At 39.7% G+C, this 134,358-nt stretch overlaps 1 protein-coding gene across 1 annotated transcript; it reads left to right on the forward strand.

Annotated features, from left to right (window-relative positions):
* The first annotated feature begins 51,265 nt into the window (after positions 1-51,265).
* On the forward strand, positions 51,266-118,245 carry TGFBR2 (transforming growth factor beta receptor 2). The gene is made up of 10 exons (XM_075212380.1): positions 51,266-51,590; positions 93,264-93,435; positions 95,331-95,521; positions 99,309-99,371; positions 101,531-101,690; positions 102,606-102,796; positions 106,446-107,242; positions 109,357-109,498; positions 113,116-113,243; positions 115,726-118,245. The coding sequence occupies exons 1-10, from the start codon at positions 51,506-51,508 to the stop codon at positions 115,903-115,905; spliced, it is 2,109 nt and encodes a 702-aa protein (XP_075068481.1). The 5' UTR covers positions 51,266-51,505; the 3' UTR covers positions 115,906-118,245.
* Positions 118,246-134,358: the final 16,113 nt, after the last annotated feature.

Raw genomic sequence — 134,358 nt, forward strand, 5'->3', positions numbered from 1 at the left:
TGAAAATGTATTTGGCAACAGCAATCAGAGAAACCAGAATTGAAGGACAGAAAAGTTTCAGACATGGCTTTTTATCAATCCAATTTCTCAGCTTAATATAGTGCATCTATCCATGATAAGAAGCAATTTTGAACACAATTACAGGAGATGAGACATTGAAAACTGTCAACCCTTCACTTGTATTTCTGTATTGCTGCTAGCCAGAAATCAGAATCAATATATATTTAGAGCTGTAGCTTCAGTTACTCATATTGTTGTATGTTTTAGGCCAAACACAGATAAGTGCATTTTCTAATACGAATTGTGCATCATGCTCATTGCTCAAAGATCAAGTCATCTCCCTCTATACTCAATAAATCAGAGAAATTGGAAAACAAGCATTTTCACCATAGTAAATCCCATTTTGTAAATATGTTTCTCCACGAGAGCAAGCCAAGATATCCCATTCATTCCATTTAAATAAAAATCTATTTTAATTATGATTTCCTTTGTCATTGTAAAAGTACAGGATATAGCCTTGTTTTGCAGAGTTAAATATAGAAACATATAAACAGAGTTACAAATTTAGAACATATTAAACAATGTAACACCCAAGGTTTGCTGTTTTCTTCAGTTTCTTTGAATGTATAGAAACACTTTTAATTCCCCAGGACATCCGCTGTATGTATTTCTTAGAAATATAATATATCCTTGTTATTTTTCAATGTCTTTTTTTTATGATTAGATACACTGATTGCCCAGCATTGTGAAATTTTCTGGTGCCTTATAAATAAACAATGATTATGATAATGTTTATACTGCTTTATGCTTTAAGGATATTAGTACTCATCAAAGTTTTCCATGACCATACAAATGCTCAGGAATAAATCTTTAAATTATGGTTTGTTGATTCTTTTCTTCTTTACAAAGTTTTGGTAATAGATTAAGTAGGGGTGAAGTTCATTTAACAATTATTGATGTTTAGTATCTAAAATTATAAAAAGTTAAAAAGTGACGTACAGCAGAAAAGCAACTATAAGGCTCAGGGTCACAAATGTTTAATGGCCTGCACAGAAATTTATGCACTGCTGCCCTTAGGACAAATTAGACACAGATTGTTCTACTGGTTACAGCAACACTTGGATTTAAATATTTTGGTCTAGACCAGTGGCTGTCAAGCTGTAGGGAATGAGGCAGTGGGGATTACGCAGAGGGTTCAGTTCTGGATACTAAATAATTGACATTCAGACAGAGGCAACAGGAAGACTGCAGGAGAAAGCAGAGGTAGCAGTGGGGCAAGCATTGCCTGCATCATTTCTCCTGTGCTGGCAGTCAGGTAAGTGTGTCTATGTTTGTAGGAAAATGGGAGTGATGACATATATATTTACATATACAATTAACTAAAGTTATGTTAGTTTTATCAGTTAAATATACATTTGCTATCCCTATTTTTCTAGGTTTTTGTTGGACCCAACCAAAAATTTTAACTCAAACATGGGATCCAAAAGATTGAAAACCTCTGTCTTTGATATTCCACTCTCAGAACTGTTTTTATTACATGTGCCAAGTTTGTGTGTTTGAAACTTTGTTTTACATTGGGCAAAGTGGACCTAGGAAGGATGATGCATCCGATTCAAAATATGAAGCAAGACTAATCTCCAACAGCTTAGAGCTGGTTCAAAAAGTCTTATTGAAAATGGCTGTGCAGGAACATTTGCCCCTACAAATGGACCCTCTCCACCCCTTCATCTAGTTTTAATAACCTCTCCTTGCAAATTTAAATTCTCTTTTTGCCCTGCTTCACAAAAGTAATTACACCGATAAACGTAATCTGTATTCCAAACTGAAAGGAATGTCCATCCAACTCTTTCCATTGGCTAGTGCAAACACTGCCATCTTGATCCTGTGGGTTCCATCTTGCTGATTACTATGGTTTTGATGAAGCTGGCTTGAGAATCGTAGTCATAGTCCATGACTAGCTATCATTAGCCAGAGAGATTCCATCCACGCTACATTGCTACGTTAGAGGATCAAAAGCAATCTAAAAGCAGAAATACTCAGGTACTGGGAGGCAATTTACATGATTGGGGAATGGTAAAACAGACTTTAGCATTGTAATGATAGTATACTATCAGCACCTGGAACATTGTGTTTCAAAACACTGTTCATATAAAGTGCGCATGTAGTATGGACACTTGCCCTTCTCTATTCTGCAATTAAATCTGTTCAGAATTGATCTGTGATCTTAAGCTATGCTTCAGTGATTTGCCCATGTTCCTGAATAGTGTAACAATGAACTGCCTCTGCTAAAGTGGGTCAAATCCTGATTCTGCCCAGTTGGTGAAAAAAGAGGCTGTTTTTAAGAAGACTAAAAATCACCTTGTAGAAAAACACAAAAGGGTCTGCAGTCTACTACATCTGGTCTTTACTTGCTAAAATTGTAAAGATGCAGCTTCAGGAGTTAATAGTTAAGCTATGCAATTATGTACCCATTAAGACATTATTACAAGCCCGAGTGCTGCATCCAATTGGATAGCTAGCATTTATCTAATATTCAGATATTCAGCCCTCCCTTTTAATGTTTTAGCTATTAGGATGCTTTTCCTGTAGTTTGCAATATGTGGCTTCTTTGTGGTAAAGTTATAGTTAAGATATAGTCAAACTGGGCAAGACTCAAAATCATGACAAATATATCAAGGTCTCGGAGTATAGTAAGTATGCTAGGTGTAATAGCCCAATTGTTTAGCTCCCCTATGATGAGTGTGCTGTGTTTGCATAGTTATTGTTACAAGCATTTCATAAGTGTCAAAGGCTTTTATTGACAATTACATTAGGTTTATGCAAACAGTCAATATTTGCAGTGTTGACCCTTCTTTTTGAAGACCTCTGCAATTCACCCTGGAATGCTGTCAATCAACTTCTGGGCCACATACTGAATGATGGCCACCCACTCTTGCCTAATCAATGCTTGGAGTTTGTCAGAATTTGTGTTTTTTTGTTTGTCCACCCGCCTCTTGAGGATTGACCACACGTTCTCAATGAGATTAAGGTCTGGGGAGTTTCCTGGCCATGGACCCAAAATTTTGATGTTTTAATCCCCGAGCCACTTAGTTATCACTTTTGCCTTATGGCAAGGTGCTCCATTATGTTGGAAAATGCATTGTTCGTTCGGATGCACTCACACTTGCCTGCTGCCATTCCTGAGCAAGCGCTACACTGGTGGTGCCCCAATCCCGCAGCTGTATCAACTTTACGAGATGGTTCTGGTGCTTTCTGGACATTCTTGGTTGCCCTGAAGCCTTCTTCACAACAATTAAACCTCTCTCCTTGAAGTTCTTGATGATCCAATAAATAGTTGCTGTAGGTGCAATCTAACGAGCAGCAATATCCTTGCCTGTGAAGCCCTTTTTTTGCAAAGCAATGATGACTGTTTGTGTTTCCTTGTCGATGACCATGGTTAACAGAGGAAGAACGATGATTTCAAGCACTACTCTCCTTTTAAAGCTTCCAGTCTGTTATTTTAACTCATTCAGCATGACAGAGTGATCTCCAGCCTTGTCATCGTCAACACTCTCACCTGTGTTAACGAGAGAATCACTGACCTGATGTCAGCTGGTCCTTTTGCGGCAAGGCTGAAATGCAGTGGAAATGTTGTATTTGGGATAAAGTTCATTGTCATGGCAAAGAGGGACTTTGAAAATAATTACAATTCATCTGATCCCTCTTCATTACATTCTGGAGTATATGCAAATTGCCATCATAAAAACTGAAACAGCAGACTTTGTGAAAAATAATATTTGTGTCATTCTCAAAACTTGTGGCCATGACTGTACAAGATTGGATTCCAATCAGGAGTCATATGCAAATTCCTTATTTGAACTGCAATTTATACTAAATATGACTCTGATGTATTTTCTTTACCTCCATATGTTAGGTCATACCTGCCTTATCTTGCTTTACCTAAGCCCAAAATTAAGACAATTACTCTCTCATTAAACTTGGATTGGAACAACCAATTAAATATTATGCTACGTAGAGGTCATTTCTAAGTCAACTTCTCTTTATTTTATTTTAAGCATAGAAAATGTCACAGTGAAGATATAAGTTTTATGGATATTTAGGAAACATAGTTAGCTCCTCGTTTCTGAATTATGATAGCTACTATTACGAACAAATACAAAAATGTTTGCACTTTTCTTTTCTTTTTGCAATATTAAAACAGTTTGGGCCTTAATTAGAGTAGAACACAATTTTGCTTCTTCTTGCTTTCTGTCTTTAAACAATTCTAGATGAATCCAATGGTAAAAAAGGAAATACAAAATAACCTTAAAACCATGCAGGCATAGCTGCAAGTGAGTGGTGTTGTGAAGTGAATGAATGAGATGAGATCTGTAACTAACTCAGGCTATGAACTTTGGTGCTGGTTTCAACTTGGCAAAGGGGGTGGCATTTTTTGTAAAATATATTGATTCATTTTAGATTTTTTTTAATACTTGTAAGGACGCATATTGATAGTCATCCTCATTAGCACATATCTTTACACCACCAAACATAAAGGGTCACATCCAATTATGAATCAGGCCCATAGTTTTCATAGAAAAGTGGTGAACAATGGCTGTTATGCTGGGCACAGTTCCATATGGAGTGTATGCCAGACACAATATTGTACTGATGGGTATAGTACTATTGCATGACGCCCAACAATCCAGATATAAACGAGACAGTCTCAATAGGAGGGGCCTTTCAAGGACCAGGACTTTTGTCTCATTTTGATGACATTTTAAGGGGTGTGGCCCAGTAATGGATGCTCCATCAATGTTGCATGTATCAGTGCCAATTGGGTTCAGCATGAAGTTGTGTTTTTAGGGGATTTGAAGTGGTCTGAGGCTGGCTCAGCCTTTTGGAAGCACTAGGTATGTATAATGTGATGTGGCCATGCCCTGGTGTAGTGTGTTCACACCCCCTTCTCTCTGATCCACTGTTCCAATTAGAATCATCTAAAAGTTGTCAAGTATACTATTGGGAGCATAAACCTGCAATGCAGAGTTTAGACCTGTATATAGGGTGAACGGTGATATGTGGTAGACATTATCAAGGTAATCTGCCTATAGCTGTATTTGGTTGGCATAGCTCTGCCATTGATTTTCTTTACTATTTTGCAATACCACACTTGGTATTTACTTTTTTTATTTACTATGCACTGTACATTAAGTAAATCTTGTTTTCACTCTGCAGTGGAATTACCACTACTTCAGGGGGTGAAGTTACTATGTGGCCGGGAGTTAAGGTGAGACCTGTAGCCGTCACAATGCCTGCTACGATGGTAGTTCTGGCAGTGCCTGTACCCACTGTCATCTGAGAACAAGCACGGTGTAACCAAAACAGGGTTTGACTGCATGCGCAGGCCCTACGCACATGCTCAGAAGAGGACAACAGCCCCATACTACTGTTGGGCCAACCTCATATCGTGCTATGGGGCCTGGTGACATATTATTCCATTACTGTTTTTACCTTACTAACTATGGTAAGTATTTATTTTTTCACATTTCCTGGTGCGCTTTGTATAGCCTTTCTCAACATACCACAATTTAATTTTTTCCCAATTCTGTGCCACCCCATGTTGTCTTGCCCTCCATATGTAAGAAGTTGGTCAGAATTGTTTAAAGCAATTTAACAATATACATTTTTCCACCAAAGCATACTTCAATAGTTAAAAAAAACCATGTACAAGAAGCAGAAACTAACCAATGTATGACATTTGCATTAGACATTCAAAAATTCCAGGCTTAAACACAAAGAAATAGGAAGGAATCTTTTACACAATAGGCTTTCTTCTGACTTCCTTTGTAAGTTATCCTGTCAATTCTGGAAAGTTTGTGAGTTTTGGCATCCAATACTCAACTTAGAAAGATTGCTTTATGTTTAAAAACACCAGGGTGTATTTTTTTCCTAGCTTACAACTATAACCAGTCAATGACATCTAATGTACACCTTGAAACACAAAGTAATAACACATCTCTGAAGGTCTATACCACCTGGATTTACATTTGATTCATAGTGCATTTGTCTTTACAATGCACTTGATCCTAGTAGAATAAAGATATTTTCAGCTGGTACAAGCAGAGTTAGAAGATAAATGCAGAAATGAAGCTCCCCATTTTGCTATTTGCAGATGCAACTATTCCACTGGGTGCCTTGAGTTTCTTTATAGAATATTATCCCGTGCAAAATTGCATTTTGAAAAGTCATTTTTAACAAGTTCTTATAAAGAAATGCTAAAAATAACAAATGTAATAAGTTTACACTATTTATGACTTTCTAGGCAGATTTTTTTTTTTTTTATCTCTGAATGGGTTATCTGTGTTTTTACCTTAAGATATTGCCCCACTAGGATTGTGTGTGGGGGGGGGGTCAATTACCAAGGGCTTAAAGCAGAAGGGGGTGCAGGGAAACTAATATTTTACTTTCATTTGGTTACAGTTGATTGCTAAGGGGTGTCAGTTTTTCGTCTTATCCCCGTTAGCTAAACCTTCCAGTATTGGCTCTGCTAGAGGAAGAACTCTATAAACGTCAAAAGAACCCTGTTGGTAACAGCCCTGACCCTAATGATTGGTTGTCCAATGATACAGGCCATCCCACAGATAGATCCCTTTCTTTTTGGCACTTTGAAATCCCTGACTGTGGGCAGCTCCTTGCCATAGGGATTGCATACACTACATAAAGGGAAGGTAGGGATTCAGCACAATGCATGACATACCTACTCCTGCTTTTTCTCTTTACTATTGTTTAAATGCTAGTTGTCTGTCAATGAGAGAAGCTACATATCATCTGATCATTAAATCCCATACATTAGTAGTAATCACACAAGATTAATGTATGGCTTTTCTCCACAGATACGCAGGGCTCCATGTAGGGTTGGACGTAATTTACACATACAGGTAATAAAGGTACATGTACTATGGTACTCGGAATAGTACGTAAATTGTGTAAATTTCATGGGATTCGCTTAAAACATATCCTCTGTTACTATCGTTTGATGCACTTTAAGCTTATCAGTCACCATTGCCCTGTTAGGCCGATAGATAAATAAATATTTTTTAAAAAAAAAATCAAGGTGCCCCCTCCCCCCCCATAACTGCTTAGCCAGCACTAGTACTGCCAGCCTAGGCTAGCAATATCGCTGGGACAAAAAGTATGGGATCCTAATTTACTAGTATCAGCATTAGGCTTTGCCAACCAGATCTAGTGGCACTACAGTAGGAAAAGGCACAGTGTGCAGTCCCCCTGGCCTAATGCCAAACCAACCCTAAGCCGGTTAACATGGGGCTGGATTTCCTAGGGACATCAGGCCTGCAAAAAAATGTGCCCCCCCTCTCCCTAGGTATAAAAAGCCCCATGCTGAGAAGCACTAGGGCTCCTCCCACACCCCTGGTGCGGTAGGTGTGGAGTAATAGTTTAAAAGTAGATGGAATTTTTTTTTCGCCCATGGTTCACTACAGGTCCCAGCATGCCCAGGCTGCCATTAAGTGTTTGGTCATGCTGGCATTTGTAGTACTTCAAGTGCCAGCATGACCATGGCTGCCAGGTCATGCTGGCAATTGGGGAACAAGAAGTACATTCTTCATTCTTACTTTAGGTATAAACCTCATTGATGGGATTTACATGAAAGTGAAATTATTGCAGATAAATGTAAAAATTATATAAAGCATTCACGACTTGATTTATTGTAAACTCACACTAATGATTTTAGTACAAACAGCTGGAGGGGTGAAGATGCAATCAGCCAATCAGAAGTAGCTAGATAGTGCTGCTGATTGTTTTCATCATTATTGTATATCTTTGCTAGATTTCTCTAACATAGGCATAACTGTGTATGTATTCATGTTTACTTGTGTCACAATTAAATGAACACTCTCTTCCTGTACTTGGCCTATGACTGTTCCACCTCTTGTAAATCACAATAGACAGAATTCTACATACAGTCTTATGCGTGCGCATTTTTTGTTGTCCATGTGCAGTACAAAAATGTATATTTTGCAGAAAAGAAGATTTCTGCCTCTGTTTTTGGTAGACCAGGCATATGCGGTGGTCTTGTCAATACAGATGTGGAGGTCAGGCGCAGGCAGAAAATGGCATATTCACAGCCCACTGAAGATAATGATTCTGCATAATAAAATTATTTAATATACTCTGCTTAAGCACATCAAATGCCTAAATAAATAAACAATATAAATGAACTATAAAATTGTATAAATGTCATACACTATCAGCATTTCATTACTTTGAGTCACATGAAATAATAGCATTTCTGAACTTGTAAACACAAGAAATATATATATATATATATATATATATATATATATATATATATATATATATATTCATATATTCTTTTTAGTTTAAAGTTCCAGGGTACATGTACCACAATACACTTCAGTCATGCGCTACAAATCATAATACAATGTCAGAGCTTGTCCTTGAGAAACCATTCACTCATACATATGAGGTGCTCAAAGTTAATTTTAGTTACTGTATCTGTTTGCATTTCCCTATTCCCATTTTAACTTCTTAGTGTTACAGTGTGATAATTCATCATCCTGGAAAAATGTTCACATGAAAAGTAACTAACTCTCATGACTGCCTTTTTTCTTTTCTATTCAGGTATATGACCTTGCATCCAAAATTCTTTGGGACTTTAGACTTTCTGACAGGATTTGATAAAGGAGAAGTCAATTGTGGTAATTGCCTGAGGCCACATAATGCTTTATGTCCCAGGTAGTAATTAGCAACTTGTATCAATAAACCAAAAAATATGTATTTAAACTTAGTTCTCTGTGTTTTGCAATGTGTACCCAGCAACCTTATTAGCAAGAAGTGGCAGCATGACAAGGCTCTACTTTGTTGAATATAGTTTTGAGATAAAGTTTATTTAAGTCCTACAGTACGTTATTTCAAGGGTCTTAAATCTTAATGATCAGGGGGTAAATGTATTAATGTCCGGATTCTTCAACTCCGGCGTGTTCAGCGTCTTCGGTGATTAAATTTAAAGCGGCGCTGCCTTGTAAAGGTAAGTTTCCCTTTACAAGGCAGCGCCGCTTTAAAGTTAATCGCCGAAGACGCTGAACACTCCGGAGTTGAAGAATCCGGACATTAATACATTTACCCCCAGATGTACTTTACAGGCTGGTGATCCAACAATTTATTTCTTATATAAATAGGGATTTTTTTATGATTTTGACAGAGATAGTTTTAGTAGTGGAGAGAGATGGTTTGACTACAGGGGTTGATGGGAGGTACCCACATGTTTTTTAATTTCACATTATTTGGTTAAGCAACCCTCGATTTCTGGATATGGGGTTACTAAAATTAACTTTAAAAATATATCAGCTTTATCATTTCTATCCTGGAAACTCGTGTAGCAGTTATCCGGTTCTCCTCACAGTAACTGTAAATAGGTTACTGGCTCCTATTGGCTGGGCAAGATACAATGTTCTAACGCCAGCCAATGGCATATGGACAGATTTGTAATGCACTATTGATTTATTATGGGTTTTTTTCTCTCACAGACACCTTTATGGACCCAGTTTCTAAGTTGTAAGATAAAAGGTATGGACTAATATTCTACTTCCCTGTGGTCTTTGGAAACTCCTCATGGTAGGTGTCTGAAGATTTTTAATCTGTGTCAATTTATGTGGAGCGTCGTCAGATTTGAGACACCATTTTTTCCTTGTGGCAAAAGTAGGGTGGGGATCTGAAGCATACTGCTTGATCGTCACTGGAATCGCAAGCTTAAGTAGGTGGCAGTAAAAATAAAATAAATCTTAAGAGGGGATGGAAAATAATAAATTTTCTGTGAAAAGCTTATTTCAGGCTATGCAATGTGGGAGTCATAAATATTCAAACAAGTGATATGAAGTTATTTCTGATCTACTTCTGGGTCTAATGGAATGTCTTTTGACTGTTGAATCAGCAACCCAGGCCAGAAATAATGAAGAGGATGGATAAAAGAACATGAAACCATCAATCTCTTTGACTCATTGACTAGGATATCAAATTTGGGCTTTCCAAATTAGGACTATCTAACTTATTATAGTCATAATAAATTTAAACACATTTATGACAGGTATAATACTTGTGTAATATGCACTTGCAACTAGAACAATTATAGATAATTGTTTTCCAGATTCTTATTTATATTTGTGTTACATATATAAAGTAATATAATGTGAGCTTTGAATGCATTCCAGCAATGTTTGACGGGTATAGAGTTTGAACTGCTGCAAAGGAAGAATGTAAACAGCACATATGATCTTAAGAGAGGCTAACCATTGCCTAACACAGAAGTCCATGGAATTCTTTTTATCTAGTTTGAGTGATCTATTTTTCCCTTATTTGCAGATCAGTACAACTGTCTTGAATTGTATGTCTAAAACTATTGGACACTCATTTAGCTTTTTAGCAGAGTATTTTAGTCAGTTTTTAATTAATAATGTCTATTATAATATAATAATCTATTTCAAAGTATGGAAGATCATCATTTTAATGTTCGTGTAATAATAATAATAATAATAATAATAATAATAATAATAATAATATTATTTCTGTTCTTTTTCCCCCGTATGTTTTACACTAATATGATGTTTTGCCGTACTATGAAATAGACTGCACTATGTTTTTCTTTTCTTTTTTATTCTTTTATGATTTATACAGATTTAAGAATGAAGAATGATAGAGATTCCAAACTACATTAGACCTAAGTCTCAACTAACATCAAGTACTCAATAATAATATCTATATCATTTGGGTAATACATTAGCGTGGAATGTTTTTTCCAGGACAGTATTGTGTTCAGGGGCTAACAGAAGGTGCAGTAGTTGATTGGCCACAGGTTACTTCCCCTTCTATATACATTGGCTCTTGGTCCTTTTGTGTGGCGGACCCCTTGACCTGATTTGTGTGGACCCATCATTGTGAGTCCATAGAGGGCGCTGTTTCTCTGACGACAGATTAAGCACCTCTCATTCAGTAATTGATGATATGCTTGGTTTAGTAGATTCCAGGCCAGTGGGCCATGCACTCGTTTGGTTTAGTATTAGGGCTAGATTTACTAAACTGCGGGTTTGAAAAAGTGGAGGTGTTGCCTATAGCAACCAATCAGATTCTAGCTGTCATTTTGCAGGAGGTACTAAATAAATGAGAACTAGAATCTGATTGGTTGCTATGGGCAACATCTCCACTTTTTCAAACCCGCAGTTTAGTAAATATACCCCTTAGTCTGTTTAGCTGAACTCGCATTTTGCTTCATCTGCCACTCTTTCAATTATAATTTAAACTGTGACATTTTTCCCAAATTGCTGTGTGTTTATATCATTATTAGAAGTAATAAGTTTAATGTGTTTTAAGAGGATTATTGTGGAAAGAAGCATCAACATTATGCAGTTTGTCGACTTCCTTTGCACTTGGATGTTATATCACTTAAAACAGTAATAGCTAAAGGATCCTTCAATGTTCTGCACCACATTCTTCCTTATTTTTATATATACACTAAACTTGCTTTCATTTCCATTCTGTAATAGAAAGCCATCTGCGGAAATCAATCCACTTCAAGTTAAGGTTTAAACACATTCTTGTCAAAATTGGCTAAAGGGTGGCAGTCATCGGTCTCAAAATTAATCATTAAACATTTCAGTTTCACTTTAGCAATGGGAAAAATGCACCTTTAAGCAATTCTAGCAAATTGAACATTCTCACATTTTCTAGCAGAATATCATCAGATTTAGCAGCTGACAGAAAATAGTGTGTCAAATAGTATTCATCTATCCTACATGATAAAATATAGCAGTTTCTGCATATGAGGAAGAAAAGTAATCAATCAACACTGAAAACAGATGGCTCGTGAGTTTCTCACAGACATCCTTCTTTATAGCTTAGCACAATTCATAATATGACTACATATCAAAGATACCTAACTGGATAATATTAAAGGTAGTATTTGGTTTCTCATAAGGAATGCAAATAAATTATACTGCTGTCTGCTTTAGTGTTAACTGGTATCTTGAAAACATATGCGTGGCCAACGTTAGCATTAGTCATAGTAAGCCTGTGACTAGTGGTGGCAGAGGCTAAGTGGTAGCTCTGTCCTTGAGCATTGAGAGTGTGGTGCTCTTATCTGGTATCCTCTGTAGGACACTACCTCTTTCTTTTCTGGGGAGAGAGGGAGTTGCAAACACCGATGTAAAGAGATGTGAGATTCAACACATGAAACAATAATTGGACACTTAAGGCAGTGCCATTGATTGCAGGGTTACAGGAAAGTGGATAGGAGTAGGAAGGAGTAGGATGAGGTCCTATTTAACAATGTACTCTTAAATAATTATGATAATTGTACTACATCAACAACAAAACATATTTCCCTTATATTACTAATCCTAACTAATCATGCACACTATTATAAATACAATTAACAATAATTTAATTCATCCTATAGATTATGTATTTCCACCATTTTTATTATACCTTCATTACAGAATATTATTAATACTAATTGTAGTCCCAATCTGCTCATATTCTCTATTTGCAATTATGAATCTTAGATTTGTAATTGTAGGTTTGTTAATCACTAGTGGGTATATTCACTAAACTGCAGGTTTGAAAAAGTGGAGATGTTGCTATAGTAACCAATCACATTCTAGCTGTCATTTTGTAAAATGTACTAAATAAATGACAGCTAAAATCTGATATGTTGCTGTAGGCAACATCTCCTCTTTTTCAAACCCGCAGTTTAGTAAATAAACCCCTTAGTGTTCCAGTTTCTGGGCTGAATTAGAGTTTATGTAAACCACAGAGTTCATTGGTAGTGTTAGGTTCGGATAAAATTGATAGGTCTTGTTGTAAATGTAAGAGCAGTCTTATTCATTTGGCCAGGATTTACACACAGGATGGGAATGTTTCAATGTACTTCGGTTTACTTATTTTTTAGTGTAAGGTACCTATCTGTTTGAAAATTGTAGAATCTCTGGATGCTCCCTGGAATCCTGGCACTGTTATGATAAGTCTCTTCCTTCTAGGTGACTGCTACAGAAGTCTCCTTTCTTTGTCCCTGCTCTGCTGTAATCTACTCGCTATGCTAGAAAATTTTCTTGTATCTCCCTAATAATTTAAATTGCATCCCTATCTCCTGTGGTTTCTGCTTTTCTTGCATACTGCACTGGATCCCATCTACTTTTTACATCAGACATCCCTTAATGTTGCTGTCACTCTTCTCTATGTCTGTTGCCTTATCTTTACTTGTCTCACTTACCCTAATTATCACCATAGAACGGTAACCTCCCTCTATTGTAAGTTTTTCTGCTTTGTCTTTGCGTCATTTCTTAATCAGTTTATCTCCTACACACTCCAGTGCTCAAATTAGGGCGGTATACATCATTATGCCATACAGCTTTCTGCCACTAACGTAGGTGCCAGCTTTGTAGATGCTGGAGGATGCACAGGTCAGCACTTTTCGATTGACTCTATTTCTAATGCAAATCCCCATGCCTGGTACTCCTTTCTATTCACATTAAGAATTATATACCACAGTAGGCAGGCAGTTATTCTATTGAACATATAGAGCACACGTTTTATTTCCAGGTGCAGTATATGATGACATCAAAGATTCTGCTGTGAGAGGGGTGGAATTAAAATAAACAAAACAGCGTCCCTCTTCCACTGGTACCACTGAAAATGCTCTCTCATGCAAAGGGCAATGAGGCCTGGCACGTGTGAAATAAACTAAGAAAAACAGGTAGCCAGTTGGCATAGACAAGATAGCATGGAGGAGCAAAAAGCAGTAAGAGATACTTTGGGGATCACAAGAGATAAGAGGTTGGATAAAACAACACTGGGGACCAATGTAACAGGCAACAAGGAAGACATAAGAAAAACTAGGAGCACATTGGTCATGGAATAAATGTAAATTTAGTAGTTGGCAGAGGACTAGGGGAAAAATTGTGGAGACAAATGGACAGACAGGCAAGAGGGCTGGGGAGATGAGGACTCCTCATGTGATCGGAATCTAAACCACTACCAATGATATTAATACTAATCAGTACCAGCCTGATCCAGGGACTGAATTGCTCTAACACACATACTTGTACTTAGCTCCTTCCTTCATATGTTTTTACTATTCACAGTCTCTCATATAAACAGCAGTGCCAAAGTTATTTATATATTTAAAAGCTATTTCCACAGGTGGCAACACATATGTTAACTTTTTTGGCAAATGAAAATTAAATAATAATCAACTGATACAACTTTAACTTTGGTGTGGAAAAGTTCAATTAAGTGGCTGTGAAAGATTTACTTAAGTAATAAGATTTATTTAAGAGGTAGATGAATTGTGCCGGGTAATTGTACTATATTCTGCTCTTTGACACAACCAGCAAGCTCCAATTGTGTAAATCCAACCCTAGTTATATCTTACCTTGAGACAGAACAATATGAAAATCTATTGTACTAGTAAAATCATACCCATCTATTTTGGCACTGTATGCTGCAAAATTAATAATTGAATGTTTAAGCAAAACAGTTAAATTTTGAGTGTGGTGTTTCGTTTTTTCTTACCTTGGCGTTTTCTTTGAAGTCTTCAGGCTGTGTTGATGTTGTTTGTGCTAAGTTATTTCTTTTTTCATATTTGTCAATCTCAGTGTCTCTGTTTGGGAAGAGAAGGGGGAAGGGGTGAGGTAAAAGAGGGTTAAGCGGATAATTAAACAGTATACATTACTGGTGCTACTTTTTAGGTAGCTGATGTTTATAGTTCTTTCAAGATTTTTCCAGTTATAGCTCTTTTGCATTATATCCCTTTTGGTAGTTTATGCTCTTGGTGTTTATAGCCCTTGTATTTTGTAGTGATTATAGCTCTTGTGTAAGAGAACTTGTGTTTTAAATTTCTTGATTGCCCTGCTTGGTGGATTCTCAGGGGGAGAGTGTGTTCTCTATTGGTGGGTGAGTGGTGGTCAGCGGTGTTCTTAATTGTAGCTTCGCCCGAGCAATTTGAGCAATTTGAGAACTTTGTCATATACATACCACATACACCATAAGTAACCACATGAATGCCACTTACATACACCATCTCCACTTACCATACTTTACAGACATCTTCTCTCCATCCAAATATAACTGTGCATCAAGCTGGTAGCATGCCAGACAGACCCTGAACTACATACGCTTAAGAGTCAAAAGGGCTATTACACAAGAGCTATAATCACTTCAAAATACAAGGGCTATAAACACCAAGAGCATAAACTACCAGATCTATAATCGCTGCGGTATACTGCTATGCAACACAAGAGCAATACCAGAGCTATAATCACCGTAACCCCACAGCGGTCTAGCAATATACCAAAGGGCAAAGGGCTATAACGCAAAATAACTATAACGGGAAAAAGTGCAAAAGAACTATAAACATCAGCTACCTAAATAGTAGCACCAGTAAGGTATACTGCTTAATTATCCGCTTAACCCACAAGAGGCTCAAAACCCTCTTCCACCCCACCCCTTCACTCTTCTTTTTCCAAATAGAGACACCAAGATTGACAAACAAGAAAAAGAAAGAAAGAACTTAGCACAAACAACAACATGGCCTGAAGACTTCAAAGAAAACTACGAAGGAAAGAAAAAACAGAAATTTTAAAAATCCATATCTGCCACCAGTCATACACACACTTATGCCAACGGAAACACCACACCCAAAATGAGTACCTACAGACCCGGAACCACTGTGAACTACATCAGGTAACAAACAAACAAAACATCCAAACACACAAGTGCATATGTCCAGACCCAAGAATCCAAAACAGTTGATTGTGCCATTACAGTAAGAAATTATATATGTGCTGCACTGCACTTGGCAAAATGAATGACCTAAAGTAGGTGACTGCTATAGCATGCCACTGAAAGTTTACATTAGCATTCTATTAGAGGAAAATGTATATATACAGTATATCTGCTATGCATGGTAAAAAAAGAGAAACAGAGAAAATTTTATTTTTACTGCACATGATATGTAAAACAAAATACTATGTATTTCAGATGTATTATACTACTTGAATGACTCCATATAGCCTCACATACCCTTTCATAGCTAACATGCCAACACATGAAGTCTATATAATTTCATATAGCTGTATACAATACGACATAACCAGTACATATGGATATAGTATCACATGCAAATAATATGCCCTCATAACTCCATATTGTAAACGGAACCTCAAGACAGTTATAGGTTTGCAGAGCAATATGGTAGCTTTTGTGGAAAAGTAGAAATTTGCACTGGCAGATTGGAGGCATTGGACAAAGAGAGGTTTCTTGTTGCAAAGTATAGAGTAGGCACACCGCTTAGCACTGATTAGAATCAGTTTGAGTGCAAGACTATAAAAATGTGATATAGCAGTGGAGGGTGTGCAATGGGCTTACCTGGGTATATAGAGGGGGTTCCTCTCAGCTGTAAGGTAGACATTGCGATATGCTGGACTATGTTATTGATCCACAAATCTTTTTTTTATATTTCTTAGATATTTAAAGGATTAAGAGGATCTGGAAATTAAACATATTTATAGGCAGTTGTGGGATTCCTTAGTGCTTCTTAGCCACTATCTCTCACAAACCTGTTTCACAGGAGGTCTTTCTGGAGACTCCTGGAATGCAGATTTGCTGCTCCCAGTAGAAGGCCCCTGGCAGAGGTGACAGGAAAAAATACACTTTTCAAGACCAAGCAGCTTAATTAAGGAGAACGAATGTTGATGGACAATTCTGTGGTTAAAGTGTTGGGGCTAGATTTACTAAACGGCGGGTTTGAAAAAGTGGAGATGTTGCCTATGGCAACCAATCAGATTCTAGCTTTCATTTATTTAGTGCATTCTACAAAATGACAGCTAGAATCTGATTGGTTGCCATCGGCAACATCTCCACTTTTTCAAACCCGCCGTTTAGTAAATATACCCCTTAGAGAGAGTAGAATTGTGGGTTGTAGAAGTGGAGACTTTAGAATAATGGGCAATGTAAGTCATGCTTGTAGGAGTAGAATAATAGAAGAAAAGTTGACTAAAAATCAAGTCAATACAATAGTCAATTACTAAGCAATGCAGAAATGTTATCCAAACTTTGCTTCTTGAAGGATAGATTGAGAGTTCAGGGTATATAAGGGCTGCAATCAGTTGTAGCTTCTCAGCCCAAATTGCTGTTGTAGCAAAAATTCTGAGATGTGCTTGAAATTACGTGTTTCTCTTCAGCCCGATTGCTGTTGACAGTACCACCTACTACCTGTGTGTCATGGATACCTTAGAAAACAGTGCTGTCACATGCCGAGAACTGCCGGTATTGACTACTTACACTCAGAAGAATATCCTGAAAGCTACACCAGATGGAAAAACCGGATATCAGTAATTTTCAGTAATTTCAGTCAAGTGCCGTGCTCCATCTAGGTTCATATAAAGCACAATTTAGGCATAATGGTGATGATGCATAGTTGGCTGCCAAATGTTTGTAAATTATTAAGTTTGCAAAAATAGCATATATCCTATTTCTGTCCATATGCAGAGTCATATACATCCCCTTATCGGCAACATATGCACCTGGTTTAAACCAAGTTATCATCATCAGCATTTATTTGCACCTGTTCTCTAGCAGGTGCAAAAGATACACCTCTTAACAGGCATATATAGTCGTGTTTCTGCAGGCCTGCATGAGCTACATTTGCATGAACACGCCCTTATTGTATTCTGCCTGTGTTTGCATGCCCGCCGATCCGCCGTTCCAGTTGTTATAATTTACTTATCTCTGTTAGTGCCTTTTGACTACAAACAATCTTGGAACAAGGACTGTATACTCCTCTGATTAAAAACACCAATGGATAGATGGGTGGGACTGTGAAGCAGTGAGCACTCCTATAACCATCAATATATCATGATGTCATCGGGAAGGAAGAGGGGGTGTCTGGCCAAAGAGTTTGCCTAGTAATGACCTCTTCTGTATTTAACACTAACTGACCCTGCAATGGGTACTGGATCCGCACGATCACTCTATATTCAACAGCAATACTATTTCTATATGTATTGTTGCTAATATTCTCACTCTCTTGTAAGCTCTCTCTTAACGCATATATTTTCACACTCTCACACATGCTATCTCTCACATATACTCTTTTACACTCTCTCACATGCACGCTCTTTCTCTATCTCTCACAAACATACTATCATGCGCTCTCTCGCTCAGCACAGACATATAGACACATACACTATATGAACAAAAGTGTTCGGACGCATGACCATTACACCAACAGGGACTGTAATGACATTGTATTCAAATACATATACTTTATTATGGAGTTGGTCAACCTTTTGCAGAGATAACAGCTTCCACTTTTCTTGGAAGGCTTTCCACAAGATGTTGGAGTGTTTCTGTGGGAATTTGTGTCCATTCATTCTGTAGAGCATTTATGAGGTCAGGCACTGATGTTGGACGAGAAGGCCTGGTTCACAATCTCCATTTCTATTCATCCCAAAGGTGTTCGATGGGGTTGAGGTCAGGGCTTTGTGCGGGTCAGTCAAGTTCTTCATGCTGAACTCATCAAACCATGTCTTTGTAGTCCTTGCTTTGTGCACTGGGTCACAGTCATGTTAGAATAGAAAAGGGCCTTTCCTAAACTGTTGCCACAAAGTTGGAAGCATAGCATTGTCCAAAATGACTTGGTATGGTGAAGCATTTTTCCTAAAGGTTATTTATACAGGAAACACTAGATGGATATAACTGAATGATCAATGTTAGTGTTACAGCAACTAAAGTCCAAATGTCCCATTTTGCATCTTTCCACCTAATGTATGACGTTTTCCTGTGATTTAGCCAATCTCTTCATAAGAAATGAAATACTATCTACACAGCTGTTGAATGTAAATGCAAACATTAGGATTGTGCAATGTTCTAATGAGCTTCTGTGTGTTTCCTTCCTGGAATGAGTGTACAAGGGTTCAGCTGTGACATATTATCATATATCAAAATTCCCATCTGTTCTCATTCTTGGTTTTGCATCCTCTCCCTTTCATTATCCTCTGGAATGCTTGCTGCTTTGGGCGTATGTCATCAACGATGAAGAAACAAAACTTAATCTAAAGTATAGTTGGAAGAATTAATGCAGTACTTGGTTCACATATGTAATGTCAAATGACTGTAAATTAAATAAACTAACCAAACCTCAACAATTACATTTTCTTGGATCATATATACTTTACAGTGGACTCCATTTGTTGTAATACTTATGGGCACAATCACATTTACATTTTTATGCATTTTACTGAACTCACAAAAACCACATGCAAACATCATGCATAATAATGAACCTTGATTTGAACAATAACTAATCCACACACGCTATTTGGCATTATAGACTTTAGTGGCAATGAATCGCATGAAAATCAGACTGACAGCTAAAGACTTTGAGAGTCCTTGTACTAAGATGGGTTAACCCACTGCGAAGTAGCGTATCATGCATCACCCCCTGTCTGTGTTCTGCAAAATGGTTCAGTAAAATGCTGTTATGAACTGTGGCAGCTTTCTCTTGTTAGTCTAGCGGCTAGATGACTTTAGCCAATCAGATGGGCCTTTGATAAAGTCATTAGTTGCTTTGAGACTCCAACAAAGAAATATAATACAAATTGTACTGCTGGCTACAACAGGACTGCCATCAGCAACTGCTGGGCCCAGTATAAATGAAACAGGCACATGTCCCTCTCCTCCCCCCCCACCCGCGCTTCCAGTGGTGTCATGTGGAGCCATTGAGCAAGTATATTCTATGTTCCTCACTCTGTACTGAAATGTCCCAGGGAGGGGGCATTGTCATCATGTAGGGACACATCAAAGTGGGAAAAAAACAATATAGTTCCTTGACAAACATCATCTGGAAGGAAAATGTTTTCACCTATGTGAAGATAAATGGTTGGTGTGAAGATAACGGGTTTATATGGCCCAATGCTACCCACTTCACGCTGACTGGCCACTTACGGGTGCTTTACTATGCCAGGGAAGTCTACCCAGTATCTTCTAGGGTTCTCAGTCACTCAGGCAGTTAGAAAGTTAAGCAATACATTTATTGTAATAAAAACAATCACTTGATTATTATATACACACAATAAATAAATGCCAGGCAGGTTTACCACATTATCTGTCCCTTACCCCACTAGCTTGAGTTACAGTCACCTGGCTATCCGAACTTGATGACCCATGGATCTGTCGATATATTTCACTGGTAGAGTATGGCAACTCTAAAACCAGCCACCCTGCAGCTTCTAAACCCAGAATGGATATATCCTCCCCCCTGGAGTGGCTCCTTATATCTAGGGTCTAATTTCCACAGTGTTTTCCCCTCCCTGGGCAGACCCCTTGGTATATCCTTCTTAATCACTGGTGGGTGCTGTATCAGGGGGTTGAGGAGGAGTGGAGATGAGCTGTACTTCCATAGAAGGTCCCCTGCTGGGCTCTAAACAAAATGTCTGAACTAGTCATGTTGAGAACAATGGATACTAATTGACCTTCCCCCTCAACTGTATCCTGCAATCTGAGCCCTAAATATAACCCCCCCTGGCTTCACTTTAAGGACAATGAATAACAACCTCTCTGCCACATCATCAATATACAATACACAATATACATATTTACAATGAGCTACAATGTCCCCTTATCCACATGTAATTAGACACTGCAGTGGTATTCTGTTGAGCTGGGGAACAAAAGCAAGGCCTCTAAAAAGTACATGCTATAATCCACATTTGGTGAGAAACGAGGGACAGACTGGTTAGGGTGTTATCAAACTTGTTTTGTCACAGTTGGGTTCTGCTCTTTGTGCCTGGGGCTGGTTTTCACAGTCCCGAAAGTCTGTGAAGGGAGGGTAAGATTGGAGAGCATGAAGAAGAGTTAAGGTGGCAGGGAGGAGGTGAGCAAGATGAGGTAGAAACACAGCCGTTTGTTGGACCATTGAGGAAGATGAGAGACAGAGGACAACAAGGGAGAGGGGAGAACAAGAAACACATGAGAGAGGTTAGGAAACAACATTAGGATGGCTAAAGGATGACACTGTATGTGGACTATGTTGCCTTCTTCTAACTGTTATTGCAGCTATCACAACCTGGTGCTGGTTTGATATCTGGATCCTGGAATGTCAGGGCCTATTTGGAAAATATATCTGTACATGATTTGTGCAATAAGTGGGCACAGTACATAACACAGCCCTCGCAATGTCCACATCACTCATCCCAAAATGCCCCGACATGCCCCTCACTTGCTCAAAAATTACTCCACATGCCCATCAGACATCCCTACGTGCCCCTCAGACCTCCCCAGACCTTTCAGCCAATGTACTGTACATTAACCACTTGTCAGTTCCGGGGCCACCTCTTGGGCCATTTCCATGTTCTCTTCCACTTCCTCATGCTTCTCTTTCTTCATCTTGCTCAAGTTGGAGAGGTACGAGTCACCACACTGCAGACATGTTTTCCACACACACATTTAAAATGCAATTTACAGCACTAGCTACCTTAAATTAAAGGAAACTAAAACATTAAATTTATTGCATTTTTATTTAATATTATATAAATATTAATATTGATATATGACAGGTCACAGGAATGACTGCGCATATTACCTCAGAAATACAAAAAATACAGTCAAATACAATGCCATTTTATGTGCAATACTGTTTGTTTTATAAGTAATCAGCCCAATGATTTTCCAGAAGTCTTTGCCTCTTTCAATGCTAATTATATGATATTGAAGGTCATACAGTATAAGAACTTTGTAAAGGGTCTGTATAGTACTGCAGAGAAAAACTGTTCATAAACATAATTACTTCTAAAGAGAAAAGTACAGTTATGGACATTATACTCCTTATAACTCTTCAACCCCCCAGTCCACTCCAACCCAACACAATTTACTTGCCTTGTTGTTTCTATATCTCCATTCTTCCTCTTATGCTTTCTCCCTTCTCACAAGATGTGTTGGCTCCTAGCTACTTGTAAACTGATAGTGTGCTGCGCAATGATGAGGTCACAGCACGCTCCAAGGTTATCAGTGACTAGGAGCCACCACATCACTGGACGAACTTAATTTCAAGGAGGTGTGGGCAAGGAGGTCATTGCTGGCCCTCTAGTAATTTTGTGCCCCTTACTACCTTACCACATGTATCCCCCTGATGGCGACCATGGTCTACACCAGGGGTCCTCAAACTTTTTAAACAGGGGGCCAGTTCACTGTCCCTCAGACCGTTGGAGGGCCAGACTATAGTAAAAACAAAAACTATGAACAAATTCCTATGCACACTGCATATATCTTATTTTGAAGTGAAGAAACAAAACGGGAACAAACACAATATTTAAAATGAAGTAAAGTTAAATCAACAAATTTACCAGTATTTCAATGGGAACTATGGGCCTGCTTTTGGCTAATGAGATGGTCAATGTCTGGTTCCAATGTATGTGTGCCCAGGGTGTCTGTACCAGTGTATGTGTGCCTAGTGTGTGTACCAGTGTATCTGTGCCCAGTGTCAGCATGCAAAGTGTCCATACCTGTGTATCTGTGCCCAGTGTCAGTGTGCCAAGTGTCTGTACCTGTGCATGTGTGCCCAGTTTGTGTACCAGTGTAAGTGTGCCTAGTGTGTCTGTACAAGTGTATGCGTGCCTGGTGTGTGTACCAGTGTATGTGTGCCCAGTGTCAGCGTGCCAAGTGTCTGTACTTTTGTATGTGTGCCCAGTGTCATCGTGCCAAGTGTCTGTACCAGTGTATCTGTGCCCAGTGTCAGTGTGCCAAGTTTCTGTACCTGTGTATGTGTGCCCAGTGTGTGTACCAGTGTAAGTGTGCCCAGTGTGTCTGTACAAGTGTATGCGTGCCTATTGTGTCTGTACAAGTGTATGCGTGCCCAGGATGCCTGTCCCAGTGTATGTACCAGTATATGTGTACCAGTATATGTGTGCCCAGTGTAAGTGTGCCCAGTAATGTATATATCAGTGTATGTGTGTCCCTGTATTTCTTGAAAATTACTCACCTTAAGATTCCTACCTGTTGTACAGGACGGCAGGGCGCAGCCACAGGTCAGAAGAAGTGGGCCCCACCGCGGAGTTTGAACAGTAGTGGCCATCAGACATGAGGTAGAGGCTGTGCACTGTATCAATAGACTGCACAGTCCCCACTTTGAAAAGGAAGCAAGGAGAGACTAGGGTGCGCTGCACATTCATTCATTCATTACTTAGGCAGACTCCGCGCCCATCCTCCCGCGTAGTACACCCGCACCAAGCACTGACGTGCGCGGTGCGTGTACTTGGGGAAAAAAATGCCTGATACTGCCTCTTGGCGGCGCTGCAGGGTACCCCTCCCTCCCCCTTGCGCCGACTGCCAGCACACACGCCGAGTGTATTTGAAAAAAAAATCCGGCGCTGCTGACAGGTGAGATGATGCGGGCGGCGGGGGGCCCTTGGAGAGAGGGGGGCCGGGAGCACGTGCCCCCTGTGCCCCCCCTTAATCCGGCCATGCCGGCGGGCCATATAAATGTCCTCAGGGGGCCGCATGTGGCCCGCAGGCCGTAGTTTGAGGACCCCTGCTCTACACCATGGAAACTAGCTATGTCATTTTAAGTTGGAAAACATTATTTTGGGTTTGGGAGGTAAAATAATTTACATTGCACATACTAAACGTGCCTATTCTCCATCTGTCGCTTCCTTGGTGCACTGCATCTAGTTGCCTACTTATGGTATCATTCACAGGTGCCTCATTTGGGGCATACCGCCTATAGTAGTCCAAGTCTGACAAGCAGTCACTACCATATATAATTTCAGTTTATTTAGCGCATATAAGCATCCACACTGTGACTTTTGTTTTGCTTACCTTTGCTTTGTATTTGAACCTTGTCTGGACTCTGTTAACCTGTTGACCTACTTTTTCAGACTGTATAGTGTTGGTGCTGGTTTTGATCTTGGACTGCCTGAATTAAACCTGTGGCTATATGACTGTGGCAAACAAGTACCTGAGAGCCTGCTTGATCTTTGGGGGTGGTGTAAGTGAAAACCATGAAAGTGGGGCATCAACTGATCATGAACGGGTTCTTATGGATCAGACAAGACAGTATTAAGGCTAAATATTAAGAGGAAATATTTTGATGCAAATTTTTAATACATGAAAAGTGATAATGCAGCCTGGAACACAAACAGGAGGACAGTGCAACATTCTCAATATAACATGCAAAGACAAATGTACATTAGTACTACATATTGATGAGTTTTTAATGCCTAAATTTCTTTTACTTGCAAATTGTAAAAAACTAAACTTCGGACATGTGTACATGGCTCTTTTCATTTCCATCTCTCCTCCACTCTGGGTTTTCACAGAACACATATGTATTCTCCCATGTAGATTATTTCTCTCTATGCAGTAATATCATTATTCACATATTTTTCAATCAATTACATGGAAATGTCATGCACACATAATAAACTGGCCACCCAGTATTTGTTGGAAATTTACCAAAACATTTTTAATTAAAATAATAACAATAAAAAAAAATCACAGAATTTCAAACTGCAGCGGATTGTGTAGAATCTTTTTCGGCCAAGCCAAAGTCAGTAGTGGCCTGCAAGACTACACTCTACCTCAGCACAACAGATAGCTGAGTGAGATGCAGCCTAATAGCCTGACTGGCATATATTATAACTCAAACATGGTTTACATACCATGTTCTGACCCATAATCCTGCTTACTGCTAAATTAAACATTACCTCTACTGTTCATCTTCTTACTGGGTGCGTCGGTATCTACTGTTTAGTTCATTAAGAACAAGTAACCTTCTTGGACTCTCTCAGGGGTATTATCCCCAATGTAAAAGTTATGCCACCCCACAGGCTCATCACCTGTAATCCAGGGGTGAGTGAGGGCCCTTGGGAATGATTCACTACAGTGATCTGTCAAATTAATCTAAGATCCACTGAAGACAACATTATATATTTACTATACAGTATTATCTACCCTAATGCAATCCACCACTCCGACTACATACCCTTAGTTCTGGTGCCTGCAGGGAATGACTGAAGAAGCGGTAGACCACCTACTGCACTCATTACATGAAGAGTGCCTACCTAAATATCACTTTTCGAGTCTACAGATCCTCTAGAGATAATATTATGTGGCTGCAGCCTGTAGGCCTAATAATATGCTTTGCAGTTTCCCTTCAATAATATACTAGCTCCAGATATTAACATATTCTAACTTTTTGCAGTGATCTGACACACTGCGACCTTTTGTACACGCTGATTACGCGCTGCAACTTTGGAATATTAGAGTTTGGATATTCTGTTTATCAGCTGCTCCCTATATTAATTACGCAGTCACCTCAAAGGGAAAACCAGATTTCAAATTATATTAATTTATCAAATATCAATACGCCTGTTAATAATCTGGTGAGGTCATTTTGAATCTCTTGCATTTATGTTTGTTTGTTGCATATACATATGGTATCTGAGTGTTTATATGAAATATTACTTAATGTACATTGTATTTAATATTACATTGTATTTAATATTTCACTTATTCTGCTCAGCTATTAACCGTGACATCTATAAAATTACCCAGTGAACATACCCAGTGAAAATTTCAAATTTGACACTGGTCTCTGTAACACTAATTTATCTATAGGTGTTTGTAACATTTGTATTATTTCCTCTGATTACCTGAAATATACATTGCTGAATATAGGACATCTACTACATATCTATTTGAACATCTACCTCAAGTAATTTTGGTGGACCAATCTCTCTATTATTACAACTAATGATGCATACAGCTAATGCTAATTTATTTCTGTAAAACAATTTTGACTTTGTTGTACATAGAGCATGTAGATGTATGCTGTATGTGTTTGATGGAAGTGACATCACTGCCATCCACTTACCAACCAGGAAGTTCTGGCTGACAGGAGATACCTGGCAGCCATTTTCATTTCTCAGTATATACTACATACTAAAGACATGTTTTTACAACTCTCCAGCCTCTTCATCTGGATTTGAACGCAGACAGTTCTACATGATGTCAAAAGGTTGGCTGCAGTGGTACCAGGTCTCCGATGCATAGATCCACTTGTTTTTGACGACATCGCGGACGCATGGCTCAAATTCAAGAAGGAATGGTGTGTATATTGCTGTACTGGGCTCTCACACAAATCAAAAAAGGTACAGGCATACACCCTGCTCAATTTAGCTGGAGGATCCAGACACACTAATAAAAAAAATTTGATGAGATATGCTTACCAGTGAAAAAAATGTCATAATGGACAGACATGCATTTAACACTGTTGTGCAGAGCCCCTCTGAAAGCATCAAGTCATATGCTGCCAGATTGAAACTATTAGCAAAGAAATGTGAATGTGGTGACCTATCAAGTGAGCTTATCAGGGGCAGAATTGTGTGTTGGACTTATGATCATCATCATCATTTATTTATATAGCGCCAACATATTCCATAGCACTTTAAAATTGGGGACAAATACAGTAAGAAACAAACTGGGTAAAACAGACAAAGAGGTGAGAAGGGCCTGCTCGCAAGCTTACAATCTATGGGACAATGGGAGTTTGATACATGAGGTTAAGTCTACATTTTGCATTTCGGTCCAGCCAGACTGCAAAGGTAAAAGTGATTTGTAAGCTAAATGATCCCGTCAAACAACAATGTTGGTCAGGGGGTAGTTGTCTTGTGTGAAATTGTGTAACCATTTTCAGTTCTCACTATATACCACATAGTAAATAAATGTTTTCACAGCTCTCCAGCCTCTTCTTGATTTGAACTCAGTGAAGACAGTTCTACAGAACAAAAAAAAAATTGTTTAGGTGAGATTGGTGACTCAATTTCTAGCTGCTACACTTTCCAGATTATGAACAAATCTCTGGAAAAATCTCAAATAAAATGGATAAAAACAAAGCATTGCCAAACCACACTCATACAGAAACTTCATGCTCTCCTCTTAAATACCTGATGATTCACAATAACCTCCTTCATAGGAAAGTGCCATTTTGTTGTCAGTGGATGAAACCTCATTATCAAAAATGGGTGGTATCCAGTTATCCATGAACAATGTCATTTAGAATCCAATAAGAAACATACATGGATTAGAATTAAGGATCAGGGACAGTAAACACAATATATTAGGACTTAAAAATACCATTGAGCTACAAAACTGTGAGGACACCAGGGTTGGAACCATAGTTCTCTAGGTACCCAGCCCTCTAGGTTCACAGATCACACAGGTAAGGAGGAAAGAAAGAGATAATAATCTCTTTATTTATCAAATGTGTACACACAAAGTGAATGTAACAGTGCTCTACAAGCAGAAATGTATTCCCCCACCAAATATAACAAAGTGTCAGTAATTTCACCAGTATCAGCAAAAACCCCAACAAAGTCCTCAGCAGGTTACCTCAGAGCTCAGAGTCTCAACCATCAAACTCCCGGCAACAATGTCCCCAGCTGAACACTCAAGGTGGGCCAGGGGTCCAGGAGTTCCGATTCAGAGGGTGAATCTGTGTACTTGTTGACCCCAGCCGCTTGGCCAACTTTCCACCAGCTTGGTGGCACTCTGGGTATCAGTCTCCCAACGGATGTAGGTTCACCAATTTCCCAGAATCTACAAGTACCTCCTAATGAAGTGATGACAAATCAGTCCCAAAGATACAGCACCAAGTCTGACTGAGCAGGTTCATGGTTCAAACAAACTCCTCTGGCACTGAGTACAACTGCTCAACATCATTCCAAGTCCTTCTCCAAGGAAATCCTCCAGCAACAACCACAATGTCCCTCCAGGGTTCCTTTTTCATTGGTGGTGGCTGGACTCTGTGTGATAACAGGGATGGAGGTAGAATATGACCTCAGCAGTAGCCTACCTGCTGTTTCCCTGCCATCAAGTCTGGTTTTGGAGCATGCTAAGACAATGGTCAGTCAATAATCAAATTTCACCTCCTGATTTTAGATTTTAGAGTCCAGACCCTCCCATTCTTAAACGTTTCCACTACTTTGTGACTTGTCAGGGTCCCCAGCTGTTCCATACTCCCCGTGGGCAGCCTTCCCTTCCCTGTTTGGTCACAAAACAATGCTGGATCCAACCACCAGGTGGCATTTAATAAACTGGGTTGGCCAATGTAGCCCAATTGGCCCACTGACTGACAGACAGGGTTGGCCCGGTCTCGTCACAGAAACCATTCAAACTCTTATAGACAAACTGGATGACTTTGAGAACCACCATTGGTGGAACAATCTTAGATTCATTGGTATTCCTGAAAACATGAAATATTCTGTTTTAGCTGATTTTCTTAGTGTAGACATCATTCAAACGTTGCAAGTCCCAATGACATCTGCCACTGTACACATTGAACAAGGGTATGGGTTAGGTCCTGATAGAGATACCAAAAATGATAACCCCTCCCCCCTCCATATCCAGTAATCATGTCTGGATTACCAGGAGAAAGAGAACATTCTTGTTGGTTATTGCAAATCGAAGTCATTGTTAGTGAGCGACATCAAATATTTTTCAGGATTTCTCTACTACAGCAGCCCATAAAGAAAAGGATCTTCATCCCTTATGCTGTAAGTCCTATGGACAAAACATCAAACTCACACTTCTATGCACAGCAAATTTGTGAGTAATAATTGATGGCAAGCCAGTAATACACAAGCAGCCTGATTTCATTTTAAAATACCTCAATCAAAACATTATACACATGAGTCACCACAGCTGGTAAGCTTTCTCACCTATGATTCCAATGTATGTTTGTATTATTATTATCTATAGTTAAAGACTCTTGACATCACTGTGATAAATAAAGGATGGCAGAAATATCTCACTCACATCACATAATTAAGATGATCACAGCCAATCATTTGAGAGTTCTTTCCTGGAATGTAGAAGGTCTTAACACAACTTAACACAAAGAGATTTTGTGGTAACATATCTTAAAACATTTAACCCTGATATTATATTTATTCAGAGGTGTTAAAGACTAATACAGTAGAGCAATTTAAACTTGCTTGGGATAGACATAAGCAGACGCGGGCTGGGAGAGGCGTGGCCGGGGGGGCACACAGGCGGCCGCGTCTCATGAAAAGGGATGCGGCCGCGTCATTGATGACGCGGCCGCATCCCCTGTCATGTGATGCGGCCGCCTGTGCGCTGACGCGGCCACATCTGATGTCATCAGATGCGGCCGTGGGGGAAAGAATTGTATTTTGCAGCCGGGGCCTACCCCCCGGCCCTAATAGCGGCCTGACCGTGCGGCTCGGGGGGCCGATGCCCCCCTGCCCCCCGGGCCAGCCCGCCACTGGACATAAGGATATCCTTACAAGGAATAAAGGATCAACTAGGATTTGAGGTTACCATAGGTTAAAAAATGGCCAGACTAGATGGACCAAGCGATTCTTATCTGCTTTCAAATTCTACCTTTCTATGTTTCTATTCACATTAGCAAAATCTGTATCCAAGACTGCATTTTGGTCCCCTAAACTAAAAAGAGAAGATAAGCCATATTAATGAGCAAACATTTACAATATAGTGTCCCAAATTTTTTTTTTATTGAAAGCCTGGGAACGTGCAATCAAAAACCCAAAGTGCCCAAAAAAGGTGTAAAACCATAAAAAAGTGCACAAGGGGTACGGTACTGGCCCCTTCTTTAAAAAGAAAGGGCCCTGGTCCCCGACCCCCGGAACCAAAAAGGTCCCTTAGGGGGCAAGGGTCTTCAGACCCCCTTCGCTGCGAGGCTAGGGGGGTCCCTTTAGCCCCTGGGATCCACCGAAGCTTCACCCAGGGCTTAACAACTAGTCCACCCCCTAAGGGGAGGACCTACGTAGGTGTTCAGGGAGGCTGGAGCCTAAGGGCCACACAACCTCCCCTAGATCGTCTCGGGGACAGGAGCCCAAAAGGGCCTACCCGTACCCAATAAAATCCAGAAACGTGAACACAAAAGAAAAAGTGACAAACGTGAAGAAAAATAAATAGTGCCGAGTGGGTACGGCCCCAGCCAAATGGCTGGGCTTGGTATAAAAATTTTCTCGTCCAGCCATAAGGCCGGGGCAAAGAATAGAGCGGGTGCTTAAAAGAAAGTGGTCAAAAGTGCATGGGTGCCAATCTAATCACGTGTTTAAGGTGCTATGACCAGTGATTTATGGCACCCCCAGGGTCGCCACTCCCAGAGGCACATTTGTCCCAGGCTTTCAAAGCAACAATCCCAGCCCCTGGCCAGAGGACCAAGTGCAGCTCTGCCACAACTGCACTTGATCTTAGCCAAAAGGCCGAGAAGCGATATAGTGTCCCAAATACTATACTTGACCCTGAAATACAATATATCCTTCTACACATAGCAATCCAAGGTGGGAAATTTACTGTTCTAAACATATACACACCCTATTTGGTTAGGGAGATACTTTGGTTAGGGAGATATCCCAAATAATTATGCAGAATACCTGATCATTAATCAGGTTTATGCACCCAGCTTGGATAAATACAACCCTATTTACTATGGATAGCAAACCAACAAGGAGGTATCCACTTGCTTAAAACCCTTTACAATACTATTGCTCCTTTACTATTTTCCGTCTCAATAGTATTGAGATGGAAAAGCATAACCAAATAAAAGAGTATATGTTTCACACTAAAATCCATAACACTTTCACTAAAATATACTACCTTTAACTAGGGATGTGCATGGGCGACTTTTGAGGTCTCGTGTTTTGTGTTTTGAATCCGGATTTTCTCGATGTTTTGGGTTCGGATTTGTTTCGCAAAACACCTGCCGAAAGGTTTTGGTTCGGATTTAAGGTTTTGGATTCGGTTTTTTTTTGAAAAAAGCATAAAAAGTTAAAAAATCAATTTTTTGGGCTTATTTTCACTCCTACGCTATTATTGACCTCAATAACATTCAATAACAAGCATTTCCACTAATTTACCGTGTATTCTGAACACCTCACAATATAGTTCTTAGTCCAAAACGTTGCAATGAGCTATCTTTCTGGACTGCGTAGTGGAGTGGTCCCCACAATATAATAAGAAAACCATCAACTGGTCTTAATCGCACCAAAACATGTACCTGGACTGCGTAGAGGAGTGAGTCACCACGATATAAATAAAAAACCCTGAACTTGTATGATTCGCACCAATAATGTACCTGGACTGCGTAGAGGAGTGGGTCACCACAATATAAATCAAAAACCTTGAACTTGTATGATTCGCACTAATAATGTACCTGGACTGCGTAGAGGAGTGGGTCACCACAATATAAATCAAAAACCCTGAACTTGTATGATTCGCTCCAATAATGTACCTGGACTGCGTAGAGGAGTGGGTCACCACAATATAAATTAAAAACCCTGAACTTGTATGATTCGCACCAATAATGTACCTGGACTGCGTAGTGGGGTGGCCCCGGTACCCAATTTGATACCGGGGCCACAATACCTCCTCCAATTTCCAAGTGTAGTGTTTATAACATCTTAACACTACACTAATTCTAGCACGTCAAAACCTCTTGTTTTAAATAATGACAGGGCATTTAACTTTTGATTTAATTTATTGAATTTGTTGGCATTTTCTTTTACTTTTTGAACATGGCAAACGACTGTTGAATGGTCACATAATGCCAAAAAAAAAGTTGCAAGATGGAATTGTCCTTGGGCCCTCCCACCCACCCTTATGTTGTTGAAATAGGACATGCACACTTTAACAAACCAATCATTTCAGCGACAGGGCCTACCAAACAACTGTGGCTGAAATGATTGGTTTGTTTGGGCCCCCACACCAATAAAACAATTCATCTCTCCCTGTACAAACTAAACAGGCTCTACTGAGGAAAGATGTCGTCCTCATCCTCAACCTCTGATTCCTCTCCCCCTACAGTGTGTACTTCCTCCTCCTCACACATTATCAATTCGTCCCCGCTGGACTCCACAACCACAGTCCCTCTGTACTGTCTGGAGGGCAGTGCTGTACTTCATTGAGTAATTGATTATTCATTTTTATAAACATCATTTTTTCAACGTTGTGAGGAAGCAACCTCCTTCGCTGCTCACTGACCAGGTTCCCCGCTGCACTAAAAACTCTTTCCGAGTACACACTGGAGGGGGGACAACTCAGTTAAAAAATAAAGCCAGTTTGTACAGGGGCTTCCAAACTGCCTTTTGGAGTTCTAGCACGTCACTACCTCTAGTTAATTTAGATTGCAAGGCTTGTAAATATAAATACTTTGAAGATAAAAAAAAGCAGGCTGCACAGACTGTGGAGCTAGAAAGTGAAATGAAATGGACCACGTTACTTTGGTGGCTATCTATGCCCCCCCCCCCCCCGCCCTACACTTGTAGTTGAATATAAATAAAGCAGCCTGCATAGACTGTAGAACTAGAAATTCAAATATACAAAGAAATGGACAAAGGCAGTTTGGTATCTGTCTGCATCAGATCCCCTCTCCACTAGGAGTAAAACAGAAAACTTTTCAGCCGTTATATAATCTAGAATATAAATAGAAATTGAGAAAGGCAATTTGGTATCTGTCTGCATCATAATCATCAACATCCTCCTCAGTGCCAGCTACATCAATATCCTCCTCCCAGTGTACAACATTCACACCTTCATTAGCCAAATCTGTAACTGGACTGTGGGTGATCCTTCCAGCATATGCAGAGGGCGTGCTGCAAATGCTGGATGGAGTCACCTCTTCCCGTACAGTGATGGGAAGGTCAGGGTTCACAACCAACAACACCCTTTGACTCGCCTTGGGGATTTGTGATGTCATCTGTTTAGAAGGCAGAGTTCTTTGCTGTTTTGTTGTTGTTGCTGACAGCATAACTCTCTTAAATTTTTTGTAGGGGGGGGAGGAGGGCTTAGATCCTTGGGTGAAGCTGGACCACTAGTCATGAACACGGGCCAGGGCCTAAGCCGTTCCTTGCCACTACGTGTCGTAAATGGCATATTGCCAACTTTACGTTTCTCCTCAGATGATTTTAAGTTTCTCTTTTTGCTATTTTTGGAGAACTTGGGCTTTTTGGATTTTACATGCCCTGTACTAGGAGATTGGGCATCGGGCTTGCCAGACGACGTTGATGGCATTTCATCATCTATGTCATGACTAGTGGCAGCAGCTTCAGCATTAGGAGGAAGTGGGTCTTGATCTTTCCCTACTTTATCCTCCAAATTTTGGTTTTCCATTATATGTAGCACAAGAGAGCGTACCCCTAAGCCACACACACTCGGCAAAGCCTTTAAAAATTATATGCGGCACAGGAGAGTAGCACTGGACTTATACTGCTGAATCAGTGAACTTTGTAATAGCAGTACCACTGGACTTATACACTGCTGAATCAGTGAACTTTGTAATAGCAGTACCACTGGACTTATACACTGCTGAATCAGGGAACTGTGTAATAGCAGTACCACTGGACTTATACACTGCTGAATCAGTGAACTTTGTAATAGCCGTACCACTGAACTTATACACTGCTGAATCAGTGAACTTTGTAATAGCAGTACCACTGGACTTATACACTGCTGAATCAGGGAACTGTGTAATAGCAGTACCACTGGACTTATACACTGCTGAATCAGTGAACTTTGTAATAGCCGTACCACTGAACTTATACACTGCTGAATCAGTGAACTTTGTAATAGCAGTACCACTGGACTTTTAATGCTGAATGTGTGAACTTGGTAATATTGCAGTACCAATGGGCTTATATACTGCTGGATTGGCTTTGCAAATTTGGTTATAATTTTTTATTTTATTTTTTTTATTTTTTTTATAACTTTTTTTTTATTTTTTTAAAAACTTGGGAATAATGGGGAAATAACTATGCCCTTAGAAGCACAGAGCACAGGACACAGCACCACTGGACTGAACAGGACACAGCGCAGGACCCAGAAGCACTACTGAACTCAGCAGGACAGAGCACAGGACACAGCACCACTGGACTGATACTGCAGAATGTGTGAACTTTGTAATATTGCAGAACCACTGGACTTTTACTGCTGAATGTGTGAACTTGGTAATATTGCAGTACCAATGGGCTTATACTGCAGGATTGGTTGTGCAAATTTAGTTGTAATTAAAAAAAAATGTAATTAGTTTTTTGTATTTTTTTTAAATAACTTTTTTTTATTTTTTGAAACACTTTGGAATATTGGGGAAAAAACTATGCCCTTAGAAGCACAGAGCACAGGACACAGCACCACTGGACTGAACAGGACACAGCACAGGACCCAGCAGCACCACTGACCTCAGAAGGACAGAGCACAGGACACAGCACCACTGGACTGAGCACAGCACAGCACAGCACAGCACAGCACAGAACTTAACTGAACAGCACAGAATTTAACTGAACAGCACGAGATATAGCAGGACAGAGGACCACCTAACACACCCTCCCTCTACCCTGATCAATGCCCGAGTGAAGATGGCGGCGACTAGCGGGGAATTTATAGGATCCGAGTATCGCGAGATCCGACAACGGGAATATGAGTCAGAGCCTCAGTTTCAGATTTGAATTTGGCGCCAATACCCGGATCTGTCTCGGATCCGACTCGGATCGGCAACGTTCGGGTGGGCTCGGATTTCATAAATCCGAGTGCGCTCATCTCTACCTTTAACTGTACATCATCTCTTCTCATCTAATATTGTGATATCCTAATTGCCAAAAACATGTGGTCTAGCAGAAACTGCTTTTGTCTTTCCCTTCAATATATGAAGACTTCCAAATGTACTTCAAAATAGGGGAAGGATATATTGATGACAACATAGATTCAGGGCCGGATTAAAGGAATTGAGGGCCCTGGGCTAAAGGGGCCTCCATTCCCCCATGGGTCCCCCCTTTGAGCCAACCCCCCCCCCCCCCGTGATCTGCCCGCCACCCCCCCTGTGAGCCCCCCTGTGATCTGCCCGATGCCCCCCCCTCAAGCGCTTACCTTTTTCGCTTGGGACTGTAGTCCTTCCGCGGAGCGCTGTGTGCTCCTTACGGAGGAGATCTTGTGAGAATAAGACTCACGAGATCTCCTCAGTAGGGAGACAACCAGCGCCACGGAAGGACTACAGTGACAGTGGTCAGTGCTGCTTAGCACTGTCAAGGGCCCCCTGAATGCCCGAGGCCCCTGGGCTGTAGCCCAGTTAGACCTCGGGTTAATCCGGCCCTGCATAGATCAATAGATCACCTCCGTTGTTTTGAGAGGTGTCAAAAATTGTAATGCAATACCATATCACTGCATATTTATCCAAAAAATATAACTATAATGTGAAATGTCATACTTTAAACAAAAGGTTGAAATAATCCCACTGATGATGCTCTAGCAAATTACACAAAAAACCAACAGATTTTTGAGACTTTATTAAACAACAAAATTCAAAAACAAAAATTCTACAGATGGAGCAATAAAGCTGGGAAATACTGGCATCTTTAGCCAAACAATTGCTGTACCCCTCAATCGGAAGTCACCACTCAATGCCTACTATACAACCTGTACTTGACCAAACAAGAAAAATTAATGAGGAAGAGGTTAGAATGGCTTTTACTGCACTACACTGAAATAGATCTTGGGACCCCGATGGACTTGATCGTAATTATGAGAAAGTTTTGAAGGATGACCTGATACCTACTTTAACAAATCTCTTTCAAACAATCTATAAAAAATGTATATAATACCCCAGCCTCAATGAAGCCTTCACAATTTTTATCCCCAAACCAAACACAAACATAGAATAAGTATTTCTTATAGACCAGTCACACTGCTTAATCAGAACTTTAAATCATTAGCTAAAACAATGGCACCAGATTACAACATATGATGCCAAAAACTTTAAACACCTCTGCTCTTCAATTATTAAGTTTTACCTATAGACGACAGAAGCCCAGAAGCCAGTAGTCGGGCAGATTACCACATTATTGCGGGCGGTGAGATCTGCCCTAGGCGATCGTACCGTCCACATTCATTTAGCAATTAGTATTGGGTCCCCGACCTCAGTGCCGCCCTGGGTGCAAGCCCAAGGGGGCGCAGCCGCCCGATACCTGCCTCTGTGCCTACAATTCATTCAGGGCATCAAAAGCAGTGCAGTTACACCGAAAGCCGGAAGTTCGGCATTTGGAACGCATTTGCGTTCCAAATGCCGAGGTGACCTGGAAGAAAGTTGGTTTCATCCCCGCTGACGAGCGGGTCATATCCGGAGCCATGCGCTATCACGCTTACTACAGGAGCGTTTAGGAGATCCTCATAAGCAGGTCTGTGTTTTGAATTTTTCACGTGCTGTCTATTGTGATTCCCTCCGGAGGGTGAAGACAACATTGGGTAAGAAGCACGTTGTTTAGTTTGAACTAATTTAGTTTTAATTTCTGATCTATACTGGATTTGACCCAGAAGTGGTATAATTTGGAGTTACAGTCCTTTCAAACAAGACGTTTTTTGATTATATATTTTTATTTTTGCACTTTATTTTTTACTTTTTATTTATTTTTATTTCATTTTTCTACCTGTTTTTGATCTGTGACTACGAGTTTTCTATCCACTTGTATGAGGCTACAGCAATTATAACAATCCATCTGTTACCTCAGTACTGAAGGTTTGTCTGTATATCGGGTCCACTGGACCTAAATGCTGGCTGGTTATATGTTTTTTATACACTCTGTTTTTTATATATTCTATTTGTGTATAGATTCCTCCAATTGTACTGTTCGTAAATAAAACACTGTTCCTTTTGGATTGCCTATGTTTCCAATATTCTCCGTTGGTTCTTGACAGATTCTCCAGTTATATTGATATAAACACCAGTGATAGAGGTTTTTCGCAGTGCAACCTGTTTTGTTTGTTAGGATCTTTCCGAAGGACAGATCAATAACCTTTATAATCAAGTTAGCAATGGTCTGTGAGAGGCAGCTTGACCCTTCCTGTCTGCTGAAAGGATGACAAATTCTGTTTTTCTCCACTGTTCTGTAACATCCAGAGCCATAACTAGGCAGGTGCGGGCAGTGCTGTCACCCAGGGCGCAAGCCCAAGGGGGCGCAGTTGCCCGATATCTGCCTCTGTGCCCAGGCGGAGCACAGCTCTAATCACGGCAGCTTTCCCCACAAGCAACAATTCATTCCGGGCACCAGAAGCAGTGGAACGCATGTGTGTTCTGCGGTAAATGCATGGACTGGGGTAAATGCATGGTCCTCTAAGGAACCCACAGACCGCAAGTGCAAATACTAGTTAACCACTGTGTTTGACATGTGACGCCACTGGTATTTAACCCAGTGCCATGTATCTATATAGATATAAATATATATACATGCATTTGGCTTTTCATGCATTTGCAAATATGTGTAACAGAATTTTTTCAGTAAAGTGCCAACCACACCCCCACATTAGGTTGGCAACACCCACTCGGCAAATGTCACGCCCACTTAGATGGGGGGCGCCAATGCCCTGTTTCGCCCAGGGCACTAAAATGTCTTATTACGGCACTGGTTAGTGCTATACGGAAAGTTTAATTGCAACAATTCCTTTTACCCTCTAATTATTAGAGATGGGCGGGTCCGGTTCTCCGAGAACCGAACCCACCCGAACTTTGGGTATCCGAGTACCGAGCTGAGCAGCTCGGTACTCTCCCGCCCATTCCGAATCCAAATCGAGGCCGAACGTCATTGTGACGTCGTCGGATCTCGGGACTCGGTTCTCGCGATACTTCAACTTTATAAATACACGCCTCCACAGCAATCCATCGCCATTTGACAGAGGGAGAGAGCAGGGTGTAGTCATAGGCTAATTAGAGCAGGGACAGAGAATACCATATTGTTCTTGCAATTGCTCTAACCAAAATCGCTAGTGCAGAGAGGAGGATAGAGGTTTATTATTTTTTCTTCATATTTGGCACTCCCCAGCGCTTTTGGGGTGTCCCCCATAATTGTGCATTAATATTTCTGGCTGTCAAAAGTCATATCTGTCAGCAGTATCTACTAAATAATTTGTAGCACACCTCAGTGTTTTTGGGGTGTCCTCCCTAATTGTGCATTAATATTTCTGGCTGTCAAAAGTCATATCTGTCAGCAGTATCTACTCAATAATTTTTAGCACTCCTCAGTGTTTTTGGGGTGTCCTCCCTAATTGTGCATTAATATTTCTGGCTGTCAAAAGTCATATCTGTCAGCAGTATCTACTCAATAATTTTTAGCACTCCTCAGTGTTTTTGGGGTGTCCTCCCTAATTGTGCATTAATATTTCTGGCTGTCAAAAGTCATATCTGTCAGCAGTATCTACTCAATAATTTTTAGCACTCCTCAGTGTTTTTGGGGTGTCCTCCCTAATTGTGCATTAATATTTCTGGCTGTCAAAAGTCATATCTGTCAGCAGTATCTACTCAATAATTTTTAGCACTCCTCAGTGTTTTTGGGGTGTCCTCCCTAATTGTGCATTAATATTTCTGGCTGTCAAAAGTCATATCTGTCAGCAGTATCTACTCAATAATTTTTAGCACTCCTCAGTGTTTTTGGGGTGTCCTCCCTAATTGTGCATTAATATTTCTGGCTGTCAAAAGTCATATCTGTCAGCAGTATCTACTCAATAATTTTTAGCACTCCTCAGTGTTTTTGGGGTGTCCTCCCTAATTGTGCATTAATATTTCTGGCTGTCAAAAGTCATATCTGTCAGCAGTATCTACTCAATAATTTTTAGCACTCCTCAGTGTTTTTGGGGTGTCCTCCCTAATTGTGCATTAATATTTCTGGCTGTCAAAAGTCATATCTGTCAGCAGTATCTACTCAATAATTTTTAGCACTCCTCAGTGTTTTTGGGGTGTCCTCCCTAATTGTGCATTAATATTTCTGGCTGTCAAAAGTCATATCTGTCAGCAGTATCTACTCAATAATTTTTAGCACTCCTCAGTGTTTTTGGGGTGTCCTCCCTAATTGTGCATTAATATTTCTGGCTGTCAAAAGTCATATCTGTAAGCAGTATCTACTCAATAATTTTTAGCACTCCTCAGTGTTTTTGGGGTGTCCTCCCTAATTGTGCATTAATATTTCTGGCTGTCAAAAGTCATATCTGTCAGCAGTATCTACTCAATAATTTTTAGCACTCCTCAGTGTTTTTGGGGTGTCCTCCCTAATTGTGCATTAATATTTCTGGCTGTCAAAAGTCATATCTGTCAGCAGTATCTACTCAATAATTTTTAGCACTCCCCAGTGGTTTGCGCTCAGAATGGATTCAAAGCAGTCCACATATGATCTAAATGAGCAACCAGGTTCTGTCACCAGTCCTGATGTTAGTGTTCCCAGTACGTCATCTGGCCAAGGCGATGTCAAACAACAGAGTGTTTTCAAATTAGTGCAAAAAACAAAAACCAAAAAAAAATTTACTGTATTGAAGCGAAAAAGAAGTGTAACTGAGCAAAAGTTAAGTGACGATAAAAAAAAAATTGCAAGCATGCCATTCTACACACGCAGTGGCAAAGAGAGAATGAGGCCTTCACCTTTGGCTATTAGTGGCAGATCCCAAAAAGTTACCCAGGCTACAATTGGTGCACAACTACTGTTACGCGTCAAAGCTGAGCTGCAAGATACCAGTGAGGCATTACAGGAGAATATTTGCTCTGATTCACAAATGACAACAATCCCTGTGGAGAGTCCATCCAACAGTGGGATGTCTAATCGTGAGCATTCTGCTGATGTGTGCCTTAATAGCCCGAGTGTAGCCGGTGATACCCAAATTGAGGATGCCACTTTGGAATTAGAAGAGGATGAGGGGGAGATTTGTGTAGGCGACGAGGGCGCTAATGAGGATGTTGATGAGGATGAGGTTGTTTGTGTAAGTCCTGCACCAGTGGCAGCAGTTCTGGCACGTGACAAGAAAAAGGCCATTGTCATGCCTGGGCATAAAACAAAAAAATCCACTTCTTATGTGTGGAATTATTTCTACCCAAATCCAGACAACAATTGTATAGCCATTTGTAGTGTATGTGAAGCCACAGTCAGTCGAGGGAGGGACCTTAACCATCTTGGAACCTCGTCTATGTTACGCCATTTAACGAGAGTTCATGGCAAAGTGTTGGGAAAAGCTGAAAGTTCTTCCCAAAAGAATACAAGCACTCCCTCATCAGCTAAGACCCTCCGCTCACCGACATACCGACGGCTACAAAATACACCCACCACACCATCCTCATCAATATCCTCAGTAGCGCTCGGAGTTAGCCCGGCATCCCACTTAAGGCTGGATGACTCCGGCACTATTATTGATTCCTCTGAAGAAAGCGTTAGTCCTGCTGCTGCTGTTGCTGCTGCTGGGGGTGAATCGTCATCCCAGAGGCAGGTGAATAAAATGAGCAGTCCTACATTTCAGCAATTAACTGTGAAACAATCATTTGCGAGGGGAAGCAAATATGACAGCAGTCACCCAGTCGCCAAGCGAATCACAGACGCCATGGCTGCAATGTTAGTGTTAGATCTGCGTCCAATCTCCACAATAAACGCAGCTGGTTTTTCACAGTTAATTGAGGTTTTGTGTCCGCGTTACAGAATTCCATCGCGACACCATTTCTCCCGTAAAGCTATTCCACAACTATACCAAAAAGTGTGTAAAAATGTAGAGATTGCGCTGAAAAATGCCATTCTGCCCACTGTTCACTTAACCACAGATATGTGGACAAGTGGAAGTGGCCAAACCAAAGACTATATGACTGTGACAGCCCACTGGGTTGGTCATTCACCTTCACCAGCAGGAACAGCAGCAGCATGTACACCACTACGTAACATTTGTCACAGGCAGGCCACTCTTTGTATCACCGGCTTCACTAACAGGCATACGGCTGACAATTTGTTACGCAAACTGAGAGATGTGATTGATGCATGGCTTATACCACTCGGACTCTCCCCAGGGTATGTCATTTCAGATAACGCCAACAATATAGTGCGAGCATTACAGCTGGGTGATTTCCAACATATTCCCTGTTTTGCTCACACCATCAACTTGGTGGTGCAGAGCTTCCTACGAAATAACCGTGAGGTGCAGGAGATGCTTTCGGTGGCCCGTAAAATTTCAGGCCATTTCAGGCATTCAGCCACAGCATGTAGGAGATTACAGCAGCTCCAAGAGCAGTTTAACTTGCCCTGCCACCAACTTAAGCAAGAGGTGGTAACTCGGTGGAATTCCACCCTGTACATGCTTCAGAGGATGGAGGAACAGCGCAAAGCCATCCAAGCATATTGCACAAGTCATGACATTGGGAAAGGAGGGGGGATGTATTTCACTCTTGCACAGTGGGGAATCCTTTCAGTGCTGTGCAAGGTGCTGAAACCATTTGAAGTTGTGACATGTGAGGTCAGTGCAGACTCTGCTAGTTTGAGCCAAGTCATTCCTTTAATTAGACTATTGGAAAAGCAGCTTGAGAAAATGAAGGAGGAGCTGAAAGCAAGCAATTCAGCAAAGTATGTTGGCCTTGTCGATCAAGTACTTAATTCGCTTCACAATGATCCTCGAGTTATTAAGATCTTGAACTCGGATCAGTACGTTTTGGCCACTGTGCTTGATCCAAGGTTTAAAACCTACATTGAGTCTTTACTTGTAAATGAGCGAGATGTGAACTTTTGCAAGGAGCTATTGCTCAGCAAGTTGGCCGCTGAACTGGGCCTCGGCTTGACGACGTGTCCTCCTTCACTTTCTCAAGCTGTTGCTCGTAAAAAATTAAATTTCCAAAAAAGAAGCAGGGAAGACACAGGGGGCAGACGAGAACAATTTAACATCTGGGCTGGTTTGAAGGATTTTTCAAAAAAATGTGTCACTTTGCCCATAACTCCATCCAATATGAGTATAAACATGCAAAGGATGGTGGAGGATTACTTTCAAGAGGTAGTTGATATGGAAATGTCAGACAGTCCCTTTCCTTACTGGGAAGAAAAGCAGGCCATTTGGAAACCCATGTACAAACTTGCTTTGCAATACCTAAGCTGCCCACCCTCCAGTGTGTACTCTGAACGAGTGTTCAGCACAGCAGGGAACTTAGTCAGTGATCGCCGTAGAAGGTTACTTCCCAAAAATGTGGAGAAAATGATGTTTATAAAAATGAACTACATCTTCCACGAGGAAGGCCTTCACCATCCAAGACATCCAAGCACTGACTGTTCTCTAATGGCGGATTCAAGCGGCGATGAATTGATAGTCTGTGATGATGACGTACACACTGATGAGGGTGAGGATGAAGCTGAAGATGATGCCGATAACATCTTTTTAAAACTTTCTATGTAAGTGTAGGGTGCAATCTACCCCCAAAGAGGAAAGGGACTTGTGGCATTTCCATATCACATACCATCTTGAAAGGCTGCTGTTAGGGCAATTTATCCTTAAGGGTAGGGTGTCATAGACAGAGTGACCCTAAACTGGCTTTGTCCATTTTTCATAATATTGTACAGTCTATAATGGCTGAATTTTTTAGTATTTTATACAAGTGGAGGGGGGCCTAGAGAGACAGAAACCAAACTGGCTTTCTCCATGTCAATTAATATTGTACAGTCTATAATGGCTGAATTTTTTGGTATTTTATACAAGTGGAGGGGGGCCTAGAGAGACAGAGTGACCCCAAACTGTCTTTCTCCATGTCAATTAATATTGTACAGTCTATAATGGCTGAATTTTTTAGTATTTTATACAAGTGGAGGGGGGCCTAGAGAGACAGAAACCAAACTGGCTTTCTCCATGTCAATTAATATTGTACAGTCTATAATGGCTGAATTTTTTGGTATTTTATACAAGTGGAGGGGGGCCTAGAGAGACAGAGTGACCCCAAACTGTCTTTCTCCATGTCAATTAATATTGTACAGTCTATAATGGCTGAATTTTTTAGTATTTTATACAAGTGGAGGGGGGCCTAGAGAGACAGAAACCAAACTGGCTTTCTCCATGTCAATTAATATTGTACAGTCTATAATGGCTGAATTTTTTGCTATTTTATACAAGTGGAGGGGGGCCTTGAGAGACAGAAACCAAACTGGCTTTTTCCATTTCTTTACATATTTAACTATAAGTGTAGGGTGTAATATACATTCAAAGACGATGGCTGCATTGCCAATATGCATAGATGGAGAGGAAGACAATCTGTTTTGTGTGTAGAATAGGCCTACCAACGAAGAATTAAACTGTTTTTTTGGATGATTTATTACCTCAACAATTAGATTACTTGTCTCTAAAACAGTTGGAGCACTAAATTGGGTTAATTTAGGCCCAAAAACATGGATTTTCCCAAAAAATAGCAAAACAAAACCAAACAAAACCAAAACCAAAACCAAAACACGCAATGGCGGTTTTGCAAAACCAAAACCAAAACCAAAACACGACGGTAATCCAGATCCAAAACCGAATCCAAAACCAAAACACGGGGGTCAGTGACCATCTCTACTAATTATAGATAGTATACAGGCAACTATGAGACTAGACTACTTCTTGATGATCCACAAGTACAAATGTAAAATAACGATCCATTTGTTTTGTTAGTGATCTACAGAGACGATGCTGGAGATTATCCCCCATATACTTCGACCATGGGTTGCCTACAAACAATTTTCCGTCATTTTCAGGAAATTTGCACTATAACCAATATATCATTTGTACGTTTTATGTACATCATTTTATGTATTGATATAAACTTACCAAATTAAGTTGTACAATTTTGTATCCCACATCATGTACCTTCCTCTTTTTTCTCTCTGCATCATTTCTCCTTGCAATTTAAATTTAACAAAAACAATTTAAAAATATCATGCAATATCTTTTTTTTATAAACATTACTTATGTTTGCATGTACCCTTAGATACTGTTTGAATAATGCTGATTAGCTCAGCCCAGAATGTGCAATATCCTCATCACTGCCTTGAAATTGGAATAGCAATTCTTTGAGCTGTATAGTTGATAGCAGCTATAACAAACTAATGAATAACCACATTAAACATTTTATAGATATTTTATGAATTGAGTAATGCTCTCTCATTAACTTTGCAGTCCCTACCAATTCCTAAATGAATTGTAGCATAATATAAGACACAACTGACAACAAATTTGATTATCATATGTTCTGACTTATATTGTTTTATTATTTAAACAGCAATTGAAGCCTAGAGACATAACTAAATAATATAAAGCAGGCTTATTCTGAGAGCTTTTTATCATTTTATATAATGTGAATAGGAAAGTTAAGCTGTTTATGTGAAAAATCATTCCATTTAGCAATGTAGTAATATACACTTTCTATAACAATTCTTAGAACAATTTCTTCAGTTTTTTATGTAATGGTGCTTACCTGATTACTTCCACAGCATGGGATGATGGTGAAGCCTACATTGTTATCTTTAGCTACCTACACATGAGCAATGCTAAATGTTTGTCCTAGTTGCTGTCAACGCTTTGACTTGTATAGCAAGTCAAATTGCAATGACCTGGTCATTCAGCTATTTGGCCACATGACTGCATCATGTGGGGAAAAGTCATTTTGGTCTGCAGATCACTGCACACACATGCAGATTGTGACCATTGTGCAATCAGATTTTCCAACAAATCTAATCAAAATTCTATCAGACTTTGCTATATTTGGATTGGTTTACTTGGTCATTTTGGTCCAACACATAGAGCAAAAATTTCCAAATGGTCAAACCGGATGTTTCCCCTGTCCCATGCATGCATTACTACTAACTTCCAAATAGTCAGTATTTATAACTCTTAAATCCATGTTTCCTAATTATTTTATTTAAATGGAGAAGCTAATCAGTTTCTGTTTAAGTATAATAAATTACAATTCCATCCTCTAATGATTCCTGAACAGGCAGTTGGATAGCGAAAGAGTCCTCGTCTGGAAATGATCAAGCACATATGTAAATACAAGACACTGAAATCCTTTCTAAAATGTAGCTCTGCTTAAAGTGCAAGCCAAAAATATCAAGTCTATACAGCCAATATGTTTTCAGACTCAGGGGAAAAACATGGCATTGCCCAGCGAGGCCACTCCACCCTCCACCCTCCCAGGACCCCGCTCTGCTTTTTCTCTGGAGGGTATCCAAGCACTGCTAGCCCCTGTAGCGGCCATACCTCCTACAGTTTTGGTAGTTCTGCCACTGTCAGGAATCTTCCATTTTTTCTCTTATAACACACTGGCTCTGGAGCTAGTAATAGACTAGTAATAGATTATAAATTACATGAAAACATGAATTTACAAATACAGTGCGGAATGGAATTTTACTAATGAACTTTGAACTCTTTTAACTCTAATTGGTACTTCCCCACAACTACAAGCTGTTTCTTTATCAGTGGTAATGTTATGCCCTAACAGAGTGCTTGTCTTATGCAAATGCCTGACCTCTAATATTTTGAGACGTTATGGTATCTTGAAAAAGAGATGGGGTTTTCAGCCACAGTGATAACCTTCCCTATTAGGCCTGCCTCTATTTGAATATACGGTTGACTTTTGCAGAAATATACATGGTGAATTGGTGGTATTTTATGAAATCCTCAGAATGTCATGGATACATTTTCAAATAATCAGTTTGCAAGTGTCATATGTAAAAAATTGAACAACCTAAAAGAATGAAGGAAATTGTCTTCAAAAACCCCTCCTTGCCTGGACACCATATCCCATCTTGATTTCACCACTATCATACTGATTTCAATCAAACCAAATTAAATAATGTGCGTGCCAGTGTTGGACTGGCTCCACTGGCAGAGGACCCATCCCCTTCCCATGTCGCAAGGCTCCAGACTGTGAACTGATGATGCCCACCCACTGTGATTTCCATGACAGTGGGTGGGCGCCATGCTTGAAAGGTGCTCAGCGTACCAGCCTGTTCACCCATTAAAGGTTTGAAGCCTTCAGTTTGAAGGAGCTGTGAACCCTGCTGATGCATCGTGTAAACTTGCTTGGGGTGCCAGGATGTAGGATCTAGTGTAATATCCCCCCCCTTTGTTGTATCTTTCTGCTTTAGCTCCGGCTATGGCGTGGGTGTGGCATCTAAGACCAGAGAGCTGACCTAATACATGGGTGCCTAGCACATAATAACCAGTGGAGTGGAGAGAAAGTAGTAGTTTAAGTGCTCTGCAAAGTCTATAGAAATGTTGGGTCACATGTGGAGAACCGTTCAGAATCGAAGTAAAGTTTGATTGTGATATGTGACCCACAGAGACCAAAGTTTGTGGAAGGATGCGGAGGAACCACTCAGGATGCTGGTGATATGTTCCATCTTGTATGTGTGCCAGACCCAGCCGCAGACCATTTGAAGCATTGGTGGTGAGGGATTTTTCCAGGATAAGCAATTTGGCATGTCACCACGCTAATAATATGCCTGGACAACTTATGGGTATGAGTAGGGAGGTCTGGGATTGGTACTTGTAACAGTATGTGTTTGGGAACAGAGGGTATATCCACTGGTCTACCCAGATCTGCCTCCCACTGCATCTGGAAACGGTCCCTATATTCTGTTGCGAGAGGAAGCAGCGCTTTATAAATTGTAGATATAAGGCCTCTCGAGGAAGGTCCAGAAAAACACAGATTCTCAAATGCAATGGGTGGTTTAGCTGACAATTGGGTTTTAACAGTTTGATGGAAATGCCTGACCTACAGGTATGGATGGAACTGTCCCTTGGAAAATTCCTGGTGTCTCACCAACTTGGAAAATTGCGGGAAAGTTGTGTTCCTGGTTACATGGTTGAGGAGTAATATACCTGCATCTGTCCATTTGATATGCATTGAGCTGGAAAGGCCTGGTGTGAAGGCATGGTTGGACCAGAGGTGTATCACAATTGGGGGAGTGGGGGAGAGAAGCCTGACTCTAGGTTGACTCAAACCCTGGTCCCAGGTGGGGAGTGCCTTTGCACACATTGGGCCAATCGGGCCGTGTAATAGGGGTTTCGGAGGTTGGGGAGGCCGAGTCCACCTGCCATGGAGGAATGTTTTAATATGCGAGCAAGGATCCTGGGTCTTTTATTGGACCAAATGAAGCACATCAGGGAGGCCTGCAGCATTTTGAGAGTTGGAGGGGGGGGCCATAATGGGTAGGGTGTAAAAGAGGTACAACAATCTGGGGAGTAGGTTTCATATTTGCTGAAGTTATCCGACCCACCCAAGATATCATGAGTTTATCCCAGGATGCAAAGTCATTCCTAATTCAGGCTATTGTGGAGAAGGGGGAGGGTAGTTGGCCTGGTAAAGATGTTCTACCTTTTTAATGAGCGCTATACCTAGGTATTTGATATGAATGGAGTTCCAGTGAAATGGGAAATTTAATTCTAAAAGCTGTTTTTGCCGTGGGGGGATGTAAAAGTCCAGAATGCCAGTTTTGGTCATGTTAATTTTAAAATTAGACATGGCAGAGAAGGTGTCGAGTTCCCGGAATAAATTAGGAAGTGAGAATAAGGGGTTAGTGATGGTGAGTGAAATATCATCTGCATAGAGCCCTATTTTGTAAAAATGAATGGCCAGTTGTACACCAGTGATGTCTGGGTTGAGATGAATCTTTATGGCTAGTGGCTCTACGATTAGTGCAAAGAGGAGTGGGGAAAGAGGACAACCTTGTTGGGTCCCATTACGGACGGGAAAAGAGGGTGAGGAGGAGTCATTCACCTGGGCCGAGGCAGTGGGGTTGTAGAATAAGGCTGAAATCCCAGTGAGAAAGCGGTCCTGGAAGCCATAGGAAGCAAGAGTTATTATCATGAAGGGCCAACCAACTTGGTCAACACTTTTTCAGCATCTAGCAATAGGAGTAGGGAGGCTTGCCTGTTCTCATTAATATGTTGGATGAGATCTATGGTATGTCTAGTGTTGTCTGCCAACTGGCGGCCTGGGACAAAGTTGACCTGTTTAGGATGCACTAGCATTGAGAGGATGGTGTTCACACGGTTTGCCAATATCTTAGCATATATCGCCAAGTCCACATTCAGTAACCAAATGGGGTGGTAACTACTACAGAGGGAGGAATCCTTGCCCTCCTTTGGGATGAACTTGATCCAGGCTCGGGTTGTGGCTGGATCAAAGGATGCCCCATCTAAGATAGAATTAAATCAGATGGCAGGTTTAGGATTTAGAACACTAGCAAATTGTTTGTAGTATTTAGCTGGAAAGCCGTCTAGGCCCGGCTAGAAAGACGCAAACCTCATGTAACGCAAGGATGTAGTGGTCTCTTCCTCTGGTATATCAGAGCTGAAATATTTGAGAGCTGAGTCGGGAAGCTTTGGGAGGTGACATTAACATAAGTTATCATCAATCCGCTTTGGCCAGGGGGCGGTGGTTTAGAGGCATTCAGATCATAGGGTAAAGAGTAAAAACTTTGAAATTCTTTGAGGATCAGGTCTGAATGATAAACTATCTGATCCTGGGAGGTGTTTATTGAAGAAATCGCATTGCTTTTACGCCTCCGCCACCGCATTTGTCACAGTCATCCAAGTGGGCTGTATTGTAAAATACATTATGGCAGGGGAGGGCTGGCAAATTTTAGCCTGGGGGGGCAAGTTTTGACTCAGAAACCTACTTTAAAGAAAGAAAATGCAGGTGGCCCAGTGACCCAGCAAGGTAGCCCGCTATGGGACTGGACTGCAGGGCAGATGCCCACTGCCCTCTAACCCAGCCAGGCCCTGCATTATGAGGCATTCAGTAAAACTGCCTATAGGCCGGGTCCAGAGTACCAGCTGCCAGACGAGGGCGGTGGCCATCTTGAAATGAAGCTCTGGGAGGGTTAATACCCGGCACCATTGGGGTTAACTCAACGGCGCTAGACGCTACGTGGATAGGGTGACATGAGAAATGTTTAATAAAATAAAAATGGTTTTGAAAATGTGTGCTTCAGCGCTGAGTAGGTAGTACCCAGCGCCGCAGCAAGGAAGTGGATAAACCCCTGTGCTAGGTGCCAGGGAGTGTAGAAAGTATTTTAAACGTTTGCAATCAATAAATGGCAACTGTATTAATGTATAGGAGCTTCAGCGCCGGTCATTCAATGGCACGCAGCACTGGAACGGTTAACTTCTGGTGCTAGGCGGCGAGAGTGCATCTGAGTTTAACTATGTGTATTATAAATGTAAAATGTGTATAATGTAAGTTTATATGTAAACTAAACTGTGTAGTGTAAAATGTGTATCTTAAATTAAATGTGTGAAAATTAAAATGTAAAGTGTGCCTACCTGCTCCCTGTTGGTCTAGTGGGCATCTGGGGCTCTCCTAGTGGGGTTCTGCTGCAGTTCCATTCCCTGTTCGGTAAACTGAAGCAATGTGGTGCTGGGGGGGGGGAGTGTCCAGCGGGGGCAGCAAGAGTAGCCCTGGTGTCTTCATCTCCCGGCAGCCAGCTGCAGTGGCTGCAGGAAGGACTATCACACCAGCCACCTGGAATCAAATAGATCCAGGTGGAGCAGCGTCTCCTGGGTGACCCAGGAGGCTAAGTCGCTTGTTGGAGCTTGAAGAGCTTCAGCTAGCGACAGGGCAGGTACTGCTACCCGGGATCTGTCTGCTCTCCCCTGGATCTTTTTCAGCCAGGGGTGAGAGCCAGGGTCCCTGGAGGTAGTTTTCAGCGGGAGATTTAAAAGATATATCTTTCACCCCAGACAGACAGGCACCAGGCCGCCGCACAGCATTCAGATGCACGGGGAGGGGGGAGAGGCTATTGCTCACCACCGCCGCCTCTCTGCTCCGTCTCCTCCCCTCCACTCACTAGTGTCAGTGAGTGGAGGGGAGGAGACGGAGCAGAGAGGCGACGGTGGTGTGACAAGGTAAGGAAAGACGGGGTGAGGGGGGGAGGAGGGCGCCGATTTTTGCGGGTGGGGGGGAGGCGCCGATTTTTGCTGGAGGGGGGGGGGGGGCGCCGATTTTTTCAAAATGCCTAGGGCGCCATGGACCCTAGCACCGGCCCTGCTTATCAGGACACTTGAGCTAATAAACATCACTTACTTCAAGATCCTACTTTGACAACTTCTTCCCTGCTGTAATTCCTGCTGTAGCATATTACACTATGACGCTAGCCATGACCTTTGTGGGCTTACCATGTCCCATCTAGTGGCTGCTCATACCTCTCTGGTCGCTGGCCACACTCCCCCTGGTGGGCCCCTACTATTGGATTCTCTTAATGGGCCTTCCACTGCAGCACCCACCGACATCTACCACTGATTTCATATCAGTTTGATATGGCTTAATATGTACATATTTACTGCAGCCTCTCTGCAAGTCATTTACTTTAACTATGAATTGATACCATTATTGTACTACCCTATGTCTGTACCCTGTACTCCCTCTCCTGGAGGGCCACATGTGGCCTAAGCCTGATATATAATATGAATCATATCCAAGAGTTGCCTACAAGCCACAGTATCAAAGAAATAGGCAGTGGTAAAATCAGAAATATGTGCTGCATGCAAACCACATGAAGAGCTGTAATGGCTGTAATCCCTTCCATAACCCTGGCTGTATTTTTGGTAAACAAATCCCCCTTATATATTAATGGATTTAGTAATAGGAAATAATATTGATTGTGTCCCCATAATGCCTGCAAATAATGTACAATATGGGAATAGAAAATTATTAACAGGGCATTTTAGTTTAAATCTTAAAACAGTCCCAAAAATGAATAAATTACCAACTTTCTTCTAGATTGTAAACATTTGTAAGCAGGGTTTTCTCACTTTGTTTTGTCATGGCCTTTCAATGATTAAATTGTTCTGAATGCCTATTCATAGACCTGAGGCGTATATAAGTTTATGTAATAAAGGCTAAAAGACAATAAACCTCCACATACAGTATAAATGTACTGGAAGATAAACAATGTGACCACCCACTCACAACACCATGCTTGAGCTGCATTGTTTAAATTCCTTACACATAGCATTTATAAACACACATGCAGCATTTATATAACAGCACAATGACAAATTGGCAATACAGTGTACATCTTATTACCTGAGCTTCAAAAAATAGATAATAAAGTCTTAATGAGTATCATTATCCAATTCTCGGATTAAAAGCACAAGTAAAGCAATTAAACCACACAGCTGTTTACAGTATATCAGAACAGACCATGGTGCTCTCACTATAAAATAGAGAAGTGTACAGAAAAGAAAAGATCCCTTATAACAAGATTAAATAATAAACAAAACTACAAGATAAAACTGCAATGCAAGAGCCGTAGTGTGAAGCAAAAGGGTGCAGGCTCATGTCATATGACTGACAGCAACTGGGCGAGGTTTTAAGATAAAAAAAAAAAAAAAAAAAAAAGTAGAGGCCAAGCACAGCTGTTTGTGAATTTGAAGATTTCCTGTTTCCCCAGGACTTGCTAGTGAGTCACAGAGGTTTCTGGCAACGGTACTCAGAGGAATGCAGGGAGGACTGCTTAGCTTTGCAGCCCGAGCAGAGCGGGGACATTAGGAAGGGGAACGGGGGGTAGACAGAAGGAAAAGGAACTAAAGAGTACCCGGTGAAGAAACTTTCTGGATTACTTTATACTTTTTTTCAGTTGTACTTTTATGAGAACTCAGCAAAATGGATGCTGTGGGCTTTGTGTGGCTTCTCCCTTTACTCTGGACTTTGACAGCCCCCCATACGTATGCTACTGTTCAGATTCTTGGTAAGTTTTTACTACTTTTAGATTTCATTATGTGTGTTTGTGTAGTTTTATGCAGTCCAGCAGTTTGTCTTTCTTCTAGTTATGTACGAGTAGTAAGAGTTTGGTTTCTGGTAATGTGACACTTGTGGACAGAGTGAAGAGGCACCAAGGTGGGGATCGTGCTGCTAGAGACAGCACTCTGGTTTTGGGCCCCCGGTTACTATTCGTACGTTCTTATTGCGATTCGGCCGATACTCGGTTCTCTTATCCGTTGCTTCTCAAGTTTCTACACAGTTCACTTATACTTCTAACTGTTTTTTTTTTTTGTAATACAGAAATGCTTATAGTTACACAGTAGAGTTATGCTGAACTATGTATTAATTCCTGTACATAGTATCTAAACAATTAGTTCTGATGCCACTTGTTCATTAGGATAATTGAATAATGCACTCTCTACTGTAAATTGTTACAGGTATTCAGGGATCCATGACAAGTATTAAAGCACTGTTGCTGTGGCCTCATGCCTGACTATGTGCACGGAACTCCTTGATAACTTATAATATAATATCCTTATAATTTACAGTAGGGGTATATTATTTCATATATTAGTAAACATAATAATGTAATTTTCTATACCAATACTACAATGTAGTGTTTCAGTAATACATCTTTGCACTTGCTTTTATTTAGTAATATGGCAGAGATGTCCAGTACACATAAGACAATTCTTCATATATTTGTAGAAGAAAAACTAATAAATAATAGCACACTAATTTTGTTATGACACTGAATTGGTCTGTCTTAATTGACACTAAGGGTCATATTCAATTGTTGGCGGAAAGGCCAAAAATCTTGCGCTCCGCACACTAGTAATAGTGCGCGTAATACCGTTATTACGATAGTTTTCTCGCTGGATTTCAGCTCGCAGCTCCCCGAAATCCAGCTTACTATTTCCGGAATAACGGTAATAGTTTTAACGCAGCGGGGATTCAGAACAATTGAATATGCCCCTAAGCATTACAGTTTGCTTAATATGTGAAAAGGTCAGTAAATTGGTGTAAATATACATTTCTGTAGGTTGATCTATGGGCTATTTGTATCCTGAACCTCCCCCCCCATCATCATCATCATCATTTATTTATATAGCGTCACAATTCCACATAGTGGCAAATACAGTTTTAGTAGGGAGCAAAGTCCCTCTTTTACTTGTCTCACAAATGGTTTCGTGCGCTGGCACAAGCGTGCATCTGGAGTTTATGGATTTTCAGTAGTAAGGGTTGTCTGGGACTTTCAGTAATTAACATACAAACAGATTATTCAATGGTGAGTTGATAGTTTAGTACAATGTGCTGATAATGCCTATTTACCGTTCATTCTAATGAGTAGGCATTATTGGGATTGTATAACAATCTGTAGAATCTATCAAATTTTAATATTGTAATATGTCAGTAAATTAGTCAAATGTACTTGGAGAGTAGTTACATCTCACAATGACATTTACATCACCTGTTGTTTGTAGGCGTATTAAAAGTCACTTTGGCGCTTTGTACTATGACCTTCAACTTTTGTCATATCTCAAAAATTCACCGCCTGAAGTGGCAATTGAAAAGGTGCCCTTGTCATCGTGAACACAAGCCACATGTCCATAAATGTTTGATATGACTAATGTAGACTATAAAATGAAAATATTATTGTTTTAATCGTCAGACCTATGGCTAAGCTACAGGTTTCTTACACAGAAATCTTTTTATGGACTTTGTTGTTGCAAACCTAAATGCTACATTAACCACAATGCATCACATCATATCCCACAATGCATCACATGCCATAGCACAGAGGAATGATTTGCAAGTACATCTCTGTCACAGGAGTGATTTTACTTAAGCCAAAAAAATGGGCTAGTGATTAGCACTTCTGCCTCACAGCACTGGGTTCATGAGTTTGATATGACCGTGGCCTTAACTGTGTGGAGTTTGTATGTTCTCCCCGTGTTTGCGTGGGTTTCCTCCGAGTGTACCTGTTTCCTCCCAAACTCCAAAAACATACTAGTAGGTTATTTGACCATAGTCTTTGTGTCTGTGTATGTTAGGGAATTTAGACTGTAAGTTCCAAAGGGGCAGGGACTGATGTGAGCGAGTTCTCTGTACAGCGCTGCAGAATTACTGGTGCCATATAAATAGATGATAATAATGGTAGCACAATATTACAACATTTTCAGCTATTTAATATTTCACTGTTAAATTTCAGACATAAGTTGGATAATTAAAGTATGTAACTCTTGTGTATAAAGTGAGTGCAGTTTTTACATAACTCAACTTTTTACTACAGTTGTTCCAGTTTTATAAATGTCTCCTGTATTTTATGTTACAAAAACATGAACATGTTTGGCTGTGATAAGGAAAAAAAATCTGGCCATACACTGGCTGATATGGTTTCACCGTCGCATGGCCTGATTCTATTTCAGATTTGGCCATAAATATCTTTGTCCGTTTTCTGAGGCAGCTCCAATAGTGGGTAGGATGATGACCACATACATCAGCGATAGTGATCCTCATACACTCATACAGGGGCCCCATGGTACGACCCTCTAACCTTCAAAAGGGCTGCACATTACCATTAATCTCAGTAATAAGTAAAATCAATGCATTTAATCAAAGAAAGCGATACCTATATGTAATACAATATCAGCAGGCATTTTAAACAGAAGACATGTTAGAAGCTATAGCAAACACATCTGATATTACAGCAGGAAGGAGCTGCGGGATGCAAGTGAAGGCACGAAGGGCTGCTCGTGGCCCTTGTGCTGTCTCTTGCCCATTACTGACATGTATGGCGAGATGCAGTCATCATCCAACAGCATTTACCATCCAATATCTCACGGCTCCCCATGTATTTTGTGTCCACAAATGCTGTAATTTGCAGCAAATTAGGTATAAAATGGCCTTATTGACCATGGAAATCACAGTATGTATCAGCACTTTAAAGAGTTCCAGGATGTGATCCTCTCTCTGCAGACAGATGCAGAAAGCCTCCTGAGGTGTTGTCTGAGGATGTTTGTCTGCCTTTGCATGCTTATTGAACAAGCCAAAAAAAGAACCTCCATCTAAAACATCCACATCTGCTCAGAAAAGCCCAAATTCCTTTCTGTTTAGGCTGTATGCAGCAGACTGAAGAAATAGCTGTCTGTTGATAATAACAATATTTCCTGTTCGAAATAGAGAATACATTTTACGACTAGTTAAATGACCTGTTAAATGTCTTAGCATACTCTTATGTCTATGAGAATTTGCATATGGGAAAATTACTTGTTTTCAATATATAATATTCTACACTTCAGTTGAAAGTAGAGGTAACTCAATTAAAATATATAAATGCATTTTATAGCTCATGAGGACTTGTAAGGAATGTTTGGTGACTCGTACAGACCTATCCTATAATGATATTCTCTGTGCCTGTGCTGTGATCATTGTGGGCACAATTATTTAAAATTGCAGGTGGAGTTTGGGATCATTGATCCCTATGTCACTACCACCTCTTCATTCACATTTCAATGCACTACAGCAGTGTTTTTCCCAAGCTCAGTCCTTAGGTACTCCTAACAGTGCATGTTTTCCATATCTCCTTGTTGGAGCACAGGTGCAGTTATTACTGACTAACACATTATAATTAGTACCACCTGTGGATCTGTTACAATGTGTCAGTCAGTAATGATTACACCTGTGCTCCAGCAAGCAGATATGGAAAACATGCACTGTTAGGGGAGTGTTTGGGAAACACTGTACTACAGGGTAAGAGATAATTACAGGGTAACTTAGCAATCCTGGAGCATTGGACATTAACACACATTGCTATGTGAATAGGAGAGGTGCATTGGCATAGGAAACTATCTTGATGTCACCTTCATTTTCAAAGCATATACATGAGAAAGTGATAAAACAACAAACAAACAACATGTTAACAAATTGCTGTTGCTCTTTGGGTGATGTAAGATAACTTTTCTGCATCTTTTAAGGACCAGGGTCTCTTTCCAGTAGCAAAACATCAGAGGTTTCAGGTGTCATTTAAAGTTGCTCTTGCAGTATAGCACACAGGTAACTCTGTGTGACCAGAAATTGACTGGGTGACCACAAGGGCATTTGATCCCTCCATGTATGTGACCTGAGTTCCTCCCAGCCCACTGAAGTTCTTAATCATGGCCTGTGTCCCGGGAACAGGAACACCGTGGAGAGAGGACGTGTAATCTGTCAACAGCCAGCTTGAAGTAGTGCAGCACCAATGTACATTCTACGTCTGTTACTCAGGTTGCTAATACACAGTAATATTAGCCCATATTGGATGTTTTAAAGTACATGTCCACTCATGTTTTAATTTATATTCATAGCCCATCTAAATTATAATATCATTTGTTAGCATTGTTATTCAGTTTTTTGCTGACATGCTTGAAAAACAGCATTTAAATTTACCAGTACTAAAGCTTAACCATATTGTAGAATTCAGCAACAAAGAAAAAAACCTAAAAGTAATTGCCTGCCAAATTCTATTCTAGTGCTACATGTTGGCTGTCTAGCACACACGTAAATAGGACAGTAACTTTAAAGGACCCCTAAAATAACATTTACATTGCTTTAAATAAACGCTAATCATAAAAAAACATGTATGCAATAATTTCAGGGACTTACTGGAATAAAATATATTTTAATACATAATTTGGGATCCACACCACATATTTCAGTAAGCTCATTGAAGGACATTGTAGCTTGCACTCAATTGAACATCAGATGTAAATACAATGGAAATTGTGTCAAGATCATATATTTATATCTATCTATCTATCTATCTATCTATCTGTTTTTAGATTTTTATATCTAAGCAGTGTGTGAAATTACAGACTGCTACCTCCCAATGGCAGGCCCGTTAACTTTAAATTAGCTCTTCCCCACCCCCTTGTAATTCATTCTCTGCCATTCCCCACTGCTTCTTGCTTCATTCAGATGGAGCAGGTAGAGGAGGTGATGTATTACAAACCAATTGTATCTCTGATTGGCTCTGAGCTCTGGTAATGTTATAAATGTCAACAAAAGTTTCTGACATAACCTGCATTGTACCCTAGTACCCATACAAATATATATATGTCATCAGAGCCTAAGTTCACCTGATATTCCCCTGGGCTTCTCACTGCAAACTGTATCTTCCATAAGCAGACAACAACAAGGGCTAGATTTACTAAGCTGCGGGTTTGAAAAAGTAGAGATGTTGTCTATAGCAACCAATCAGATTCTAGCTTTCATTTATTTAATGCTTTCTACAAAATGACAGCTAGAATCTGATTGGTTGCTATAGGCAACATCCCCACTTTTTCAAACCCACAGCTTAGTAAATCTAGCCCCAAAACTTGTGTATTGTCATTTCAGCACTCATGCTTGGAATTGTTCTATCCTTTTGGTCACCGTGAGGTGTCAATTCTGAAAACTGACCAACATTATTATAGCTGTTGCCACATAGTATTCTCATTAAGCCAACTTTTGATGTGAACTGTCATCTTTAGAATTCATCAAACCCAGGAGACTGGTGTGTGTGTATATGTACATATATGCGTGCATGTGTGTACATATATATATATATATCTAATTAATTTTTCACACCCACAGTGGTCAAAGTGGGCTGGTATATACCACATCTGCTACAGCTTTCATTGTAAAACCAAAACAGTCCCATTAAATAGCCATCTTGCCACTTCTAAATATCCATCATGACACTAATGGAAAATATTAAGTTTACATTTTGGAATACCAAAAAATAGTTTGGGAGGACCAAATTTAATGACCTATATATGGCAACTTTTGTTTAAGATGTAGTGGTCCTTTTAATATATTCTATTGTTCCCAGCAGAAGGCAGCAGAAAAGTAAAATAAATAATTTTCAATTAGTTACGTGCTATGAATTAAAAAATAAATAAATTGTGTGGAGTTCTATTTTAAAGACAGTTACAGGTCCGTTTTCATTCGACTAGCAAATACATTTTTTTATTTTTTATTTTAAAATGCTTCTTATTCTAGGTCATTTTCCTTACAGAGACTAATAGACTTGATTTATAACTTGGTACAATAGGGATCAGTCAAAGGTCACATCTCCTGAAAGAGTCTATTAGCAACTGTGTTAAATAATCATTCAGTCTTTTAATCTTTAGTCATGGGCGAGATGGAAAAACAAGCAGTCTGTCTGTTGTTTGTAACACTTGATTTGTTGCTTTATAAAAAGAAATGGACATTACAATTCATAAAACCCTTCCAACTATATAAACAGGACAATTATTGACAAGAGAGAAATAGTTGATCTGTAAGATAAATAAAAAAAATAAATCCCACCCATCAGCCACAGCAAATTAGTTGCAAACATCTGTGTGTGTGTGTATATGTATGTATATATATGTATATATATGTATATATATATGTATGTGTATATATATGTATATATATGTATATATATATGTATGTATGTATATATGTATATATATATATATATATATATATATATATATATATATATATATATATATATATATATATATATATATATATTCGGCAGCTCTGTGTTTTCAGTATGGTCCGGTGTCCGGAGATATTCTTCATAACAATGATTTCTCCTTTTTGCACACAGAAATGTGCAGAGGTCAATAGCATTATTGACTTTTAGATTTATGCCAGTGCCATGAATTTCCTAGACTTCTGACCACATTTAAATTAATTGTATCTTGTTAGCCCACAGGATATAGCCATCAGCAACCGAAAAGGGAGACTTCAGCATGCATCAATGTACATAATAAGTCCTCTGTACGTATCAAATGTCCCCGTATTTTTAGACATATGCAAAATACATAATTATATGATATTTATTTTATATCGGTTTGACATTATGCCTCTTTATAAATAAGTCCTTGTGTGATTAATTGAGCAATACTTCCTGCCAGCGCATTAAGGAACAATCCTGAATAAAAGATTGCAGTGCTGTTTCATTCAGGGTCAAATAGGACAATTGCCTGAGGCCCAAGATTCTCAAAGAATCTCGGTTTTATTAAAAGAGCTGATGTTTTATATAACATTAAATTGTCTCAGCCTGGGTACTTCAAATACAGTACATTTCAAAGCAACTGAGAGACATATTATGTAGAAGTACTTAAAGAGGAAATCCTTTTACAGACATTTTTCTCTTATATTACCCGATATATCACAGGAGTGGTACTCCCAGAATATTGTTACTCAGTCGCTGCTTCAGTCCTTTCAGTATGAAAGTGACCTTTTAAATAACAAAACAAAAAAACAAATAGACCCCAATAGTGCATTACTGATATTTATTAAGATTTTACGCATTGCAAAGTGTACATATAAACTACTTTGGTAGCCTCCTCCGCAAGGTGGTCAGGCAGTACAGAAATATGAGTGTATTCTGGACTATTGTCCGTGGTGCAGTGTGAGGTAATGGTCGGAATGGTGATGTCACAGGGAGTTTCCATCTGTAGTGGCAGTGACATTGGTGTCTAACATTCAAACCAACAAAAACATAAAATGAAAAGCAGTGTCTCCCATGACTGTAACTTCCTCTACTGGTTTGTCCCTGTTGTCTGTGTCTCAGGGTTTTCCAACCATCATCTGGCAGTGATCTAGGGCCCAATAATGTTATTTTCGTTATATAGGCTTTTCCATGTAAATAAATTTAAGGTTGTAATATTGTGTAAACTAGTGCAGTTCTCCTTGTTTATACCATACCTTTCATAACGCAACTCTTGCTTACCAGCAGGTAATTTTTAGGTACAAGCATGCTTTAAAATATATGAATTCTATTTCATCATCATCATCATTTATTTATATAGCGCCACTAATTCCGCAGCGCTGTACAGAGAACTCACTCCCATCAGTCCCTGCCCCATTGGAGCTTACAGTCTAAATTCCCTAATATAGACACACACTCACACACAGAGGGAGAGACTAGGGTCAATTTTGTTAGCAGCCAATTAACCTACCAGTATGTTTTTGGGAATGGATTATATGTATCTGTCTTTATAACACGAGCTTAGATTTGTTTTTTAACCTGGCTTTATAAAAAGGGAGCACTGTGCGTACCCCTCCTGACACAACCTCGCACCTTCCAGTGTTGTATATCTCTGCATACTGCACAGAACAGACAATCACTGACTGCACACTAACATGTTTGTCAGCACAGATGGGTTGTACATACTACTTCTGACATTGTATAGTAGGGGATGGATACTGTGAATAGATAGGTAGAGTTTGGTGTATGTAGTTATATTTACTGCTGGATAATTAACAGTAGATCCTAATATATTAAATTGTCCATCATTTCATGCCTATTCTTTCTTCATTCACAAATCTTGTAATGGTTGTGATGTAACCTGATCTTACAGGCTCAGGCTGCTCTCTTCTTGTGCTGGTTACATCACCTGGCTGCTCTGAGAGCCGGGTAATCAGAAAAGTGGAATGATGTCACACGTACGGGAACAAAGCGGTTAGGAAAACAGTGTCCTGGGGACAGGCACACATTACCTGCTGTCCCATATATTGTTTTTAATCTAACATCAGGATTTTGTACTTGATTGCTACTGATCATGTTTTCTATACATGAAACCAACTAATGATATGGCTGCAGCACAGGAAGAAAGTTATAGCCATTATGTTGTGTGCACTACAATCCAGATCCGCAACTAAATATTAAGCAAGACCCCCCCCCCACCCTCCTGCACACTCCCCGGGGGACATTCCTACCTGATGCTGCTGCCGGTGTCTTAAAGGCAGTTTCTGTTTGGTCGGATACTGGAATGTTTTGGGGCCCTGTTTGGAAAAGAGATCGTTATTATTCACCTCCTGGAAAGTTGAGCACAACACTAGGCCACCCTAACCCCTACCAGCTTGACATTTTAAATCATTAGGTTTTTTTGTTCAGTAAACAGTCCTCCATGCACCCAGTCAGACCCAGAATTGAATTAATAACATTCACATTAAATAAATATGCTTATTTTCCCACTTATATACCCAACATTAAGTAGCACACACATTTAATAATTAGGCCACCTCCACCTAACCAGCTCGACATTAGTGTTTACGTTTAAAAAATAAGCCTCCTTACCACAAACCTGCCCCAACATTAAATTGAAAGCATCCACGATAAATAAACCGACTGATTTCTCACCCAACCAGTCCTAACATTAAATGAATAGCATTCCCATTTAATTCAAATATCTATTTCCCCCCTCATCAGCCCAAATATTAAATTGCTAGCATTCATCTTTACTAAGCAGACATACCCCTACCACATCAACTGCAACGTTAAATTAATTGCATTCCCATTTATTTAGCAGACATATTCACCCTCAAAACCCCCAACATTAAATTAATAACAGTAATATTTAATAAACCAACTAATTTCAACCCTTTCTCCCCATCCCTGTTTTTTTTACAGGCCCTCTCCCCCATCCCTGTTCTTTTACAGCTCCCTCGTCCCCCACACCCGATTTTTTTTTTTTTTTTTTTTTTTTCTTTCTTTTTTTTACAGCCCCCCCCCCCTCCTCTATCCTTCCAGCAATATACTTACCTTATGGCTCCTCAGCTTATCCTATGTCTGCATCCTGGTTCTTCATGCTCTGTTTGCTCCTTGCTCAGTTATTGTCTTCTTCCTGCTTCTTGTTTCCGTGCTGGCTCCCCCCATACAGCGTCCTGACGTGACATTTGCACATCCGCTATACAGCAGGGTGCAGGGAGCCTAGTGCTTTTCTCATTGTGCCAGCTTCTTGTCACTGAAAAATTACAGCCCTGCGGTGAGTCTGACGGGACCATCTGGGGGCTGCATATGATGGGAGGACATAGCGCCCCATTGGCCTTGCACCCTGGGCACTTGCACCGCCCTTGTTATGGTCCTGCTGCAATCTGTACTATAAAGATTTCCCTCTTTGTTTATTGGGTTTGCGCATGTGTGGGCAGATGTTGCTGCCATAAGCACCGCTGCCATAAGCACCGCAGCCATAAGCAAGCAGTGAAAGAATTGTCAATGGGCACAGTCATCACTGGGACAGTGTCTTATCAGATGCGCAGTCCCGGTATTACCTTAATGGTAAATTGCTCCGTTAACTCGTCTGTCATTGCTGCTTACTTAACAGGGCAAAAATGTGAACAGTATTAAATAGACTCCAACGTGTCGTAACTTGTGATGTAGTACACACACTATTAATGTTCAGGTTTTAGAATATCTTTGATAAATTGTTTATACTATCAACAAAAAGATTGATTTGTATGGCTATGCTAATATTTAATTTTTCACCTGAGGTGAAAAACTTAATAAACCTACAGACTTGTAGAACCAGGAAAAATATAAAAATGTGGTAACATCAGACTTGAATCAAAAGCTTTCATTTCAACCATCATTGGCGTTCAAAAAAAGCAAACGTAAATGGTAGTGTTGGTTTGTCTTACTTGCGGAATTAATGTACATATGTTGTATGATAAACCTGCTCATATATGACCCCCTAATAACTTCTGTTGCTGATGTTTTCCACTTGAACAACTATACTATATGGTCCTTTATCATTTACATTATACTAAGTTATTTTCTTTCAGTTAGACATGCTTGCCTAAAGTTATTGATTGTATATGTACAATTGTGGTTAATGGTTCTAAACATACTGGGATATACGGTAAGTTGATTAATGTATTATGTATACCATAGCTGTAATGTATCCCTGGCTGGAATGTACACATGTATATAGAATACAGAATATATAGTGCATGTAGAATACATACTTTTGCAGCACTCCATTGCCTCGTCACATTTCATCTCTGAGAGAGATTACTATGGTAGCTCATAAAAGGCTAAAGTGATTTTTCAACCACTTGACAGTTGCCAATTTATGGTGGAGAAAATGATTAGCCTAATTGAACACTTGAAAAGTTTCTTTTGCACAATATTTTCAGATATTATTTTCCTTTATGGTGTCTGTACATTCAGAACATTTATTTTACATTCTGCCTGTGCTAAAGACTGAGCTCTCAGTAAGCAGAACTATTGCGCAAGAGCCCATCGATGAAGAGTATTCAAAGAAAAAGGAAGGCCTTGGTGCAGTTTTGATGCTTCACAATAAATCATACTTGCCAACACTCCCGGAATATTCGGGAGACTCCCGAAAGTCGGGTCAGTCTCACGGACTCCCGGGAGAGCTGGCGATTCTCCTGCATCTGGCCCATCTGCCCACTTCAATAACATTTAGACCTGGAATGTAGAGGCGGAGGGGGGGGGGCTTCACGATTCGCGTCATTTTGGCCCCGCCCCCAGTGATGTAATGCTTGTTTGGGGTCTTTTTACAGGCATTACGTCACCAGGGGTCGGCACCTAAATGACGCAAATCGTGAAGCCCCGCCCCCTCCGCCCATACACCCCTCTTGCCCTCCAGACTCTCCCGGACTCGGCCAACATAAGGTTGGCAAGTATGCAATAAATGTACTTCTGGATAGAATCTAAAATGTTTCTTGATTGCATATACGACATGTCATTTCTGATTTACAGATGGCAGGCACCTTCCCTTTGTTATTTTTACAGGGTGATGATTTACCAAACATGTACAGTACATGTCTTTTATCTTCAACTGCCACACCACAGGCTTAATGTCGCCCTAGGCCACAGACTTTTTATCCTTTTCAGAAACCTAGCCATAGGTATGATTGTCACCTATAATTTCTTTGTGACAAGCATTGGCATTCCAAGAGATCACCTAATGGCGAAATGACTAACCACCTATGGAGCACTGTTAAACACCATTTAAGATAGAAAGGAAGAAAATAGTTTAAAGATACATATGCTAATGCCAAGACCTTCAGTTACAGAAGGTGCCCATTTTGTCTGCTTTCAAGACTGCATACACTGGAAGCACTATATCAAGTCTAGAAATGAATGAATCCTTTCATAGATCTGCGCTAGTATTGTTTTGTCACTACTGCTGTACAATAATGCGATGCTTGTGTGTGGGGAATGGTACATCCCCCTCTGTGTCTTGACAGCTGATCTTTTCATTTGGAACTAGTGTTCTAAACATACAGTACTTTATTGTAAAATGTTAAATTGGTCACTTGAATCACAGATTTCCTTATTATTTATTATTCAGAAGTTATTCTTGATTCCTTGTGAATTATCAATTTTTATCAGTTATTTGTATATATAACTATGATGTATGTGTAGTAATGTGCCAACTTCATTTAATAGTACCTGTAGTCTCTTTATATATTTAAAAATATGTTTGTTTTAAAGCTTACTGTTACTAGAACACGTCGCTCGAGAAGACGGCATGTTTGTGTGCCTATCTGTAGATCTGTGTCCTGTTGTGCTGGCTCTAGAGAACTATGCTCCTCACTCAGGTTGTTACTGACATTAGTTTCTACGGGAGCTGTTTTATTCAGCCCCTGGGCACACAATCAGTAAAAGACAGAAATGGAAGCGGAACTTCTGCATTGTGGTTGTTATGGAAACCTGCCATTGTTTCGTGATCAGGGACTTCCTCAGGGACTTCCTCTGTAAAGGGGTGACTAGATTAGGTCACCCTGCACTCTAGCAATAGGATCAATGTGGTATGTGATCTTACAGTCTGGGGTACAGAGGAGCCCTTGACAAAGTATACATTTTTGTACATGGGAAGGGTTGTCGACAACTATTTAGCTTGTTTCAAAGAAGATGAACAACCTCAGCTTGCATACACATATTTGGTATCCCTATCCTCCGGGGGAAAAGGCTTATTACATTTTATTGTATATTTCTGTGGTTGCTGTGAAAGTAATTGTTGAAGGAATGATTGTGTGTTTTTTCCTGTTTTTATATGGTTTTCGCTAAACAGTATGCATAAAATAGAAATATTATATTTACATGCTAATGTTACAAAGAAAGAGTCCCATCAGTCACCAAAAATAATATATCATTCACCAGGGGGGAAAATAAGATATATCTGGTAAACTCGGAAAACCTAACATTGAAATTTATTCTGTCTCTTATGGAATGAAGGGGTTAAAATTAGCATGAATTAGTAAATGTTCCCTATTTGTATATGGCAAGCATATTGTATTAGCGGTAGGGACTGGTATGAATGCTTAAAACAGTTCTCTGTAAAGCACTGATTAGTATGCAGAGCAATATAAATAATGAGGTATAGGGAATATCTGAACTGAAAGTTGTAAGGTTATAAGATGCACTAAAGTTTAGTATACCTTCTAACTGAGGTACTGTTCAGATTTTGGGGCACTGTCCCACTGTTCTGACAACTAGAAATGTCCTGTGCTGACAGCTAGAACTGTTGGGAGGTGTATCCCTGCCAGTGGTGTGTGTGTGTGTGTGTGGTAATTGCCATTTTTTCAGGGGGAATTGCAGCCTCCCTTCTATACAGCTGCTTGACCCAGATTGCCACATTGATTGTTGACTGTTATTTATCCTGGCGCCATTATCAAAGGTTGTTTGTGTTTGCTATCGGTGTATGTGGTAGTGCAAAGATGTTTTGAGAGAAACACCCCCATAATGACATGGTCACGACCATTGTGACACAAGCACACCCGCACTACGAGGCGTTCTCTAAAGCTAGCCAAAAATATTACACGGAAAGTAAAATTAGGTTAGGCAAGGAAAGCCATATGTTTAAGTCTGGAAGCGCTAAGTGCAACTGCTAAACTGCAACACAATGTTTTAATGCTCTATAAGTTTTCTGGTTTGTAAATGACCACAACTATATTCTGTCCCAAGTCTCTAACATGAGCTGAGCATATTATCATGTTATAATATTATCATATTATCGGGACAGCACAGTGGCTAAGTAGTTAGCACTTCTGCCTCACAGTGCTGGGGTCATGCGTTCAATTCCCGACCATGGCCTTATCTGTGTAGAGTTTGTATGTTCTCCTCATGTTTGCGTGGGTTTCCTCCAGGTGCTCCGGTTTTCTCCCACACTCCAAAAACATAGTAGTAGGTTAATTGGCTGCTATCAAAATTTACCCTAGTCTGTGTGTGTGTGTGTGTATATGTTAGGGAATTTAGACTGTAAGCCCCAATGGGGCAGGGACACTTATGTGAGTGAGTTCTCTGTACAGCGCTGTGGAATCAGTGGCGCTATATAAATAAATGGTGATGATGATTATCAGACTAGTCTTTACACAGGGGCTTATGTAGATCTGTACGCAATTGTGCCCCAAATATAAACAAGTTAAAGGCTCACATTGGCAAAAGTACAGTAGGAACATCTCAAGATTTAGCTTCACAACACTAGCATATGTGCCAGGTTTACGGCAGTAGTAACAAGTGTGTATACCTAAGCACCATGATAGTGTAGATGTGTAATACAGTGCCATGTATACAAGAGAGTATGTCTGGACAGTGTTACTATTAAATCTGAAAGTTGCATTTATCATAAAAAAATATTTAATACAAACATCTGTTGTGTTCACCTTTTGAAATCAAATGGGAATCTTCTTTCATGCCACAGTCCAAATGCAAATATCAATTAAGTAATGCAAATTAGCTGTCGGTGAATTCAATACCAGTGGGAGCGTTTAATTTGCAATCCGTCAATAAGAAGCATATAGATAGTGCTGCTGATCTTCATCATTATTGCATCTCATTGCACCAGCCCTCCAGCACCCACAAGAGATATACCTTGGTCCCAATTACGTGAACATGCCATGTGTCGGAATCCACCAAACCATAAAGTGAATTTCTGCATAGCAACTCTGCAAAGCTGTTGCTCGAGATCCCATAGGAGCCTTGCATGATGTGTGACTGTGCATACTCCTTATTTCCACCACAAAATTCACCAATGTTTTAAGTATTGAACTTACCACAAGTCTTCTACGGGACCTTGCACTGGATTGAATTTCCCCCTTAGGGAAGCACCTTCTCCTAACATGGCAGTGTGCCGCAGAGGAGTGAACGAGAGCAAGGTGGACATATTTAGTCAAGTATAACCACATCAGCTATTTTATGTATATTGTTCATCTCAGTAATATACAGAATTTTTTCAAATAGCGGCTGTACTCATTCTCAAATATATTATAAAACAAGTCAGCATTGCATACATTTTAAACACTAATTAACTCACTGCTTTATTAAATATGCAAGTTGGATTCAGGGTACATTCAATAATATATTTATATTAGGCTGGGTACACACTATACAAAAATTGAAAAAGAAAAAAAAAAAGTCTTGATCAGCATGCCGATTCATGTGTACACACTAAACACATTTTACACTGTTTACCTTCAGATCTGTGCTCTTTATCTGTCATAACCATCGGCTGAAAAGATCCTGACTCTGCACACTCCATAGAGATCTATGGACACTGCCAGTCATGAGTGCTTACACTCTGCAGAATTGGAACAACATCGTTCCATCGTTTAGTCCAGTTTGAAAATCAAATGAAACAATTCAATGTGCTTTGGAACGATAATCGTTCATCATTGGCACGTACACATTAATGCAATATTGGGCCATACTTTATTAAGAATCTTGATAAAGGGAGCTATGCTCTAATCTACTGGTTGTTAACGGTAACAAAAATCAGCAAAGCAAAGATATTGTTTAGAAACATTTTTCAATATGTGCTTGGTTTAATGTTCTTAAACATCTATCTTTTTAGATAACTTGCACAGTAAATAAAACCTTTTATTTAGTTATCTATGGGAATCCTTTCCCCCCCACTAACCCTTGAAAGAAAATAAACAAAATTATAAAAAAAACATTGAGCAAATATTTACACAGGAATGCTGCAGGGAAAACATCATATATTTGTATTCTCTGGTTATAGAAAATATTTTGTTTTCTACCATTTCCATATACTAAATCACAAAGTGAAAACATATTGTGCCCATGGTTTGAAACCATCTCTACACTCTGCAAAGGAAGCAATGTCAAATAGGTCACAATGGTAGGATCCCTTAATGCTGTGATTTGTAAGCCATCATTTCAGTCTTCTAACATTGCACCTTTTATTATATATTCTTAGTAGGCAGTTTATAGATTACCTGAACCAAAACCAATTGTAGGAATGTACACATACAAGACCATTGACCTGTGAGAGCAAAGGCATCGCAATGTCAGATTACACATCTGCTAGTGGAACTGTTAATAGTATATGCTTCTCCTTTGCTTACTAATGTCATTAAAACATTATGGACATTTGCATGCAAGTCCCAATTAACATAGACATTGTGCAAAGAATACATACTACTACTACTACTACTACTGCTGCTACTACTACTACTACTACTACTACTGTTACTACTACTACTACTACTGTTACTACTACTAATGTTACTACTAATGTTACTACTAATGTTACTATGCGATTTTGCATTACGATACAACTTTGACACTTTGAAATATAAATGTATTATAGGAGGGAAGTTGGAGGAGGGGGCAGAGTAGCATATACCTCCTGGTCATTCCTATAATGAACTGACTGGGCTATCCTTAGTTTCTTTTCCATATATATATGTGTGTAATATATATATATAATTTTTTATTTTTCATCTTGGGAGAGATCTGCTGGGAGGCTGGGTAATTGCTGTGCTTCTTGGTGGCTAGACCCTCCCCTGGAGCTAGATTCCTCCATTTCCTTCTCTGCCACCCCTTCTAACCCTTTCATGCAGGCTAGCTCCACCCTCCACCTCTCGATACCTGAGTGTCTTTACCATAGTGCCAGTGTCACATCCAGCACTGACCTGAAGCTGCATGACATGTGTGTGTTTGATAAAGGTTTAATCACCAAAAAACCTCCTGGGGGTAAATGTATCAAGCTGAGAGTTTTTCGGCGGGTTTGAAAAACCAATCAGATTCTAGCTATCATTTATTCAGTACATTCTACAAAATGATAGCTAGAATCTGATTGGTTGCTATAGGCAACATCTCCACTTTTCAAACCCGCCGGAAAACTCTCAGCTTGATACATTTACCCCCTGGTGTCTAAAAATTATTAAGACCCTATTTTAATTATACCTCACACTCCCTATTAACTTCCTCTTAAATTAACCACAGTTGCTGTAAACCAATCACCTGAATTTCAGTTATATAGTGTTACAATAACCAAGCTTTTATAGCACTTGAATATATCAAGAACACCAAGACAGAGGATTATTAAGTCTAGCTTAATATTAAAAAAATGTTACAGTGCTTAAGGCAGTGGTTCCCAAACTTTTGACGTATACGGCACCCTTAGAATCTCCATAATTTTTTCAAAGCTCACCTCCAAAATAATTATCGAGCAGTCCCATTTTATAAGCAGTCAAAAAAACGTAATAAGTATTTAGGTCAGGACAGAGATACTTATTTAGTTGTATGCAAAAATAATACACATAAATCAAAGGGAAAATAATATTTTTAGATATATTTTTTTCAATTATATTTCTGTCAAAGAATAATTTACAGCTAACTCACACTGTGCCCCTCTGCATCTCCACATACTCTGTGCCCCTCTGCATCTCCACATACTCTGTGCCCCTCTGCATCTGCGCGCCCTGTGCCCCTCTGCATCTGCGCGCCCTGTGCCCCTCTGCATCTGCGCGCCCTGTGCCCCTCTGCATCTGCGCGCCCTGTGCCCCTCTGCATCTGCGCGCCCTGTGCCCCTCTGCATCTGCGCGCCCTGTGCCCCTCTGCATCTGCGCGCCCTGTGCCCCTCTGCATCTGCGCGCCCTGTGCCCCTCTGCATCTGCGCGCCCTGTGCCCCTCTGCATCTGCGCGCCCTGTGCCCCTCTGCATCTGCGCGCCCTGTGCCCCTCTGCATCTGCGCGCCCTGTGCCCCTCTGCATCCGCGCGCCCTGTGCCCCTCTGCATCCGCGCGCCCTGTGCCCCTCTGCATCCGCGCGCCCTGTGCCCCCTCTGCATCCGCGCGCCCTGCATCCTTTGTGCCCCCTCTGCATCCGCGCGCTGTGCCCCTCACTCTGCATCCGCGCGCTGTGCCCCTCACTCTGCATCCGCGCGCTGTGCCCCTCACTCTGCATCCGCGCGCTGTGCCCCTCACTCTGCATCCGCGCGCTGTGCCCCTCACTCTGCATCCGCGCGCTGTGCCCCTCACTCTGCATCCGCGCGCTGTGCCCCTCACTCTGCCCCCTCTGCATCCTTTGTGCCCCCTCTGCATCCGCGCTGTGCCCCTCACTCTGCCCCCTCTGCATCCTTTGTGCCCCCTCTGCATCCGCGCTGTGCCCCTCACTCTGCCCCCTCTGCATCCTTTCTGCCCCTCACTCTGCCCCCTCTGCATCCTTTCTGCCCCCTCTGCATCCGCGCTGTGCCCCTCACTCTTCCCCCTCTGCATCCTTTGTGCCCCCTCTGCATCCGCGCTGTGCCCCTCACTCTGCCCCCTCTGCATCCTTTCTGCCCCCTCTGCATCCGTGCTGAGCCCCCTCGCTCTGCCCCCTCTGCCCCCTCTGCATCCTTTGTGCCCCCTCTGCATCCGCGCTGTGCCCCTCACTCTCTCCCGCCGTGGACCGGAAGAAAAAGAAAAAATTCGGCAGCGCCCGGGACCCAGCATCCTCTCTCCTGCCGCTTCTCACTGAATATGTTGGGCGTGATGAATTCATTAAGAAGCGAGGAGGGAGTAGGTTGCTGGGTCCCGGGCGCCGCCGGATTGCTAAGTTTTTTTTTTGTTTTGTTTTTTTTTCTTGTTTTTCTTCTTCTTCCTGGCCACGGCACCCCTGAGACAGCGCCGCACAGTTTAGGAACCTAGGGCTTAAGGTATAAAAGATATAATAAAATTATATTTTTTTTATTTTTTAGAAATAATAAAAACATAATTTTACATTCAATGAACAGAGCATAAAGTTACACACAAATACATACCAAACTTAAATATGACTTATTAATTATTTGGGGACATACTTAATTTGTTTCTTAATCTATGCAAGTATGAACACTATTTCTTTCATGTTTTACCTTTCCTATATGAATATGAATTTAATCTTCTAGCTGGAGACTCTCAGGCTGTGTGCAATTAAATAGAACACCCAGCTGTGTGGGAACAAATGTCCTCAAATATACACATTCAATGTTTTAATGTAGGTTAGTCCACCTAACCCCTTGGGGGACTGGCACAAACTGAGTTCACATGTTAAAACCATTGGTATATGGGTGACTAGTTATATATGTCATATTTTATACCATAAATATGCCTTAAACGTGACAGCTGATAAGTGTGTTGCGGAAGTGTCATTAATTTAATATGGGGACAGGAGGGGAAGTGGTATTAATGTTATGTATCGACTGGTTTGGGGAGTTTAATTTAGTGCTGGGCATGCCCCTTCTATAGCTTGGTCATTCAAACTCTGGCTATGACAAATACTGGACCACTCGTTTGAATTACCCATCCGGGATAAAAGTTGCCAACCAGCCCTTGATTGTAATACATCTGAATATTTTTTGATCAAATGTATGTTACTCTGTACAAGCAAACACTTGGTCGGTCATTTTGTTAATTATCCCAATAGAGCAGAAAACATGGTCGACCAATATCATTTGCCCAACCAGCAAGCAGAAAGTGTTGACTACTGACCCAGAAATCATAAGTGGATTTGATTACCCCGTTGTTCATTCTGACCCCAGAATGAGTGGATCTGACCAGTTTGGCTGTTCGTGTGCGATTGTATTGAATACCTATAATGCACCCTACGTGGCCATTATGAAGGTTACAAATGCTGCATTAACTATAGCCAAAAAATGTTATGGTCAATCTTACAATTCTCGTGTCTTGATTTCATGTTCTAAATATAGTATGTGTTTGTGTTGACATGACATAATATAGTTACAATCTACATCTACAAAGGGCCCTGGGAATATAGATTGCTCTGGCAGTAAACAAGATCCTGATAGTTTGAATAAATATTTGATTTAATGTTGTCGCTTGTTTTAGTGATGTATAAAATAATATATATGAAAACTCAAAGTGTTTATGTGGTTTAAAATGACCCTTTTTATGGTACAGTATGTTTAAGTGCCATGTAAAATGGCATTAATGTGTCATATAAAGCAGTGTTTATTTGTAAAAGAACAGTGTGTTTAGTGCAGTTTAGACATTCATTCTCCTGTAGTTATGTGGTGCCATTTATACATTCTTAGTGAAGCATGCCACCAATAAAAGTTGCTACTGGAGTGATTGGAAGAGGGAAAATTAATCGTTAAATGTGCATTAGTAACACACATTTACGTTTACACATTAAATAATTCAATGATACTATAAAGCTTAGTTGTCTCTCTTTTGAAATCATACAACAAATATTTAAACACTGATGGAGTCATGGCTGTTTCTTTGTGAAAAATAACAACTATAGCAGGGGGTGTCCAACCTTTTAGCTTCCCTGGGCCACATTGGAAGACGACGAGTTGGTTTGGGCCGCACATAAAATACACTAACACTAACGATAGCTGATCATCATCTGATCATCCAAAAAGAACATAGAAAACATAGTTAACATATTAAACTTACTTGGAAATGAAGTTAGTAAGAGTTAGGAAACCCGTTGCAGAATCATGATTAAAGCAGTAGTCCCATTACCAGCTGCAATTTAACTTACCTGCATCTGCCCCTTAGTGGGGTTCGGGGAATTAAATGCCAAAAACTTTTTTTTCCTCTCTTTCTGCACCCATGAATCATTTTTTTTATTGACCAGTTTGAAATGGTCACCGATATAGGTAGCATCAGGAGGACTAATAGAAATCTACAGAGATTTAAAGATAGGGTGGCGGGAAAAATGGCTCATGGAGCAGCCGCCGATGAGGGTAACAGTGGGTGATAATTTCACCCTACTCAGCACGGCACATTTAAAATGGTTTAAAATATTAAAAATACAATCATCTCTTAATATTTATATTAGATACATACAGAGAACACAGCTAGTTCATAATTGCATGGTGCAGAAAGTCCAAATTCAGAGTAACAACAATAAGATACTGGATAATCTTTCACTGCTGCTGATAGTTTGCGCGGGTGACTCCTCTGTGCTGCGCTACGTAATGGATGTCGGGTGTGAGGATGTCACCCCCGACATTCACTGCGAGCGCCACACGGAGAAGGAGACCAGGGAGGGAGCCGGAGCGCCAGCTGACGTGACCGCAAGGTAAGTATTTTCTTCTTTTTTTTTTGCAGGATATTTTTTTTCATTAACAGCGCTGCCCCCTTGCCACAACCGCTGGGCCACATTTACAGGCGGGCTGGGCCGCATGCGGCCTGCGGGCCGCGGGTTGGACAACCCTGAACTATAGCATGCAGTCCTGCATGTCTGTATTTCTGTCTGTTGTATTTTCTCAACTCAGCCTCACTTGCTAAACAATAATTTGTTTCAAAATAAAATACAGTAATACTCTTTACCCGAGGCTTCCTTAAATCTAGGAGACAATGCTATAAACTACTAGTTAACACATTGCACATATTCAAACTTATAAAAATTATTTCATTTTACACAACATACTAAAACATATATATATTTGGAGAACCGTTCTAAGACCAACCCCCCTCCCTCTCGCTCAGACCATAGCTTGGGCCTAAAGTGTCATGAATTGGACAAATATGTGGCCTAAATTAGTAACCGTTTATACTAATTTACCATACAGATTCGCCCTACTCACATTGCTTGTGAGTAGGCCCAATCTGGGGGGCTAAATTAATAACAGGCCAGGAAGTTGGAGCAGAGTAGGTGGAAGAGGTGGAAAAGCAAAGTACAACCTGTTGATCTCAATGGTCCATGTCAGGATTTGAGAAATTGAACTAATGAACTCCTATCTTGCTGTTGCCAATTTTACATGTAGCTATATTGCTGATCAAATAATGTATTGTTGCAAGAAAATATAAATTGTATGATTTTCCCACTTTTAAACCTCAGCCTGCAGAACACTTATCAGCCCCATTAGCTATTGACGTAATTAAGCAAAAGCGAGAATTCTGATGGTTGCTCATACCTAACTGAAGGTATCACTGGACCTAAAATAAGTTTCTATACATAAACAAACTTTTAATAGCATACAAAAATATACAGTACATGCATATGTTCCTATACAGCAATATATTTTTTTTTACATTGTGGAGCTCATGTAGAGTTTAAATTTTATTATACGCATTTAACGTATGATATCCTTTAAGCATATCTTACAAAATGTACGCATTTTGCATGCTCTTCAGAGTCACATGTATCTTAAGTAGGATTACTGAGAGAAAGTCTGCTGTGTATAGATAGATATCCCCCTCCCCACTCAATCTTGACTGTATCTCAATTACATAAAGTATGTTCAGTTCTGGCAAGCTCTTGTGACCATATACGTGCCAACTCTCCCGGAATGTCCGGAAGACTCACGAAATTCGGGTAGGTCTCCCGGACTCCCGGGAGAGCAGACAAATATCCCGCAAACGGCATCTTGCTGTCAAAATGACGCAATTCGCGGTGAATCGCTTCATTTTGGCCCCGAACAAAAACGGCATGGCATTTTGTCGTGGGGCCGAAATGACGCGATTCACTGTGCCCCGTCCCTCCCACCCTCCAACCACGCCCCCCTGCCTGGGATCTCCCGGAAAGAAGTTTACAAAGGTTGGCAAGTATGGTTTACCTTTAATGACACTAAATATATTTCTCAATTGTTATTTGTATGGATTTCTTTTAATGATCTTATTTATGAGCTTTCTTTGTTGTATTGGTCCCTGCCTCAAAAAACTTCAAGTGAAAATTTTCCAACTAGCCATTTCAGAAGGTAAACAATGGCTAAGACACCTTTGTCTTGGTATGCCCAGAAGACTCGATCACTAAGAGCAGCTATGACTAGGAGATACTAGCGACCTTCACATGATTTAAAACTAATTTATTCCCTGGGTTTATATACAGTGTTCCTTGTACAGTTTTATTAAAATGAAGGGGTTCCGTGCCTCAATGGTAAACTCTTCGCTGACTCTTCTTTACAATAGTTACACTAAATATTTTGGGCTGAGCTCCTCACTCTCCTCTTCTAAATAAACTGTGTGCCAGGCGTGGTGCCAGAATGTTGTGCAAACACTAAAGAAATTAGTTTATCTGAGTGTTATTTTCTACATGCAGCTGAATGCGTTCTGGTCCGCTTATTCTATTTCCTGTTTACGTCCAACATTCCCTTGATTATACAGGTTGATTTGCTTCTACACTGCACACACTTTTTTCTTTTTTTATCATTGGTGTGCTTGGTGCCTAATAATGTTTCCATTAATTGGTTTAGTAGTATGAAGAGTAGCATGCTTGCCTGCTTTTCACACGTGTCTTCTTGGAGATGGGGAGGACAGATATAAAAATAAATAAATTAAAAAAAAAAATGGTGGCATGATGATACCATTTGTGTCCAGTAATGTAATGTTCACTGATGTGGGCACAGCTTAATTATTATTTCCATCATCACAGCACATTACCTCGAGTCTGAGCAGTTTCCATCTGTTTTGTAATTACCAGGACAGAGGGCAGCCATGGGAGATACTAGCCATAAATACTTTACAACTACTACCACTGCAGGCTCTGCACTACTGAGTCCATTCTGGAAACTTTCTTTCAGTCTTCAGTGCTCCATATTCCCTGCTGCCTAATAATCTGTATCAGACTTGGACCAGTTTATCTCAATGTTAGAAGTCAGAAATTCTTTGCTCACAGAGCATTGCCAGCTCTGGCCCCCGTGGAGTTCAACTAGCCATTGACCACCACAGACAATCACCAGCCAGTTGCCCCCAAAAAGCATTATCAGATTGTGCCCTACACAGGTTCACCATCTTCTGCCTAGTAACTGTTGCACTCAGCCTCGGACTGGCCTGCCGGCCAGCCGGGCTATACACCGGTAGGCCAGGGCGCGATTAAGCCCCGCCCCCTCCGCTGTTGGGGCGGAGCTTACCGGAGGTCAGCTATCGTCGTGGGGGGCATAGGGGGCATGTGCTTTGGGCCCCCCTCTCTCCGAGGCTCCCCCCGCTGCCCGCATCAGATGATCTCCTCAGTAGTACAGCAGCTGCGGTGCTGCTGTACTACTGTCAAAAATGTCTGAATTGGAGCTTCTGCGCATGTGCAGCAGAAGCAGATTCAGGAAGCAACAACAAGTGAGCAGGTGAGTGTCAGTTTCACTGGACACATATTTATACAGTTAAAAACAAATCAATCACATATAAATAAATATCAAGAAGGCCCTTCACAGCATAGCATGTTTATTGCTTGATTAAATATGTTACCTATAGCAGTGAGAATATATATATTTTCTTGCTGCTATAGGTGGCTACATTTGACATATTTAATCAAGCAGTCAAGTAATAATCATGCTATGAAGGGTCTTCTTAAATATGTATATACATGTTTATTTTTGTTATCAGCTATATCTCAATAAATATACACTGAACATTGATATTAATGTTTCATTAGTAAAGTAATGACATAAGCCAGCCACTTATATTAAAGCTTGAATGAGAATTTAGTGTATGTATATATATATATATATATATATATATAGTGTGTGTGTAATCTAATTAAAAGATTTAATATAAGTGGCAGGCTTCAACAATTGCTTTACTATTGATTAATAAAATAGAGGATCCTCTAACATAGTCGCTGCATTATATAAGGGTATACAAACATAGCTACACACATACAGACATATATAGTCAAAATTGGTGTTATGTTATCAATGTTTATTTTTTTTATGTTAGTTTTAATGTGTGGTATCATTGCTAGTTTTAGTGTGCAGTATCATTGCTAGTTTTAGTGTGCGGTATCAGTTGTATTTTTAATGTGCGGTATCATTGCTGGTTTTAATGTGTGGTGTCAATGCCCATTTTAATGTGGGGTTTTGATGATTGTTTTAATGTAAAGTATTTTAGTTTGTGGAAGTAATGACTTTTCTTGTGCAGACAAGCTAGGTGAGCCCTCTGGGAGAGCTGTAAATGTCGTACTAGCGGGCTACAGGTGTCGTAATGCAGGATGTGTCAATGTTTACAGCATTATACCCAATGAAGACGCTCTTAATTTTAGATTATCAGGGGCCCCCTCCCAAAGCCTTAATCCAGCTCTGGGCGGCGGGGCCATTTCCGTCACAAACTCACTACCGCGCAGGTGTAGAGAGCCGTGTCTGGGCTCTCTGCATCTGTGCAGTAGTGTGTTTTTCACTTCAGCAGGGGAGGAGTGTGCCATCTTCCTGGTATCACGGCCGCCCAGAGGAGCAGGATGCTGGAGTTTTCCACACAGGTAGGTGAGTGCCATCCCAAGCCAGCCAGCCTGTCATTTTTTTTTTCACCAGAAAGGAGCAGAGAAGCCCTGAGGGAAATGGGGGAATGGAATCAATACACATACTGCAGACCCCATCTAAATGGCACCTTATTATGAATATATATATATATTTACCAGGTGTCCTTGTTCTTTACGTTGTGAGTTGCCCTCCATGGGCTGACCACACCCCCTTGACTGGCCACACCCACTCTTACAGTTGACCACACCCCAATGTAGTGGGCCCTTATCACTACATTCCCCGGTGGGCCCTTCATGCCCCAGTCCGACACTGGTTGCACTTCCCTTTCTTAAACCAAACTATATTTATCTTAACAATGCAGTGTTCAGTGTTATTGAACATTGAACTGTTACTGCAGCAAAACCTTCACTGTTTACTAAAGTAAACCCTCGGCAAAATGTCATTGAGGTTTCCAATGAATACAGATGTGCCGTAAGAGCAATGTATAACACAGAATGCTGTGCCTGAGAAAGCTAACGGCTGGGAACTTTTAAATTAGAATTGACATGCAAAACCCTGCATTTATGATTGGTAGCATTGTGCGAGTCGATTTGCGCAGGTGTGCCTAGATTTACATCAAAGTGCATGGGTTTGTGGAGCAAGATTGCACCATTTGTTAAGAGCAGAAGAGTGCAAGGAAGGAATTAGGCAGACCTAGGGTATTCCTTATTATGAATGTGCATCGGTGCACCTAGTTTTGCAGACCTAAATGGATGAAGAGGGTGCATTTTATGAGTATTCCATGCTGTCCCAAAAGACCTACAGCTATATTCCCACCACAAAGATATGTGATTTTTGACCCCGCTCTGAACTGGTGGAGATCAGGGGGTAAATGTATTAAAGTCCGTTTTTTTTCAACTCGCCGGGATCCTTGTCCTATAATTCAGTGGGATGCACTTTGAAACTTCCACTTGCACTTGAAGAAGGGCATTTCTAGGTGTACTTCGCACAATATAAAGAAAATCTTCAAACACACAGAATTGGCACATGTAATAATGCAGTCATTGTGTCCCATGGCTCGCCTGAATATTTTAAGCCACAAGAGGCTAATAAGCCTCTCATTATTTTATGAGAAAAACTGAAGAGTTTAATATAATGAAAGGAGCGGATCATCTAAGTATACTGATGCAAAACCAAGGTGATTTTCTGTGCACGTACAGTCTGCTTCAAGGTTGGGTTCCAGTAAGGGAGCTTTGGACAGCTGAAGAAGGGAAGGGGCAGCAGACAGAAAAGGACATGCCTAACCCTAAAAACTAGTAAACAGGATTTGGGGACAGTGCACAACCTGCAAGAATAATAGTCCGCAATGGACCATAAAACAAACACTGAAGGAAGGATGTATTCTAAACAATGTTGCCCTTGGCTGTTTTAATAATTATAGCCCAGCTTAGAAATGTGAAAACATATCTTTATAAAATAATGATTTACATTTGATGTGGAAAACATCTGCCAACAAAATTGCAAGTGATTTTACTACAATCAAAACGTAGTATTTTCGCATTGCAACAAAATATACCACAACCTTCATATCACTCACTATGTGTTGCTTACAGACACTTTAACTGCCGAGCTGGGCTGTTCAAGCAGTTAAACGACGGTGTTTCTTGGCTTCCTGTTTGTAATAATTCTCATTCTCCACCCACACAAGGTAGCATAGAACTGTGAGTCACAGTACACAGAGGCAGAATTTATAGATGTGAGTTATTGCTAAAAGAGAAGGGGGTATTACAACATTTTGGCATGGGGAGGTAGCGCAGTGCTTGGGAAGACATAAACATATCTGCTGGAAAATGTTAAGAGAATACTGAGGCCTATTTTTTTTTTATTTTTTTTTTAAAGGTATTTGCATACAGTCTCATTTTAGTGTTGTGATGTGGAAAAGAAGTAATCTGCTTTTGAAATGGCACAAATGTGCAGGCACAGGCAGTGCAATTTTTCACTACTGCGATAGGTTTTGCATGAACACCTTATTAAATGTAGTGAAATGTTTATAGTGTCACATTTAAATTCTTTAATGACCTTTCAGATGCTCTCCCTGAGCACTATAGGCTTAAAACACTTTGCAACCTGTAGCTCTCCAAGCATCAGGGCCGGATTTACCGCTAGGCAACCTAGGCAACTGCCTAGGGCCTAGCGGTACCCAGAGGGCCCAGTCAGGACTGGCGGGGTAGGCAAGGCGGAGGGACGCTCCCCTCTGCCTGCCATCCCTCTCTGTCCGCCGACATACTAAAATAAACTGCGTCCGGAAACAGAGTAAAAGACAAACCAGTCATGTGATCGCATGTGCGGCTCCCGGCAGTCTCTCCTCCTATCTGCTCCCACTGAATGAGGAGGAGAAACTGCCGGGACCTGTCGCGCGATCACGTGACAGTTTTTTTTTTTTTTTTTTAGTCTGTTTCCGGCCACTGTGAGGAGGACTAACACAGAGGAGCTGCGCGCTGGAGAAGAAAGAAGACAAGAAGACCAGAAGACGGAAAAGAGAAATTCAAAAGAGAAAAAGACAGGTAAGTAAAATAGAGGCACATAGACAGAGGTGACAAAAATGAAGGGGCACAGGGGTAATACAGTGAAGGGGCACAGGGGTAATATAATGAAGGAGCAAAAGTGGCAATAAATGGGCATAGTGTGATGATTGATGGACAAAAGTGACAAGGGCACATCCTTGGATTTATGTGTATTATTTTTGCAAACAACTTAATAAGTATTTCTGTCTTAAATACTTATTAGGTTGTTTTGACCCAACTACTTAAAAACCGGAACTGCTCGGTAATTATCGGGTGCCTTTTTCTGTAGCCTTGCTTTTTTCACATGTTAGGTACGCCCCCAAAGATGCAAGCCACGCCCCCACCACCTTTGGGTTAACTATAGGGGGTATATGGTAGGCTACAAAAATATAGTGCTATGGATTGTTTCAGGGAGGGGGCCCAAAACCAGTATCCTGCCTAGGGCCCCATGAGGTCTAAATCCGGCTTTGCCAAGCATAACGATAAGTACAACAAAAACAGATGGTTTACTTGTATACATAACAACAAATAAACAGTGGATGCATGATTGTACGTATCTGCACTTACTCCAGTGACAGAATATCTATGGATGGGTAGCATTAGATCATTTTATATAACTCTACCTAAACTTATTATTTTATTTTTTTTTAAAACACTCCCATAACCTCCAACTAGAGTCACAGTTGGGTTTCCATATCAGAGACTCCCTACCACTGAAATGCCTTTCCCTGCATCTTGGTGTTATCCAGTTATCCAAAACCCGACACTCTGAAGGGCTTTGAATGAGTCCACTGCTCAGAATTGTTCTCTCTAATTTGAGTACTTTAAAGTAAGTTCAAGTGTTGAAATGTAATTTAATTAAGCTCCACCCTGAAAGGCTGTGTGAGTGGAGCATTAGGCTAGGCACACAGGTACACACTGAAGAATTTTCCGACCGACGTGTTATCTACAATGATTTTACCATTGACTGAAGGTCCGATTGCTCGGGCGATTTATGCGTACACACTAGACACGTATTAAACGATTAACAAAACACCGACCGTCTGTGCAGCGACTTTTCACAGCCATATTCTTGTGTTTTAAAAGATTTTGATTTCGTATACACTGAAACGACATATGTGCTCCCTATATCGATATCACCAAGAAACTTAAATAATGGGCCAAGCATGTTCATTAAGAATCACCCAAAAACTCTTAAAGGAGAAGGAAACAGGTCTTCTACATTCATTCTGTAACATACTTGTGTACAGTGTATGTTCGTTCGCAACCGTAGAGCTACAAATTCTTTTACTATTATGGATACTGTTGAAGAACAGCAAGTCACTGCTCTTTTGCTACTCGATATGGCCTAGAAGACTGCAAGTACAGTCCCAAAGGGAAAGAAGGAGAAAGAATCGGTCTTGTTGGACCAAAGAGTGGTTCCAGAGGAGAGACTCATTCTCTCATATGCCCCTGCTGCAGGGGATATGTGACAACAATCCTGATGACTTCAGGAATTTGCTGCGAATGAATGACCCCACATTACGTTAGAAGCACCTTATTACCAATTGACTGACGTGCGGATGCCACACCACGTAGGAGACATACAGGCATCAGAAGTTTACATACACGCCCCCAAAGTAGTTGCAGTTCAAGGAACTATTGACAGTTGGAAGTGGATCAATTGAAATCTATACACATTACATGATCGTAAGGTTATTGGAACAAGATTATTAAACTGTACGACCAACCAAATGAACAGATAATCAGCTCTGTGAAGCGACTTTCGACCATCGTGTAACTATGCACACTGCGTTGACATTTGAACGAACGGTCGTATGTCGGCTGTTTTGCACCGTGATTGGATGTAAAAGCTCCAGTGTGTACTTGGCTTTAACAGTAGTGGGAGAGGAAGTATTGTCTCTCCTGTTCTCACTCTGCTAAGGGTGTACCCCCACTGGCATTACATAAAAGCCAGTGACAGACACCATATGTGCTCAGGTTTGATATGCAGCTGTAATGGGCACTTGCGGTTTCAGTGGGATCAACGGAGGTCCTGCCGTTGCCCCCATTGTCTTCACTTCATTTTCTTGAACTCGAGAAAATGAAGCATGCATCCTTACCCACGCCAGTCGGTAAGGACAGTAAGGCAGTTAAGTCACTGTGATTCAAGTCAGGGGGTGCTGATTTAAATCAACTTGATTTTAATCATGATTTAAATCACATGATTTAAAAAAAAACCCATTGATTTAAATTACCATTAAAAATAATGCAGGGTTTTTATGGTAATTGCCATACTGTGCAATGTGATGAATAGATTGTAAGCTTGCGAGCAGGGCCCTTTTACCTCTCTGTCTGTATGTATTACCCAGTATTGTTTTATTATTGTTCCCAATTTTAAAGTGCTACGGAGTCTGCTGGCGCTATATAAATAAATGTTGATGATGATATGGACCATAATCCTTTTGACCTTTGATTAGCTGTTCTACTAATAAAACATCTATATCTATGGCTATTTCTTGCTGACCAAATTTAACGAAGATTCATGTGATACAAAGATGTACAGGCAACAGACAAGTCCAGACAAGATGCAGATAATTCCAGAGAGAATGGCCAACACCAGGGGCGGGCTGGCCCGGGCCGCTCAGTCAGACAGCTATTAGGGCTGGGGGGTAGGCCGACCGGCCGCCCCCCGGATGCAATATACCACATTTTCCCCGGCGGCCGCATCTGACGACATGGGATGCGGCCGCGTCAGCGCACAGGCGGCCGCATCACATGACAGGCGAGTCATGTGATGCGGCCGCCTGTGTGCACCCCGGGCTTCCCTCTCCCAGCCCGCGCCTGGCCAACACCACACCACAGAAGTGTTTCAAGTTCAGACAGAAGAAGTAACTTATCACTGTAAAAGCAACCCATGGGGGGTTGCTTTTACAGTGAAAAAGCAACCTCCCCATGGGGGACCCAGATGTCACCCTGCCCCCCCAGCCCAGCCCAGCCCAGCCCAGCCCAGCCCAGCCTGCCCTTGGTTCAGAAACAGTAGCTGGTAAAGAAGATATCATTGTAGCAGTAGAGCAGTTGCTAACAGCAGCAGCATCATCAGCTTCAGTGAAAAATAATATTTTCCACATTTGCTTTGGTGCAGTCAAAACTGAGAAACCGCTTGGGTACTGACAAAGCTGCAAGAAACACTTTTTCTTTTTAAGGCGTTCAATAAACCTAATGTGTAGGCTCATTCCGATTTACAAATCGGACAAGGCAATTGCCAACTATTGTAACTTTTAACGTCATTGCTGTTTCTATCCTCTTGCAGTTTGTGTTGTGATTTGTGTGTAGTTTGCTATGGGCATGCAATGTTTGGTGACACTGTCAAGTCATTTAAATTGAATATATTAAAGATACAGTATTTTAAAAGAACTTTGTATTTTTTAACTTTACTTGATCATTTAAAAAAAAATAAAAAATATATATCTGTTTTTTTTTATTTTAAGTCGTGATTTTTTTCACACTCTATTCAAGTACACTGATTGCAGGAGAGTAGGGGACATGTCCTTCTAGCAATCCCTTATTACAGAATGTTCCTGGTGACTTAAGATTTGGAGAGAGAGGGGCGCATTTCAACTGTCAGTTGACACAAAGGGGCAGCACATGCCTAGGCATGTGTATGTGTGTTTGTATTTTATGCACGCTACCACAGAATAACTTTGCTATTAAAGTGTGAGATCTCAGAGCAGAAGAGAAGATGTGGGGATCTCACTCGGCTGACTCTTTGTGCTCTGATTTTAAAAAACCTACAGGTTTTGTGCACAAATATTTCTGGATTAATATACTAATGTAATTTGATATAAATATATAAATAAGAAAGTGACTGTTCCTCTTTGGAGACTAACTCCACAGTTTTTATATTACTACTCATATCCAACAATTCTAATAAAATAAAATAATAAAATATTAACATTTCCGCAGCCCTCTGGGAGGAAAGTAAGCATACTCGCCAACTCTTAAGATTTAAGGAAAAGTCATGTGACAGGGGGTAGGAAAGGGGCGTGGTGACCATTGTCGCGTCACCATAGCGCCGCCCCCACTATGAAATGCCGAAATTCACGGCATTGAATAGTGGGGTGGGGCTTAATGACGCTATAAAGCCGCGCCCCATCCATTCAATGCCGTGAATTTTGCCTACTCTTCTGGGAGCCTCTCGGGAATTCCGGGAGAGTAGGCAGGTATGATATTAAGTTGCAATTTATTGCAAGAAAGAGATTACCTAACATATATATGAATTCAGTTTGAATAGAAAAGATAGTAATTTGAGCTCTCAGATCCCCCTCCTAGTCACCACAACAAAACATGCATGCATGGGTCTCATTTAAGGTTGGACAAATGTAAAGTCTTGTTGTGTAACTTATGCATTTCCACGCTGCACATGCACAGCAGAATGCGTACACTTATGTCCATTTATAGATTGTTGTCAATCGTTGACTTTCGTTTCCTTACACAAGTAAACTACACTGGTACTGGATGGCTGGTGCAGCAATACACAATGATGATGGGGACTATCGGCAACACTGTTTAGCTTCTTCTGATTAGCTGATTGTGTATTGACCCCTCCAGCTGGTGGCTGCTATGTTAATAAATGAATCACTATATTATGTCACGTCACAGCCTTCTACTTGCAATATTTATTTGACATTTCTATTTAAACTACTGTAGAAAAGAGGATTCACAATTGCTTTTTAAAGGGGTAAACAACAAATGTGAAGGTGTTTGTTTTATTTAATTACTTTTAAATGGAAAACGTTCACATGTATTAGTAGCTGTCAAGACATTATTTCTTGTGTATAGGGCACTTCATTACATTATTATGTTGTGCACAAATAGGGTAATGTAACTTTAGAATTTGCTACTAACACTGTCTCATCTCTACGCTATTGTGAGGTTTTATTATACATGCTTGTAATGCTACCATTGTTCAGTTGGAGTCATTTTGAGATGCGTCCAACACATCATATGCGCGTAAGTATGCTTTTTCTTGCACACATGTTTTCCTATGTACAATAATTGCACAAAAGTAATCAACTCTATGGGCCTGAATTAATTAGGGCATGCATTCTGAGCGCAACTCGCGCTCAGTATTCTACGCACGTATCCATGATTTGCGAACTCCCAAATTCATCAAGGAACGGATCTGAAGATACGTGCGCTGTTGAATTCGGGTGTAGGGCTGCTGTGCTCTACTACACAAAACCCTGCAGAGTAAGTCCAATCCCTATGTGGTTTTATACATTCAAAAAAGAAAGCACAAGAAAATAAAAGATATATATATATATATATATATATATAGAATTAATGTCACATGGTAATAATAAAAGCACTAATGATAAAACAAACATTTTGCCATGAAATACATTTATTAGAACGTTGTTAATGTATGCTGAACATAAAAATAGATTTTACAGTTGCTTGTGATTGCACACTCATGTTATACATACAAGACTGTTATCATTACTGATAGGGACTTAGACTAGCCCTTTAGCTGGAGCAAGAGATACAGCAAATAAACATGTCACTTTGACATGGGTAAAGCTTGAATTGGACGTGGCTGCGTGCGCTTGAGTTTGGAACGTTCCTATTGTAAATTGACTACAGAAATGTACAGTTCACTCAGTCGCAAGCTGTAGCACTATCGCATGAACATTGCTTGCGTACACATCCGTGTCTCTCTGTGTCGCAGCCATATCTGTCTGCTCTGGGCCTGCGCACAATGATTCTCTGTACGATACACTCAATGTCGACAGATATGTGCCTTGATGTCCTACATGAGCCCCAAGGTATTTTTTTATTCTTGTTTTGTTTGATGACTGAATTGTGTTGGTGTGGGAGTGATATTATACAGTATTGATGGCATGGTTCATGAGGCTGTTTATATGGGCCAGGGCTGTATGTTATAGATAGGAGCCAGAATTTCTGGGCATGACCCAGCATATTTTAGAAATAGGGCTTGTAGGCATGAAGCTTTTAATCTGGGCACAATGCTGTATGAGGTGGTATTAAGCATGGAGGTCATCAGGCTGTTATGTGGGGCACAGGTGTAATAGAACAGAGACATGTGCACAGGGTTCTAAGTACAGTAGCAGGGAACTTTAACAACTGTTACATTTCTAAATCAATTGAAATTGAGCATACAAGTTACAAAAAGAAAAAGAGGTACTGCATTTATTTTTACCCTATATTTATACATCTGATACATTACGGAGCACTTTACATCGAGGGGATCATGGCACAAATTAGCAGCAAAAGAATAATAATTATAGCTACTGGTGAGGAATGAATGTGCGACTATTGCAAGACAGTAGCATGATCAGCCACCAATAATAACATTTCTCATTCTAATGGTAGCATTGCAGTTAGGACAACAAGGTGTAAATCCTGCATTCCTGTTTTCTCGCTAGCAAGGTGGAATAAATGATTTACGTCAATATTGCAACATATCAACTCGGCTTTGTTTTGGCTTAAATTGAATTTAGAGCCGACCGTATAGGTAACACAAGATAACATAGAATCTAAGGAGTTTGTAGAATGATATAATGCTTCTAGGATTCGAACATTTATCTATTTTGGATCCCTGCTTTTTGTTTTATTTATTTTTTATTTGTTTTGCTTTTGTGGTAATAATTTCCATGTCCTGTTGTTTATCTGGTTTATCGCAGATTTGCAGCTGTATTATAGAACAGTAGTTGAGTATAGCAGTGCATGTTTCCGCGACCCTCATATCTCAGAGTCTGGTGCAGTAGCTGGCAGGAAATGTGAGACCAATATCAAATGTCACCAGAGATGTTACTGTACTATTCACTTTATTAGTATACATTTTCAGTGTGCTGACATTTAAATCCCTCGCATTTATGGTTTGTGAATGTCTGAGCAGAGCATCAAACTGTAATATTTAGTGCTTGGTGGAAAATATGTCTCTTCTCAGATTATATTTATATTGCCTCATGGAAGTAGTAAATCAGCATTGCATGCAAACCATTTAACTCTGTGTGTACTTTATACTATCGTTTAAGTAGACAATTGACATTTACAAAACAGAAAAATAACGAACTGCTCCACATACCCACACTTCCTACATAAATTAGGGTGTTTCATTTTAATATTAAAAGCCTCAGATGACAATAAATAATATATTAATTCCAGGGAATTAACTATCTTAAGTGCTAATTGCCTATCCATTCGTAAATTTCCAAATTTTCTTTGATTCTCCCCTTTTGTGTTTATCCTTTAGAAACTATTCTCTCTCAACTTTTGTTTATTCTGGTGAAGAGGATGATGGAAGGAGAAATGTGTAATGTTACATTTTACCATACTTGCTTTACTCTCTTGGAATGTTCTGAAGACTCTGGAATGTCAGGGGAGAAAGGGCCATTCCCTAGTAAATCACAGCATAGCACAGTGAGGGGAGGGACAGACGTGACTGCACAAATCACTATGCCACGCCCCCTCTATGGGGACAATTAAGTCAACTTATTAAGCAAAGTAACGCTTTCTCATGGTGACATTACTTATCTTTTACAATGGGATCCAGCTGAAGCATCTCCAGCTTTCCTGAATTCCTCTCCATTCGGCAGCAGCAATAGCCTGCTGGTGAGTCGGAAGAAATCTTTGAGGAGGGGGATCTTCACTCCAGGTCCCAGAGCAGCCCCGCCATGAAAAATAGCAGGAGCACTTAATTTGTAGTGGTACATGATGATGATTACTGCCTCCCCATAATACATTTTAAATTTCTCTTCTTTATAATGACTTGATGTTGGAAATAAGTTTAAGTATATTCAGTTTATTAAAGTGTAACGGTTAAGAAGTTGGCACTCATTTTATTTTATTATTTTCTCAGTACAGAATAATTTGACAGAAAAAGGACCTCTAGAACCAACTCTTAATAAAACTGGGACCAGTTTCTTGGTTGTAACTAGGTTTCCCACATGTGCAGTGATGAAAAATGAACAGGATACCAACAAGGAATCCATAATAGTGTGAATCATAATATGTTTTTAATTCATGTCGTGATTGCAGCTTCTCCATCGGTCTTCCTACTCACCCCCTCCTCTCTCTTCAGAAAGCAACACAGCATGGTTTTCAGCCAGAACTGTGAAAGTAACCACGGGGGTGGCTAGGTTAGGTTGCAATGCAGATTCATATTACAGATAGTACTTCAGTTATCCAAAATTAATTTCCTAAGGCTATTCTAGATGGTTCTTTCTGAAACTATTTACTAAGATGTAATCCTAATTCATAAAGTATCTAGGATGACTAGAAGTAAGCCATTATTACGTTGGATAATTAATATTCTATTTATAGGTAGGCTTCACAATGTCCTCTTTCTTATGTATCAATTGCCCTCCATTGGTTTTTAATTTTTCCACTTTTTAAGCAATTATTTTGCTTTCATTCAGTACAGGCTGCTTTAAAGTGTCCGGTTTTCAAGATCACCCAAACAATATTCTGAAACCCTGACTGTCGGATAACTGCCAGTCCTGATTGCAACCCACAGAGGAGAATTCTTGTTCTCCGTCTCAGTCTGCATGATGTTGCAGTAAATAATTAGCTATATTTTGTTCATTTGAAACAGATCTTGTGCCGAGCGTGTAACACTATGCTTATTTGGTATCAACTTGTACAGAAAAATTAGGTTGATGGGACAGTAGATGCTTAGCACATTTGTTTTGTCAAGATCTAAGTGTGCTTGGCAATACGGTATGTAAAACATTTTATCGTTCTAATGTTAGGGTTATTTTTATGTTTTGTTGGACGTCAAGGCCCGTTACCCACTGATGTGCAAACTCCGCGCCTGACGTTTTGACGCAAGTGCTAAGCATGCAAACACTTACTAAAATAAAATCCACTGTACTCCATGCGTCCATATACATTTACATGTGTCTGCATGCGGGTGCATTCTGAGGATTTTTTCGAACTCTGCTTTTTCCATTACAACAATTTTCAAAGGATTTAAACGCACTTTAACTCCATTCTTTGGGAATGCATCCAGTAGGGGTTAACACAAGTAGTTTATCCAGCCTGATGCTGTATTTTTCCAATTGATTTTCTTGGCTCTTACATTTTAAATAACCCATTCATTTCCGTGACGTTGTGTGCTACATGTAGAAGTTCCACTTCCATGAATGTTCAATACACATCATTTGCGCTGCACAGCAATGGTAATTGTTTTCTCCCACATTTAAAGAGATCCAGTTGATGTGGGAAACTAACTCTATATTCGAGTGCAAGACTTGATATATGCGCAGTGCATCAAAATGCATTTTTATGTAGCAAAAATGGATTGGAGGCGCATAATTGAGTTTTTATATTTAAATTCAATAGCGCAGGGCAACTTTCCTCTCTCCGCAAGACTGACATATGGGCGTGCAAGGGTTAATGAAATCCAACTGATCTGTCTAAAAACGACTTGCAATCCACCACAAATCTGTTACATTCACTATTAAGAACAAAACACTGTCATCACTAAAATCTTATTTTAGAGCTGATATTCTTAGGAAGTCGCGAGTTGCTTTCTGACTTATCTCAAAATATAGTTGTAACCTAATTTAATACTAGAAAAGAAAAAATTCCATGCATGAATATAATATTCTAAATGCCTGAGCCTTCTAATATGGGAATTTCTTAAGAACCCAAAACCAAATGTTATTAAATGGGATTAAATATGACAAAAAAAGTCACAATTAATTGAATTAAAATTGTTCTAAAAAATTGGCATGTACAGAAAGTTCAACTCCTACTCTGGCCAATAACTTTTTACTCCTGAAAATGTTCATTTCTTGCTAATCTAATATCCTTGTAATAAGGCCTAAAAAAACACACAATCTCTCCACATCAGCCCCAAAACATCCCACGAGTCAAAAAATATTAACATTTATTTATATCAGCAGTGTACCACATATAGCATATTGGTCCAGCCATATAACAATGAAAAAAAGTGCTTTCTTGAGTTACATGATCCAGTCACACAGCAATGCTGGTTTTGGGGTCATAAAGTGTTGGAGTATGGAAGGAGAATAAATAAGTTTTTCTTGCGTTGTGTAGATGGTGGGAATCAGGAAGAATAGTCCAGGGAGGTTAAGAAGTGTGTTCAGTAATTGTATCAGCTTGTCTAGAAGTGAGTTTTCAGGGATCACTTGAAGGTTTGACGGCTAATGGAAAGTCTTGAATGAGGGAGGGAATTTCACAGGGTGGGTGCAGATCGAGAACATTCCTGTAACCAGGAATAGGAGCAGGTAATGAGTGTGAATAAGAGATGCAGATCTTGGGCCGAATGGATGGGTTATGTTGGGAAATATTTTGAGACAAGGGAAGAAATGTTTGTTGGTATAGTTTTGTTAATGGCCTGTTCAAATGTTAGAAGAATTTTATATAAAATTTTAGGTGCTGGCAGAGGGCGGCAGCAGCAGTAGAAGAACTTTTACCAGGAAAATTAGTGGTTATGGGAAGATCACTAAGAAAGGAGTTGCAATAGTCAATGTTGGAGATTGAGTGAATGAATTAAAGTTTTTGCATTTTTTAGTGTCATGTGTGAGATATGTACATATCCTGGAAATGCTTCTTAGATGTATGTAGCAGGATTTGGATACAGATTGGATATCCGGAACAAACAACATTTCTGAGTCAAATACGACAACTAGGCAGTAGGCTACAGAGGTCGGCTTTATTATTGTTGTCAACAGATATAGAGATGTTAGGTAGGTACCTTCTGTGACTGGTGGAAATGTTACTAGTTTTTCAAAATAGAATGTATCATACGCTATGGAAAATGATGTTATTCACTTAACAAATTTACCCTATCCCCATACTGCCTCTAATGTTCTATTAATATCATATATCTAATAATGGGGAGGTACTACCAAGGTAACTCCGTAATAGTCAGAGTACCGAAGGCAAAAGATGATTATTCTATTCTGGTGCACTCATGGATAATAAAAGAATCGTAAAACCTAAAGTTTATTCGAAGTACTTTAAAATCACCAATAGTTACTTCAACAAGATATCATCTCCTCACTTGTCTCAAAATAGCTCCCAACTCGAAAGCTCCATTCTGCGCAAGATCTGCGTCTCTTCCACTCTCAGCACATCCTCCCATTCTTGGTTACAGGACCGCTTTCAGTGCAGGTGATACGGCTAAAAATCACATACCTGAGAGATGCCCAGAGTTTGAATCAGATGAAGGTGCGCGTGACCTTGGCATGCCCCTACTGTACATTACCTAAGTGCACATGCCTCTGCCCTCCCCAATTCCGCCCTTGAAATTGTAGGCTGTCAGAAGTGTAATTTGCATTTGAAGATGAATCTCCTGACAGTCTAACAATTGAGTTTTTTTGAAAATAGTGTGAAAATGACAATTTATAATGAGGACAAAACACCTAAATGTGAGAAATACTGTATATTTTGTAATCTTGTTTGCTTTATACTGTGATTCTTTCCTTTCAGTCCACTTTTCCTGAGTTCTGTTTTAGGCATACTTCCTTTCATTAGGTTGTGAACCCTGCTTTCTTTTCCCTTGTGTGTCCTGTTAGGAGTAGCCTGTAGCCATTCAATTCTGCCTCTTCCGTCCCTTTCAACACAACTTCCTGTTGGACAATGGCCTGACACTGAAACAGAGTCTCCAACAAACTGAATACAAAGGACAGTGTCAGTTATTATAACCCGGGGAGAGTATTAAAGCTGTGGAAGCTCCCCCTGCTGACACCAGCTAGGGTACACTAACACAGCAGACCTATTTTGGGGTCTTTTGAAAACTAGATGCAAGGCCTCGCTATGTGTGCTATGTGTTGCTAGAGAACCATCGCTTCTTTGTGTGTTGAAATACTGAGATGATAGTGATTGATTTGTAATTTTGAGCAAATACTTTTAGTTTTGGTGACTCAGTGCACAGTTTGTTCATTACTTGTTCAAACAAAATTACATTTAAGTTGACATTTTACAGTTTGGAAAAGTAGTACAATTTGTTGAATTTATTATTTTTGATGTTTTTTGTTTTTTTTTAGAAATTGTTGTTTAAAACAAATTTTTGGAGACTGCACAGTTTTAGGGGCGTTCCTTACAGTGCTAAGGGGTGCACAGCCATTTTCACTTCGCAAAAGTTCTTAGGACTGGCGGTCCTCAGGTCTCATCCAAAAGCAGGAAGAAAGAAGAATTTTATTTTAATAAGAGATGGTTGGAGGATAAATTTATAGTGACGTTTACACTTTTGCTCAGAGCGTATCTTGACTTTTTCAAAATCTTTCCACTTCTACAAACTGATTTCGGAAGATAACGCCGCAAGTTAGATATGCGTATTGAAATTTGTTGGGTGGACCTTCCAGGTACAGCAGTACAAACTAGGAGTTTTGTGGTCCGCATCTGGTATGCTTTGTAAATGATCTTCATTGTGGACCATCTCATTCCCCTTGCAAATGATAAGAAACAATTTGGCTCCCTGTTAATAAATATATCTGTACACAGACAAAGCTCTGATGTGAACATTCCTTTTCTGTCTGTTGTGTCCTCCTTCTAACCCTACCAAGGTGATGCGTTTGCCCTGCACTCCACTAGTACCTGTGGCTGAAAGACATATTCCCTTATACTTAACCACTCACTTAACATATAATATGTTGCAATTTGGGTGGCCTTTGTGAAATGCTGTTTTTGTTCTCATGCTTTGAAAAAACAAATGATGAAATACACTACTGAGAACAGGAAGATTGTGTGACTGATTGCTCATTAGTTCAATTCCCGACCATGGCCTTATCTGTGTGGAGTTTGTATGTTCTTCCCGTGTTTGCGTTGGTTTCCTCCAGGTGCTCCGGTTTCCTCCCACACTCCAAAAACATACTAGTAGGTTAATTGGCTGCTATCAAACTTGACCCTAGTCTCACTCTCTCTCTCTGTCTGTATGTGTATCTTAGGGAATTTAGACTGTAAGCTCCAATGGGGCAGGGACTGATGTGAATGAGTTCTCTGTACAGTGCTGCGGAATTAGTGGTGCTATATAAATGATGATGATGATAATAATGCACCCACAAATACACCTGTCTGCTGAAGAGCAACTGAATGGTGCAAAATTCATTCCATTAAAAGTATAGGGTGAGACACATTGTTTGCCAGCTGAGCCCTGGTGCAAAATAAATATGTTTTTGTGCAATTGCAATAAACTCGCTCCACAGATTGAAATTTTTGATTTTGCAGTGCTACACAAAACTAGGGACACTGATATGCCTTTTTTTTTAAGCTCCGATCGTGAAACTTCTGTTCTTCCACCTTCTTACTCCATAAACCCATAAATCTTTGGTGGAAATTTAGATGCACCTCCGCAAATCTGGCTGCACAAGGAGGATTGTGAGCTGTGTCTTGACCATTTTGCACTACGTAAAAGAGGCCCACAATCTTTCTTTCTTCTAAATCCTATTTTTTTCTGTTGCTTGCTGTGGTTGGGACATTGCAGTTCCTAAAATATAAACAGGTATATTTAAATTTAGCAAAACAGAAAAAGAGCCAAGGCTCTTGCTGGCTTCAACAAAGGCTGCACTGCCACAGTTTCACTTGTTTGGCACCTGAGGAAGGAGGTCATTTCGGAACTGTTGCCCGTTTCTGCTTGTATCAGCTATGTCTCTAGCTGCCAACAGTGAATAAATATGACTAAATGTAGCCTTGGTTGAAGTCTGAGGTGCCCTGCTTCTTTCTCTGTTTGCTACTGTTGAATGGACCTATGCTAGTGTGCACCACAGAGACTGCCTCTGTGTGTTTGATGTTCTCATTGAATGCTGGGTAGAATGTTTTATAAGGTTGACATCTGATTCTAGGCCTTAACAAGCTTTTTGTTTTTAAAGTCACTAAAGTCTAAGTCGCTCTAATACCTGTTTACAGTGGTTCTCCTACTATACATTTACTCTTTATTTTGTAGGTGAAGATAATTATTGGAAAATAAGCACAAATGGAGAACTTCGAATGAGACAGATATGCAAGTTTTGTGATAATCAAACATCGACATGTAATTTACTCAAAAGGAATTGTGGGACCGTCTGTACGAGATCTTCAATGTGTGAATTCAGTGATGAAGTGTGTGTGGCGATATGGTAAGTTTTTTTTTGTTTTTTAATTATTTTTTAAAAAAAAAATTCTTATGGTTTTGGGAGTGATGTAAAAAATATGCAATCATCCAAATCAAGAGTTATTGGTCTCATTTAGTGAGGAAATTTAATTAGCCACGTAGTGTCTTGCGGACACTCCGGGGACACTTCACGGTAAAGATTTTGACAGAAATCTCCACTCATTTTTCCTCACGCCCCATAGAGGTGGGGATCAGGGAACATTTGGCAACGTTATGCTGCTGTCTCAGTACCCATTTGTGGTCAACGGAGCTGGTATTCTGGCTGGTAGACCACTCCTAGTGGTTTAGGGGTGGGGCCGCAGCTGCTGTGCAATGTGGCAGAGGATACCAGTCACACTTTAGCCCTAGCCAGCAGCCACAGACTACCTGATGGTACTTATTGGTTTTCTGAAGAGTCACAGGAGGAAAAGCACCACATTGGAGCCTGGAAGGCTTCAGTAGCAGCAAGGAGACCACTGCACCAGTCTGTAGCTGGTTGGAGGAGCTAGAACCAGGAGCAGGTCTCCTCAAAGACAATTTGTACGGGAGATTTAAATATGGCAGGGTGGAGATGGGCTGACCTCCACCTCTGCCTGACAGTGCATAGACAGGAGGGAACAGCACACCTCCCTGCTGCTGAATGTATTTAAAAAAGGATTAAATGAAAAGGCCAGGCTGATTCACTTGAAAATTCGTGAATCAACCGGGTCCAACTAAAGGGACAGGGATATGTTTACATATGTCTATTCAGAGTTGCAGATGCATTAAGGTCTGAATGAGTAGCAGATGCATCTGCTTGACAACAGGCGCACCCCTTAGACATTTACATCCAACTTCTGAACATGTACAAAAACCTTTTATTTTATAGCTATGAAGGCAATTGCTGTGAAGCAATCATTAGCAAATCACTAATTACAAGTGGTTCACTAGCTCAGCTGTTTGTCATCATTATCTGCCACTTAGACCTGCCCCTGACCTCCCACACATATAACTGCTTTTTCAGTCATACCTGTGACTACATCCCAGTCTGAATCTGTAAACAATTGCATGAACATACCCTTCCTTACTGTACACTTCCTATGTTAGAACAGTCCATCCCTCCACCAACATGCCTCTTCAGGCGTAAGGAGTTGTAAGTGCCAAAAAGTCACAGGTCTAAATAGCCATAATTGTGTGTGTTCAGTTTCGGAGCCTGCGAAGTGTGAAAAAACGCAAAGACGTCCTATGCAAACGGGTGTACCTCTCGCTCTGAATCATGGTCTTCTGTGTGTGTATCCTCACCAGTTCTGTCATGTGTAACTGCTCTTGTGCATAATGCCTATTATCTCCTGGAATGCTGTGCCATAGAGTTCTCCAAGGAGAGAGGGCCCTGGTATCAAACCCATGGCCCCACAAAGATGGCGCCATGAGCTTTTTTCCAGGGCCTTATCTGAGTGGCGTTTGTATGACCTCCCCTTATTTGCATGGGTTCACTATGGGTGTTCTGGTTTTCTCCCCTAGTTGAAAAACATACTGGGTGGTTAATTGGCTGGTGATAAAAATGGACCATGGTGTGTGTGTGTGTGTTTGCGGTAGAAAATTTAGACTGCAAGGACAAACGGGACAGCACCTGATGTGAATGGTTAAATACTCTCTGTACGGTACTGTATTATCTTGTGGCACTATATAAATAAACTGTAATAAATAAATTATACATTATCCCACATACTGTGTAGCACAGTTAGCAGGGATAGTCACATCCATAAAAAGTATTTAATTTTTTTTTTAATTATTTATAATTTTAATCTTAAGTATTCAACAGACATTCTCACTATAAATCATTACCTTTATATGCAGTTACCGTTGAAATATATTCTAATGTTCATTTATTTTCTTTCCAAGGAGGAATAATGGCACCCATCTAACTGAGGAGACACTCTGCCATGACCCCAAAGTCCCGCTGTATGGTCACATGCTGGAAGGCTATACCTCCTCCGATTGTATAATGAAAGAAAAGAAGGTGGCGGGAGAAACTATGTATATGTGCTCCTGCACTGGAGATGAGTGTAATGACGTGTTTAAATTCAAAGAAGGTACAGTTATATTTTGCTTCTGTTTTGCATTCTTTAACATTCCTACCCTGGTTTATTGTATCACTTTTAATTCATTTTTATTTCAGTTACCTTATATTATCCTATAATTATCACCATATCTGTAGTATTTTTTTCATTAAGGGGAAAATACTGCTTAAATTATTTATTATGTTATTTAAAATTGAATAGAATTAACATCTGCATTTAATAATAAAAAAAAAACATTGTTGTAGCTCTTGCCAAAAGGTAGTTGTGTCTTTGAAGGCTCACACTCACAGTATTTGTAGAGTCCTCCATGGTGCGTTGTGCTGCACTGCAGATGGTTGCAGCTTTTTTGGACGTCTGAATGGTGACCTATTCAGCATTTTAAAGACCTGAGTAACTTTGCTGGGACACAAAAGCAGCAAAGCGCATCCAAGAACCACTTTAAGTCAGCACCATAATTGGTAACAGTTTGGTCCTCATGGGGAAAACAATAAAACACAATTTTGAAGCCCACAGTACTGTGTTCAGAGAATGTAGCACGGGCAGCACAGTGGCTAAGTGGTTAGCACTTCTGCCTCACATCACTGGGGTCATGAGTTTAATTCCCAACCATGGCCTTATCTGTGTGGAGTTTGTATGTTCTCCCCGTGTTTGCGTGGGTTTCCTCTGGGTGCTCCGGTTTCCTCCCACACTCCAAAAACATACTAGTAGGTTAATTGGCTGCTATCAAAATTGACCCTAGTCTCTCTGTCTGTCTGTGTGTCTGTGTATGTTAGGGAATTTAGACTGTAAGCTCCAATGGGACAGGGACTGATGTGAATGAGTTCTCTGTACATGCTGCCAAATCAGTGGCGCTATATAAATAAATGGTGATGATGATGGTGATGAAGGAAAAGCTTTACAAAACAGACTACACATAGAGACTAGGTAAAACTACCATGGAGTTGATACAGGTAGAACATGTGTTATTATAGCAATCATAATCACTGAAGTTCAGGATGCACTTGGATTGCAGCATATTCATGTTTTTAGTGCTTCCCGGCCTCAGGGATTCAGGAGAAAGCATTTTCCATATAAATCATTGATATATGTAATAATATAGCTTCTAGCTTTGTCATCCACAGTTAAAATGATCTTCTTTAACCTAGTGGGTACTGTCCTTAAAACTAGGTGTCATACTTTCGCTCATGTAACTTCTGATGAGAAAATAAGTTTAAGTGCAAGAATGTTTAAATTAAACTGATTTCACGTTTTTCATAATCTGTCAATTTTAATGTATTTATATATTAATAATTATGTCCTTAATGCTGTTTTACATCTTCTAAGTTTAACTTATCACTTTGTACATGACTTAATGCAACTTTTTCTTTCTGTCACTATTGTGGGGTTTACATCGGACCCTTTGTATCACATAGACATAATTTATTATTTTCATTGCCCTTGAATAAAACACAGCTCAGCTTTGCCCTGTACATTAGTAAACTCGTATCCACAGAGCAGTTGTGTGTCATCACAAGAAACAAAAATAAACAACTCTGTATTTTATAAGCTTTGATGAAAAATAAAGAAAGAAATAAAAGTCACTTACTAACATCTAAAGTCACTTGCTAACACCTTTCTAAGTTTATTTTGCTAACAACTAGCAAATACTTTGTGCAGTAATTAGGATTGCAAGTCCAGATGTCATTGTTCATGCAAGAAAAAATGAAATAATCACTTTAAAATCCTGTCTGCTATCTTAGGCCACCCCCTTAAAGCAGCGGTAAAAAAAAATGAAGATTGTTAGTATTTACCATTTTCCCTTAGTTTGTTTCTTCATAGATGATTTCTAATCCTGCTTAGTGTCAAGGACTTTCTTGGCAACCACAGCCACAAGGCACAGGATGTAGTGAGCAGAAAGACTTTAGATAGAACATCTCTAAACTCTGCTCTGCGTTATATAAAATCATCCCCCTTTTATCCCCCTTCTGCCTTTGCATGATGTACTGAGAGCTGTGAGCCTGTGTCTGTTTAACACACTGCCTGTGACTGTATCTGGCACTGATATTTTTTTAACTTCCAGAGAGATTTTGAAAATGAGCTTACGATTCGTAGAAGGATGCTTAAGTAAAATGACTATGCGATGCATGGCACTTAGCTTGCTATTTAAAGGGAAAAACAATCCTCTAGGTGGGTGTTGTGAACCCCACAATCGGTGACTGATAACCCCTGTAAAAAACCTATGGCGCAGGATGCTTTCAGCACTAGCATCCTGCTTTCTCAGAATCACATTGTTTATTGGTACTCGGATGCCTCCCTGGACATGATCCCAGTAGTGCAGGGGGTGACCAACCAGTCAGAAACCAAGAGCTGAAAAATATCTATAGCTACTGCATAGAGCCAATTTTACCATTTATATGTGTGTGTATATACATGGACCCAGCATAAACACGTGCATACATACCTTACACTCGTAAATTATGTTATATTTTCAATGTATATCTTGCTAATCGAAAAAGAAAATATCCAACACATTGCCAAAATGTTCAGAGTAATCATCAAATGAGCACAGCTCTGCACTTTACAGCTCTTACCTCACTGCTGTATCCAGTGGAGGAGGGTTCAAAGGGTCACTCATAGTATCTCCACAGTAGCTCACACTTCTATGGCATTAACAATCCCCCTGACCTCTTAATGTGCCCCTCTGACCTCTTTACAAGCCCATTGGATTTCCCCACATGCCGTCAGATCTCCCCATATGCCCCTTACGTGCACATCAGCCTTTCCACATGCCACCAAATCTACTAACATGCCCCTTAAATGTCATCAGACCTCCCCACATGCCCATCAGCCTCCCCACATGCTGTCAGATATACCCACATTCCCTATGCATGCCAATCAAAGCTCCCCGCATGCCAACAGGCATCCACATATTCATCATATCTCCCCAAATGCCATCACATCAACTTACATGCCCATTAGCTTTTTCACATGTCCTCAGATCTCGCATGCCCATTAGTTACCTCTTCCACACCCCACACTACAGAGCACACTACACTTTCCTTCCCTGATTTTATTGTCTGTGGCACTGTGACCTCCCTGCATTGTGCAGAGGAGGTCACAAGATGAGACTGCTCTCGTTCAGTCGAGCAGCAGAATGTTTTCCAATCTGCCCCTGCCTGGAACACTATACATCTTTGATGCTTCTGGCCAGGAGACACATTTCAAAGCTCAAAGAGCTGCATGTGGCTCTAGAGCCACAGGCTGGCCACAGATGCAGTAGTGTATAGTTAACAGCTGTGAGTGAGGTAGAATCAAGTAAACTCGCAGCTATGGAGCCACACACAGACAAAACAAGACACAAAAGAGACTAGTCAATTGGCAGGCCGGGTCTAAAGAGAAGTACGCGAGGTTAATAAACAGGCAGAGTTCAAGGGCAGCAGCAAGGTCCAGTAACCATTGCCAAGGTCAAAAACACTGTCTCCAGCAGCAGAAGATATACTAATTTATATAAAACAAAGGTACAGGAATTAACCTACGTAAACCTAACATTAGCAAGGCAATAACAGCTGCTGGGTAGAAAACATGTGAACAGGAAGTGTTGACTGATCAACTGCTCGGTAGTGAGCAGTAATGAGTCTTGCAAGTGGTGATAAATCAGTTGCAACATGAAATTCCTGTTAGCAGTTCACAAAGCAAAGTGAGTAAGGAATATCCAGATGGAGTTCTGCTGTAGAGAAGCTGTAGTAACTACATGCACTTAATGCAATAAAAATTACTCAATACCTTGCAACAAATGTCTTTTTTCTATTTTTAATTTTAGATGGCCTTCAAAAAGAAATACTTGTTTCCAAATTAACCATGGATGAAGACAACACATCAAAAGGTAAAGTTTCACATGGTTATTCTCTTTCAACTTAGAGCAGTTCTGTTTGTCTGTTATGATTCATTTGAGGTCTACATAGTATACTAAAAATACTATAATTATTAATGTACTAGAGCTGGAAAGGCGCATGCATCTCTTGAGTCATACTTGCCTACTCTCTCGGAATGTCTGGGAGACTCCCGGACTCCCAGAAGAGTTGATAGTCTCCCGGATCCCGAATGGAGGCAAGACTTATTGACACAATTTGCATTGTTAAGCCCTGCCCTGCCATGCAATGCTGTGAATTGCGACGGGACGGGGCTTGGTGAAGATGGTGTCACCATGTCCCCTCCCACACTTGCCAGCTGACTTTCCCTCTGGAATCTCATGGCGGGAGCAAGGAAAGGTTGGCAAGCATGTTTTGAGTGTGATTTTTCAACTGAAGAGGAAGAAAAACAAGCCAAACTTCTGGCATCACAGATGAAATTCAATAGCCAGGTAATTCTAAAGTAAACAAAATTAGATTTGTATATCAAAATAAATCCTAAAATGTCCAACAAGTGAAGTCAATAGTCCCAAGGCAGATAAAGGTCTGGTAGAAGTTTCTAGCAATTGCAATCCAAATCAAAAGAGGGAACAAAGGCTTCAAAACAGGAAGTGTCTTTTATATAACACAAACAGGAAATGAGATCCAAGATGGAATATTCATGAGACAATCCCGGCCATCTTTGATGAGGGCTATTTATAACAACAAGTTTGTAATGGTATTTTTGAGCATGAAATGGATGGAGTTTTGAAATATTGCTAAATAGTTTTTATGTGTAGATCACAAGATACATCACCTTCCCATCCAAGATATTTAATATCAAATGAACATTGCACTCAATCATTACTTAAAAAAACTGTGTTTTGTAGAGCTCTTGTTCCTTATAATTATTACACTGAAACACATCATTTGAAAGTCATTGTTTGGCAGATTCAGCAAGATGAGTTACCACCAAGCTTATCATTTCCCATGAATTTTGTCTCTGTTCCTACTAAACTACCCCCTTGAGAGTTCACCTTTAAGTCCCTTTTGGTGAGGATCTTTACCTTCTGTATCTATGTGAACTGTAATATATCTCCCTAAATAAATCTCCAAGCAGAATGGCCAGTATTAGTGTATTCCAGACTTAAGACACAATTTTAGTTTCTTTTACGAAGCATGTCCTCTCTACTCATTCTATGTTTGGGTTGGGGAACATCTCTCCCCTGTGGGTCAAAAATTAAAATTGATTCTTCATCATTCTGTTAATGGAACATTTTGTAATTTTGATCCAATATTTTTAGTTTTGTTGAATTAATTCACAAATCTATTGGTACTTGTTCAAACAAAAAGTAATTTTAAGCAAACATAAGGTTATAGACGTTGTTTATTATGTACATTTGTTCAATTTATTATTTCTGATGTTTTATTTAGAATTTGCTGTTAAAAGAAAATCTAAATTGTAAAAGACGGTTTTTAGCAAAAAATATTTTTGAAGAGACGACCTTCCAAATTCAGACATTATATCAGTTCAACTTCTGAAAATATTCAACATCTGTGAAAACCTGCAATTTTCTGTATCATAACATTCATGTATAGTAGAAGAAATCACGGTGAAGGTCATTTATAAAGTTCAAAACCAACCTTGATTTACGCAAATGCATCTATATTTCCACTATGGTGCATGGTTTTGGGGAGTAAGATGGTAGAAAAAGAAGCAGACATTTACAAAGGCATTGGGGGGGGAACAGTTTTGCAAAGTAGGCAGAAGATGTAGTGGTTTTATGGTACAGTGCATGAAAGATTTCCTACTCCCAAGAGAAATTATTAAAATGAGGTAAAGGGCTGGAGCGAGTACATCTTTATGGGTGTTACATGATTAACCTCACTCCATTGTTTCTGCAGTGAACAGTAAAACTAGGAACACTGATGCACTTAGCAGGGAACAACCTCCCTCCCTCCACCCATCTCCTACTATCATCCAAACTTCTGCACCTTCACTATCTTGGCCAATAAACCCATGTTCTTTGGCAGAGATCTAGATGCGTGATATTGCTTTTATGCAACTAGATACTTTATTTGCTGAGTGAGTGTTGATGTTGTTCTTTTTGTTACTCTTTGTAGTCCTGCTATACAATTATTCTTTATTTTGTAGGTGAAAGAAAGACTTGGCATGGTAAAGTCAAATTTAGCTTGCTATGTAGGTTTTGTGATAATAAAACATCGACGTGTAATTTACTCGAACGCAATTGTGAGGCCGACTGTGATATATTTGCCATCTGTGAATCGAGTGATGAAGTGTGCGTGGCAATATGGTAAGTACAGGTTATTTTTTGTTATTTTTGATTTGGCGGTGCTGCAATCAACCAAATTAAAAAAAGTTACAATTTTCTTCCCTCCTTTTGTAAAAAAATATATTTGTAACTTCCCCATTTTCATAAATTTCTGATGTATTATTTTAATCGGAATGCAGTTTGTCATTTGTTACGTGACTTAATGAAAGACTTAATTCTCAATGAATCAAGGATACACCCAATTATATTTTTTCTTTTTTTGCTTTGTTGGCCTTTCTCAAATCACTTTTTCAACTTCAGTTTCTCAGCGTGTCTACGTTAATCCCAGGCACCCAGATAACTTGTCCTTGTTATTTAAGAATAACTGTATGCGGAATTTGTGTTCTGTGTATTTTTACTACCTTCCAAGGCTTCTCTCCTCAAAAACTTCCATCTCCCTGCACTGTGGGGGACATGTTCCCTCTTCTATAAACACTGACATATAGTTGCAGATGGCATCTCAAGGGCTTGTGGGACATCTACAAGATGCTCAATCTGAATGTAGCCTGAAATAAACTTTTTGTGGAGGTGTGGGGATTTGTACAGGTATTTAATATAGGGCTTATTGTCAGGCTAGTCCCATGAAATATCTATAGCCATTAGTTGGACTGTTCATAAAATGGAATAAATATTAATGTCAGTCTTTGTACCACTGTAGACTGGATTGTGTATATCTGTCCTTATAATTATACAGCAATTATGTAGCATAGTTAGCATAATCGCATCCATGGAAAGTAATTATCTTTACTTGTACTAAGGTTGGAGGCTACTAAATTGAACTACTATATTTATTTTTTGTTGCCTATAGTTTCCAACATGTATGCAGTTGATTCATATTCTCATTTTAAATCATTACTTCTACATGTACTTTTAATTTTCATCTGTTTTCTTTCCAAGGAGAAACAATGACACCGATATGGTCGAGGAGACCTTGTGCCATGACCCCAAAGTCCCACTATATGGTTACATGTTGGAAGACTATACCTCCTCGGAATGTATAATGAAAGAAAAGAAGTTGGCTGGAGAGATTATGTATATGTGCTCCTGCGGAGCAGAAGAGTGTAATAATTTGTTTAAATTAGAAGAAGGTACAGTTATATTTTGTTTTCTTTCTGCAGCATTCACCTCTTTCATTATCCTATGATTATCTAAAATCTGCATTTTGTCCATAAGGAAAAATATTGGTAAAATGATTTTTATTCATTTGGGGGAAAAATGTAATTTGCCATTCCGAAGTTATATTTAAGATTTTTGTGTCATCTCAAAAAGCATCAACTATAAACAACTGCCTATATTTTATAAGGTTTGGTGAAAAACAAAAGGAAGCAAGAAAAGTAAATCAATAAAGGTCACTTGCTAATATTGAAGGTTGTAGTACTAACAGCTAACAAGATATGCAGATGCCCATTGTGTTTAGTTTTGTGACCGATTAGCCAGCTTCTATGAAGTGCATCCCTACAAATATTTTGTGCAACTATTAATAAGATTACAGGACCAAATGGAATGACGATGCCCCTTTTTTCAACTTTTAAATTTTTGGTCCTAGTATACTACTCATTCGGGCCACTTAAAGCAGCAATACCACATTTCTACTTATCCACTGCCTCCCTTTAGTGGAGCCCCAGGAACTGAACACTGATTTTTTTTTATTTTTTTTTTCCTGGAGCTCTGCGCTATATAACCCACAAATCTCATAAACTTCAAATAACTGCGGAAGATGGGAACAGGAGCACCATTAGGAGCTGGAAACTAACATTGCATCTTTTCATTGGTCTGTGTGGTAACTGCCCCCTCCGCAGTTTCATACAACCGCCAACCACCAAATTTCGTCCAGGGCTGTGAAACAAAAAAGGTCAACCTGTGAAAATCAGCGGCATCAGCCTCTGGTTTTTAGTGCAAACAGTGCTGGTCAGGGTGACTTGTTGCACCGTACCAGGTAGGGCAGCTTTAAATAAGTCATGTGACAACAATTTTAGTACAGTCACAAAATCATCTAGTTTTTTTCCTGTTGGTGCAATACAAACTGCATCTCTGTGCCTAGACGGCATTTATCTAGGAACTCCCTGCTACACCCAGATTCAAACTTTTGCCCTTCCCATAGTGGCTGCCATCATAACTAGTATAAACATATACCATATAATTGGTCGTTGTTCAAAAATAAGTGCATGATCCCATAAAATAGCATGCACTGTTTAATTACAAAAATGGATCTGTCTGCGCTGACTAGTATATTAGCTGCCTCTATTTGCTGCAATACAACCTATCTATGTATGTGAAAATAAACAGAACCATATAATATAGGCAAACAGGTATGGCGCTTATACTCTATAAAATCTCCAAAAACATCAAAGGTAGTCCAGGACTTATATGTAATATTAAAGTCCCAAAGCAGTACTTTTCAAGGGGAGAAAAAAGAAAGAAAATGTCTTTAATGTTCATATATTCTCAACATAATAAGGTCCAAAAAATGGTGTTGTATATCCAGATATTTATTTTCCACCGGTGTTCATGCATATAAATAAGCAGAAAAAGATTGTGTTATTTCATATTCACTATATACTCTGCCACGATCAAAAACCCAATAACACCCGTGTGGTATTAAAGATACTTAATCATCACCACATGTGACCAATGATTCCCAACTGAATAATACACGTACACAGGAGAATTTCTGTGGTTCCAATAATGGAAGTAGAATACACCTGGAGATCTTCAATTAAATCCACGTTATTCTTTGAGTATTAGCTCAAAAGAAAAAATAATAGTGCTCCAAATGGTGTATTATCTCAATAAAAATAAATTTAATATGAGCACAACATAAAAACACATAAAAGATATGGTCAGAGTTAAATCGCTGATGATCCTGATAAAGTTGGACTCTTACCCCATATGGGATGGTCTTGCGCATGTAGGGAAACCTTTTTGTCCCTCTCCAAAGATCGGGTTGCCGGCTGGTAACCACTTTCAATTTGAAACCATCTTTATCAAGACAAGATATTGCCTTGGTAAAGATTTTTTCAAATTGAAACGCGTTGGCAGAGGCTGTGACTAGGAGGACTAAGAGGAAATACGCAGATCACCTAAAAAGGAGAGGAATTGAAACCCGAGTGTTGGGAAGTATGCAGTGGTAACCAGCCGGCAACCCGATCTTTGGAGAGGGATAAAAAGGTTTCCCTACATGTGCAAGACCATGCGCAAGGGCCCCCTGAATGCCCGAGGCCCCTGGGCTGTAGCCCAGTTAGACTTCGGGTTAATCCGGCCCTGCCCTTCTCAGGTGGTGGAAGAACCAATTAAAATGGGGGTTCTATTTGATTTGATTCCATCTCCTAAAACATATTGGTTTAACTGATGTACAGGTAAGGGGGTATTTGGAAAATAGGGATCATAACATGGTATCTTTTGATTTGTTTTTATAATACAAAATTATAGAAGGCTGCTATGATTACCATGGATTTTAGAAAGGCCAGATTTGAGCATCTCGGACAGTTATTAAAGCAGATTGTTTACTGACACTGTTCTCTCATTGATATAGGTATTGTTATAAGTATACTGTATACCTTAGTATAGATAGAAATGTTCTTAAAAGTAAAGGGTACAGAGAGGTCATAAGTTGAATATAAGAAATGTAACAAAATATGCATAACAGAAGACAGAAACTAAAAATGCCATTGTTAAACAAAAGTGGTCTAACGTCAAAAGGTTTTTCACATCTAAAATATCAAAAATGTAAAAAGCTGATTATATTGTGCCACTAAAAGATGAAATAGGAAATTTGATAGCAGGAGATAAACAGAAAGTAGACATTTTGAATATATTATTTTCAACTGTATACAAAGGAGAAAGGAGAAAATAATTATAGGGAACATATTGTGCTATAATATACCGTGCAAACTATTAGATTTTGTTTGTCAAACTCAATACATCTATGACTACTCAAAGCTAAGATTTAATAAAGCACTGGGCCCATATGGTATACACCCATGTGTGCTGAAGGAGCCTATGTTCGATTATAGATAAACCATTACACTGTAGAGCTTTATTCTATTCTTATGTACTCTGGAAAAGCTTGCAGCTTTGTAGAAACTAAGTAAAGTGGTGCACTAAAAACATAATTATATTTTAGTGTTTTATATGGATATTCCCACATAATACTCCTTAGCTAATGCCTCGCAACTAATAAATTCTGGTGGACCTATGCCTTGGAGCCCCGCAGTTCAGAACTCGCCCACAACTGTGCTCCAATGGGGACTTCTTCCCACTGGCATTCAGGAGACTGGGTATTCCAAATTTGAGTCTGCTCTAAAAAGCACATATGTTTGAAAGCACAGTTTCCATTTTAAACCGTTCGCTTGTCAAGACTGGAATTAAGCAATTGGTGCACAGGTGGTACAAGGGCATGGGGCACCAAGATTACTGCTAGTTGGAGGGAAGGAGAATGTCAACTAAAATGTATCATAAGTGGAACGATCCTTTTAATATTAACATTAGTCAATGCAAAGAAAAAAATATTTTAAAAAGTGTTAGTACATATTTAAACAGTATAGTGTTAATGTATCTTGTTGTTATTATTTGTAGTAATAATAGCAATAATATCATGTTTACCTCTCACCATGAATTTTCTTTTTCTATTAATAAGAAGTATTGCCTGTTGCATCAGTTCACTGAATCTTGAAACATAAATATCTAATGACACTTTAGTCTGTCATCTACTATATCCTGCATATTTTTGTTTTCTAGAAAAAAGCTCTGACTGGCCAGACACAACCTTTGTTGCGCTATCAAGCCTTCTACCTCCAGTTGGAATTGCAATTGCAGTTATTACCATTTTTTATTGTTACCGCATCCATGGGAAAAAGAAGGCTCACAAGAAGTGGGAAAATAATCCGAAATGCATGAGACACCCAAATATGGAATGCAGCGATGCTTGCGCCATTATGATAGATGATGACCGGTCAGATATAAGCTCAACATGTGCCAACAACTTGAATCACAACACGGAGCTTCTACCCATTGAACTAGACACCCTGGTGGGGAAGGGTCGATTTGCTGAGGTGTACAAGGCCAAACTGAAACAGAACACTTCAGACCAGTTTGAAACTGTATCTGTCAAAATTTTCCCCTATGAAGAATATGCATCCTGGAAAATGGAGAAAGAAATATTTTCTGACATCAATCTAAAACATGAGAATGTTTTGCAGTTCTTGACTGCTGAAGAGAGGAAGACCGATGTTGGTAAACAATACTGGCTAATCACTGCTTTCCATTCTAAAGGCAATTTGCAGGATTACTTAACAAGGCACATCATTAGTTGGGAAGATCTCCTACAGCTTGGTGGCTCTTTGTCTCGTGGTGTTGCCCACTTGCATAGTGATCACACACCGTGCGGAAGACCAAAGACGCCAATTGTTCATCGAGACTTGAAAAGTTCCAATATACTGGTTAAAAATGATCTCACCTGTTGCTTATGTGACTTTGGGTTATCTCTCTGGCTGGACCCAAGTCTTTCAGTGGATGATCTTGCCAACAGTGGACAGGTAGGTTGGAGAGTGGTATGGCAGTTAAGTGATTGCATAAATATAATATATAAGGCTGTGTTTCTGAAGGTCAAAATAATTTTTAAATGAACAAGAAGTTCAATAATGGATGATTTCAACAAAACATGGCACTGTAAATTCTACATAGCCTATAAAAAGCAACACCATTTGCATATGAGCAAAAAACCATCTGCACACTGCACCCTTAAAATCTATCGTACAGATGCATCAGTTATGACCATCAACTTCAAATTTCAAGATTTGTGTTAGTCAAGGTAAGATGCATCTCAAAGGGACATGTGTTCCCAAACCCTTACTACACTGCACTTGCACGTTAACGCCCCAGATCTGCCTCTCCAGGAGGAAGAGGTCACAAGTGTAAGATAAGTGGATGCAAGCTGTGCACATGTGCAGTGCATCAATGCATCTTTCCGTTATGCAAATGCATTTAACATGCATCCCTTAAGGAGAAGCATGTTAAATGCATGCATGAAATTGCCTCACTCTATTCCCACATACAAAATAAAAAGTGTGTTCCTGATTTAGCAGGTGATCACAAGCAGTGTTCCCTCTAAGCTGAGCAATCTGGAAATGATAAAGTTAAACCTGTATCTTACTAGGAAACATCCTGCAGATTGTAAATGCAAACCTTTCAGGTGGAGCCCTCATTAGTGACCTTTTAACTCTTTCCTTTCCAGATTGCTCAGCTTAGAGCAGGGGTAGGCAACCTGCGGCTCTCCAGGTGTTGTGAAACTACAAGTCCCAGCATGCTTTGCCAATAGATAACCAGCAGATAGGTGGCAAGGCATGCTGGGATTTGCAGTTTCCCAACACCTGGAGAGCCGCAGGTTGCCTACCCCTGGCTTAGAGGGTACACTGATCACAAGTGCTTTTTTTTTTTTTACCACTCAACAATGACTTAATTTCTACATCATAATGACCTACATTTTACACATTCTCAGAGGTGGCCGGGGTCTTTCATCAGCCTATAGTTTTCCCCCATGAATTAAATTTACATTTTCTGCCATCTTTTCCTTCGATTCCACAAACTACCACTAAAGGCATCTGAATTAAGGCATTTACTACCATATTTTCGCAGCTTAGTTAATGACCCTTTCTAAACACTGTACTAGCTATTCTGGTATCAAATGACTTTTTCCCACAACACAAAATCAGTGCTTCATTACTGAAAGAGAGGTATCATCAATAAGATTAATTGTGTACATCTCCATCACAGTCAGTTTTACCTGTTTGGAGAAACTTTCTGTTCCAGAGAGATCCAGAATAGTTTTTACTCCACCACTTTTAATACCCCAAATCACAGGAAGCACCGCAGCAGTGCACACTGTTGGTTAATCTATATGTGCTTGAAACATATTTATATGAGCCCTGTATTGTTGATGTGTGACATTTGAACTATGCTCTACACTGCTCTCCTGTGATTCGCAGTAAGGCTAATTAATATATTAACTAAACTAGTCAATTTACAATGTTGTTCTGATGTAAAAGGGGCAATTCAAATAAAAATAGTTAAAAGTAAAGGGCTCCATCCAAATGGTATTTTTTACACGTTAAATAACACAATTTAAAACACTGCAGTCTTTAGTTTTAATTACTTGTGATTAATGTAATGAGTTGTCTCTCTATGCAAGTCTTCTCTGTGTTTTACTCTGTCCACTCTAGGTATTTCTCCCATTACGTTCTCCCCCACTCTACGCCATAACTGATGTATAGCCTGCTGCTTGCATCGCGTTTTATATTCTTCAGACTTGGCTGCATGGAGAACTTACATGACCATCTGGTAGAATGGTAGCACCCAAATGGTGTTCCAATAAGATGTTTTGTCTCACTGACAGTTCTACATGCAGCACAGATTTGACAATAGAAAGCTGGTGAGTTTGGCAGGCTATCACCGTAATGGTGTGAGTTCTACATGAATTCCTCCAACATGGTTCTAATCGTGAGGTAAATGTTGGAAGAAAATATGCCCTATATTTGACATTTTCATTATTATTTGGTAGAAATACATTCATATTCGTAGACTTATCTTAATTAATCGTTCATAAGCCGTAATGGCTTTATCAATGGTTTTTTTTGTTTTTTTTTATATTCAGGTTGGAACTGCCAGATATATGGCCCCAGAGGTCCTAGAATCCAGAATTAATTTGGAAAACATGGAATCATTTAAGCAAACAGATGTGTATTCTATGGCACTTGTTCTGTGGGAAATCACATCCCGCTGTAATGCAGTTGGAGGTAATTAAAGAGCAGATGAGTCTGCAGACTGACTATCTATTATTATGGTGCAGCAAAATACAATATCACTTTTGTGTAATGCATAATATTTTATTATACTTTACAGGAAATGTATTAACCGTGTAACTAAGCAATGCAAAAGGAAACCATGGCATAAGCACAGAAGTTTTTTAACAATTGATTTGATAGATAAAAAACATCTATGTAATAAAGCAGGTATAATATTCTTCTCGTGTACAAATGAAATTAGCAAAGATTTCATATTCCCACAAAATCATATAATATATGCACGAGCAATGAAAAAAAGCACGCTCTGCTTCAGAGGTGACGTTGCAATCAGCCAATCAGAAGCACCTAGCTAGTACTGGCAGCCATTATCACCAGTGTGTACTTGTACCAGCACTCTGTTGTCCATAAGTGCTATGGCTACTGACAGGCATATCTGCGTCTACATGTGGGTCTGCCTCAGTCGCAATTACGCAAACACACCCTTGGTATACTCAGACTGTGACTGGCCCGCCGCTCCCCCGTTCCGCTTTTCCAGTCTAAGGAGGAGCAAGTGTCAGATGTGACCACATTTGCATACAGACATTCGTACATGAGCCCTCATGTACTTTAGCGCTGCAAAACCATCACTTCTGTATTTGCCTGCACATAGCAGTCTGTGAAAGCACTATAATACAATTGCACAGGCACCAATATGCTCTTCGAATGCTGCTATGGCTGTTCCGTAACTTTAGAAACATACAGCTGAAATACACAAGTGCTCTAAGTACACGAGTCACTAGCCTAACCTTAAAATGAGGTAAGTGTAATTCACCTGAAGCATATACTTTTCAGGCTGATACCATTTTTCCTTTTTGGGCAGAGGAACTCTCCCTTTTGCAATATTTTTCAATCATTTTAGACATAAAAAAGAGTCTTTCTAAATTGTATTAACCAGATCATTGGTATGACTAAGTGAACGTTTCCCCTACCATTTGCACTGTATATTTTACCCACTATAATTTCAGAAAAGGTAAACTAAGGTGAAGTCATTAGTAACCATGGCATACATATGCAAATTATTATACTTTGTATCTTACACAGCAGCCCTTATAAAAATCCCTGCAGTGTATTGACAGCATGAGCTGAATCTGTCTCCCTCCTTGGTATTTTCATTAGTCCTCAGCAGTAGAAAAATACAGTATGAATATTTACAGGAACTACATCCCCCTAAGGCTCCGGAGCGTAAATTGTTCTGTCACTAAACATTAGTTACAGGTTACAATAACAAACCAGAGAAAGTAGAAAAGCCTGCACATTTTCTATATATTGCAGTTATATAACCTTGCTCTCTGAAAGGTGTCTTGATGTTAGCCACAAACTGTTTTAATTACACTATATTTCTTTTACAAATAAAATTTGTTTGCAGGATATCTATTAAGATACTTTAGAATTTGAAGATCATTTTCCTTTATGATTTGAGATACATCTTCATATATGCCCCGACACTTTTATCATTCGTGTAAAATAAACTTTGTGATTATTATATGTCCTTCCTTGGCAAAACATAATTTAATTTTAATTAGACTTAAATTGTATGCATGTGTTTTTACAACAACGTTTTAATACTTTTATCCTATGGAATTAGTCCCTACAACTTCATTAAAACAACGACTGAAACCAAAGAATTACTGTACAAATTGCAAATTAGCCAGATATATAGTCATGTATGTGGCCCCCAACATTTTTGTCATGCTTGAGAATGACCCAATCCAAAATAACCACAGATATAGAACAGGTTATCTAGGGCAACATCTAATTCCATTTAATAATTTCTGATAAAGGTTTTTCTGCTCATGTCAAAATCCAGTGCTGCTCAAATCAGAATGTCAGTTGAAATGGATTAATGTGTTGTGTTTACAAATTGAGCCAAGAAGTCTTGATGAACTTTTGCCGCTTGGCATTTTAAACGATCAAACGCATTTCAGTAAAAGCAGAGTGGGCTGTAAATTGTTTCTGATCAGTAGAATTGCATCCGCAGCAACGGAATGTGTACTTTTTCCTACTTTCATGGTTTTTTACATTAATATAGTGTATGTCTTGAAAAGCTTAAGTTCCAGAGATTTGCCAAGATAAAATAAGTAGATTTTTCCTGTTAGGAATATCTGTACGTTTGATATGCATGGAATCATAACTACAAGATGTGTGCCTGAGGACAACAGGGAGGGGTTTTTTGTTGCAAGAATGTCTAGATCAGCCCACCAAATGCTTCTTTGTGGCTCATGGCTGCAGCTACATGTAGAAGCTAAAAATGGTTGAAATGGCTGCCGTCATCACAGCTTGTGAGATCTTGCATTTGCCATTTCATCCAACGTGTTCCAGCAAGTATTTATATTATTATAAACTTAGGAAACATCTCATCCATTGAACACTGGCAAGTAATCAAATTATTTTTAAATAGCACAAATATTGGGGTACATTATAGGCCTTTATACTTATTTGGTGTTCGTATTACATTTATGTCCACATTTCTGTTTCTGTTGTGCCCAATAATGCCTCTTGTGTGCCATGAAAGGCTTCCTATGCACCACAGCAATTGTGCCAGTTTCTGTGTTTGTTGTCCATTAAAAAAATTGTATTTAAACACTCAGTGACCACTTAATCAGGTAGACCTGTACACCTGCTCATTAATACAAATATCTAATCGGCCAATCATGTGTCAGCACCTCAGGGCCTGACACATGTTCTCAATAATCTCTCAAACTCCAGCAATCTCAATCTAATGGAGCACCTTTGGGGTGTGGTGAAGCAGGAGATTTGCAGCATGAATGTACAGCCAAAAGAGTCAATAGTATCATGCAGTTGCTGCCAGATTTGTTATGTCCACATGTACCAAAATTTCTAAGGAATATTTCCAAAACCTTAAGTCCATGCGATAAAGCATTCAGGTTGTTCTGGGGGCAAAGGGAGGGGGAAATCCTACCCAGTATTAGAAAGATGCACCTAATGAATGGCCACTAAGGGTATATTTACTAAGCTGCGGGTTTGAAAAAGTGGAGATGTTGCCTATAGCAACCAATCACAATCTAGCTGTCATTTTGTAGAATGTACTAAATAAATGAAAGCTAGAATCTGATTGGTTGCTATAGGCAACATTCCCACTTTTTCAAACCCGCAGCTTAGTAAATCTAGCCCTAAGTGTATATCAGCAACATTACTCTGTGCTGCATGAAGAATTTTTGTTAAGTCTTCTACATCAGTCATGTAATATTTCACTCTCATACACATAAAACACAGACCCGAATTTGAATTAACCACACCCACATTTTAGTACAACTTTCTTACCATTTATCTGGCTCATATTGTTTTGAAGCTGGCTTGTCTAAAGGTAAATTGCATGTATAAGAGAACCAGTTTTCAGCCCTTACGCACTTCCCAGTTCAAGTCTGAAGCCCTGATGTAAAAAATGTTTTTGTTACCCCTGCTCTAGAGCAACCTTCTGACCTTCAGCTGTATAGATGAACTAATTTCCCATTAGGCCCAGCTACTGGCTGATTGAAGTTGCTCATACATGTGCTTGGTCTACAATTTAAGTTGATGTTAAATATTGAAGCCTTCATTTTATATTTCAGAAGTAAAAGACTATGAACCTCCCTTTGGTAGCAAAGTGCGGGAACATCCATGTGTTGAAAGCATGAAGGACAATGTTCTGAGAGACAGAGGTAGACCAGAAATTTCCAATAGCTGGTTCAATCACCAGGTAAATACTATGATACACATTTCTCTGATGACATTGTTATTTAGTATGCGGTGATGTTAGTGTGATTGTGTATTAAAAAAATGTTAACCCAGAAACAATTACAGGAGTGTTAATTAATTGTAAGTGCTAATCTTTGCAGTAGTGAGCTATGACCTCTATTTATTGATCCTCTGCCAGGAGAACACTGTTGCAGTTACTCTGCACAACAATCCTGGTTCCCAGCTCAATTGACAGCAGGGAACAAGTAGGATTTGCGGATCCCCTGAGCTGCACAAAGCCATTCACACCTGCATCCCTATACATAGGGCAGTTTCCAAAGGAGTGCAAGTATTATACAAAAAAAAAAACAATAGGCGTCGAATTGGATAAAATGCAAGTACAGAAGATCAGCCGGAACTGCACAACAGATCTATAGGTGCAAACTCCTATTCTGATTGTAAATCACGTGGCTGCAAAAGCAAATATTTAACTTCAAAGTAATTCCTAACATTTGGTTCTTCCCTTTAATTATAATTACGAGTGTGAAACATACTTACCAACCTTGCGTTGGCCGGGTCCGTGAGATCTGGAGGGGTGTATGGGTGGAGGGGGCGGGGCTTCACGATTCACGTCATATTGGCCCCGCCCCCGGTGACGCAATGCATGTTTTGGGTCTTTTTACAGTGTAAAAAGACCCCAAACAAGCATTACATCACTGAGGGTGGGGCCAAAATGATGTGAATTGCGAAGCCCCGCCCCCTCCGCCCGTACATTCCGGCACTAATTTTATATAAATGGCCAGATGCGGGAGAATCGCCAGCTCTCCTGGGAGTCCGTGAGACCAACCCGAATTTCTGGAGTCTCCCGGACATTCCGGGAGAGTTGGCAAGTATGGTGTGAAACGAGAGCTGAGGATGGAGTGGCCATCCCCTTTATGGTGATTTTGTTCTATTTTCTCCCAGAACGCTGAACGAATGTCCTTTATTAATGTATTTAAGTGTCTTATGACCATAAAGGAACATCAGTGCTGCCTTTATCTCAAGTGTCAAAGTTTTAAATTAACATTTATCAACATTTTATTTATGTGTGCAATTTGCTTGTCCTTTTATAAAATGTGCCTAGATCCAGCCAAAGGTATAGTTTTGAAAGTATTGGTGAAGAAACTGCCACCTCAAAGGTGATGTGAATGTCTGTCTGCATTACCCAGTATAAAGGCTCTGTGGACTGTAGAAGTTAAATCGGGAAGAACTCCAAATATGTAATATCTTCATTCCTTTACATTTATTATAATATCTATCCTGACATAGAAAATTTGTTTTTGTGTTTGCACCTGAGTACAGGTCCATTGTTAAGTGGAAAAACAGACTTAATAGTGGGGAAAAAGGTGCATTGCTTACAAAGCAGTGACCTTAGGCTCTTCAAGCTCTTATTTTTCCACATTCGTAAATGTCTGCAACGAAGAATAAGATCATACAAATAAAGTAAAATATATGTTGACTTTTAAAATAGAGCTTTTTGCCTTGTGCAGCACATAATAAAATTGTCTCAATGACCAATTGGTTAACCTTGGTCGCACAGTGTTTTAGTATTTTGAGTATATTTATTGTTGCCTATTTTAGCATTACTAAACTATACATTACCCGCCCCGTACATATGATGTTTTAGGTGCAGTTATTGTATCTGTAAGTTTGATCTGTGTGGGACACTTCATAGACATTTGCCATCGTGATCTGATAGGCAATTGGAAGAGACAAGGAAAAGTGGTCAACTTATCAGTAATATAATGGTTTAAGAAGTTAAACAATACAGTGGAATAGTCATAACAAAAATTGTAAAGCCATTACTCATTCAAGTAAATTAGAAATTACTGAAAATAATTAAAAAACAGTTTGTATTGGAAATATTGCCTATACATATGGAATAATTATTTAGCCGAAAAATTGGTAACATTTATTTGGGCCCCTAAGTACTACTGGGATCCAAGATAGTTGAGGGGTAACTTGGAATAAAGCAATGTCATAGCAACATTTTGAATGGCCCTCATCCCTCCTTCACCTCCCCGCACAGCACAGCTCACTTATCGCTATCCCTCAGGATAGACTCTCGCCAGGCCCTTGTACCTCCAGACGCCACAGAGCTGCAATGGCTATTGTTATGTCCATCCAAAAAAGTATTCCATTTAGTGTTCCTTTATTGTAGTAAGAAGTGCACAGGATGAAGGGAATTTTTGAAAGTTTTTATTTGAGAATGAACTAAACCGCATTTATGGTTCCATACTTATAAAGCAGAGAGAGGGGGGGGGGGGTTTGTGCCTCAATGCAAAAACTGAGAAAGGCAGGAGCTTCTCTTCAGGACCGTGGCACACAATTTATGACAGGATTACTAAGGGATGGCACTACAACAGTTTTTATAAATGTACTCTATTGTATTAAAAATCTTTTGTGAGGATATTGATTTAAGCCCTGAATGTGAATTCCATGTTAACTTGAATATCTTTTTCCAGGGTATTCAGCTTGTTTGCGAAACCATAACAGAGTGTTGGGACCATGACCCAGAGGCCAGACTCACTGCCCAATGTGTGGCCGAGAGATTCTATGAGATGGAGAACCTTGACAGAATCTCGGAGAGAAGCTGTTCTGAGGAGAAAATTCCAGAAGACTGCACAGAAAACCCAAACAAATGAAACACTGCAGACACATCCTCTTTACTAGAAAGTCAGCACTGAAATGAATGCATCTGAGGAAATCACTTGGGTAAACTTATTACTTCAGAGACGCTACAGGATGAATTCCGTTTGCAACTGGAGTAATAGATAACATGCAGTACTTTCCTCCTTGGATACAGAAATTGCCATAGGATGATCATTTTAAAGATTCCTCAGGACATTTTCTTTTTCTTTTGTTTTGTTTTGGTTTTTTTTTTTCAAAAAATGGCCATACTTAATTTGCACTTTATAAATACTTTGTATAAAACTGCTTTAATGTGTGTAAGTATTGTCTAAGATAAGCCAAACGTATGTTACCAGGAAAATATACAGGGCATAGGAAAATTCATCTATAATGGCAAAAAATGTATACTGATATGGTTAGTCAAAGGTCAACACATAAGCTGTGGTTCGGTGTTTGTATGTCCCACAAATAGAATTTTTTTCATGTTTTCTGGAATATTTTTTCAATTTTGAGTCAGCAGTTATCTAGCTTTGTATTTGTCCGTGTGTTTAGCAATATAAGGCTAAGGTGTTATATTCTACAACCAAATGATGTCGTTTCTGCTGCCTGTGATAAGCAGCACAAAGAAAAATATGATTTCATGGGAAAGTTTCACATTGCATCCAGAATTGCACGTTTATTACGTAAGAAGTGTAACGGAGTGTGTAACATCGACATCTCTCTGAATAGAAGGCATATGACAGGAGGAACATTATGGTGATGCAAAATAAGGTCATATATGTTAAATGAGCTATGTCTTTTTGGTCTACTTTTTCATATTTTTTTTAAGTGCTGTGTTCAGGTAAGAAAATGAATAAGGCTCAATGTGAATTTGCTTTCGTTTGGTATATGTTGGTATTAACATCTTATGGGCTCATCCACATGAACGTGTTTTTTCGATTGTGTCCACATGGACAACAATACACATAATGTTACATATAGTATCCTTGTTGCATAAAGCTACAAGAAAGGTTATTTATTTTATACAAAAGGCCAATGTCCTACAGAAAGTCAGCTATCAATGGTCTACCTGCCATGCAGGGAGCTGCCGGGCAAGTACAAGCTCAAATTGTTTAGGTACAATACCACATTAAACCAGTTGTCAGTGACTTGCAGTCCAGTGGCTGGAACAGTAGGATGTCAATTAAGTAGTTAGATTTTTCCTTTACCCTCTACTGGTGTTGAGTAGTAATAGAATACTGAATTTCCTGGCTGTTTCCCACCTTCCATTTGCATCCATTGATCAGTTGTTTTGGAACAAATATATGTGTGACTTGTATTTGCTTCATCAACATAGAGGTGGAGTAAAATAGCTCTCTGTTCCTTCTACTAAAGATTCTCACTTTTATGGCTCCCATTGAATAGATTTCAATGTTATCTGCCGTTTCATGCTGAACCTACAGCTTGGCCGCCTGTTCCATGAAAGGGTGACCTGGGAGTCTTCCTGAGAACAATAGCAGTGATATTTAGATGTAATAGTTCGGACAAACGGATATTGACGTCTGTGACTGCTGCTGACTTTTAATAGCATTTAAATACTATTCGCAATGATGGACAACAGCCGACTAATGCCACAAAATACTGTCTCTATTGTATTCACTACCACTGCAAGCAAAGAAAACAAAATCTATTTTTCTTAAAATCACTAAATGAGGAATGAAGGAGCCTTCATATCGTCATATGAGTGTATCTATTTTACACCTGGTTTTAGTTGAGTAGGTAACATGTTCCTGAGTATAGGAGACGCACTACTGTGTGTGGTTCAGCGGGGAGGAAGTGCAAGTGGTTGGTCAAGGTTAGGACCACTGACTGTTGATGCATGTCAAGAACGAGTCTACTAAGTCAGACCCAGGCATCAAGGATAAAGAAATATAAACTATTACCTGATTCATGTATTGTTCCTCAGTATGTTTGCCTTAAAATCTAATCTTATTTTTTCCGTTCCCTTATTAACATACGTTATGTGCATATAACCCAATATAGACACTACTTATTCTAAATTGTAATATAATGATGACCTTTATTTAAAAACAGACTTGATTTGTTTTTATATACAGTGCCAAAATTAATATAATGACAAATTATTTTGTGTTATAACAAAACTTTTAAGCTCACACAAATGAACTAACCAAATATCAATATTCAGTTATAGTACACACTATAGTCTTCTGAAATATATTTTGTTTTGATGATGAAATGTTGCTTTGGCTTCAGTATTCAGAGCTCTGTCACAATGATTTCACTAATATGGTAATAGACAGCAATTAATCGACATGATTGCTAAGCGTTAAACAGAGTATTTGCTGAAACAGAGTAGAGCCATATTTGCTGAAATCTTTAAATAGTGTAAAATTTTGCCTGTGTCCTACAGAAGAAGCTCTTAATGCTTGTATAAGCACAGCTTAAAGGTGGATTCTACGATCAGAGAATTCTATTGTCCAGGCAGATTTGTTTGTTTTCGTTGTAGTTAGGACAAAAAAAAAAATGTTTCTGCTTGTTGAGTATCCAAGAAAATCAATCTGCATGAAAATATTTTTCATGTCAAAATTTAGTGGCCTTACAGGGAAACGGTATGGATGAGTTGGGTGTTTTGTTCTGCTTTTCCATTTGGCAATATCGTGAGGCATGGCATTGAAATAGTAGATAGATTAATAATTCAACATAATGAGAGCGTGGTATCATTGATAAAGACATAAATCTGTTTCCATAGAGACTGACTACACTGAGATTGCTGATTTTATAATAGTTCACTTGTGAAATCAAGATATGTAATTGTCTTTTTGCGAAGAACCGAACTGGAAAGGGCAATAAGGTCATTTACAAAACTGCAAATATACAGGCGTTCAAATGCACTTATTTGTTCACCTCGCTTACAACAAGGAGCACACTGACTACATACTTCAGAGTGACTTTTTGCAGACTTGCGGTTCCCACTGGAAATACTCATGGTGGAAAGAGTAAAAATATCACTTTACAGTCCAGCCTATTGGCATTTTAGAGCAATTTCAACTTTTTCATTTTATTCTTTCTTCACTACTTGAATCTTATTTAAATAATCCTGTTTTACAACACAAAATCTTGTTTTTGCAAGTTTGTATATAACTAAGCACATTCATGTGCCTAGCTCACTCACTACTAACAGATGCACCCCTGCCAGGGGCGCACGCAGGATTTTTAAGGGAGGGGTTCCCCCCCAAAAAACATATATAGAGAGAGCTGCTGCGTATGCGGCCGCGCACGCGCAGCAGCTCCGTTTCGGCAGCACTGCACTGAACAGCAGCTGCGGCGCTGTTGAAGAAGCGTCCGAGGCAGTGCTGTACTACAATACAGCACCGCCGCGGACGCTTCTTTGACAGCGCCGCTATGTAGGGATACTGTTTTTTGGTGGAGGGGAGGGGTTTCTGGAGAACCAGAAACCACCCCTGCGTGCACCCCTGCCTGCTGAGACTGGTATCTTGGTTCGCAAATCTTTGCATTTCCCTTTAAAAAAAGGGTGTATTTGAGCACAAATCGGCGCCTAATAATGTAGCAGAATGGCATTTATGCTACAGACCTACATTTTTGGACATTTGGATAATGACCGTTAGTGCCTTGCAGTCCTCTCTAGCACTGACAGGCTTTCTACTACTACTACTCTTACTAGTGTCATTAGGTTTGTTCTATTGTATTAGTTATTGGGAGAAAATCTTCTAAACTCCTTTTCCCTTTTACATACATTTTAATATTGATGTGGTTTTTTGAGAAATCGTGTCTGATTTTTTTAATTTGTTTTAAAACAGTTTTGATAAACAGCATTTCTTAAAAGTGTTTTATTGACTTGAACCTCTTTACTGATGACTGGCTCATCTCAAATTTCAATCTGCACGTTTTAAAGAGGAACTTTACCCCACTTCTCCATAGTGTGTCCTCTGTATTAAGAGCATTGTTTGGACGGCTGCCACCCCATCCAACCAGTGAGGTATCCACAATGCGGAGACACAGGACATCTGTCATTCTACTAGATAAGGAGGGGAGGGGGGTTCTCCACATTTGTATGTGTAGTCGGAGTTGTTCTTTAAAACAAAAATATTTTTGTACTTGTCTACAGTGCATGTCATTGTCAGCCTGCAGCATTACTGTTACAGTGTTTCAGTATGATGAAGGCCTCACAGAGCACAAATATTCAAACTATGCAATTTATGTAGATAACTAATTTAAATATAAATGCATATTTCGTATTTTGCACTGACTGACATTTTTACCAAAGGAAAAAAAAGTGTGTTATAAATTAGTATAAGCAATACAGTTGTGGTCATTTTTGATTATTGTTCGTTACAAAATGGCAAAGAACATCACAAAGGAAATTTCCTTGAGGTCATTGCAAAATGTATAATGTAAGACATAGGAATGTGAATTATATATATATAAATATATCAGAATATATTAAGCACTCATAATCATTAAAAGTGCCCACTTGTATACATGTACATAAAATAAATAACTATTATAACTCATTATTCAGACTGTGCTTCTTATTCTTTCATTACAAATAGTACTTAACTGATATGACCGTAAATAAATGTTTGTGTGTCTAACAACGGAGGTAAACTAACTAAGTACTAACCTGCAGATTCATCAAATTGGGCATTTTCAGCAATTTTTATTTAAGGGAAAACTTGGCGAGTTTTGGATATAATAAAATTGCAATTTATTAAATTTGGCTTCAAAATCGCCTCAAATCGGTGTTTTGATGAATCCTCAGGTTAGTATATTTATACCTAGGCATTAATTTACCATTCACTAGCAGTAATTGGCTCTCAAATTACACAGATAAACCAATTTACAGCAAATCAAAGCTTTAGAAAATCCATGTGACTAGATTACTCTGTAGCCACTTATTCTATAGCTCTATGTCAACCTATAATGCATCACAACACTATAATGTTCACAAGGTTAGACCAATTTGGAGCCAATCAGAGCATATTAATGGCTATAAATCAAAACCTAACAAACCCAACTTCAGTAGCAACTTACATGTTAAACCCATACAATGCATTGTTATATGAAAGACTCACAAGAATAGACCAACCTGTAGTAAGACAGAGCATTAGAACGTTCACTTGGCTAAATCAACCTATAGCCTAATAGAGCATCAGGACATTTATATGGCTAAGGCAACCAAAAGCCAGTTAGCGCATTGGAACCACTACATGATTTACCATCTGTGACTGGATCACAGATAAATAACTTCTGGTATAAATGCATTTATAGGAAATGGCGCAGTGCGCTTATTTATATAACTGCCAATGCACTTATTTTTGATTGTGTATATTTTGAGATAGAAAATCGTTATTTCTGAGACTAGGGTAGAAAATTTGTTTTTCTGTTTTATCCTTTCTAGAGGAAATGCCTTATTTCTGATGTATATATCAGATACAATAAGTCTTTGTTTTGAAAGCCTTTTGTATATCTTGGTGTAAGGAAATGCTTTGTTTGTTTGGGGTTGTACCTGTCTTTGGGAATGTGTATTCTGTGACTGTCTAAAAGGATTAATGTTGATTGGATCTTTTGATGTGTGAGGGTTCACTTGAAGACAGGAAGGTTTAATTAAAAATGCGCTGCTAGATTTTCTGCGTCTAAAAACAAGATGCAGGACATCAGAGTTTCTAGAATTTCACAGATAAGTGTAAATATTGTTAGCTTTGCAAAGCATGTGAATCTATGTTTTGGTAAACAGGTTACATCCTGATTCTAAAAATAGCCTGTGTCCAAATCTGTATAAAAAGCACTGTCCTGTACACTGAAATGTATCATTATTGATGTTCCGTCTGACCTGACCACTAATACCTTTAATCAGTGGAACTGTCCTTGTCAGGGCACCTGAGCGAAATAAAACATGACTCTTTGCTTCAAGACCATGCTTGACAACTTCTTCAATATTGCTGTAATCCTGTGACCTGCAGATTAGACCCTAAATCTAATTCGTTCTCCTGCTGTTTCTGAGGTTGGACCCAGCTCTCCAGTACCACCGCTCTGCCGGCTACCCTGTAGCCCTGGTCAGTGTTATAGCCTAGGGGGGATCCATCCACAGCAACCCTGATCTATAGAAAGAGGTCAGGAGTACCAGCCCAAGTGTACAAGCACAGGAGTAAACTAGCAGTGACAGTTACCCAGAAGGAACGTGGTTCTGAGCGCCATAAAGGAACTCAGTGGTGGCAACACGCTCCTCCCACTGGGGCAGGAGGGGTGTTTTCGGAATAATGAAAAGGGACGGTGGCAAAGTAAGGACAGCCGTTTCCCAAATACAACAGTCAGGGGGGCATAGGTGTTCCATCCTGTCACACCATCTTATAGTGAATCGGAGCATTTGAATATCCAAAATTCCAAGCTTCTCAAACTCAACTTCAGTAGCAACATGAACAAACAAAAACAAATCTAGATGTGAAATGCACATTTATATGAATCAAACATCCATCTTCCACATCCGCATAAAATCTAACATATGTGTAAATAAACATGTGTTTCCTCTTTTACCTTCCAGAACACTTGAGAAACTTTCAAAACTGAATTTTGTCTTTCAATGAAAATCAGATTCAATAATATATCTTGTAATCAATGGGCTTGAGTCATTAACGATCGGATCTGTTGCGGAAGTTGCAATGTGTATTTTAAGAACAAACGGGGAGACAAATTTTCAATTCAATAAAGAATGGAAAGTTGAAAAGCACGCCCACCTTCAGTCCTTTACGCAACGTAATATAAGATGCATCAGATCTTTAGCTCATCTTAAAATATGCCTGGCAACTTCCGCTCAAAGATAAGAAAAAAGTGGGCTACATAACAATTGTGGGAGGTGCTAAAGGTTTGTTTATCAAATGTTTAAACACACTCGGGAGTGTATGATGCAGCACAGTTATAACCTAATTATTCGTTGTAACACATGTTTATAGAACCTTGGACAAATGATTTTGATTTGTTTTTAGTTAACTAAATTAACACACCTTCTTAATCACCTACATGAAAGTTTGTGCAAAGAGTCTGATTAAAACTAAGAAGGTGGATGCAGATGAATCTCATAATAATTCGCAAGCATAAATAAACATGCATATTAAAATAAACAGTAATGTATTGTAAAAATGTATATAATTTACATTACAAAATGCCTAGCTTACTCTTCCATATGCGATACATAGAAAAGTACAGAAAAAGGGCATGAGTCAGGATTCAAACTCATTGCTCCATTGTTGAAAGGTGGATTGGCTAACCACTAAGGCATCGTTCATTTGTAAATAGCAATACATTCTAGAGACTAGAGTGAGAAGAACACCAATACAGAATATGTGTAACAGATGTAAGAGCTACATAATAGTACTCTTACTTATTACCGAAAAATATATAACAGTCATGATCCGCAAAGGTACCTTAGTGGGTAGCACTTCTGTCTCACAAAACTGTCATCGTGAGTTTCGATACCAACCAAGGCCATAGCATCTGTGTGCAGCTTGTGGCCACTATTCATTAATGAAAGGAACACAACAGGAACTTTGCAAAAAACAGCTTATGTTTATTTTTTGAAAGGTCTAGAATTAGGATAGTATTTAGCTAAAGTAAAGGTTTGTTTTCATGCAACACACAAACACCTGTTTGCTTGATTTTTACTGTGTCGTTCAAACATGGTCTACTACATGCTCTACCACAATGACAAATCTATCCTATTTTAGAGGTATTTCTCCCCCCAAATTCCACTTTCTTAGGGCAAGGTGCATTTAGAATTTATTACAATGTTTTACTTTCAAAAAGGAAGATGACCACAGGTCACATTCACATTATTATGTGCACGCTGACATCTATTACTATCATCATCATCATCATCGATATTTATATAGCGCCAGCAAATTCCGTAGCGCTTTACAATTTGGAACAAACATTAATAAAACAATACTGGATAATACAGACAGAGAGGTAAGAGAGCCCTGCTTGCAAGCTTACAATCTAAGGGATATTACTATGAATGGCCTAAGACTCAGAGGGTGATGGCTTGTTTTTTAGGGGACTTTCTTGGACTAAAATGAATCTTGAATCCTTGTTTTTTACTCCATCTACGGCTTGTATGTGTTATGGTATGTACTCAGCTTTACAAAACATCAATGCAGACCACAGTTCAGCAGCACAGTGGTTTAGTTGCTCACACTACTCCCTTACTGCACTGGGGTCATGAGTTCAGTTCCCAACCATTCCCATATATGTGTGTACTTTGTATGTTCTCTTCCATGTTTGTGTGACATTCTAAGTTGATGGTTTTTTTTTATTTTATTCAGACTTCCTATATAGCAATTACCTCCCCCTTCAATCCCTGATGGTTTTGTGAAGGTGTTAATTTGGTTCCTTAATGAATCATGCCCTATATTATTAACAGGTGACATTAATTGAATATTTTTTTGTGCATTGTTTTGTGACTTGTGACAGTGTCTTGTCTGTTAGAGCAGAGCAGACTTAGACTCTGATTCATTAAGAAGAGTAAAGCATAAATAAGGAGTAAACAAAATAAAGAAGAAAGTGACTAGCCGCGCACAGTAGATAGGCAGCCAATGTATATATCAATAGAGGTTCCACCAAGGTACCCTCTAGAAAACATACAAAAGACTAGAAAAAACAGATATAACAATACGGCGCCAATCTCATGTATATAGAGAAACACAACCGATATACATATCTTGACAGTTTGTCAGATAATTAAGAAGCTGTCCTTTGCGTTTTTCTTAACTTCTTCTTTAACATTTAAGGAAGCCCAGGGTCATGTTTGAGTTCCTAAAAGTTATACCAATAGCGCTGAATATCATGACTGAAGTGTGGAAAATTCATTCTTTTGGTTTAAAATGTCTACAATCACATATGAACATGCACAAGATTACACCTGCATGTTTATTTTATTTTTTTTAAAAATTATTAAATGACACTAACTAAACACTGTTATTTTTAATCCATATCATGGTGGATGCACACTTTAAAGAAATTGCCATGTGAAGTGGTTGATGTGTAATCTCTATCAAGTTAATTTGCTCCTTGTTTTCTTATTTTTAAAATAATATTGTGTGCGGATAATACGCTAGCATTATTAAAAATAAAAACAAAGTTCAAACCGTATTTATAATACTTCTGTATTGAAACCGAGCACCTTTAACATAAGAGGCAGGAGGAGGACCAGGAGCAGCATAAGAGGCTGTAGGAGGACCAGGAGCTACATAAGAGGCAGTAGGAGGACCAGGAGCTACATAAGAGGCGGGAGGAGGGCCAGGAGTAACATAAGAGGCAGGAAGAGAGCCATGAACTACATAAGAGGCAGTAGGAGGACCAGGAGCTACATAAGAGGCAGGAGGAGGGCCAGGAGTAACATAAGAGGCAGGAAGAGAGCCATGAACTACATAAGAGGCAGGAGGAGGGCCAGGAGGCAGCGAAGTTGGGGCGTCTGCATGTTTATTGGCATATGAATTACGTCCAGCTGCAGAAATGTGATTAATAGAAAAGGGAGACAAATCACGATGAAGGTCATGAAGATCTGGGGTACCACAAGCAGATTGTCGCATTGGAGTGGTCATTGTGAATGGTGGTGCAGGATTGTGATTGTTTGGAATATGGTGTGAAGTGTGTGTTTGGTCAATAAATTTTGACATAAGGTTACAGATAGTGGTGTGTGCCGAAGTTAAATTACCCAGCCTTGATTTAATGCCTTCAAGTTGGGTGTCGAGTTTGTGTTCAGTCCGAGTGAGGATAGTGGCGATACCTGAAACGTGTCCAGAAAGTATCTTTGTATCTTTGAAATTGGCCCGATAAGTGCACAAATGACTGCTTCCTAGCACACTCGGATTCTTCACTCAAACTGGACTCCACATCACGGGGACACTCTGGAGTCCACACCACTACTGCAGGGCTAGCAGCATCCAATTGTTCATCCTCCTCCTCACCAGCTGAAATCAGAGGAAATAGGGCAATGTTAGAATGGGAGACAGCTTAACAGGCGCTACTCTTGTTACAGTCTTTGTAATTGGAAGGAATTGAACAAATTTGGAAAATAAAAAAAACATTTCTATTAACTCCAAAACACACAGTCTCATGCATTATATATGATTTTGTGCTAATCAGACAAACATAATTACTTAGATTTTGAAATAGAGGAGATCAATGAGCCACAATGTTATATTCACACAAATCAGAGCAATGTCTCATGTGTGGGACAAAAGTGAGTCCAATTGCACAGTTAACAATAAGCCACTTACTGAGAGAAATGACACATATGCCAACGCAAGACAAACATTGGCAGATAACATTTTGAACAACGTAACATGTACCTGACGGACTATACACTTCTGTGGGGGGGGTGTTGGTGTCTATGTTGCCCACCCCAACTAGACTTTCAGTTAAAAGGCATGCTAATGCCTGTTGTTCTTGTGGAGTTAGGTCCAGTGGGACAGGGGAGCCACCTCCTGTTCCTCTATTGTGTGCTTTTTGCGCGTTTACCTTTTCTTTCAACTTAAGTTTGTAGTCAGACCAGCTGTGACAAATGTATAAAGATATAACAGTTGTTAACATTTCAAAATGTAAACATGGCCCTTAAATATTTGACATTGAAAGCTACAGTGATAAACATGACACAGCCACAACAAATCAAATCTGGGCCACTTGGCCAGGATGGACAATGTTACTACATTGACAAGATGAGGTTGTCCAAAGGAAAGTTTGAACTAGATAGGTTCAAGGGATTTCAGAGAAATGGCTGTAAAACATTAAGAACACACCCATGCAGCTAATATGTAAGTTCTATGGTCAGGCCACCTGTGCTATGCTTCTACACACTACAGAAATGAATGAGTGGTCCAAAGTCTAGTATCTTACCGTTTTTGAATGTCCTTCATCATGCGTCCACATGGGGCGACGGCATTAACTTGCCGTGTTAGCCCAGACAGCTTGCGAGACGGGTCATGAAAGTTGTCCACTACCATTTCAATTATTATATTTAATTCAGTTTCTGTGAAGTTGTATTTGCGACTTTGGATGCTGGGGTTTGGCGGATCTTGGCTTATGCCTGGATCCTCATCAGACATTGTCAGATACATTTATGATGAAAGGCACAAAGGCAAACGTAAGGCATCATCATTTCTAGATATTTAAGGGACAGAGAAAAAGAGTCCATAATCATTACTCCCCAGCACAAACGTTGAAAGTGCTTGGCGGCACAACTATGCTTATACAGTCTTGTCACAAATATCTAAAGAGAGGCACACAAGACTTACGTTTGTCACTGCACATTTTTTGACCACAATAGAAAACAAAAGCACATTTTATATATATATATATATATATATATATATATATATATATATATATATATATATAAGATTGCACAGGTAAAGGGCCTCAAAGCATTCTGCTGGCTAGGGGAGTGTTTGAGGTTGTGAGGCAATTAGCACATTTTCACAAATTAATACTGTTTTGCCATTTTTGGCGAAATAGGTCAAAATTTGAAACCCTAGAAAGATCCAAATATATCCAAATGGGTACAGACATCTTAGTTTGTAGGCGACAACAAAACATGCAAGGTTTGCATACTTATAGTAGCATAAATACTTACCTCAAATACGCAAATTTATGCTTTGCACTGAAATTTGAAAGTGTTTCAGAATTTAGGCGTACACAGCAGGAATCCAGTAATACTACTTCCGTAGCTAAACCAGGTGTACCTTCGAGTTTAGCCTAATTTGTACAAAACATAACTAGTTAGAGGGTGAAATGCGCATAAAGCCAGATAACGGTATTGTCAGCAATATCAATTGAAAAACCTTCCTAAAATCACTCATATGAGGGAATGAATACACTTGACATTTAACATTGGCTCGCAGCCATGGAAATTAGCATTCTTTACGCACCTGCAGCACTATGATATCTGTTCGGGTGGCAGGCATACCAGCTGCATCTATTTCTGTCATTAGCGATCAGTTAGAAAAGAGTGTTTGCTCCACTCTGTCATTATGTTGGTATTTTCATTGAGTGGTTGGTGGTTTTCTGTGTATGGATCTTTTTGATTACACTTTGGACATTGTGAAAAGTGGTGAGTTTCTGTGAGATGAGCAGAGATGCACAGGGAAAACAGATATTTGTTTGACCTCCCACCACCAATATGTTTTTAAAGCATTGTTAGGCGGCATGACAGCATTGCATCTGTAGTTCAATGCATCTGTAGTTTGTCTAATTATGATTTGGGTGTTTGGTTTAGGTTTGCTTTTAGTTATGATGTAATTTTTACATTAAAGTGTATTAAAATATAGCTGGTTAATATGCTTTTGGAGGTGTGTTTTGTCTCTTTGCACAGGGACATGTATTAATGTTTTATTTTGTTTTCCCCTGGGGTTTCATTTTCTGAATATCCATCAACTACAGATTTTGCATTCTGATGGACAAGGTCCTTGTAAGTATGCTTGTAATTGTCTGTTGGACAACTGCACATAGGATGTTAGGAATGTAGCCGCCAGGAATGATGTAATTATAACCTTGTCCCACATTTGTCCCCTATAGAATTATCTGGAGGCCTACATTCAAGTTGGGGCAGCGGTGCCTGTTTCTCCACAGTACACACGGAGACGCCCCCTTCCAAACCGGCAACTGGTAAAACATCGCTGCCCTAGGGAGCATGTATTCCGGCCACGTGTCAGCCTCTTTGGGATGTCAGATGCAGAGGTTGTCCTTCGATATCGACTTCCTCTACATGTGATATTGGACACCCTGCGCATTGTGCAGAGTGGCCTTGAGCCAATGCGCAACATCCCGACAGCAGTGCCACCGTTGCCCAAACTGTTTGCAGTACTGCATTTTTGTGCCTCTGGATCATTTCAGACCACCGTGGGGGTTGCGGCCGGTCTGTCCGAGGCCATTTTTAGCCGCGTGCCGGAAGTGGTCCTTCTGGCTTTCATATCCCGGCTCTTATGATTTATCTATATGCCACTGGATGAGGAGTCCCTTGTGTGGATCAAACAGCAGTTTGCGGCCATCACCAGATTTCCGCACATCATAGGGGCAGTGGATGGGACACATGTGGCTCTGTTCCCATTGGGTGGAGATGTTTCCGTGTATTTGATTCGGAAGCATTTCCAATCAATAAATGTCCAGGCCTGTGACCCATCTCTCCTGATTCTGGACCTGGTTGCCAAGTGGGGTGGGAGTACCCATGACTCCTTTGCAATTAGGCAATCAGCACAGATTACAAGAGAGGCAAGGGCGTGACAGGAGACATGGAGACGCGTGGGTACTTGGTAATTAGCTTTATGTATTAACTCTATATGCTTTTAACCTTCCATTATCATTCACTTACTTCTTAGACGCTGTAGTAGGACAGTCGTTTTGCTTTAGATTCGACTTTTCCACATTGTGTCATAATGTGGCTGTTACAATTAGATTGTTTTTTTCCCATTTAGTATTATTTTTTGGCGAAAGGTCAAAGACTCCAAGCAAGTTATTATCATGATATGGAGTGTTAATGTAGAAATATAAAAAGGATATAGAGAGTCATTCTGTCCCTGCCGAACAAATGCATCAATGTTCTGAATCAGATATAAAAAATTTTGGGGTATTCAATACATCAAATCCAATTGGAGGAGGAATGATGTCCCGTCAAATTTGCACAAACGGAGATGAGATGGATACATAAATTGCAAACCTTAGCACCTGATGGTCTAAATTTAGAGTTTGAACTGAAGTGGTTTTTAAATTAACCACATTTTAACCATTGGGGGTGTTCATATTGATTACTACGATTATAGAGTAATTATAGATAACATGGATAATGTGGTATATATGGACCATGGGTGTTTCAAAGAGTGTTCTTAATTGAGGTTAAGGAGTATAATCCCTTCTTACAAGAGGTTAATATTACCTCATATATATGGAACTTTAAGTTCCTTCTAATCATTTAATAGATATCTTTGATTTGTATTCGTAATACACAAGATTTAGTTTTGGTTTTTTTTAGATGATCTATGAATTGACCATCTCTAGATTGAGATTTACTACTTAAATCCGGAGCCTCCATTTAGATAAGTTTTGTTTATAATGTTATGGATTGCAAGTTACTTTTGGCTTATTTTTCGCAGCTTGGATTACTGAAACAGAAATGTGATATCTAATTAGTCCCTCGTTTGTTATTGGAGTTTGAATTTCGTAATGTAGTTATGAGAATTTTGTCTGTGTTTAGTAAGAATGCACGAAACAAAGTTTTCTATGTACCATAAGCTGAGCGCCAGGCCTCGTTACAAGATTGAGGCTTGGATCGTGGCGAATGCTAGCATCAATATTGTAAATCCAGCCTCTTTTTGGGGATTGAGAAGTGAATTCAGGAAGTGAAATTTGGGGGAGGGTTTTTTACTTGTTACGATGAATACTAGTATAAAAGATCCCCGTATGGCACATATATAACATACGGCTTGAGAAAGGCCGAAAGTATCGAAACGCATCTGTGGGGGTCAATGACACCAGAGATCCAGCACAAGTTACCATCTTTGGGGAAAGGAGATGGTGTGGTTTTGCATGCTCCATGTCGTTTTACTATGGGACTCTGGTAGGCGGCCTTGACACTTTTATATGTGTGCTTTATTCATGAATTGTTAATGAACCTTTTTTATATTTATTTTTATTCAATTCATTTTATTAAAAGGATAAAGCACTATGTTATTCCTTTTGTGTCCTCTATTCCCTTGTTCTCCGTATATTTGAATGGAGTATCTACATATCCAGGAATAATCCAAGAGAGGGTTATATAAGGAATGCTGTGTGGAACAAAAAGGCTTGCTTTATACTGAAGTTTTATCCATATGCATTTGTGTAAGTTTTCCTACGAGAGGGGCTCCGAAATCCAAGGTGAAGGAGTTCCCTTCTTTATTAATACACCTTGATTATTTTCTACTTACACGTCTCTTTACTCTGTTGTGTACTTATTGGCTCAACGACTGTGCTATTATTCACTATTTCCAACATTTGGGAACGTGAAAGTGCTTTTGTACAGAGGGTGTATATGTAATTTTGAACATATTACACTATTATTGTTTCCTTTTATTTCGAGGACATCTACGCATACTCCAGAATATCGGTCCTAAAGATCAGTATATGACATTTTATACATCAGCGGACTTTGGGAGATTGGACATTGTACACTCGGAGACAAATTGATACCTTCATACAGATCATAGTGTGTGTTGAGACTGTATATGTTTCATTTTCGTTGTCAAGATATATATATCAGTTGTGTTTCTCTATGTACATAAGATTGGTGCCGTATTGTTATATCTGTTTTTTCTAGTCTTTTGTATGTAAAAAGGAGTAAATTTGCACTTAGGCAAAACCATGTTGCATTGGAGGGAGAGGTAAATTTAAAATGTGATGGCAGATTCATAGTTGGGGTAGGGCCTGTCCTATATCAACTTTAAATTTCAGTGTAAAAATAAAGCTATCAAGTATTTTTGAGCTACATGAAAAAAACAGCCAGTATTTACCTTATGTGCAAAACAACAAACTATTTTGCACCCCTTGCATTGTAACATGGTTTGTCCAGGAGAAAACTTACTCTTTTTTTTGCCTTACTTTCCTTAATGAATCAGGCCCTTATACCTACATTCATCAACAGGTGTAACTTTAGATCTGCACTTTGTTGAATACGACCATGCGTATAAATAAAAACACAGACACTGTAAATTTTGGCAAAAAACGTCACAGTTTATTAAAAACAAGACATGGGGGTAAATGTATCATAGTGCTGGTTGTACAAGTCGCCGGAAATCAGCGAGATGACAGCTTAAATTTAAAGCGGCGCTGCCTTGAAGCCAGGCATCCGGATAATGGGGCAGGCACCAGTCCCCTTGAAAATAAGTGCCAAAACTATTAGACCCTGAGGCATCCATGTGTACGTTTAGCTGGTGACTGGAAACTTGAGGGCTCGCTCTGGCCATAAGAGGACTCCATTGAAATTCCTTAAGAATTGCAACTAAATCCGAAGGTCTCCTCTATTATCGTCTGATAACGACAGACGAGAGTGGGGGCAAGAAAAACCAATGGTAGCCAACTGAATCTTCCGACCGAAAATGTTTCCCATAGAGATGAACCGTCATGCGAATTTAAATGAACTTAACAGGGACCGAACTTGGCATAGGTGGGCCTTATGTGCGCCCTGAATGCTTAAATTTAAAGATTCAAGTTTGATCACCATATCCCTAGGCAAACGTCAGCATCCAGCAATGGTGTCAATCTCAATGCCCAGAAAAGACAGGCAGGTGGAGAGGCATTCAGTCTTATTGTGAAACACCGGGTCGACTAAGACTGTGAACAAAGCTCTGGCTGCAAATAATGTGTCTGCACAGACCAGAGAGGCTGCTTGACCAATAAACAAAAAAATCATCTAGATAACGCTATACCTGCATGACCTGTTCCTGCTTGTACACACCAATGCAGGAAGGAGCTGAACTTCTCAAAATACGCGCAAGAAACAGATCAACCCATGGGGAGACACCTATATACATCAAACCCATTAGGCAAATGGAAACCCATGTAGTGAAAGGAATCCGGATCCAAAGGCAGAAGGCGAAAGACAGACTTAATGTCCAGCTTAGCCAGGAAGGCCCCATCACCAAAAGACCAAACCAACCTAAACACAAACTCGAACAACTGGTAACTAACCAAGCTCTGGCTCGGATGAATGACGTCATAAACTGAACCCTGTGCCGGATGTGACAAATGCTGGATAAATCTAAATTTACCAGCTGCTTTTTTGGGGACCACACCAATCGGGATATAATTAAATTCAAAAAGAGGCCAAACCATTAATACATCTGTTGAGGAGGTGGACAAATCTCTGTGGGCGGGACATAAAGGGAAAATGTTGAGAGGGAATATTAAAGAAAAACAGTTCTGAAAATGGCGGGAGTGGTGGGGAGGGAGGAGTAGGAATACAGAAAATAAGGACAGGGGGAAAGGAAGGTGAAAAGAAAGGGATGAGAGTAAAGAATGCAGAAAGAAAAACACAATATAGAAGAAGCTGAGGGGACATTGGTGAAATAAATTAATAGCGGGACCTGAATCACTGTCTTTCTGCTCCACAGATTTCATGCAGCAAAAAAGAGGCCCAGCAACCAATGGGAGGAAATTATCTAGAAAAGCCGAAGGCCCTCCGGTGAATATTATTGGCTAGGAATGCAGGGAAAACGTAACCTCGAATAGGTAAGTGCATGACACTCACACAAAAATATGCGTTAAGTGCGTTCGACTTATTTCCTCTATTGACAATACACGCCACTCACATAATAATTAGGTTAGTGCATCATGAACCAGCACCGTCTCCTCAGGAGGCGCTGATCGTTTCAGAAGTCCGACTTAACCTTGCTCCATCTGTATGAAGTGCTTGTGGAGAAAAAAGTCTGTGTTGGACCGAAAATCGATTTCTGTCAGTTTCATTACGACAATATGTGTACTTGTAAGTGTGTGTCATATGTGGCATTCACATCACAGCCAGCATCAAAGAATGAAGACTTTGCTCCAAGGCAGACAAGCAATGCTCCAATGCTTCAATGCTTCCTATGCTGTATACCACATCACCAAACAAAATTCACTATGTAATAATTTATCACCTTAACCTGACTGCATTGTTGCTCTGTCGAGGAAAATCAGTACATACTCTCTTGTATTATACTCGTATAAACAGAAAATGAACATAAAAATGAAGTGTGAACTTTATTACTATTATTATTATTATTTTTATTGACAGTTTTCCTGTGAAAGAACTAATGCAAATATACTTGAAACTGTGCTGAGGAGACTGGAAGGTTCATTTATTTACTGAAAATATAGCAACAGAGACAAAAAAAGTAAACACTAATTAAGTTATAATTATATTTGTTAGTGCTGATTTTCATTCCTTAATTGTACAGTTTGCTAAAACAGTGATTAAGCAAAATTCTAATTAATGTGTGTTTTCGAGTGGGGTGGGGGACAAGGGATGAAGTTGAACACTGCTTGATTTTAGTCACAAATGCCAGTATGCACCCTGTGCCATGTATAGTAAAGGGAATGTAGAGAACAGGTTCCAGGAGTGCTAGGGATCAGGGGCACAACACTGCTTCGTCGCCCCACAGCCGCTGCATCCTCTGCCACAATGGTAGCCAGAACTGTAACTTAAAATTTTAGTGCATGGGGCGAGAAACAAAAATGTCACCCCCTAGCCCTCAATTTTAACCAATTTGACCGAAAATATTCATAAACTGTGTCTTCCTTCAGCATTGCACCCTGGGCGGTTGCCCCTAATGCACAGCCCTAGTTACAGCCCTGATGGTAGCTTTGCCACTGCTGGGGACATTGCATGTTATTAGAATCTGCAAGACAAGAGTCTTATAGGCTAATTTTCTGAAAACATTATTGTAATA

Source organism: Mixophyes fleayi, chromosome 5 (assembly GCF_038048845.1).
Source record: "Mixophyes fleayi isolate aMixFle1 chromosome 5, aMixFle1.hap1, whole genome shotgun sequence".
Classification (NCBI taxonomy): Eukaryota; Metazoa; Chordata; class Amphibia; order Anura; family Limnodynastidae; genus Mixophyes; species Mixophyes fleayi.

Coding starts and splice junctions, on each gene's coding strand:
- TGFBR2 (XM_075212380.1), top strand. CDS start 51,506: ATGGATGCTGTGGGCTTTGTGTGGCTTCTCCCTTTACTCTGGACTTTG. Junction 107,243..109,356: donor ATCTTGCCAACAGTGGACAG/GTAGGTTGGAGA, acceptor TTTTATATTCAG/GTTGGAACTGCCAGATATAT. Junction 109,499..113,115: donor CCGCTGTAATGCAGTTGGAG/GTAATTAAAGAG, acceptor TTTATATTTCAG/AAGTAAAAGACTATGAACCT.